At 41.5% G+C, this 108,184-nt stretch overlaps 1 protein-coding gene across 1 annotated transcript; it reads right to left on the reverse strand.

Annotated features, from left to right (window-relative positions):
• Nucleotides 1–17,881: 17,881 nt before the first annotated feature.
• kcna4 (potassium voltage-gated channel, shaker-related subfamily, member 4) lies at nucleotides 17,882–80,205 on the reverse strand. Its single transcript, XM_079665982.1, has 2 exons — nucleotides 76,521–80,205; nucleotides 17,882–24,958 (listed from the first exon to the last, which is right to left on the reverse strand). Exon 1 carries the CDS (start codon nucleotides 79,702–79,704, stop codon nucleotides 77,635–77,637), a length of 2,070 nt encoding a protein of 689 aa, XP_079522108.1. The 5' UTR covers nucleotides 79,705–80,205; the 3' UTR covers nucleotides 17,882–24,958; nucleotides 76,521–77,634.
• Nucleotides 80,206–108,184: the final 27,979 nt, after the last annotated feature.

A 108,184-nucleotide genomic window follows, 5' to 3' on the forward strand; every position in this document is an offset into this window, starting at 1 on the left:
GCAGCAAAAGCAGGTGTTGAGCACGACCTGTTGTGGAAAAGTCGCTACATCGCGAGGCAACACCACAAACCTGTATCAGCCCTTGAAAAAGCACCACAGGCAGCTCTATGACGAGTGTACGGTCAGAAACAAAGTGTTAAAGGTGGGGAAGGTAAGTTTGAGAAACCGGCTCGAGATACACTTTTTGTTATATTCCATGGAATGCTCTTAACATCCCGATAGCAATGAATATCTTAAGTGCTTTGACAAAAAATCCATACAAAATTCATCTTTGGAAGCTGTAGTACTGTAAAAAGCACGACCAATCATGTTAGCTGGCCCGGCTAAAATAACTGGATGGCCTACCTGCCTGTCAGCCTTCCATCTGTGCACAAACTTATCTCGTGCCCTCATTGGTCATATGGGCGTTCGTGTGTGTTGGAGGAGGGGCTCTGTAAGGAAGTGGGAGATTTTTTCCGGCTGTGTATTTTCAAATTCTAGCGCATTCGAGCTGGTTTCTCTAAAATTACCTACCCCACATTTAAGTGAAATCCCGTAGCCCAGTCTAACGTCAAGCAAACTAGTGTTTTAGAGTCGTTTGCAGCTGTTACGCCGTATGAAAAGGGTTCACGAAGGCACCGTGAGATAACCAATTCCATAACGCATTACCTGTTTTAATGCATTTAAAGGTATTTTTATGTGTTTCTGTTGCACTTTGTCCAGGTCCACACGCTGTATTTATTGCTCGCCTGGTTAATTTCTAAAGGCTCGTCACGCTCTTTAAGTTTCTAATCGATTACTTACGGTCTGCGAGGCGTCCTGCAGAGTTCTGTTTATTAAATCCAACAGTTAAGAAAAACTGCTTCTATATCCTACGACCAATGAACGCACCACCATAACATTATGATGCGTTCAGGTAGAATCAGTGAAGAGTCTGTGTATTATATTTTATTTAATGAACTGGGTCAGAGAGAAAGACCTGCAGGTAGGTAGGGGGGGGTGTGTGTGTGTGTGTGTGTGTGTGTGTGTGTGTGTGTGTGTGTGTGTGTGTGTGTGTGTGTGTGTGTGTGTGTGTGTGTGTGTGTGTGTGTGTGTGTGTGTGTGTGTGTGTGTGTGTGTGTGTGTGTGTGTGTGTGTGTGTGTGTGTGTGTGTGTGTGTGTGTGTGTGTGTGTGTGTGTGTGTGTGTGTGTGTGTGTGCAATTAGATTATTTCCCCAATTTTTTTTTTAATGTATTTAATCGTTTATTTGGCAGGGACAATGCACAGTAATGAACACTGAAAACATTCAAATGTGTCAAGCGTAACAGTGCCAGATTTAGCTTTGAGCTAATTTCCATCCACAGTCCCTCACATAAAACATTTCAGAAACTTACATTTTACAAACATAGCAAAAACAAAATACATGATATGCAAAAAGTGCAAAAGAGCAGGAGCAGCATACACAAGTATTTATGACATGGTAATACAATATAGCAGCTACGACATATAAAGTGCAAGAGAAGATACAAGAGCTACATAAAGTGCAAGAGAAGATACCCCTGTATTAAAGTGCATTTAGCGGTGATCGCACCTCTGTTTGATTCTCAACCATTCTTTGAGTTGTCCGTTAAAACTATTGAGAGTTGGACAATCCCGCATCTCAGTTGGGAGGCTATTCCACAATAAGCTGCCTTTAACGGAAAGTACATTTTGTCCAAAAGTGGTCCGTCTGCGGTGGAACTCACAGTCTCCTCTGGTTTCTGACCTAGTGTCTTTTTTGTGGATGAATTCCCCTAGGGAGGGGGGGGGGGGGGGGGGGGGGGCAGTCCATGTAAACATTTATAAATAAAACACATACTTTTAAAAGACTTAAAATTGTCAAAGCTCAAGAAATTGTGTTTTTCAAGGATCGTCGTGCAGCCCTATAGGAAAGCATCCGTTTAGTTTTTATTGAATATGTCTTGATTTACCCACATTTCCTGGCAATCTAGTCTGATTTAACGTAATCCAGAAGAGACAACTTGGTGCATTGGATGATAGTAGACATGTATCATGTTCATAACACCTGCTTCCTGCTTTCAAGCTTCACAATGATTTCTCATGAAGGAGCCAAAGCTCCTCTGAGTATGCTTTAAATTGAACAATTGATTTGACAATAACTCTCTTTTTTCATTTGTGTCCATTGAAATGACTCAATCTCAACAACGATCTCTGTGGTCACATTGTGGGTGGGTGTAACGGCTTCTCAATAAAAAAAGAAAAAGGCTACTTTTGAGGTAATGGGCAACTTTTGACTTACAACTCCACAACAGTCCATAGAGAGCCATAGCAGGCAGGGTGGGTTAGATTGTGCGGTGCGTCCACTTTTACCCCAAAATACTTGATATATACCACAAAGCAGGCATGAGTAATGGATACCTTTTCATTTTCATAGCTTACAATGCCTTGCAGTACATCACACAACCATGTTTAAGTCCATTACATCATAGTGATGGCTTTAGCAGCACTTTCATTTCATTTTACCCCTTTGTTTTAAATCAATTTATATTTCTATGCTTTATGTCACACACATTTATTCAATGTATTGTGCAGTATATCATTCACACTGCCTTTAGAGTTTATATGCTTACAAGATAAAGCATTGTAATTTGAATAGTGAACAGTCTCCCTCCAGGTGAGAAGAAAACAAAGAAAAAGACTGAAGCTTTGAACACAAACAGTTCATTATAACCAGAGTCGGTCCAGAACTCATTAGACGGTCTGCGCATGAAGCAGCAGACATGCATTCTTCAGAGGAGCCAGTTCGGGGACCTGGACCAGCCCAGCATCTCCACTTCCTGCCAGTCTGTCTGTTCTGATGATCAATAGCAGTGAGCAGAAGGCAGCTGGAAGCTCGCTCCTCATAACTTCTGTAGTGTGCCAACTCATTTTGGTTGGCACTCCTCGATTAGTCTTCATCCAACTGGCCTTCGCTAAATCCTCTTCATCATTGATAAAATAAATTGTCAGCTTAGAAATTGTAAGCCTGCACAATAAAAATCAGGAATTTTTTTATACCACCTCAGGCTATTTATAGTTAAATGCTAAAGTAAATCACATTGTTTAAAGCAATTATTGTCGCATGGACGGTGTGCTATAGGGCTCATTGAGAAGCTGAACCCATTGGTGTTTGGTAGTGTCTGTTAACATTTTATGTAAAAGACAACATTATGTTTATGTTTTCGGACGTGTAATGAAGTAAAACTTTTTTTATACATAACTTAGAATCAGTAATATTTTTGTATGTCAATTTGACACTGCTTAATTTTGTATTGTATAATAATTCTCATGTTACATTTTTGTATTATTGTTTTACACATTTGAAATAAATCAAATCAAATCATTGTTGTTGATGTCATAGAATCAGGGGGTATGGCAGATATAAGGTATTAGAGTTGGGTGATATGACCTTAAATTTACACCACTTTATTTATTTATTTGTTTGTTGCGGTAGCAGTATTATATCATCGTAAAACAGTAGTAGTGAGATATGAATCTTATCATGATTATACTACTCTTTCACTATATTGTCTATGATAGGGAACGTATCTTAAAATGAAAAAACAAAATGACTGGCTTTATTGGCTCTAAAATATAATGAAATCAGGGTAGGCCTACATGTGTTTGGGAGCAGTAGCCTGCCCCATAATGCATGTTGTCTAAAGAAGTATTCTGACTCACTCTCAGAGTTAACAGCTGTTAGGAAGACTTAAATCAGAACAATAAAGAATATGTTGGGGCAAAAGTTATTTTCCAGATGTTCACTGTTGTTTTATTGTTATTAAGTTGTTGCTTTTGACCCCTGAAATAGAGGTGCTACATCATTTGTGGTCTGACACACAATTGGAAATTACATTACATTGTATCAACATCTTTGAACACACCGAAAGCTTATAAACTTTTACATCTAAACCCTAGACTTTATAAAGTTGATCCTAACCCACATATAAAAACAGATTGAAACACTTTGCGCAGCAGCAAGTCTTGTATTTTCTCAGTGGCTTCAATATCATGGGAGCTCGTAACTCCAATGCGGCATTGTAACTACACTTGGACACAGGACACACCCCTTTTTATTGTATATGAATCCAACCTCTGTTTAATATGAATGTTTCTTTTAATAAAATCACCAGTTTTTTAATTAAAATATCTTCAAAGCTTCTTTATTGTGGAATGACTTCAAATCAGTTCAGGATTCTACACTGTAGTAGTAGTACGCCACACCTCTATTTTCATCAAGTTTCTTTTGTACTTTTCCCTTTTTTAGATCAATATTGTTTTGAAAAAATGACAATGTTTTAATTGAAATCTCATGTAAATAAGCAAGTACAGTAAGACTCTGCACACATGTTTTTCACAGCACTGTTTCTTTACTGGGTTTGAATCCCCCTTTATTATATGAAAAATGTATACAAATTCTCTACTAGAATACTATCACTCAATTTAGAAGATATGTTGTTTTGCTGTTTTGTGAAAGTTTAGACGAGGGAGCACTAAGTCTGCCATCTCTGTAACAGCACATTGAGACATTGAGAAGTGCTCACAGATCCAAGCCTCTCTTTCTTTTCAATCGGTGCCTCTGTTAAGATTTTAATTTCTCATTATAAAAGCATCTTAGTGATATAACAATTAACCTTGTTCTGTGAATCAAACTGTGCTGTGTTGGATCCTCAAATGAGAGGGAATTGGGCCTAGAAAGTTCTTGAAAAGACCTTGAACACACACACACACGCACACGCACACGCACACGTACACGCACACGCACACGCACACGCACACGCACATGCACACACACACACTGATGCAAATCGGGGACATGGAAGATACAGGAGGAGAGGGAAACATAAGGGAGGCAGTGAAATAACTGCAATTTGAGTTAGCATGCTAACATTGCTTAGTCTGACTCTACTCAAAACACAGCTGAAGACAGCTTGGGTGTTGCTTTGACCTATGGTTGAACCACACAATGTAGCTCTTTGTGAGCTGTCCAATAAAGACCTAGGTACAGATAATAATTTATTTGTTTAGATGACAACATGGACTTTCATGCAAAGCAATTATTCCGTTTTTAACCTTCCAGTCGTTTTATTTTACCGATGTCTAATGAGCATTACAGCGCCCAAGATGTTTCCAAAGTGGCTAAAACCTTTTTGTCCTGTTTCCATGCCATGGAAAATTACAGTATAAGGAGCATTTGATGTGTAGTCCTTTTCAATTTCCGATGCGGGGTTTTAGGAAAAGGGATAAAACTATGGATTTGATAACAATCTACATAATGTTGTGACTGTGTAAATAAATATCATATAAGGATTGCCAAACATACAAATATGACAAGTTGTAGCTTATAAACCAAAGACACCATTTTAGCAGCATTGCCCATTGATATTGAAAGAATATAGTTGGCAATTCATATTTTTTTCATAGATGTATTCAATATAAATCTCTCCCAATGATGACAAACCTAATCTGTGTGGCATGCATATGATGTGTATACAAACAAAGTGCACAACATAAAGCTGCAGTCTCTCCAGGTCACCTCTCTGTACCCAGCTTCACAATCATTATGTCTGTTATATTACTATTAGCCTTGCCCTTGTGCACAGATTCATGAAAGATAAGATGAGCTGAAACTTTATTTATCCCTTTGGGGAAGTTCTGTCACTGCAGCAGCAAAGAATTGTGTTTCAGCAGAATAAAGGGAACAGAACTTAAGAACACAACCAGGACATGTTAACTGGCAAATACAATCATACAAACAACAAATCAATTAAACATGTGTGGGGGGGGTTATGGGAACATTTTCAGAGTAACAGACTGAAGTGGATGGTATGGGAGAGAGATCTATTGCCTATTAATGGATTGATTTGCAGTCGTTACAGACTCGTCTTGACTGCCATATATTGATTTGCTGATTTATCATAAAAGTTGTATACTGTATATAGTAAGATAAAGTCCAATTTCCCTCCATATAGAGGGCTTTTAATGTTTTATAACTGTATTGATTAAAGGGCACCAATTCACAAAGTTATGAATAATAATAAAATGACTACTAGATATGCACACAGCAAGAGGAGCTTAGCATTGTGAATGCCTGCCTTTGTTTATGTGCATGAAGTAAAGCTTGCAGCCAGTGGGAACTTGCTGTGTGTTGGTGTCTAGACGGGGAGGGTCATGTCCGCTGCGGGTGTTCAGCTCACTGCATCGCTTCCCCCCCCTCTCTGTCTCTGCCTGTCTCACTGTTTCTGTCTCCCTCTGTTTTTGTCTCACTGCCTCTCTCGGTCTCTCTTTTTGTATCACCACTGTGTCTGAACAAGGGGAGGATGACTGTGAGCATGACATCCTCTCTGTCTCTGTTATCACTGCGGGGGGGCTGTCATTATGAAAAGGGGGGGTATCTGTCCCTCACAGCTCCTGAGCTGCTGGAGTTTGACACTGTAGGAAATAAAGCTCTGTTTTGCAGTGTCACACACATACACGCTTTGAGAGGTTTGAAGGAGTCGGAGTAGTTTGTGGTGTCGTTTATTTTCCAGGAGGCTGAAGGTGAATGCCGTGCCAACAGTTGACCTGTGAGCAGGGGACCCGCCCAGCAGTAGTGTGCATGGGGCTTATAGCTAACAAGTGTCTGACCCACCTGGATCCTCATCCTGTGGAGGGCTGTGCTTTTTGAAAACAAAGATTAATTCTATTTTTCTTGTGAATTCCAACTGATACTGATATTGGCCTTAGGGACTCAAGGTTCAGCGGCTCAATCTTTTTAAAGTTCAAGGGTATGCATACTGTATCTGCTGATAGTGCCTTCTTCAACTTTTTTCAAAATTGTGATCAAGATTCATTCAATAAGCAAACATTTAAAAGGAAAGCTTTTGATTTTGCTTCCATTTTTCATTTGTTGAAATTAAATACTTTTTTGTCAAATTTCAGATAATCCAATGCCAAGATAATCCATCCACCTGACAGGTGTTGCATATCAATGTGCTGATTAACCAGCATGGTCTTTACATAGGTTTGCTGTGGGCTGGTCCTAATGGAAAACCACTTTAGGATGGAAAAAATACATTTATCAGGATAAGGATTACACATGCCAAGGGCAACAAAAATGTATTTTATGCTCACAAATGATTTGTTCATAAAGAGAATACATTATCCAAAGTGAGCAGCTGCCCACTCAAGTTGTGTTAAGACCCTGATTAGGACGAGGAGCCCCACATTTAGCTTCACTCAGACACTTTCTGAACATTTTACAGAATTGATTTTGTTCTGTTAACCAACTGTAACATCAGCTGGGGGCTGGTCCTAGACGGTCTGCAGTTGAAGACATTGAGGTCCTGAGTTGGCGTCGTTGCACATAAGGTGTGGTTCTGAGATTCTGCCACATTGCTTTGACTGCTTTATGAATGTGAAATGAACATTCAGTGCAACATCTTTGGCTTTACGCTGTGAGATGAAACTGCACATTTAAAGCTGAATTCACATGATACGCAGTGAAAACAGTTAGCTTTTGTTTTGCTTTATTTGTTACTTTGCTAGCTTGCAACGCTTCACTCAGCTTTCATCTGATTGGTTGCATGTCGAAAAGGTCCGGTAAAAGTGGTCAAAGTTTAAATATTTTAAACTTCGAGCGTGCTTGGTGATCATTTTCAGCAGTGCGCAACACCAAGGCAGCCCCACTCTCTCCGTGGAAACACATCGGCAACGTCAGCACATTTTGTTGTGATCAGCCCAAGGGACACTTGTGTATTGTTATCCTGCTGTATGACCAAACCCTCCCTTAAGGTGAAGGGAGTATCTTTGCAAATGAGAACTGCTTACTCATCTGAATTCAAATGATTTGCAACCTCTGGGAATCTTTTTGGTTGACTTATACACTGGTATTTCAATTTCAATTTTTCCTATATCAGCACGGCCAGTTTATCAGTCTGGCTTTCATTGGGAGAGATGCTTAAACTTGATGGAGTTGCTGCTTGCTAAGTTTAGGGAGGAATCATATCAAGGGACAAACAAAGAGCAGGTGTTTGTATTAGGCTTTATTTTGTTAACAGTTAGGATGTTTTAGGGACTCTGTATTCTGTTCCCTCTCCCTGCTTCTCTCTCCCAGAAGCCTCTCAGCAGTCATACTCTCTGCTGTCAGCCGCCTTTCATCTGCTCTCTGCTGCAGCTTCTGCATTAGTGATTTGGTACACAGTGGATCATTTATAAACATTCATATTTCAGTACTTCTAACTTTTCGTCCAAGATGTTCTTGACAAATATGTGCCAAGGATAAAATCCAGTGCATAGATTTAGTGCAATTAGAAATACTACTGAATATTACATGGGAGTGTTTACCAGGAAATGCAGTGTGGGTTTTTTAATAATCCAATTTTGTCCCAAATATTCTGTTAGCTTTATAGTGAAAAAGCCGTAGTCCAGCAGCCGTAGTTGCTGCTTACAATACTTGTTTGTGGTTGGCTCGAAGTTTTCTGGTAAAACATTATAAAAACAAAACACTTAAAACATTGTTACTGTAACACCAAACATAGAGTATATAGAACTGCAGGTATCCATAGCAACAGTGTGTCTATAGTTGGTGCTCAAAAAGTTAACTGTCTCTTGGGACAATACATGGGTTTAACTGACTCAAAATATTACAAAGGTGATTTAATCTAACATTTTATTTTTGCCGTGCTGTTGTACATACTCAATAATAAACTCAGGGTTGTTCTTCCCATACTAATTCATAATTTGCTTTATAAGACATCCCGAATGATCCTCAACAAAGACAATAAACTGGACAATTTAACAATCCTCTAGGTTTATGTTGTGGCTTTACATTTGAAATATTTAACCTTTGTTTCTGAGAAATAATCTGATGTTGAAGTTTGGGAAAAAATACATAACCATAGTTACCATAGTTACCCTAACTAACATGACCTAGAATCGGAAAGTGATCTAGTTTAAAATGCAGATTGATTTATTAGATTTCCAATTGTGCAATATTTACCTTACATGTTTATTGTTTACACTCGAATGAGCCCAGTGCTTGTTTAGAAAATGCGCCTTTTCACTTCCCTTTTAAGTACACTTGTTTGCTCCTCTTACTTCAAATAACCAAATATTTTTGAATTCATTCAACAGTCCTATTCTTTTCCAAGCCTTGGAAGAACTCCAACTGCCGGTTACCTGCCATTGTTTTGCAGAAATATTAAGGGACTTTTGATTTAAGTACACCCAAAATAACTTCCCACTTAACTTCTAAACAGTCTCAGTGGAGGGAACGCCACTCTTCACCTCCATCTGGTGTGTTATTTATGAAGACACTTTGACCAACCTAATCTCTTGAGCCTGATCGCTTTCAGTCCCTGTATGTCTCTAGATGGATGTTGTAACTGTGCCTCAGCCAACTTTGGACATGCAAGACAATACTTTTTTTGTTTTTATAAGAGGAAGTGACTGTTGAATTGACTTTACCCCTATTTATTTAATTGATCCATGAAAATTGTGTTATTAAATAAACCGCTTTATTTTGAACCATGTCAACATCTCAATCGATAAAAGCTGATTTAGGTCATTCCTCCTGGTAATTGGTGCTTTGGTGTGCATTTAAAATACCTAGCATTGAAAAGAAAGCTCCCCTGAAACTCGAACCATCTCAAGTGTTTCAGTGAAAGGCCTGTTGACAATTTATAGGAGCAATGTGATAACAGGAGAAGATCTGGACTGACCCGTAGTAAGTGCAGATGGGACATTAACCATTCATCGACACTGTGCAAAGCCGAGAGCATGAGTTCATTTAAAATTCTCTCCGTCGTCTACATGCAGCGAGTAAACAGAGCAAAAGGCCACCTCGTGCCTTTCAGAAACAGCATCTGTGGAAGCCAGAGGTCGTGAGTGTTATGTACCCAAACATGTGGTGAAAAATAGCTTGGGGAGGGGGTTCTACATCACATATCATTAGACCTTAATTAGTAAAGTGGGCTTAAGGGACTGTGCTTCCCATCTGTCTTGGTTTGACATACCTCGTCCTTCACTTCTCATCCGGAATAAGGACGTTGCTGTGGCTGCTTGACACTGCATCACTGCGTGGAATCAAGTTTATCTGAAAAGTTCAGGACTGTGAGTTTATAAATAATGCAATCTGGGTTTACTGTTTTAATATATTGACATCTCACTAAAATGCAATTGGTGATACATGATTAACGATGTTTTTATAATCTATGAGTCATCTGAAGTCAATACTTTTTTTTAAAGCTTTTATTATTTTGTTCTATATCATTTTGATAATGTATCTGTATTTCTTTGCAAAATGCTGCAGTCAAAATGAAGGAATTAATACATTCCAAGATACATTTTTATTTAAAATCAACAGCAGAAAATTACCCACTGTCAAGGTGACATATTCAAATGCAGCAAAACACAAATGTTTTCAGTTTACAATAATATAAAACTTTGCAAATCTTTACATTTTTTAAGCTGAAAACATCAAATTTGAAGCTGAAAACAGAAAAGATTTTCCAGATGACCATTAATATCCTGTTTTACTTATTTAATAATCAGGAAATGGTTTCACCATTGGTATTTAAAATATATGGGTTGTCAAAATCTAGTCTCCACAACGTTCCAAGTTGGGAATGAATACTTTATTACCATCCCCCTCTCACTTAATGTCCGTATCCATGCTGTTCCAGAAAGTCCAATTAGAAACCGGTTTGGAAAAAACACACCTGTCCATAACCCAACAGCACAAGTGCTTTAATATTGATAAGTGATGCTAAGTTGTTGCACGCTGTCCCATATCAGTTAATTCTACTCATCCATCCACACATCTTAAAGGTCTCCTATTATGCAAAATACACTTTTTCTCTCTCATCCTCAGACGAGCCCTCCATCCCGGTTCTCCATACATCTGGCCAGTTCAGATGGCTTCTGTGTAAAGAGATTCTGAAAGTTTCAGGAAAAAAGATTCACTCACTTTCTGTCCTGATCCATTTATGTAAAAACCTGTCTGAAAATGAGCTGATCAGATTTTAGCCACTTTACGATGTCATAACGATTTTTTGACTTGTGTAACCATTAGCCATTCACCGAACAAGGTAACCCCCCCCCCCACCCCCGACCCCCCTTATCACCTGAATCTCCTCCTAGAGCACCACTGTGTTCTTTTTAACCAGATATCTCTCAGAGGGGCATGGGGAGGGGCTCCTTATTTCCATCTAAAGTAACAGACAGAGAATCCGCACTTTTGAAACAGGGCTGAAACAGAGGGGTTTATGGGATGCTGCAATGCATAATCTGTTTGATATTTGGAGCCAAACCCTTCAGAGACATGTTTTGTATATATCTGAGACCAATAATATATTGATGAATAACAGTATACGGGGACCTTTAATATCAGTATTGTAGGATCACAATAGTATAGTATAATAGTATAGTATTTAAAAGAATTTCCCCCATTAAATTATTTTCACTTTTTGCAGAAGGATCTCCTCTCTTGTTGCTCTCTTGTTGTTGCATCGTCAGGAGTAGCAGTGGAGAGACCGTTCTCTCCACCTACAACCATCCAGTGTCTGCTCCTGTTGAACAAAATGGACGGGGTATCTAAAGGCTTATCACTGGCATTGTATTACCCAGAATTCCTTTTGCCTGTGATTTGCTCATCTCTCTCTCGCTCCTGATCCACATTTGGCATGGCTGAATGGTCATTTTGCCGGGGGAGAATTGGAAGATTGTGTGCAGGCCTTAAGTATGTTCTCCCTTAAAGTCCTGTGGATGCTTCTGTGGAGCAGAGAAGCAGCCAGCTACAGTCTACAGAGAGGTAATTGCTTCCCGGTGATGAGTTGAATTGACATTCTCTTTGCTGCGCTGCTGTTTATTTTCCCGTCTGCCCTCTGAAATGCATCACCTCTCTCTTGAATTAATACAATAGATGGGCCTGTGACTGTGCTATTCAAATTGATAAAGAATTGTCCAATCGAAGTGAAGGAGAGTGGTTTCTCCTCGGCTTACGTATTGGTATCTCTTACCATCAAGCTTCGGTGCATCTGAGCGTTCCTTGCCTCCAAACGCAGTGAAGAGAAAATAACTATCCTGCAAACTGACAGGGTTTATTCTTTTTACTGCCAGAGATATTTGTAAAACAACTACTCTTTGGTGTCGATTCTTTGAATATTAAAATAGGGCACTCCCTTTTTTTATTTTAGGAAAAATCTCTACCAGAAGCTTTTAGTCTACATAGTGAAAGTTGAACACAGGTAACACCAAAATAGACTGACAGCTTCTCTGAGGTTTTTGGATGTGGATATTCATGTGGAGCCTTTGCAGGTTTGCGAAGAGGAGGGTGAGGAGGGGAGGGGGGTTAACTTCTGACAAACCCTTCTATAACATTACCTTCACAGCGTGGCATTTTCAGTTTAGTGACTCCCGTGCCTGCTCCCAAGCGCCGCTGTCACTGCTGCTGCATGTTTGCGGCTTTACCGCAAAAAATTCTTAGCAGATGGAAGCTGGAGTGAAATCAACGTATTTTTCTGCCTCATCAGTAAGATTCAAACTGACCGTGAGTTACGTAAGCACTGCTAAATGTATCAATGCTCATTTTATGCAAAGCCTGAGCTCCCAGGCGCAGACTGTGTGATGTTCAGAATGGGGGAAGGCTTGTTTCTCTGCAAGCCATTTGATTTCTATTTTAGCGCCTGGAAGAACAAGATTTAAAAAGGTCAATCTAATTTTAGATCGGTTTTCTTGAAGGAAAGGGAGACGTGTGGCTTCACGCTCAAACGCGCACAGACAATCAAAGCAGACTCCTGACAGTTTACAGCTGTGGATGCGCTGGGGATTACAGTAAGGAGTGAATGGCAGGCATATGCTGCTTTCTTCACTCACTCTCACTCTCTTCATATATGTGTGTGTGACTGAGGCAGAGGAGAGGAACGTCAAGTCTGTTTTTCTGGTGTGTACCTTGAAGGAAAAAGTGTGTGCAGGCGTCTCTCACTCTCTGTTTGCTACATTCACAGGGAAGTCGGAAATCTGTCTGATTCAAAGTGGAGTTTCAGATCCCACACAGGATCTTTGTAGACAAACACGGCGGCGTTCCTGCTTTTTGATAGGATTTCTCTTCCTCCGTGAAACACACACAGACACACATTTGTCTTCTTACGACCCCCACTGACACTCCATATAAACGGTAACCTAAACCCCTGTCTTTTCCTAATTCCACATTTTAATCCCCATCCTAACCTTAATATTAATCCTTACAGTTGACAGGTTACTTTCCATTTTCCAGCCTTAAACGTCAAGACTTTATATTTGTCACGTGTGTGAGGTTCGTTTTTTTCCATCATTCTTATCCACTTATCCTTTTTAGGGCAACAGGTGGGGTAAACTAAGGGTTAATTTACTGTGTTTTAATGCTTATCACTGTGCTAATGCGTCACTCTTACTTTAATCTTTTCATTCATAACTAACTTTTCTGAATATAAATATTGTAATTAAACAGAGATGAAATTACAACAATAAGCTAAAATCATTTGAAATTAGACCAAAGTGGATCTTGTTTCCATAACTAATATTTTCATTGAAACAAATAGCTGAGAGAGTATTCTGGCTTTCAAAACATTTCTGAATGATACCTTTAAAGGACAGATGGGCCATTTTTATCTGTGGCACGTGGAAGTGACAAAAACAACTTTTATTTCAGGGCTATACAAAAAATACATTGCCAATTTTAGAACATTTTCCAATTACAAAACAAATAAATCCAATTTTAAGACCATATGTAAGCATCTTCATAAAACAGAAACGCTGAGTCATATGGAAACTAAAGTAATGTAATCAAGGTAACGTTAAGTATGCCTTCAAGTTTACTAATTACCTCTCGTCAATCCTGTAAAGACCTACAGTACTCCCAACTAGTCTCTTTTATACATTCATAGGTTTTTTTCACTTCAATTATCTTTACAGAACAAGTTACAAAACCCTGCAAAAAGCAAGAGTAATCAAGATAAAGGTCCTGGTGATTTGAGTACTGTAGGAATGATTAGGCCTTGCAGAGACTCAGGGTTTTTTCTGCAGAACTGTCCACTGCCACACTTCAAATGGCTTGAAGACAATATTTCTTGCAGATCTGTAATCAGAATACAACATTTTGACAAGTTAACTACATTTACAAATCACTACCAAACAGTGTTAAAATCTTCTTTTTGTTGCTTTATTCCTCAGATTCTGTCTTTGTTTGGTATCACACTTACAGTAAATGTTACTGTTGTTGACCTTTTTTCTCTCTCACCTTAACGCATGGTTGCCTTGAAATCCTGCACACCATGAAAAGAAACGTCTTCCTCACACTCCCCGCAACAATTCAGTGACTCACCTCGCATTTATGAAGCCTACATTCACACAGATAGCACTACAGCCCCACGCTACATATGAAACTCTGCCTGTTTCTCTTAAGCTCTGCTGATCTGTATACTTCGTATGATTCGGAGCTTTACGAATCATTAAACATTTGTAACACAACCGGCGTTCTTATGTTCAAAATGGAGGAGAGGAGCTGTGCTGCGAGGAGCCGCTGGATCCTGATCGAGCCTCAATGCTAGGGATGGGTTTTCTGCTATGGACCACACTGCCTGTTACCATGACAACAAACTGAAATTTCCCTTCACACACCTCGCCAAGTGCTTTTCAACACTGAAACAATCCTCACTCCCTAAGTTACCACCCGCCTCTCTGCCTCCTCGTGAGTTTGAGGAATACATTTCAATTGATCTCCTGCAGACGAGCAGAGCGAGAACGATCACATGACTAATTCAGATGTCAGTGAGATCACCGCCTCGATTCTTTTCTCTTCTCAAGCGGTATCAATTTGAGATCGAGCTACTCTGACTGAATGGCGATGACTGAGCCGCACAATCTGCAACAGGATGAATTGAGCTGTTGTTCCCGAATGTATCGGAGCGACGATGTGCTCAGCTGTCACCCAGCTGTGCGACCACTTCGGTCCATCATGCATCACGGTCTGAGAGAGCAGTGACAGGGAAGCGCTCCGTCTGGCCCGCAGTGGAAGGATGAACGAGTCGGAAAAGGACACACTAAATATCCTGTTTGGTCTCGTTCACCACGAGAAGAGAAAACACTTTTTTTGGGTCTCCATACAGAAATAGACTCTCCTCCACTTTACCTTGGAGAGGGAGCAGCAAGGATACACTTACACACCGTCGGGGGCCCCGACACTGAAATGCCAGACCATACCTGGGCCTGTTTTGGATACTTCGACCCATGACCCTCTGTCCATCCATTCTTTATCCATTATAAAGTGTCAGAGATTGATGTTGATAAGTCATGACACATTTCTCCAGCTGGGAGAAATGAAGCACATTGGATCGAATCCACACTCAGCAGTCTTATCAGATTAATAACACCTTATCCTGACAACCCAAACACTGATTTCTTCTCAGATAGATTTGAAAACTAACAAGCTGCTTGAGCCTTCCGACTTCAAAGCAGCTGTTGGGCTGTGAGATAACTCCAGTGGAAATCACTGATGTTTTGATGTAACTTGCTTGACTTGAATTCTGATGCTGTTTTTTCTAGTCTCTTTATCAAGTTCTTTTAGTGCCTGTTATAATGATGTATGCATTTAGTAAGTTTACCTGTCAATCCATCATACATCCATCTTAATTTTCCTTCAATTGTTATCGCTATCTCTACATCTTAATTGTTTTCCTTCAAGTTTCCATAAATCCTCTTGGACATACAGTATATCAATAATACAGCAAACCTGTGAAATGCTATAGCTATCCTTGACAACACATCTATCCAATGACGTTGACTGTCAAATGTAATAAATGGAGGGTGAAAGGAGTTGGCCAGGGGAGCAAGTCCAAGGTCAGCGCCACTGGATCTAAGTGCATAAGCTGGTAAATGTTCCCCTGCGGAGGTCACTGGCCTTAGTCATGCTGCATTGGTCTGGCAGAAGGCCTCCTGACATTTTCTGGATGTAAAAGAACAGTTTGTCTATAGCAGCGAGCACAATTGTGGCGGACACCTCCACCCTGCGACAGGAGGGCTGTTTGTAACGGAGCGGGCAGGTAGCTTTTGGGATTTGGGCGATTGGGTTTCAGGGGCAATATAACAGCATGCAGTACAGCGGCATTGGGTTTCCTTGCAGAGGGGAAACGGTGAACGCCAAATTCATTGGCATGAATGTATGAGGCCAGCCTCTGACCATGTGGCGAGATATTGTTCCCTGTTGGGTGTTTCCTTACACCTCTGAGTGATGGGGTCTTTTCTTGGAAGACAGCAGGTGACGTTGGCAGCAGAAGCACGTGTGTAGCGGAGACGCTGCTGTCACAGTACTCTGACGTAAGTTTGTGCAGAGAGGGAAGGCTGACAGGCAGGTAGGCCATCCAGTTATTTTAGCCGGGCCGGCTCAGATGATTGGTCGTGCTTTTTACAGCGCCACGGCTTCCACAGATGACATTTTTTTATGTATTTATTGTCAAAGCATTTGATGTATTCATTTCTATTGGGATGTTAAGATCATTCCATGGAATATAACAAAAAGTGTTTCTGAAATAAATTACATACCCCACCTTTAATTCTGAACTAGTCAGCTAGTTATGCACTTATATTTGGAGCACAATGAAACACTTTTGCACACAATAACCCCCCTGGTCTAACACATTTTCTAATTTCTACACAAACATTTAGAATTAAAGCGTACAATTTAAATCACAACACCAGTAACAATGCAAGACATCACATGAAATGGGAATTGTGCCTCTGATGCAGCTGTGCATTCTGGGAGATTTGTTTTTCACTCCTCACTCTGGGTTCAACAATATATACTCAGACAAACCAAGGGAAGCTTAATTGAACTCAGTTCACAAATAATTATTTTGTCAAAGACACATATTTTAAGACTGTAGGAACATGTAACAAAATGTTGTGCAATTTTCTCAGTCTTGCTTATTTGTTCACATTCATAGTTTATGTGAATACAACCACCGGAGCAAAACAGCCAATGGCACATTCTGCATCACTGCTTCTTCAGGTTCGCTCACGATGACAAAGCATTCATCTGAATGAGTTGGTCTGGGTGTTTGGTGCTTGTTTTTGTTTGTGGTTGCTCTGTGAATGTGTGCACATGACTCTGTGCTTGTGTGGTATAGACCTTGCGTAACTCATATTATTTTGTGAAGAGCGCTGTAAAGGGTGAGCTACTATATATAAAGCTGGTCTAACTTTCTTTACCGTGACCTGATCCAAGAGTCATACGTCAAAGTTTCAGGGTTGCTTACATGCACAGTAAACTCATGACAAATTCCTTTTAGTTTTTTACATTTTTCTGGAGCAAACGTTTTTTGTCGTTGCTTTTTCTCTTGGAGGTTTCGGTTGAAGGTGAACCGGCTGCAGCCTCTTAGGACTTTGTGTTTTGCAGCGAGGAGGCAGAGCACAACCTGGATGCTGCGTGTCTATCAGCAGCTTGATGGATGAACTGGTGTCTGTCCAGGAGTCAAGTGATTGCACCACAACAGACCCATTTAAAATATTTAAATGGTGTTGAACATGAACGGCTATGGCATCGAGTTTCCGAAGCACCCACCATAAAAGGCCACTGTGGATGAAAACATTATGTCACTGTAATACTCGGCCCCTGCTGACAGAGCTGATGCTGTCTTAGGAACACAAGCAATGTACGTAAATAGTTCAACAACCAGCAAACAAAACAGTTAACCCCATCCTGACAAATAAACATATAATACAGTGAGATGCCATTTTAGTAATGACCTTCATGATGTTAAAACAGTTACATGCAGGCAATCAGCAGTTAAAAAAAGCACATGTAAAAACAATTCTGTTTCTGAATTTTTATTGAATATATTATATTTTTCTTTAATCAACATTGCACATATTCCATTTTCAATCACATCTCATATTGCTGTCTACAAAATGTTATGAATGTAGAAAATCCAGAAGGTTTACCAAAAAATAAAACAAAAAGTAGATTTAGGGTCAGAGGTGACGAGCTCCAAGGATACAAAGAGAGAAAGAGAGGGAGAGAGTGAAAGATAGGAGAGGAGCTCCCTCAGGAAAATAATATAAAACATACATTGGGTTAGGATGCATTTTTCTCAAAACAAAGCATCATGCAGACTAAAAGCAAGGCTGGCCAAAAACTCACATGGATATTTCTCAACACCTGAACTGTAGAAATATTGTACACGGTCATTAATAGTTACCATCCGTTTTCCTTTTGCTTATTCCCCTCCTTTTATGATGAGTGACGAGGCGCTCACAAATGTTGGATATTAACGATACACGAAGCAAACAAATGCAGCCACCGCAATCATCCCCCAAAAACTATGATATAGTCTGCCATTATCTAAAGACTACCGACTCTGCATGTAGACAGTGATCATAATGACTAATGTAGATGAACTGGATTATAACCATCATATCAATGTGACCGTGGCTGATCAAACTGCAACAGCTTGCATAGACACCTGATTATTATGGGTTTGAATCCCACCCATGTCCTGTCAAATTCACATCTAAATATATTCTTCTTTTCTTTGTTTTTCATTGTTTTATGTAACATTGGAGCAAACTTTGAAAAACAACATCAAAATGAAAGATTGTTGATTCAGAGACATCTACTTTAAAAACAAACAAAAAGGCCATTTACACATTGATCGACAGTTAAACATGCTAATGATCCCTGGCCTTTACATTTGGAGGCTTGTTGAGGGGAAATGTGCCATGCCCCACATGAAAAAGGATCTGCTGCAATGACCTACTGTCACCATAGTAATGTGTACTAAAGTACTGTGCTTTCCAAAAAGGGCATGTTTTAATACTGTCAGCAGGCAGCTAAATATACTTTTGATTCAATGATTGCCACAACCTTGAGAGCTCTAAGCGCTGCAATTAAAGAAGACACATGAAAAATAGACCAAACAAATTAAGGACACATCTTCACTAAAGTGCAACATAATAGTGCGTGCTGCAAACACAGAAAACACAATAACACATGTTCTGTTTTTTGTGTGTTTTCAGATTTAAGTGGCAATTATGTTTTATTTCTTTTGCCCGTGTTTCCTTAAAATCTTTATTGAACGATTGGGGAGGATGTTTGTATTCATTTTCTTGTGTTTTTATTTTGTTCTTATTTGGCAGGGCTTTGAGCAGCCTGGGAGTAATGAGACATTACATTGCCATATCACAGAGCACAGACCATTTATCACAGAGCATGAGGGGATTATATCAATTAGAACGGTTCTGTTGCTTTCATTCATTGTATTAACTATTGTTTCATCTTCACAATTATTCAGTTACATTTTTTCATTTTGTCAGTAAATGTCAAAAAATAGTTAAAAAACGATATATACTGTAATGTCCTTGTTATAATTTAAAAAGGGCCCATAACACAGCCCAATGAGATATCTTTTTAGTTTTATTCGATTAACAGCCTGAAACTCAGAGGGATTCAATTTATTATCATTTATTCCAAATTAAAATCATCCAATCTTCCCATTTGAGACCCTTGAACCAGAGGACGCCTTACTGAGACGATTATCAAAATAGTTGGCAATGAATTTCATATCGATCAAAGTTGTCCATCTTCAGGCAAAAATATATATTTTTGATTGCACTTGCTGTAAAGCTATGCATGTCCAATAGCTTGATGTATGAGGCCTTTTGCAATTAGGATCCACATTTCACTTTGAGACACCCGAGAGGACGGCAGCAGTCAGGAGAAGCCGGCGGTTGCTTTGCTCAAGGGTCTGAGAGCTCTTAACGTACCGGCTGGTGGGGGTCTGCAGCTATCAGGACAGGTTTTCTCACTAGATAATGTTAATATGTGTGCATTTTTGTTTTCATTGAAAAAGGTGAAAGTGCTAATTCCCTTGTAGCGATTAGCACTTCAGGAAGATAATGCCCCTTTTGATCTGGCGTATCATAATGTTTCTGTCTCCTTCCTGCTCTGGTACACCGGTGTTCAAAAAACAACAAAGTTACATTTGGCTAATGGTTAAGCTAATGAAGGCTATTATTATCTAATCAATATCCTAATCTCCAAAATAATTTGCTCACATCAAAAACTAGTACTGTCCCCTCTTAGTTGTCTAATTTAACAATTTAGTCTTATCAACTTATGGCCAGGACACTTGTGAGCTCATCTTTGGTAAACATGATATTTAAAGTAATACTTTTTCATGATTCTGTCTGGAGAAACTAAGTTTGAATCAACTCGTCATCGTTGTTGTTTAGTTGAGAACAGAAATTAAACATTAAGTAGTGACCTCTGAGTATTTCCTAGATACAGTTGTATTGGGGCGAACTGTATATTAACCCAGTAAATTGAGCTGACATCACCAGTATGGTCTAAAGCCTTTCAGCATACAGGAATGAATTATTTTTCCCTGTATCTAAGACAGATGTAACCAGGCACACACTGTAATCTCTGTTTTTGCACCAAAGAGCACTAATACTGTTCCACAGAAGGCAGATGGGGAAAAACAACCCCAAAATGCAGTCACATAGTATCCAGCGAGAGTACCAAACAAACACAAACTGCGTCACTGTTCAACAGTTTTTATTTAGTGCTCCTCATAAACTACCTTGTTTATAAGGAGATTAAGACTTACAACGGGTTCCTGGTGTTATCTAACACTGTGGATGTTACAGTAAACACTCTGGTTTGCATCTGCATTACTTTTCTTTATGAAAGTGTCTTTGGTACGTAATATTGAACTGAACCGTACAGAAACGTCTACAGTGCTGCCTGTGTGCAGTGTCTAGATATTGGGCTTACTCAGGTCGTCTTTTTTAAAGACGTCCTTCAGCTATTGGAGTCAAAAACATTTAAAAGTGAGATTTTCTATAATTTATTCAATACAAAAACTATAAACTCGAAATTTCTTAATAGTATCTTTTGTATCACAATATCTGACCTAATCACAATGGGCAAAAGCAGTTTTTTTTTATTTGGTAGATGAAACATTTCTTTGGGCAGCTTGGGGTTATTTTGGATTGTTTTAGTAGTTCTCTGCTTTAATCTCAAAATGTTGTTTAGTTCAGTAGGCTTGGTTCGAACCAATGAATGATGACAGATTATCATTAAAAGATTGCTGTTTATAACACCTTCAACATTGTTAAAGGTTATTTCAGACTCTGCTCTGTGATATGAGCTGCTTAAATCTATTTTAACTTTCAATTGCCTCTTGCCTCAATTGAACAAATAAAACATAACATCCCTAGACAATGTCCCAGCACCTCATGTATAAGTGGAAATAAAAGTGGACACATATGAAGATTGAGCCCCCTTCAGGCTCGATTGGGCTGTTTTGTGTCAAATCTTTCAACACTGACATCGGAACAAAACAGAGTACATCACTAAATCCCACTTGGCTGTCCCTTGCATGGCTTCAGATCGGCGGTCAATTGGTTGTAGTGTTTTAGAAGAAATCCTTTGTTATTGATTTGGAGAGGCATTCATCTTAAAGTTAATCTTGCCCAGTCGAGGATTCGAGTCTCAGGGTAATTTAGGCCAAAGAAATATGTGAGCCTCAACAGAAAAGCTGTTTTTCTTAAACGTCGAGATAGCCCTCCTGAAAGGGAAATCAATCCCTGCCAATAATTATTTTGAATGAGGTCAGTTTTAGTGATTTTTACACCTCAAAACTAGATTATAAATGTAGCCTTGTGAGTTTTCCAGCTCGTAAATAAAATGAGACAAGTTTTAACCTCGCTGACTGCGCTGCATCATAACAGCATCACAAAAGTTTTTACTACAGGTATAGGTCAAAGAGAAAATTAATTGGTTCTTTATTCTTATGTTCCATATGTGTCCACTAATCCTTTCCCACTCATACTGTATGACCTGAATGACCTCTTGAAAAATATCCAGTATGATAATGACCTTTTTATTCAGTGCTCGAGTCTCATTCTGCTCTCATACAAGGATAAATGATTTTTCTTCCAGTAATATTCAATCTGCTTCGACATCTGAGCTCTCTGGGTCACTACTGAAATCCTGATGAAAGCAGATTTAAGTGAACTTGTACTTGACATAATTGCAGCCTCTAACCAAATAAATGAGTATAATTTATAGACTGAGGAAATGGGTTAGAGGCTGTCCAGTTAAACAAATTTCCTTCAGTCTCCTTTGGTGCTTGTTTGTTCTGCTTGATTGGACATGTTGGCCCCGGGGATCAATCACGCTGATCCTGATCTCCTCTCTATAGTAACCTGTGGGCATATAGAAGTCTTTGGCTTAGCGCCTTTTGTGCTGCTTGGTGATAATACCCTGTGGCTAAACATGACGCTAGATAGATTAATTTTCCTCTTACAGATTTATCAGTATTGTTGCAGTGCAGCTTTTGGCTACTATTGGCTGTTAGTATGGTATTTGTGCACGTGGGCTAGCTACATCTCACATCCTTATGTGAGCCCACATCATGACTGTTTCCAGGTTGAAAGTCCAGGTCAGAGCCCACTCAGGGACAGCTTGTGCTTGAGGCTCATATTCTCACAAGATTAGTATAATCAAATCACATCTGAAAATATATATCTCTACAGACCGGTTTCATCTTCAATCCATTTACCTCTGATGATTTCTACATTTTGGGAAATATGCTTGTTCTCGCTCTTGTGGACAGTCTGTACAATATACATGTAGCCGAGATGTCTTATTTTGAGTTAGCATAAAGACTGGAAAAGAGAGGAAACAGCTAACCTTGCTCAAGTAGTGTTTTCTTTTTTCTTTAGGTGTTTGTGCCAGAAAACAACACATTTTCCAATTCCAATCCTGACACAGAACTATGTTGTGAGCATAAGATAATGATACGATTAGATACATACATACATGTGTTTATGCTCAGCAAACAGTTTTCTTGCCTATAGCTTCAAATGTACCCCAGTTTTCTTGCCTATAGCTTCAAATGTACCCCATTTAAGAGGAATCATTCATCTTATGTAACTAAAGCACATACATGCATTTCCAAACAGTATTTCTTTAACCCAAGTAGTCAAAGTAATGTGTGCTGGTTGGTAATTGCTGTATTCATCACTTCCTGATAGGATCAAGTTTCTTCTAAAGCCGTTGTTTACTTAAATGTAATTAAGGGAGCAGTCCTTTGAGTTCATTTAACCTCAAAGCTATGTATCTCAAATTGTGTTGCTTTTCTTTTTGGGTTTTACTAACCTTGAATAATATTAGATTTTTAAACTACATTACAACCTGATATTATAATCCACTACCATGCAAGTTGATTGCACTCTTTCTACCTTTCTAGTTTCAGTGTAATTTGTTTGTTTTAAAAAAGCAATAACTTGCAGTTGTGCTGGAGTATTCTGGTCTTTTTGGTAAAACCTTTGATATGAAGAAACGCCTTCACAATAAAAAAAACATCTTCATTGTGAAGATTTCCCAAGTTAACTATTGACATCTATTTTTAAACTATTGTGGTTATTTTGTGGTCACATTTGTTGTTTTTTTACTACTAAGGAAACATCTTTAACATTCAGTAAACAGCTCTTCTGAGGGAAACAACCGAGACAAAAATAAAATACTGACTTCATTCAAATATATGATGTAACTACTACCTCCACAAGGAAATATACAACTTCTAATTGTTCCTTTCATGGGCAACAACGCAGGTCTAAGGGAGGTTACAAGATCCAACGCCACAAACGACATCATCTACCTCATGGTTGTTTTGGAGTCGATGGATGTTTCAGTATGTAGGAAAAAAGAAAGAAAAGGAAAATAACAAACTAAGAAGAATGTTGGAGCAGCATTCACAACAATATGAGGATTGTGATTGTATCAGCGAGGACAAAAAACCCAACACAGAGGATTATGGTTGATGGTCATAACAGTCAAAGAAAGTAAAAAGTCTCACATAACTCTATCTGCAACACATCTTAGGACACACAAGTATAAATGTCTGCTATTCAGTGTGCATCTATATCACAACATTTTCCAGAAGTCCACAACATACAATAAATTCAGGGTTTCACCTTTGGTTATGTAATTATCAAGGCTAGGTTTAAAAAAATATATAACACACGTCCATGTTACTTTTGCATACAGTTAAAGTGAAAACATATCAACAAAGCAGCTGGTCAGCTCTAAATTTGCATCTGAGAAAAAAACCTACGGGTAAGGTATTTCATCTTTACGGTGAGAGCCCGGCGAGTTTCACCCGCTGATTTTCTCTAATAGAAAGTGAGTGTGGCAGATATTCATGAGGGTGTTTATGTGCCTGACATCTTTGCTTTTGTGTAAGTGGATCTTAATGTAAGAGGATATTCTTCTGATGTATTTCAGTGTGTTGCATTGAGCCAGTCAATATATATCTCTCCCAATATCTCCCTGTACACTTTCTGAATGAGGATTATCATGTGTTATTATGACACGATGTGAATTAAGAGTTTGTTGCCAGCATTTGAGTGAGCAACTCAGGCCAGCCTTGTTTGGTTGACAATATGAAACAAGATAAAAAATAGATGAAGTCTTACTGCTGACTGCACATAAGCAGAGCAAACTCACTATTCAGTAACACCTACAAAGCCGACCCAACTAAAACATTATGTCGACGTTACAACCAAACATTATCTCTATCATATTAAAATATTCACATCTGTTCCTTACAAGACACTTTTTTCACATGTAAAGAAAACATCTTTGAACTATAAGTCTCTTAGTTTCATCACTCCATACATCTGTATATGTGTAGTAATTAAGGCAATCATTTTGGGCCACGACTTACTCGTTTCCATCTCCAGTCTTAACCCTCGGGGTTTGTTTACTGACGTGACGCAGCGGTGCTCCCCCCCACGTGTTCGAGGGCCGAGTCCCGTCCAGTAGTTGTTGCTTTTCAGTGTCCGCTCGTGCTCGAGATGACCAGTCACAATGTTTTGCTTGTTCTCTGCAATTACCAGAGATGTGGGGGATACTCCCTCTCCCTGTAACTGGCAGCGCTGCAACACAGAGAAACAGGAAACGGATGCAAATCTGTCATCATTCTTGAGAAAATGGTACCCTGAAGATCGAGCAATTTTGCCCCAAAACACCAGCTGATACTGCGCATATTTTCCCTTCCAGCCCAGAGGCCAGGCAAGATGTATAAAATTCAAGATAATCATCAGGGCCATAAAGCAGGAACTCCCTCTGAATAACACGGAGAGGGGGAATGTCTGAGCTTTGTTGTACACAGTAGAGTACTTACACAAAGCTTTAGCTACATAAATACTTCATTTAACATTCCGCTTTCCACACTGTTTCACTCTTAAGTAGCTACAATGTTCTTAAAATCATTGTATTTTGCTTTTTCTGACAGTATCATATCCATCTACTAGCTTGTTTACTTTATTGAAGATATGTTTTGTTATTCTGTGTGAAATATGAAAGCCATATGTTCCTTTTTGCTCATGTCTATACCATTATGTAAAGTGTAAATATCCCAGACGTACAAGCAAGACAGGGCTACTAAATAATAACGTTAGTGTAGAAATGTGAGTTATTTTGTGTGTGTAATTTCATTCACATGTTTGCTGTATCTGAAAACTTTGGGACCTTAACTAGAATTGGAATGAGGCTATGTAGGTGTAAACAAATGTTGTCTGTACAGCAGATGACGAGTGCACAGATGGGCAGCTCGGGTTACTGTTGATGTCAAACCACTTAACAAGTAATACATAAGGGGAGAAACACCACCGCCCCCTCTTAATCTGTTAATGACAACATTAAAACAATGTTTAAGCCTGTATAGTATAGTCTTCAGTTACTTCCAAGGCATTGCATTTTGTATGTTTAATATTGCGAAAATGAAAAGTCCCCTAACCTCAACAAAGTATTCATTTTAACACAAACCACAATGTTTCCCTAAATCGAACCCTACCCATGGCATTGTCACATTATAAGATTTATTTTCAACAGTAGTTGAAGGAATGGTTTTATGAAGTTGTGGAACAAACTAGATGATTGATTTGGTGTACGATCATAACACGTCTTTTGTGATGTCCTGAAGGCAGAAATAGGCGTTAACTTGTACAATTTCAATATGCACAGCCATATCCTTTGAAATGAGAATGACATTTTTGGGATTATAGAACAAACCTGCATCAAAGATTTGCATAAAATGTACTTAATGTGGAGCGTAAAACTTCAAATTGTAAGTAATTTCCTGACATTAGTTATAATCGGGTAAATACAAACTGGCAGCATGTTGGCTGTAAACGCAGAGTTCCAAGCATGCAGGCTAAACCATCTGTGCCCAAAGTGAAGAGAATGATTTCATTTTTCAATAATTAAAGCCTGGGGAACCATGGCAATGTATGTCAGACCCAGGTAAACTGCAGGTACTTGTCCAAAATAAAACAACAGTTCCAACAAGAGTAATACTGGTCAAGTTTCCAACAAACCAACACACCATAATCTGCTGCAAAGTGGTATTGTCCTTAATGTTCCCCTCCTCAGAGGCACTAGCTGTGTTTGTAATGCTGAATTCAACTGTTTCTGTTATTGTGGCTACCCCCTATAGGGCGAAAGATGTCACAGAATAACTTTTCTGTCCTATTTGTGCTTATTAAGATGCAAGCGTCCTCTTTAAACAGAGCAGCTGTATAATTCTCCACCTCAATCATTTGAGGATTTCCACAAAGTCTCTCTGGAGTTAGAAACATTCGGTATGCAATCATAGCTGCAGCAGGCACAAGGCAATTACAACAGATATTCAAAGTGCTTTTATCTAATTCCCTATTAAGAGCTAAACCTGTGGTTGTTTACATTATAATACCCTGTGGAATAGCCTGTACCTGTAAGGATAAGAGGCCAAATATAGAATCCAATGAATATACAGAGGTGTTAGAGAGATTTAAATTACTGAAGAGGATATCCTTATTGTTATTCAGTTTCTGTAACCTCATACTTGAATGGTGATTAGGTTAAGTTGTAAGGATATGAAGACAGTCGAGTACAGCGGTACTTCTCATGTGTTGACATAAAAGCTGCTCCTGTGTAAGTAGATTGAAGAGGGCAACCTACATTACAGCTGGAGGGAAAGAGGACCATACAGTACCAGAGGCATATAATACTACAACAAAATCCCCACTGATATTAAATGTAACTCTATACATGTATGCAACATCAGGAGGATACATCCCCTCCTGACCCAGAAAGCGATGCAACTTCTGGCCCAGGCTCTTGTCATCTCACGCCTAGACTACTGCAACTCCCTCCTGGCTGGTCTACCTGCATGTGCCATCCGACCACTGCAGCGCATCCAGAATGCAGTGGCTCGTCTGGTCTTCAACCTTCCTAAATGTTCCCACTTCCCTGGCTTCCAGTAACTGCTAGAATCCACTTCAAGACACTGGTACTTGCGTACCATGCTGCGAATGGATCTGGCCCTTCCTACATCCAGGTCATGGTTAAACTGTAAACCCCAGCGCGTGCACTTCATTGTGCATCAGCCAAACAGCTCGCTGCACCCGCACTGCGAAGGGGACCCAAGTTCCCATCAGCAAAAACACGTGGGTTTGCTATCCTGGCTCCAAATTGGTGGAATGAGCTCCCATTGAAATCAGGACAGCAGAAAGCATACACATCTTCCGAGGGAGACTGAAAACTCATCTCTTTCGACTCCACTTTGAGCAATACAATTACTAACAAAGCACTTATATACGAATAAAGGACTGGCTTATCTAAAGCCAGTTGAGTAGCACTTGAAATGTTTTGGCTGTATGAAACCTGATGTACTTATATGATTCTGTTTTCTTCAAGTTTGTATCTTCTTGGTCTAATGCACTTATTGTAAGTCGCTTTAGATAAAAGCGTCAGCTAAATGCAATGTATGTGTGTGCTGCTGCCACATGAGGACATGTAACCCATGCTGTGGTCTCTGCTGAGGACTAAAGTCGATTTAACTGGTGTATGAAGACATTAAAACACACCCTTATGTGATTTCATGTGCAGATATCAAGGCAACACAAGCTTCCTTTCTTTCTAATGATGGGCTGTAAAATTAGAGTGAGTTTTTTGTTGTGTGAGGAACTCTGTTGCAATGAGATTTCTGAAGATGAATAATAAATAAAGATTCTAACAGCTAGAAATGTCAGAATAGCATGCTGATTTTAATAATTTATAACCACAGATTTAAAACGTAATTCTTCTGCGTGATAATATTCTTTTCAGTAATACATACAATTATTCTCAAATGGGCATTATCTGTAAAATGTACATCCATATCGATACATCTCAATTTCAATCCAGATTTAGTCCAAAGGTGCTGGAGAAAGTAGTGTGCTCTTTATGAAGCGAGACAACACATAAAGAGGTGGAGAGATGTTTATTGTGTCTGACCCTCATGCAGAAGTTAGGAGTTTGCTACTTTCTTAGACTTGCAATCTAATGCTCATAAAATATAACCGTGTTCTTTCTCTAACTTTCAAGTGTTCCAGCTGTCATACGACCAAACCTGGAAAAGGGCATTCTAGTAGGCGTATTAATATGGCTCTATTTGTCATGCTAACTTCGCACACAATACAAAAATAGTTGTAGAGAAATACTTTGTTACACTTCAAACACTTCATGAAACACTGCCTACAGCAAATCGGACCCAACAAATAAACACGGTAACCCCCAGTTTCCACCGGGTCCGTCTGCGCCGCGGCGGTCGTAAGGATCGCGGCCACTCTAGTCAATGGGTGCTATTCCACCACACGCGCCGCGTTACGGCTCAGACGCGTCCCAGAAGCGGCTCGGCGCAGCGCTTCTCTAAAATTAGGATGAATCCTATTTTTGCAGCGCAGCCGTAACGTAAGGTCGGGCAGGCAGCCCCCCCTCGCAGGAAGTGGAAAGGTGAGCATCCGGGCCAGGCCCATCCCCCCCATATACTAATTTAGCAGACCCCCCTCCTTCATCACAACACCTCCACTATGATACGCACAATGGACGACGAGGTTTTCATCATGGAAGTGGAAAAACACACTATTTTATATGATGTAACCAATGCTTACTACAAGGACAACATCAGAAAGGACAAGGCCTGGTTTTTAGTCGCTGCAGTTTGTGGAGTGGAAGGTAACAACTACATATTAATGTTTTAAAGTTAATTAATACCCAAATTAAACCCGAATCAATAACAAAACTGCGAGCCTGCACGCACGACGCTACGCTTCTGGGACACGTCCGGTGGGTTATCGCGCTAGACCAAAACCGCGGCGCAGCCGTGACGCGGCGCAGACGGACCCAGTGGAAACTTGGGGTAAGAAGCTGCCCAAAACTACTGTAGATCAGTAGCGTGGCGTGGGAAAAAAATTAGGGGAAGCCAATACATCCTTTCTTTTGGGGTGGGGGGGGGGGGGGTGTGGTGGTCAATGTAATAACGTAACCAGATGAGTGATTACAGCGCCCGGTATCATTTTACACACATTTGTATCATACAGATGCAGGACTTACACACGCCTGTTATCTGACCGACAGCCGAAACTCTAATAAGCATTCATTCACAAACTAAATCAGGAGACCTTTAACGTTTTACGTCCGGTTCGCTCCTTTGTTCCCCGCTGTACACAGCTCCAGTTTGGGCATTGGCCTGTCATCAGATTGTATTAGTTGTTGCTGCTGCAGCGGAAGTTTATTCCAATTATTTTTGATTAAATACTCCAAATCTCCACCCTCCATAATTGCACTTGCTTCAGTTGCTTGCTACTTTCTAACGGCGGTGAGAGTGGTGCAGTGACGCTATCTATCTTCTATCGATTAGATTTATGATTCGAAAATTATAAAAGTAGGGTAGACATCTGGATATTATCCAACTGAACAAATGTGCATTTACCTAACAGGTTCGTTTTCCACTGACCTTTTTTCGAGCTATTTTCCAAAATCCTATGGAGAAATCCCATTGCTATTTTGTCGAGGGAAACCGAGCGCAGCTTACTTACACTTTTTGGGACGCGTCACTGCACCACTAAGTTGATGCGATTTGATTGGATTGTGAGGCAAGGGAAGCCAGCCGCCTCTGGCTTCCCTTGGCATGGCCCTGACCAATCACATGTTGGCAGGGGCATGACGTGAGCCTCATCTCATTGGTCAATCCCTCCATTTTTTTTCACCAAGGGAAGCAAATTTCGGCTGGCCTCCTCTCGGGTTATGGCTAGAAAGGATCCGTCTAGTGTAAATATGACGTCACGTTCTCGTTGTAACTCTCGTTGTAATCGGAGCGGCTCGGAAACACATCTACAGCAGTAACATGATGCAACATACACATTAATGCAGCAGCAATATTAATAGAGAAACATCAGACATAATAGTAAAACACTGCAAGGGAACATTTTATTGCACCAGGAGCTATCTTGGGACTTTTACTGCGACAACGTTGACTTGCCTGTGAATAAAAAATAAACCATAGTGTTGGTGATCTACAGTGCTGTCATTCTTCTTTGAACACCAGCAAGACCGCTAACACCCTATTTCAACAATCACACTCCCTGTAATTGACATAATTAATAGATAGTTTAGCTTCTCATCATCAGTTGCTGTGGCCCACTGATGTTAACGATCGTAACTGAAAGGCTTCCTGCCAAACCTAAACATTCAGCCATGTGACATTCAGCCAAACTCTCGCGAGAGTTTTACACAAGACGGATCCTTTCTAGCCATAACCCTCCTCTCGCAACAGACAGTGCAATCTACTGTTTCACCGTAACACCTAGAGGGGCGCTGTTTCACTCTTTGTAAAATACTCAATGAGAATGGGGGAGAGACGGGCCGGCAGCAACACACAAGAAAGAATTTCCGAAACTAAACGAAGTGTTTTTATTTATTTATTAAAATTATAACTACAATCCGAAAAATCAGGGGAAGCCTGGCTTCCCTTGGCCTCCAGGAGAAAACGGCACTGCTGTAGATAAGGCTAACCATGCACATACAGATCTAAAGTATACATTTTTATTTTATGCTCCCAAATGTTGTTGTGGGTCACACAAGTTCAAGCATCTACAGTAACAAATCTCAAATGGTGTTGTGTTCTTTAAGCAAGCTGAATGGTTCATCCATCATCCTGTCAAGAGAATTCAGAACTCAACTTGACATCAACCCAAATAGCAAACCACAATAATTCATACAAGTGTGAAGTGAACCGCAGCAGGAACGTCTGTGCACATTTGCTCAACATCTATGTGTCCTTACTGAGTTGTTTCTTAGGTTTGACTTTTAAAAGCCATTTTAATAGAACTTGTCTATACACTGAGTAAGACCTCACTCTGACGGCCCGTCCACACAGCGGCGTGCGTTGAAGCTTCAACGCTTCTGCCCATTCACTTTGAATGGGGTGACGTCACGCTTCGCCGAACTGCATTGTGGGGAGCGTAGCTACGCGTTGCTTGCGTTGCTCGCGTCAAAAGTTGAACCATGTTCAACTTTTGAAGCTTCGACGGCAGCGTCAGCCAATCAAATCCCGTTTATGAAAATCTGCCAGTACAACTACTAGCCAATCAAACCGCGTGTACGCTGCGAGTAGTGAATCAACCGGTGCTGTATGATCAGTCTCTGTTCATCTACCGGGATACAAACCCGAGGAGCCAGGCATGGAGGGAGGTGGCCGAGATAGTGGGTGAAACTGGTAGGTTTTCGCCTGTTTGGGGAGTTTATATCCAGTGTACCTCGTTTAAACATTGAATGGACAGCTAGCAGGCATAGACAGTATATATAGCGAGCTTGGAATGCTAGCATTTTGCTTTGTATGTCGGGGGCGGGAGATTCATGTGATTGGTTGTTGGTCGCGTTGCTCGCGTTGACTCCCCAAGCTTCAGACACGCCCACCGCCATGGGTCAACGCACGCTGCTGTGTGGACGCTCCGTGACGGCCCGTCCACACAGCGGTGTGCGCTGTCGCTTGCCGGCGGGCGTGTCTGAAACTCGACCAACAACCAATCACATGAATCTCTCGTCCCTGACACACAAGCAGCGGTTTGATTGGCTAAAGCTTGTACTGGCATATGATTAGATTGGCTGACGCTTCTGCCAAGGTGTCAAAAGTTGAACATTGCTCAACTTTTGCAGCGAGCCATGCCAGCAACGCTCCTCGTCCCCACAATGCAGTTCGGTGAAAAGTGAATGGTGAGGCGTCAACACACCGCTGTGTGGACGGACCGTGAATGCCCCAGTCCTGGACATTACTACTGATGGATATCACCAGTGAAGCTCAAAATGCAGCAACACAGAGACAAAGTGTGTCATTTATTGTACACAAAACAGGGAATCCTGGAAATGATACCTGTGCCATGACTGACAACCTGTAGTCATGTACCTTACCCGGCAGCTGTGTACACACCTGGATGCTCTCACTTCTGTGGCCCAGCAGGAGGCAGGACTGTTTTCAGTTCAGCAAGCAGAACGCCATTCATCTCGCAACCCGTTACTTTGGGGCACTGCCTCCTCACGGCAGAGCCAGGGGCACCCACCGTGTTACACCTGCTCAGATCAACACAACCAGCTGCCAACCACAAACTTTCACTATTCCCAATTTACAAAGCCCTGGAGGTGTTTTTCGTTGGATTGGATTTGAAAACCATTATAAAATGATTATGGTGTTTGTGGAAAGCGTCTTTTGTGTGTCTGGAAGAGACCAAACCAGCAGGTACGATATTATGAAGGGGAGGATTTAACAGCCCCAAAGCTCTAAATGATATGAACATAACTGCAGGGAGTTGATAGAGTTAATAAACTCAAATGACTCAACTGTTATTTCACCTGATTGCTAAAACTCACTTTACTGTTTACAGAACACTTAACAGCTTGTTTATTGAATCCTACTGTATCGGTCCATTAAGGTAGCTGTTTGGCCAGTCAGAGCTTAGTAGGGTGGGATCAACAAGTGGGACGCTACCTAGATAATATATTAGAAATAGGAGACAGACTTTAATTGACAAATTCCTTAAACGTTAACTGCTTTGAGCAACAGCTGATGCAACTTCTTCAAATTATATTGGTGGGACTCATCTGTTATGGCAAAACCAAATAGCACTCCTTAAAAAATGGCTAATATGAAAAATGTCAGAATAAATGAATGAGGTAAGTTAGGGACAAGGGCACAAGCATGATATAGATACATTACAAGAGAGTCTGTAAGAACAAACTCTGTTTCTGTGCGCTGACCTTTCATCACCTTTCTGTCATTAAGCGCTGATGATTAAGATACCACTGCTGACAAAGGTACTTGCATGATAAATTAATGCCAATATAGCTGCTATAAATAGCCAACGCTGAGCATATGTGGGGGAATAAGGACAGCATCTCTGGTGTTCTTGGAGGACCTCTGATGAGGACAATACATAAATTCTGCAACTCTTTTAGATCCTACTGCCAGGTCTAAAGACTGCAGACCACATATCTACAGTATTAATGGTTCAATGTATTGTAAAAATCATGCTCATACGTCACTTAGTTTCACAATGATTGGCGTTTATTTAACAGAACCACACTTATTCACTCTCCCCTGACCTCCGCAGAGCCAAAAGGTTTACCACCCAGACAGAGCCTGAGCATGTTCGTACCTCCAACTGGAACAAACTCCCCGAGAGGGCAAATAGGTGAGGACATTGACTGTAAATACCATTACAGCAGGCCTAAGTTGGGGCAATGAGACATAACAGCTTCTCATTAGTCGTCACTGCACATCAACCCTGCAGCCTCCTGCAGCCTCTGAGGTGGCAAATCTTTTCTACAAGGCACTTAAAGGACAAATCTGTTTTCATACATCGCAGGTCTTAAATTAATCCAACCTCTTCCAGCAGTGTGTGTGTGTTGTTTAGTGTGTCCTTGTCTAGTTCAGATCTCTCCCTTCTTGATAGACGAAAACATACATTTGTCTAAACTACATAGCACTATACTTTTCATTTGAATAATGATGTGTTTTGGTTATCTCATCCTATACATTTATGTATTTTTAGTGCTACAAATAAGCTAAATCCTCATATTAGTTATAATATTTCAATTACAGACTGATATTCTGAGATCTGGACATACAGAGACGACACCAACTTTACATTGACATGATAATGGAGCCTAAACTATGAAGAGTGTTCTATAGTTGTAAATGTTTTTATTTAAGAAGGAGGGGGGTACTTTCCTTGAAGATGTACTGGTGCAATGAGGCATCTCCTTTGCCAATGGCCCCTGAAAATAAGCCAATGATTTTTTATTTGTGCTCTGCTTTCAATGTCACATAAACATAATTTGTCATCTTAGCACAGAGCAGCTCAGGTAGAAACTCACCCCTCACCCTCTCTAGCTAAAACTGCACGATTAGGACAGTTTGCACTTAAGCTCTCCTTCCCTTCTATCCTCTCTCCTCTCACTGAAGTGTTTTCGTTAATACTCTAAATCTTCCTGTGATCTGTGTGCCACAAACACTTTAAACGTCCATCATCAAAACACCAGACAGAGCCTCACAGGCAAATCACCTGTTGCAGTTTTTATAAGAAGCCTCAATGCTGTCCAATAAACAGATTATCTTAGATGGTATTGTCACAGACACAATATCGACTGTCCTCTTGCTAAGGATTTTATACGTCCTTTGTTGTCATGGCCAAGTGTTTATGTGGCTCGTTGGAGAGGTCGAATAATGATCATGACCCAGAACCAACCACCATATTTACAGGCCCCTTAAGAAGATTTAAAATCACAGGATGCAGATTTAGCTGGACTAACAAATCACTACAAAGTTTGAACCAAGACAAATGTGGCATGATGTGTGTTTACCTCATAAGTTCTGCACTTCAAATCCCACAAATGACTTTAATTTCAGGGCAATTACTGATCTGATCGAAGGACTCGCATCATCAATGATTCAAATATAGACATTTAGGATCTTTCCACAAAATGTACCACTAAATGAAAGGGGTTATGTTCAAAACCTGGACAGAAAAATTAAATAATCCTTTAGGGACTGACTTTAGGAGAGTGCACATGTAGCACGGCGCCTGGCTTCCTGGTTGCTGACACTAATCCAAAGGCAGCAGGGATTTTCTGCCTCTTGCTGCTTCTTGCCTCACACCCCTGCAGGGCTCTCAGATCCACATTGGCGTTCCCAGTCACACAAACATACACAGATGAACACACCATAGACTATAAATATTCAGGCCAGCATTCAGCGGTATGTGCAGCATAATGCACACAGGGGACATAACGCACACCGTGCTTATTTCAACCCTGCCACCGAGCTCTCTGACAGCACTTTTCCGTGGAAAAGAAATCGCACATCTGCTCATCTGATGCTGGTCATTTAGCCACACTCGTCCATGAATGCACTCTGCGGAGCCCAAAACTCGAGCGACCTCATCGCTGTTTTCCTGTCGGCTCGCACAGTGCTCATTAGATGTGTTAGCTGCTGCGTGAGAAGCCAAGCTTCAGGTGTTGTGTGTTTGTTTATGTTTGTGTCTGAGGGTGAGAGGTGCTGTTTGGAAAGCACATGGGCAACACTGTGAATCACATTACACCATGACAGACTGTCGTGGTGAATTAAAGCAGGACAAGGCATTGGTCATGAAGCATCATTAATGCCACGAGAAGCGAGTCATGTAGAAGACTAACTGCCACAATGAAAGATACACTGAACACAGTGAAACAACTTTTATCTTCCTTTTCCTGATGTGAAGTTATCTTTTGTCACAATGTTCTGTTCAAGTTACATAACCAATGTACAGTATATATGTGAGGCATAGAAGCTAGCACCAATTATTTTCATGCCAGCAGTTTGGCCATTAAAATGCGTTTTGATGTCATTTGATGCGAGAAATATGAGTTGTTATTTCAGATTATGTGTGCAGTGGATGTACATGATCTTTGGTTTGCTAGTTATTACGAAGATTACTTCAGGAAATTGTGTCTATACAACGTTTTCATTGTTACCAAGGTGGTTGCTAGGGACGCTGCTATCGATATTATTTATGTTATGTTGTGTAACTGTTTAATGGTGTTATCTTTATTGCTACCCCCTTTCCCGTCAATTTATAGTGTTGGTCCAAAGCGCAAACGTATTATTTTAAAAATATCCGCAACTAAAGTTGTGGCATAGATACGTTATTTTCCCCTGTGCAATTCTCCATTTACTCAACAATAACACATAATTATCCTTGTGTTTATTTATTTGTTTGATTAATAAACACAAGTTGGAGTCCGTCAGGACTGAGGGTCGGAGCAGCTCATTTGCTTTAGAGAATATTACACCCGGAAGTAAGTATTCTCTCCGCTTCGCTTGACAAACCCCGTGATAGTCCTCAAGCTCTGTGATTGGAGAGTGTGCTCCGAAGGTTACAACGAGCGTCAAACAGCACTTGAAATGGGATGGAACCATGGCAGACTGTCCAAAACTTGATTTGAACGGGTCCACCCCGTCCCCAGAACTACACATGCTGGCTATTGTGTTTTGCAACATGTTCTCTATCTATGGCACGTCTCTACTGGGAGTTGTAGTTTTAAAAGACGTTTTCGTATTTCCCATAATAAGAAGTTGCCAGTATTAAACTAATCTATACATACATCCCTGGAGATTTAGGGGATAGGAAACACTCAAATTTAAAACATATAATGGGCAGCATTAATATATACCCACATGACAGCTAAGGTCCGAAGAGCTTTATTTAACAGCTGGTCTTATGTCTGTGACCCCTCCTGTTGTTGTCGTGGTGAATTAAAGCAGGACAAGGCATTGGTCATGAAGCATCATTAATGCCACGAGAAGCGAGTCATGTAGAAGACTAACTGCCACAATGAAAGATACACTGAACACAGTGAAACAACTTTTATCTTCCTTTTCCTGATGTGAAGTTATCTTTTGTCACAATGTTCTGTTCAAGTTACATAACCAATGTACAGTATATATGTGAGGCATAGAAGCTAGCACCAATTATTTTCATGCCAGCAGCCAAATAATCTATACATTTAGATGTTTTACTTTTCTGTTACACTGATAACAATAGACAACATCTCTCATCTAGTATTATAGCTCAGAACTTACTGACAAAAATAAAGATTTAAAGTCCAAAATGTCAAAGTTAGAACTGTTCCTCTTTGAGAAGTGTGTGAGTGAAGCCTGGAAATGGAGAGAATGCAAATGCAACTGAATGTTGCTTTCAGATGTTGCATGTGTTTAACTGTGTCGATCCCATTGCATGTGCACCTCAACTGAGAGTTTCATCTATGAAGTTTGAGTAGAATATTTTTAGCCATGCTGCTCGTCTATAGGGGATTGCAATGTCGGCCCTTCCTTTTGTTCCAGGCTGAAATATCGCAACGACAATTAGATGGACTGCCACTAGAATTGTATACAGACACTCATACTCCCCAAAGGATCAATTCAAATCACTTTGTTGATCCGAAAAGCTCCAAATAGCATAATCATCTGGTCAACATTATCAATATGTCCAATATTTTGTTAAGGACTGTAGACTTAGCTAACTAGCAAATGTTAGCATGCTCACACGCTTAACTAAGATGCTGAACATGGATAACCATGGATATAGATACATTTAGAAAACCCACCGACCCAACTGCTCGGTCCTGGGCTCATTCATATGAACAGCAGAATGAAAGTCACTCACTAAGGCACTTTCCACATTTTTAGAACATAATGACTTTAATAAGGGCTATTTAAGTGTTGCACTGGGAAGACGATTTATCTTAAACAACCATCAGCTGATTTACAGACATCTCTCTCCAAATGTCAGTCAATGGGGAAAAGTATTTTTGGCCCCAATGGCATCAAGGGACATTTTCCATTCGTCAATTTGGCCACAACAATAATAGTGGTTTTGAATAACTCGCTGTGGAGGCTTGTCGAGCCTCACAAAGCACCTAGCATGGATTTTTTACTTTTAGTCTTGTTAGAAGTTTAATGCAGAAGCAGTGATCACAACCCTTTTGCAAAGAATTACCCCCACTACCCTGTCAGATGCTCCAACCCAGTCTCATAAAAAAACGTGGAATAACTACGTTGGTCCAAAACTTGGGACGTAGTATTTCTACAAAAACGCCTCTGAAATGGTAAGATCCCTACGTTTTTTTTCACCATTCATTCCAATGGCTGGCGTCTATGTCACGTGATCTTCACATTTCTCCCTGCAGAAAAAAAAAAACATGCCCGAACTTCGTTTTATTCTCGGTGGAAATTGCCTATTTTAAAGTAAGTTTGGCCATTAAAATCGGTTTTGATGTCATTTGATGCGAGAAATATGAGTTGTTATTTCAGATTATGTGTGCAGTGGATGTACATGAGTTTTAGTTTGCTAGTTATTACGAAGATTACTTCAGGAAATTGTGTCTATACAACGTTTTCATTGTTACCAAGGTGGTTGCTAGGGACGCTGCTATCGATATTATTTATGTTATGTTGTGTAACTGTTTAATGGTGTTATCTTTATTGCTACCCCCTTCCCCGTCAATTTATAGTGTTGGTCCACAGCGCAAACGTATTAGTTTAAAAAAATCCGCAACTAAAGTTGTGGCATAGATACGTTATTTTCCCCTGTGCAATTCTCCATTTACTCAACAATAACACATAATTATCCTTGTGTTTATTTATTTGTTTGATTAATAAACACAAGTTGGAGTCCGTCAGGACTGAGGGTCGGAGCAGTTCATTTGCTTTAGAGAATATTACACCCGGAAGTAAGTATTCTCTCCGCTTCCCTTGACAAACCCCGTGATAGTCCTCAAGCTCTGTTATTGGAGAGTGTGCTCCGAAGGTTACAACGAGCGTCAAACAGCACTTGAAATGGGATGGAACCATGGCAGACTGTCCAAAACTTGATTTGAACGGGTCCACCCCGTCCCCAGAACTACACATGCTGGCTATTGTGTTTCGCAACATGTTCTCTATCTATGGCACGTCTCTACTGGGAGTTGTAGTTTTAAAAGACGTTTTCGTATTTCCCATAATAAGAAGTTGCCAGTATTAAACTATGTACATCCCTGGAGGTTTAGGGGATAGGAAACACTCAAATTTAAAACATATAATGGGCAGCATTAATATATACCCACATGACAGCTAAGGTCAGAAGAGCTTTATTTAACAGCTGGTCTTATGTCTGTGACCCCTCCTGTTGTTAATTGATAAGCCTGAAACATGCACTTGTCAAGGTTCAGAGGCAAATTTAGCAAATATGGCAGTAGCCATCGATCATCTTAAGATAAGATATACTTTATTGATCCCAAGTTGGAAACATTTGCGTTACATCAGCATGTGTAACAGTTGTAAATATGCAGTGGTGTTTATTGGTAAATCATTTAGTATAATCACACACTGTGTTTTATATTGAATAATTCTGTGTTCTTTATTTATTGATTGTTCAATACCTGACAAGGCCGGAGGTGAAATATCTAAATACATTTTATAAGAGTATAATACATATGTATAATATCAGTTAAAATAAGTGCATCAACATTAACATTGCTGGAGGTATGCACAAATATTGATAGATGTCTTGAAATGCACTATTGAGGAACCTGCGACCAAAGTTTTTCATTCATTGCATAACTACACCGTTTGTGAATATGATATGTCAATAAACCTTAGAAAATCTTGAAATCTTGAAAGGGATGTGCAAAATAGTCATTATATACAGTCTTTAATTAACTATTAGTAGAGAATAACGAGTAATGAATAGGGATCCTATTAATATCTAATAATACAAATAATGAAATTCAATAACATGCTTTAACCACTAGGTCTCCCTTTATATCAGCTATGCACCTTTATGGTGTAAATACAGCCTATCTACCAATTGGATCAAATATAAAAGTCAGCCGAATTAGTGTTGATACTGCAAGGAGACGTATTGTGTGAAAAGAAATGTAAGATGTTGTTTAATTGCTGATATATTTATGATCCACGTCACGTTTTCAGTGTTGGCGGCAGTTCCTCATGTTTGGCTAGAAGTCTTCTCATCAGGGCTCTATAAATAACTACGGCAGATATGTATTATTTAATGCAGCCGAACCGTGTATTACAATGCCGTTATGTGATGACTTTCTAAGAGAAAAGCAAGCACACTCGGAATAAAGTATTATTTTATCTTTAAAAGATGTTTTCGGTCTGTTTCCGGTATTTGTTTATGACGATGTGATGTGAGATGTGAGACTGGAATTGCACAGGGAAAGATAATGTATCTATGCCACAATTTTAGATGCGTATTTTGTTAAACTAATACGTTTGCGCCATGCTCGGCGCCAGGCCCTCCCATTTGACATTCCTGCCCTCCCCCAATAAACACGATTTTTATTATTTATAAAAATTAAAAATATTTATTTTTACATTTTTTTAATTATAAATACACTGTGAACTTTTATGCTACGATGTATGTGATGTCAGATATTTACAAAAAAAAAATCGCTCTCATTTAGACCAATCACAGCGTCACAATCTGCCGCCTAGTCTGGATTTGTTTATCGTTTATTGTGCATTCTGTAGACTCCCATTTCTGTTTGAATTACAAAATGGACATCAGAAATTGGCTTAAAAGGTCAAAGGATTTATTAAAACGAAATAGCGATGAAAGAACTGCAGCCGATGGTGCTGCTGGCGACCCTGCACCTGCCATTGCAGCAGCACGCCTTAATGTCACAAGCTTGACAAACCCCGGGGCTGAGTTAGCGAGCCCAATCCTTGACTCATCAAGGCGGCCGCCACCAACGCTGTCCTCCGAGGCACAGCTCCTTGTGCCCCTACCATCACCACCTGCGGTGCCACACACCCTGTACCACACCCGCCAGCATCCTCCTCCTCCTCCTCCTCCTCCTCCTCCTCCTCCTCCTCCTCCGTGCCGGTGCCGGTGCCTCCACTAGAGAGGCTACCTTGCAGCACATAAACAGGTACTATTGGGCCAGCAACCGCTCAAAGACCAACAGCCCGAAATGACCTTGGGGTTAATAAACCCAACCAGGTGAAACTGGATCGTTATCCAGGGAGATTGTTTTCAGGAAAGAAGCGCACTTTTGCCCCTGCATGGTACTACAACAGACCATGACTTGAATATTCGTTAAAAGCAGACGCAGCCTTTTGTTTCCCCTGTAGACAGTTTAAAGTAAATACGTCTTCATCTGATGCGGCTTTTACTGTCAAAGGTTTTTGCGACTGGAAACACGCATTACATACTGATAAAGGACTGCTAATGCATGCCGCATCAAAAGAACACATTTCATGTGGAAACAAAACAAATAAGGAAATTAGTACTTTGGTGGATCAGCAGGCACGGAACCGTTATTACGTATCAGCTGTCGTTGATATTATAGCTTTTTTAGCTGTCAACCAACTCCCTCTCAGAGGTGACCACGATTCACTCCACAGCATGTCCGAGTCAGGCAGTGGGCTTTTCCTATCAATGTTTAAGTATATGCTGCACAAAGATGCAGAGTTGGCCAAAATAATGTTCTAAGTTAGCTTGGCTGAGTGGAAGGATGCACCTGGAGTGCATAGGAAAATAAACCATGCCCAAGGCGGGCTAAACAGTTCATCGTCTCCGTCTCTACTATTTCTATCCGAGTGCAACGATGAGGAAGCTGCCATCCTTAACCAGTGTGCCTTGCTCGTGATTTACCAGTGTTTGTGCTGCCACGCACACAATGTTTCAAAAGTGGTTTCTATGTTGCCCTTTATTTGTGTATGTATTTGCGATACGTGTGCGTCTTTGCGCAATGCTGTTGGCCTTGCTGTTTGATATGTATTGTGCCGCAGGCCCGCAGCACATGACGGTTTTGTGTGCCCTCCCATGAAAATCATATGCCCTCCCTTTAGATTTGTTCTGGTGCCGGGTCTGGTTTGCGCTGTGGACCAACACTATACATTGACGGGGAAGGGGGTAGCAATAAAGATAACACCATTAAACAGTTAATAATTAACTAGCAAACTAAAAGATCCTGTACATCCACTGCACACATAATCTGAAATAACAACTCATATTTCTCGCATCAAATGACATCAAAACGCATTTTAATGGCCAAACTAACTTTAAAATAGGCATTTTCCACCGAGAATAAAACGAAGTTCGGCCATGTTTTTTTGAATGAATGGTGAAAAAAAACGTAGGGATCCTACAATTTCAGAGGCGTTTTTGTAGAAATACTACGTCCTACGTTGTGGACCAACGTATTTATTACACGTTTTTTTGTTAGACTGGGTTGGATACTCTTGAGTAGGGCTGAATGATTAATCAATTTTAAATGGAAATCGCGACTTGAAATGATGCAATTATTAAATCGCAAAGCCTGCAATTTTTTTTTACATTTTTTATTTTACATTTTGTTTTTTTTCTTGTGTGTCACTCATCCACACCAATCAGAAGTGCTGTGCTCCAGATGTACCAGCCATTGTTAACCAATCAGAAGTGGCCCATGATAGAAGGTGATAGACAGATTGATCCAATCGCCTGTCAAGTATTTTTGAAAGTGCCTGTCCTTTCCAAATGGCTGTCCTTTCCAAATTGTACGTGTTTCCCCAAATCTCCACACAGTAACTCAGACATGTATAGTATAGGTAGGAGTATACAATGAGTTGTAGTCCAGAATGTGTCTGGCTTTTCCCAATATTGCGATAGTCTTAGCCAGTTCTCATTCATAACACTCCGTTCGATGTCTCACTATGGGATGCGCCTCATGGCGGAGCAAACAGAAGCATCAATCTCATTACGCCAATCCTGATTGGCTGGTGATCTTGACGTCAGCGTCAGGGAATCCACCCACCCTATAAGTAGCTTGCGCCACGTCATTCAAACACCTCTTCTCGCTTCAGAGCACATCTCGACATATCAGTAGCCGGGCTAGCTTAACAGTCCACAGACTGAACCCAAAGCTAACTTTCGGTCGACGGGCGCTCGCCGGCTACTTTTCTGCTTCGCAAGAAGACTGTTAATACTAACACACCAGTTAGTATTGCAATCTACCTCGCCGTTTCTTTCTTCGGAAATAAAGGTAAGGTTTTGATTTTTCAAGCTAGTAACACACCTGTTGCTAGCTTGCCTTCCTTCACTACCGACACCACGGTAGTGAGGACGTTTTTTCTTTTTCTCTCTCACACCAGAGGAGGGGAAGATAAAAAGGTATTAACACACCAGTTAATATTCTTTGAGAATAAAATTCTACACCGTCGCTTTTTCTCCGGATTAACGACATGTACCTGTTACGAGCGGGTCCTCTCCACGCGGGTCCTCTCCACGCCGTCACCACGGCGAACAAGATGGACACTTCTGTCCCTCACACCAGAGGATTCAGGGACTCGGAGGCTCGGCACTGCGGCTGCGGGTTGAAGATATCAGGCACAGACTCACACCAGGTCTGCTCGTCCTGCCTCGGGCTGGAACACGCCCAGGAGGCTATCGACAACCCCGGCTCGTGCGGGCATTGTGCCCGCTTCACCATCAAGAGCCTCCGCCGACCTGCAGGCCGTGTGTCAATGCGCCGCGTCCAGGCTTGACATCCCATGGCCTGAAAGGGCCAAGGAGACCTCCAGGTCTCGCTACGAGGGGAAGACTTTGCTCCAAGCAGCGAGGACAAAAAGGCAGCTCCTTCCAGTCTTCCCGGAGATGCTGGACGAGGTGTCGGTCTCGTGGAGAGACCGCCCCTTCAGTAATAAGGCCCCAATCCAGGGTGCCTCCTCCCTGGACTGTGACGGTATGGAGAGGCTCGGCCTGCTCCGCATACCGCCCATGGAACCGCTGGTGGCAGCCCACCTACAACCGAGGCTGGCTCCGACACCAAGCAGGAACCCCACGCTACCGGTGAAGGCAGACCGATTCCAGTCAGCGATGACGGAACGGGCCTATAAAGCCGCAGCGTTGTCCGCCAGGGCACTCAACATATCCTCACTGCTGACGGCCTACCAGGTTGAGCTCTGCGAGGACCTGTCGAGCAAACCTGGGCCGGCCGTGTGGGACGAGATCGCAGCGATCATGGACATTTGCCTCCGTGTGTAACGCTGTGCAGTCCAGGCCACGGGCAAAGTCATGGGCATAATGGTGGTACAGGAGAGAGCCAGGTGGCTCAACCTGACCAACCTCCCAGACCGGGAAAAGGAGGATGTTCTCGACATGCCTATCGTTCCCGAGGTTATTTTCGGCTCCGCTTTAGTCTCAATGCAGCGGAAGTGTGAGTCGAAAAAGAAGGAAGACGAGGCCCTCCACCTCTGTCTCCCCCGAAGGGTCCAGCCGCTACCTGCGACGGTCTCGCGGCAGTCCTTCGCCCAAGTTGCCTCACGTCCTGCCCGGTTCAAGGTACCGAGGCAGCAGAGGCCACAGCCCGCCCCGAGTCCCCAGCCCAGGCAGGAGAAGAGGACGAGCTGGATGAGAAAATCTCCGGTTCCGGCAGCAGCCGTTCAGGCACAGCCGACTCAGATTTTCAGTCACCAGTCGAGGAAGAAGAAGCGGGCGGCCTGACAGCCTCCTCTCCTCTCCTCGGTGACAGAGCTGGAAGTTCCCTGTTCCCCAGCTCCAGATGTGTTTTCGGGGTGCCACCAGGCCCCCATCTTCCCGCCGCCTCGAGTGATGCCGCAACGCCATCCTCAAGTTCGTGCCAGAAGGGAAACGGACTTAATACCAGAGACAGCGAGTTCTGCTATCTGCCTAAGTCACAAAAACACATGTCACAAATACCGTTGTTTTCAAATAAACCATTTTTCACTGTCGCATCCAGGCTTCAAGTCGAGGGCGCAGTCCAAAAAAAATGAAAAGAAAAACAATAAAAACAATAAACAGTCTGTCACCTGTCCCTCTTTTGAGAGCAGCTATGGCCTCTCTCAAAAGGCGGATAATAGAAGGGTCTGTGAAGGCACCACCGCCACGCGCATGCGCAGTGCCTGCTGGAGCTGTGAAGGCACCACCGCCACGCGCATGCGCAGTGTCGGCTGGGGTTATCAACCTGGGGTACCGCCGTGTTCAGACACTAGAGGGCCCCATAACACAACAAATAGAGACTCAGAGGGAAAGAGACGTGACATCTCCGCTCGCTTTAAGGAGCGAAAGGTGGAAGATGCTCACAGCTTCTGCTTGGGTTTTCAAGACATTAGCACGGGTCTACAGGCTCCAATTCGCTGTCACCCCCCCTCGCTTCTCGGGCATTCTGTATTCACAAGCCCGGGGAGAGTCAGCCTATATTCTGGAGCGAGAGATTCTCTCGCTACTAGAAAAGTAGGCTCTATCTATAATACCCGCCGAACAGAGTCAGAGCGGCTTTTATTCCAAGTATTTCCTCGTTCCCAAACGGGGAGGGAACGGAATTCGGCCAATACTAGATTTGAGAGCTCTGAACAACTATCTCAAAAGATACAAATTCAGAATGCTCACTCACACATCTCTGCTGCGTCTCGTGCGACAAAACGACTGGTTCACATCAGTCGATCTGAAAGATGCATATTTCCACATCCCAGTATATTACCCACACAGGAAATATCTGAGGTTCGCATTTCAGGGTGTCTGTTACGAGTACAGAGTACTTCCCTTCGGTCTGTCTCTCAGTCCAAGAGTGTTTGTACGATGTACGGAAGCCGCGATAGCCCCGTTAAGACAACAGGGTATTCGCCTGGCAACCTACCTAGATGACTGGCTGCTTCTCGCACAGTCGGAACAGGAGGCTATTACGCAGACAAATGTCCTCGTAAAACACCTGCTCGGCCTGGGTTTTATAATAAACACAGAAAAGAGCATGTTGTCCCCAGCCCAGACTGTACTCTTCCTGGGTCTACACCTGAACTCTGTGCCCTTTACAGCCCGCCTGTCAGCAGAAAGAGTGAAAGCTTTCAGAGCTTGTCTCGCTCATTTCCAGCTGCGCAAATATGTTCTCTTCAGATCATGTCTGCGGTTACTGGGGCTCATGGCGTCAGCCATCCTGGTGGTACGACTGGGACGCTTATACATGAGGGAGTTTCAGCGCTGGGTAGCCGCCCTCAGGCGCGGAGAGTGATGGTCACTGTGAAATGCGTAATGGCACTGCGCCACTGGCTGCACCCGACTTTTCTAGTACGGGGCGTGCCTATGGGTGCTGTCCTATCGCGGAAGGTGGTCACCACCGACGCATGTCTGACGGGCTGGGGGGGTATTTACGAAGGTCGACCGGTGAGGGGTCTCTGGAGCAGAGACCTCCAACGGTCGCACATAAATTACCTGGAGCTTTTAGCGGTGTTCCTCACCCTGAAACGCTTTCTGCCTTTTCTCAGAGGACACCATGTCCTCGTGAGGACAGACAATACGACCACAATATCGTATATAAACCGTCAAGGGGGTTTGCGTTCTCTCCAGTTACACATGCTGGCACGCAAACTGATCTTGTGGAGCTGCGGTCGTCTCATCTCTCTGAGAGCAACGCACGTACCAGGAGTGATGAACCTCGGGGCAGACCTGCTGTCCAGAGGTGTACCACTTTGCAGACTGGACTCTACATCCAATGGTTGTGAGTCAGCTGTGGGTGCGTTACGGCCGAGCCGCTGTAGATCTGTTCGCATCAAAAGAAAATGCTCAATGTCAGCTGTTCTTTTCAATGCGCGATTTAAACGCACCGTTAGGCGTGGACGCGCTCGCGCACGTTTGGCCTCCAGTCCTCCTGTACACGTTCCCACCCCTGGCTCTGATACCCCCAACACTGGCCAGAGTGAGAGAACAGCGCCACACACTGATCCTGATAGCTCCGCACTGGCCTGCAATGTACTGGCTGGCGGAGATTTATCAGCTGCTGTGCGGACAGCCGTGGCAGCTCCCCCTACGCAGGGACATACTGTCTCAGGCGGGGGGGACGATCTTTCACCCACACCCAGAGCGCTTGGCACTATGGGCCTGGCCCCGAGTAGTACAATCTGAATACAGTGGGTCTCCCGCAGAAGGTGATAAACACTATTCAGAGTGCAAGAGCTTCCTCCACCAGGTCTCTCTATGACTGTAAGTGGAGGGTGTTTGAGGAATGGTGCCTTCAAAAAGGGCACACCTCTTTTCAATGTCCTGTTGGGGTGATTTTATCATTTCTACATGACCTAATTGATAAACACAGAGCTTTTTCTACGATCAAAGTATACCTGGCTGCTATTGCTGCATGCCATGTGGGCTTTGAGGGTAAGACGGCTAGCCAACATCCTTTGGTCTGCCGTTTTATGAAGGGAGCTCGCAGGCTCCTCCCTGTTTCCAGGTCACTGGTGCCCTTATGGGACTTGACAGTGGTTTTAGATGGGCTCACTCGAACCCCATTTGAACCCCTGGAAGGAGCTGACATGAAGCGCCTGTCGCTGAAGACAGTGCTGTTACTGGCCCTGGCATCCGCCAAGCGAGTCAGTGATATTCATGCGCTCTCTTTACATCCTTCTTGCACTCAGTTTGCCCCGGGGCAAACGAGAGTGTTGCTGAAGCCCAACCCTGCCTTTATACCTAAGGTGGTTGGTTCATGTACCCCAATTGACATTGAGGCATTTCCTCCGCCGCTGTGTTCCTCCGGGGAACAGCGGCCGAATTTGCTGTGTCCAGTTCGTGCTTTACACACCTATATGGACAGGTCAAAAGAGTTTCGTTGTAGTGACCGACTCTTCATATCCTGGGTTAACCCTCAGAAGGGCAAGCCCGTTACCAAGCAACGGCTCTCCCACTGGATTGTGAAAGCGATTGCTTTGGCCTATGCGAGTCAGGATTTGCAGGCACCTACGGGTCTGCGTGCTCATTCGACTCGTGGTCTGGCTACATTCTGGGCTTTGTTCAAGGGTGTTTCCATCCAAGACGTTTGTGAAGCGGCGAGCTGGTCCTCGCCGCTCACTTTTGTCCGCTTTTACAGGCTAGACGTCTCTGCTCCTAGTGTGGCCCGAGCAGTGCTGGGCCCCGTGTTGAGTCAGAGCTCTACCTGTACAAGAGCCTGTGACACGAGTTTCCCCCATCATCCAAACCCATCAATTTGAGTAAATATTGTCCCCTTGAAAACCGTTACTGAACTGATTTTGGATATTTGTACTTTGATAACCATTAATCTGCCCTTCAATGTTGACTATTTTCTAGATCTTCTCGGGGATTCTTCAAGTCCGGCCAAATTATGTGTGACGTCATTGCGGGCACAGCGCTCCAGCTGCACCGTTCAGGATCCCAGCATCTGCATGTAAACGCACGACGGGGCACACAGCAGCAAGCTCAGACAGCGATGACAGTTTAATTTTGAACATGTCTGAGAGCTCATATGAGGCTGATCGGTTTATTTTGTATCTGTTAGAAGTTTAGGAATTAGGTGCGTCAATATGTGGGCAATCATACGGTCATGTAGCCAGTGGTGGACAGGGACTAAAAACCTGCCCGGGACTCTCGACCGGCCCACTTCGGTACCACTAGTAAATTGTCAACGGGGGGAGTGGGGGATGTGCTAGTGACTTATCCGACCGGCCCACATCGGTACCGGCCCATCGGGATTCGTCCCGATGGCCAGCCCGCCACTGCACCCAGCCCAGCCCACATAAACTGTCAACGTGGGGAGCCTCGCTGCGGGGAAACGGTGGACCTAGTGTCCCGATCGGAGTGGGAATAATAATAATAATAATAATCCGTGCATTTTATCCATTAATTTCCACAACATTTTAGTAAAAAAAAACACACGTTTAATCCATGTTGGTGTACTACTACAACCAGTGGTGTAGTGGGGATGTTTTTACTGGGTGGACGGGGTGGTGGGTGGACGGGAGACACTATGGACGCGCTCGTGAACTGTCAACGCGGGGGGGCTTGGGGACATCTGTGTCGCCTGTCAGCGCAACTTACATGATGCCGTTTAGACAATATAATAATAAAGGGCGGTGCCGGCTGTCAGCGAACCGATCCGGCCTTTCTGCGCGACTATCACTCAAATGCGGGACATAGTCTCAATGTGTGGGACGCGGGACAAATAATAAAAAAGCTGTGTGTGCAGTCCCGCACAGTGCGGGACACCTGGTCACCCTACACACACAGTTCTGCCCCTCACACACACACGCTTCAAATCAAGTTGCATAAATGCTTGAGCTACGTTTTTATTATAATTACTGTGAAATCTGCCTATTATGTTTCGTCATTATTACAACAAACACTTGCAACTGATAACACTGGCAATGATTTTAGATGTATTAGACTATCAAAAAAAGAAATCATGCTTCAAATAAGTGGGGGTACGGGGTACCCCCGCGTCCAACGCCCACTACACCCCTGACTGCAACTACAAAAAGCTAAGTTTTGTTTTCTCATCAGGAAATGCAGACCGGCTCAAACAAACGATTTTCAAATCATCTTCCTCACAATCATTTCATGTGTCATATGTTTGCCGAATTGACATGAAAGCACTAATAAATGTAGTTTCATCCACTTGAGTTTACAACTACAAAAATGATCGATTTGTTTTTATATCACATCCGACGGGAGGAAATTCAGCAGCTCTCACTACCGATTTTTAATCCTAATTTAATCATCATCTTCACCACGATCATTTATGTTTATGTTCGCCGAATTGACATGAAAGCACTGACAAATATGAATATACTGTAGTCAACTTCATTAAAACGTTATTAACGTGCCTAAACTCAGTAATTCACAATTTCTACGCATGACAACACACTTTGTCCGTGTTTGGCTCTCTCGCCGCACAGTGAAGCGTTCCTGCATTGACGTCACTTCCGGCTTCCCCCAAAACCTCAAAATGAGTCGAAGGAATTTTCCCGCGATGTTCGAAATTATTGATATTTATCGGAACGGTATCGCTTTTTCTTTTTTAAACTGATGGTTCGAGATTACTAGCAGCCCACTATTTCATTGCACAACAGTTGTTGGGTTCGTGTCACAGGCTCTTTAAGTTCTGGTTGGTTTGATGATTTTCGAGATAAGCTTGTCTGGCAATACGGGAGCTTCAATATCCCATAGTGAGACATCGAACGGAGTGTTATGAATGAGCACTATAGGTTACTTGTCTTACGTAACCCCAGTTCTCAGAGTAACATTTAGTGAGATGTCTCACCAGACGGCCCTCCTTGCTAAGGCGAAGCGAGAAGAGGTGCTTATTTTGAATGACGCTGCGACGTGGCGCAAGCTACTTATAGGGTGGTTGGATTCCCTGACGCTGACGTCAAGATCACCAGCCAATCAGGATTGGCGTAATGAGATTGATGCTCTGTTTGCTCCGCGATGAGGCGCATCCCATAGTGAGACATCTCACTACATGTTACTCTGAGAACTGGGGTTACGTATGTAACCTATAGTTTTGCTTTTACATGAGTGATAGGTTTCCAGCTGATTTTGTGGTCTAAAACCACACCAAGGAACTTAATTTCATATACTCTTTCTATGTTTATGTTATCTAGTATTAATTGCTTTTCCAAATAGCATAATCTTTTTTTTGCTTATATTTAATGATAATTTGTTTGGGTCTCTCTTGAGAATGGATTTTGAATGAGTTGACATACTCTGCAATCTTTCCAAGTAGCAGCAGACCTTCTTGTACACATAATATTTTGTAATGTTTTTTCTTGAGAGTTCTATGATACAGATCCATCATTTTAATCTAACTACCTCTTTTTTATTTCATGTACAGTTCGTGGTGCATTAAGCACAATTTCATAATTTCAAGTGAACAAAAGCAGAAAGCCATTTTCTTCCAAAATAAAAAAGCTCATTATCTGCTCATCCCCGTCAGTCACTTATTCCACCTCCGAAGCAGCCTCCTCCATCCCGCGCCCCCGCAGGCGTTTCTCACATGTGCTCTTCAGCAGTGACTTAATGAAACGCCTACAATCACTTACCATCAGCAGATGTAGATGCCTGCCGGTTGTGCTGCCAAGCATAAAAATCACCATGTTGTTTCCCTGATAATGGATGCTTGGAATATATCCTAGAATCCTAGATCTCATTGTGTACAACTGGCCCACTGTAATTGTGTTTTGAATATTTGATTATACACATCAGCTTAAAAAAATTGTGAGGTACGGGATGGGTGCTAATCTCCTCGAAGAACCTCCCAACTACTGTGAAGTAGTCAGACTTTTAAAATATTTGTAGCCTCACTCTTTGTGGTGCAAAGTCATGCGATCCTCAGTGCCATGTGAGGTGTTTAATATGGCGTCTTTTCAATTAAAAAAGTTTGCAACGTACAATGTGCTTACTAAAAACAAAAATGTATTTATAAGGTATAAATTGCCATGTAAAGTGGGAAAAGATTTTATATTTGAAATTTCACAGTATATGCAATTATGTTTTGGAGAAGAAAATCAGTCCCCATATTGGAAGAGAATATACTTACATTTAACATGAAAAAATGCTGAAAACTCTCAGGTGAAAACGTGAGTTCCACATTCCACTTTCTTTGTTGTGCTACCGGTTATAGTATGTGTTTGTAATTTTTTTATTTGAGTAGATACAAGTACCAATACCCAACCCAAAAGCACAGATAACAAATATCTGAAAAAACTAATTCTAACTTTTTTGTGTTGGAGGAATAAACCCTCCCCACTTTGAGAACAATAAAGAAGATGAGCTGTTGGCAATCTGCAAGGTTTTTTCTTCTTCCGATTATTTTTGGACAAGCAATTATTTTTGAATCCTGCTGCTGAACAGCGTGATCACCAACATACTGTCTGATCAGTTTGATTTATCAAGCATGGCTAACAGCCTAAAGTGTACTGCAGGGGACGTAAATCTGTCTTATCACTAATGTGCTCTTTGTTTTCAACTCAAATGTACAATTGAAACATCAGGATGAATTGTTTTTGAAAATGCATTCATATAATAAAACACTTTACTGACAACATACATAACAACAATAAAAGATATAGCAGTGATACTAAGTTAAGTAAAAAAAAGTATTTTGCCAATAAGAAGATACACCTCTAAGGGTTGACATTTTGTTTAAATGTAGTGATGCATTTATGTTCTCTCACCAAGAATCAACGCCACATTAAACTCATTTTGGCGTGATGTTAAGGGAGAGAGAAAGGCTAGAAGCCAACTGTGGCTCGGGGGGTGAATAGTGAACAAATCGGAGGGTTAGTGGGTTCGATCCCTAGCCCCTGCAGTCAATAATCAAACTGTCTTTCGGCAAAATACTGAACCCCAACTTGCATTTAGAGCTCATGTACCAAACAACTCTTGAACCATGGATTTGTTTTGATCACGGCACTACTTAACCACATTAATGCCGTATCCCTGAACATTTTAATGGTTATATCCATAATTGTTGACACTGCCAACCTGTCCTTTGGCCTAATGAGGACAGATCATGTGCCTCCCCTTCTACAAACGACTGCTAGCCGCCTGCCTGCGAGAACTGCCAAATAATGGGGCCGACACTATCCCCAACCACCATCCCACCTGCACACCATGCCAAAATGTGTTTGTCGTAGGGCCGGGGGAGTTATTAAAGCAATGTATGCTGTGGGAGCAGAAATTATGTTTGCCCCCGTCTGACCACTTTTAGACTAATGGAGAAGAAATCATCTGCATGCACATCTTTATAAATCTGAAGCGAAGTATGCATGCTGCTTCTGTCTTTGTTCATCGTTCTAGTTGTTCAATTCTCCTGCAGGAGTGTAAACAGAAAGTCTCAAAGAGTCACACTATGATAACTTTAGATGAGCCCCAGTGCTGAGCTTTGCATAAACATGATTTGATGGTTTTGCCCTGGTTTTGTAGCCAACCTCCCAGTGGTCTTGGCATGAGCAGAGGTGTGGCTTTATGAGAGCAGACACCACATTACTGCCCACTCAACATCCACTCTTGCAGAGACATTTTGAGAAGCAGCTCAACTAAACAAACAAACAAACAAACTGGAGAAGGACACTTTAGCAAAAGAGGGCAAGAGTGCCGTAGCCACTATAGACTCTTAACTCTTGACATTACACTACTCCACACATTTTAGAGCTGCATAATTAACTAACATAAGCATTAACTAATGTTGACTTGAGATCTCTTTTACATATGTGAACTACTGGTTAAAATGCATTTTATCCACATTTGTAGTTGTCTAATCTTAAATGGACTGCATTTATAGAGCGCTTTTCTAGTCTTTGCAATCATTTAAAAATGCTTTTACAACACACGTCAGCATTCACACATGAATTCACACATTCATCCTCAAGTGACAAAGGCTGCCATACAGAGGCTGGTGCCACCTGCTCCTCAGGGGAAATGTACACACACTCACACACCGCTGGCTGTGCCATCGGGAGCAATTAGGGACTTAGTATCTCGCCTAGGCCTAGGGTTGGGAACCGAAACTCGGTTCCAGATGAGAACCGATAAGAAAATGCTGGGTACCGGGTACCCATACAAAATACACAATTTTGGTTCTGCTTAACGGTTCCTAAATGCGGTAGACCCTGTATTCCACCCGGTCCGTCTGCGCCACGGCGACCCGGTGGAATACAGGGTCATACAGGTAAATGCTCTAAAGTGAGGCTCCACTACACTAAAAAAGAAAAAGACAAGGCACAGTGTAATGCCTGTTAATAGCTTCCCACGGGCATTGCTCAGTTAAAATAAAGCACAGCTATTGTGCAATACATTTGTATTACATGTATTTTTTTATTTGTAAAAATGTCAGTTAAAGCTTAAAAGAATAAAGATATTTTTGTTATCTAAACGTTTGACCTCTTTCTTTTATAATTTTGTAATCGAAACGGGGGATAGATAAGAACCGGAATCGATAAGCAGAATCGGAATCGATACATTTCAGACGATACCCATCCCTAATCTCGCCCAAGGCCCCAAAAATAGTTATATTAAATGAACAAAAAATGAGTGTATGATCCAAAGTAAACTCTAAAGCTCCTAGGTGTAAAAAAAACACCCTTAGTCAAATGTAGAAATGCACATGATTTGGCATTAGAACCCAATGTGTGCTGACTCTTCATGGCTGAACCACAGTATGGTCTATTGTCAAACTACTGAATTGATTTGTCTCTCACATCTCCCACGGTGACTGCTGTCCGCTCCACATCATGCCTTCCCCTGAAATCTTTATTTTATGTCTTTCACGAGAAAATATTAATGAGCAATATCACCCTGAAGTCCTAGCTTAATATTAGAATCGAAACATTTATGTTTCTATTTCTGCTTCTTAAATGTTTGCGAAAAGAAGATATGTAACCTGGAAATGTGATCAAGGGACATGCGCTGTGAGGTCTTGAAAGGAAACATGGCAACCTCACTCTTTCTTCTGCAAATCCAATCCCTTACAAACATTTTTCCCACAACCTCTGGCTGTTCCCCAAGATGGCCGACTTCTTAATGTCTCTTTTCCAACTGGCTAATTTTGTGCTTATTGTTTTCCAATTGGTCATGCCTCAAGCAAATCTATCCTATCCGTAACACTGGGTTGGCTCAGAGAAAGGGGTTTACCCTCCTAGTTTGAAAACATATGTGCAAACACTACCTGTATAACAGTCGGTTCAAAGCTCTAACTTGACATATTTCATGTATTACGAATCTGTAAATCTTCCCAACATGAACACAAGAGCAATGACTCACACGCTGGCCCTGTTCACCTGCTTGGTTTGACTCAGCTCTACTCAACTTGGCAATTTGTGATGATAAATAATGAAGCAATAATTCACAGCAGGCCACAGTGCAGTGATATTAAACCTGTGCTGTAGTAACATGTTTAGTTGTTGATTATTGTGTCAAATTTGCATTGGTCACATCAGCAACCTGGGGCTAGAGGATTTATATGCATCTCTAATTGGTTATAGCTGTTATTTCTAACCTATTATGCCTATTAAATATAGCAATATCTACTCGTTCCCCTTCCAGAATCAGAATCAGTCAAACTCCTTACATAATATCCATATTTCACCCATAAAGCTGATTTTAAATTTTCACATTTTCACGTGTAAGGAACTGTTTGAGTGCATAACAATTAACATATATCAAAAAGTCAAAAAAGCAATTGCTGAAAAAGTGAAGAACACTACATATATATATATATATATATAATTATGCAGTATTTTCACAGAAAGCTACAGTTAAAAAAAACATTTTGGTTTTAAATAAAGTATTTAGGTGTAGCCTACTTTGGATTTGACAAGTTAAGGTGATTGTGTGTCTGTCATTATAAGGTTGAGTATTTGTAGACCAAGCCTAAAAAATATACAAGCCTTGTTAAATGTAGTATTCCTTTTCTGCTTGAAACATGAGAAGCACTTTTCACCGCAAGTAATACATGATGTGGAAAATAAAATAAAATGGAATAAATATCAAGCTGTCTTGGCTTTAAACTTTCTTTATCGTGTTGTATAAAGGGACGAGCTGACATTATAATTGTTTATTTTTGCTAAAAGGACAAACAAGGATAGTCCATTGTGTCACAACACAGTTGTTCATTGTGTGACTATGATGGAGTCGATTAGACTGCAGTTCTTCCATCCCTCTCTTTCAATGTCAAATTGCTGTCTCTTTCTAGTTGTGCGTCTTTCACACAATCCTTTACAATACAGTCTTTTCCTGACTTTTGGTACACAGAGCACATACTGTATGTTTGCTCTTAAGGCATTGTGCTTCTTTCAAGAAACTGATATACAGCTCCTCACAAACACCTCAGCCTCTTTGAACTGTTCCCTTGTAGATCTCCTTCCTCTCTCATTTCAAGAAGCCTTTTATGATTCCAATGTGCATCTAGTACTCCCATTTCTTTTCCTACTTCCACCTCTTTCTCGATTGAACACTATTTAATTGCTACCAATGCTTCAAGGGAGTTCAGATTCAAAACCTGCATCAACATAAAACCAGAATATTATTATGTAACTTTTTTAAATCCAATCAGATTTGTTGTAATGGACATGAATACACAATAAACCTTCAACTTGGTACACTCTGTATTCGGCTTGATAGGAGTTTGCATTGTTAGTCATCTATCTTCTTCATAAGAAACAATGCATGCATGTACAGTACAGCACTAGTGGTTTATTTCACTGTTATCTATGCTGCTACTTCACATTCAAAGTGGCTTCACAGTAAACACAATGTTTTGGTGCCACAGAGGCAAGCGCTCACTGCCAATTATCAATCAAAAATGTATCTACAAAACAAGACAATTATTATTATCTCTTTATGAATAAATACGTTTTTAAATGGGATGGAGGAGGTTGCTGCTTCGGAGGTGGAATACGTGACTGACTGGGATGAGCAGATAATGAGCTTCTTTTATTTTGGAAGAAAATGGCTTTGTGCTTTTGTTCACATTAAATGATTAAATTGTGCTTAATGCACCAGAAACTGTATATTAAATACATAAAAAAAGAGGAATTTAGATTAAAATTATGGATCTGTATCATAGAACACTCAAGAAAAACATTTCAAAAGTATAAGAGTATGTGTACAAGAAGGTCTGCTGCTACTTGGAAAGATTGCAGAATAGCTCAACTCATTCAAAAAAGATAATTAATTCCCAAGTGTATCTGACAGGGTAGTGGGGGTCGTTCTTTGCAGAAACCAATGTATATGCATTGCTCTGTTCATACTTCTGTTGATCAACATACTGTAATATCTGGTCAAGGCCTCTGGTTAAAAAAAAAAAGGTGAGAGAGGTTTTTGGAAAAGACAAGCTCTGCAAACAGCTGATAAGGAAGAATTCAAAGTTATTTTTCTCTTTGTGCTCAAAGATCAGACGCTTGATGCTAACTGCAGTCAATGTGATAAAGGTACATGTGATTACATGATTGATTATGGGCCAGCTTCCTGGATCGTCATGAAGTCTCATTCTGGACTCAAGTGAATCCTGTGGAGAGTTTCTGTCCAAATCTCCTCTCTGTACTACAGAGTTTACGTGAGAGAGGGACACACAGTATGGAGCCTTTGGTTGTCTTGCATGTTTAAATGGGATTATATGGTGAGAGGCAGAAGTAATGGGAGCCACCATTTTTCTTTAAAGGCAAATACATATGCAATTTGGAATTTGCTTTGAACCTGAATGTGACTTATAGAGGACAGGGAGGTCTGCTAAGAAAATGAGTAATTCTGTACACTCTGATTAATTATGGTCCGTAGCATCTTATTTAGCTCCTAGCTGCTTTCCCCCCTCCCCTTTACCTTTTTTGCTCATAATGCACATTAGCTTTGAAATTGCCTTAAGTGTGTTTGGGCCTCAAGTGGCATGCCTACATCAAATTAAACAACACTGTCTTTCAGTGTTTACTGTGTTACAATGTTAATGTGGCCTAGAGCTCTAAAAGAAGCTCTCAATTTAGATAGAGGATTCCCCCATTACCATTTTACATGTTCCTGCCTGGCTTTAAAGATGCGACCGGTAACTTGATAACTTTTGTCGAAAATGGCACTGACTCCGAGCTCTTGCTATCTGCCATCTGTGTACATGTAATCAAACCTCACTGCGGATAATTGAAGTAGACAGTATAGACATACATTGCAATTGATCTAAGGTTGTTTTAAACTTGACACTTTACTACCACATCAAATTGACATTAGAATTTAAATCAACAGCAAACAAACTATTGCTTTGTATTGTTGAAATCTGGAGGGACAGTTCTGACGTACAATAATAATGATACATACAAGCAGCACAGAGCAATGATGGCTCAGGTGTGGCACAATATCAACACCTAGAAGTAAAGTCCAATTTACGATGAAATCCCCCTGCCCTTTATCTATGTAGGGCCCTGACACTAACCTGAAAGTATAAAAAACATATGCACAATGTCCCTAAATCTAGAAGGGGCAAAGACTACAGCACGTGATACATTAAAGACTTCCTTTAGCCATATAATCCTGAAGTAGCTGGTATATTTTCTTCCTGTGTGGCATCCACAGCTGAGTAGCTGCAGAGCGGATAGACAGGGCGAGACTGCATTTGGAAAGACACGGTGTAATATTCACAGTATAATGCATAATTCAGCCCGTGCTGTGGATTAAACCCTGCTCCCCAGCTGTTACAGAGCGCCACTTAAAAACAGCATGTAGCACGACAGCCAGGACGTGAACTGTTACTGATATCATGAGCTTCCTCGTTGCTGTTTGGCAGTTACATTTCTCCCCAGAATTTCACACAAGAAAGTCATTCATATATTAGTATGTTTCAAAACCCCTCTGTTTGCCAGGTTGGAAAAACCCTTGCTATCCAGAACACACACTTTCCAAATTAAACTGAGAGTGAAGCATGGACAAAATAATTACAGAAAGTGTAAATGTATGCACAAACAGATGTTCTTTTTAAACGAACAAACTAAAAAACATGACACACACACACACACACACACATACACTCTGGAGGATAGTTTTTTCCATAGACAAATAGCCCTTATCAGAGATTCCACTCCTTGTTGCCATGACAACAATAGGAATTACCCCAAACAGGAGTTTTGTTCTCCTGCCTTGTGTTGCCCTCCGCCCCCTCCTCAGGGAGTGTGTTTTCAACATAATGCAGGGAAAGGCAACACAGGAACAGCGTCACACAGAGCTGATTGATCATGTCTGACACACTCTTGTGACGACATCGTACCTGTCACCTACTCTGAAAACATCCTGAAGCTGCGTGGAGTAGATTTAAGTGTGATCAGGTATAATGGAACACCTCTAAATCCACAAAAGCCTCTTACTCTGCTGAATTTACTTTGGGAAATCAATTCAGTTTTTGGGAGAAATGCCGCTGATAGTCAAATAAAGTAATAAAGCAAACAGACATATACAATACATGCGATACTTGATTTCTTGCCTCACAGCACCTCAAGTTGCAAAATGAAGGACAAATATGCATCTGATGTGGATGCAGCAGTTTCTTTCAAGTATGTATCTCTCCTAATGCAGTGCTTTTGACGGTATATAAGAGGGAGGCTGACAGTATACGTATTTTCTATGACTCGCACATCTTCATGCCTTTCTGACTTATTTTTTTATTTAGCAATTCAGAATTTTACTTTATTGAAGCATAATGTCCAACCATCAGCGAAACCTTGCTTATATTTGTAAAAGTCACAGATATAGGCAATGTTTCGCTGATGGTTGGACCCATTACACCGGTCATGTTACACCACTGTCCTATCTTCCAATGTCAATGCGTCACGTAACAAGGCTCTTAACACCAAACGTGAAAGTTTGACCTCATCCAACACCTCAGGTCAAGTCCATTGTGCGGTTTGATCCTCAGGTGACATGCTTCAAATTACGCCTTCGCTTGTGTGTTACAATTCTAATGGGGCCTGTGGCTTTGAGAGAGGCTATCACCTGAAATAGATGATTCTGTATAGTTTTGCTTTCATTACCATTTCAATGATTTTGTTCAGCCTGGCTTCATACACACTGATGATGGTTAACAAACTGACCGAGGCAACAGAGACAGCACCGCATCTGCGGTTGATGCAGTAATTAATAGATATATTCAATAAACCAGTATATAAATGATGTAGAAAGCTGATTGAGATATTTTTCTTTAAAATAAAATATGTTTCATTACGCAAAATAAAATCAGGACAAACTGATAATGTGTCACAGTCAATGTGAGAGGGTTCCAGAGGTGTGACACTATTACACTTTTTTTAAAAAGGGTTTTGATTGATGCGTAAATGCATCATCAATGTATCTGACTTTCACTGAAAGATCTTTGCTTTATGGCTGAATAAACTCATAGCTGACCGAAAAATAGTTTAAAATATTGTTTCACTTTGTACTTCTTTACATCATTGAAGAATAGCGTTGCGTTGGATTCAAAGTAGTGGAGATTAAAGTTTTTGCAGAATATCTGTCATGATCTATAAAGATTTTCTTTAAATATTTTTAATTGATTCTGGAAGGGAAAGCAAAGTGAACCAAAATCAAATCTTCCTTATTGGATCACGTTCAGTAAGTCTGCCTGCTAGCTGGATGTATTGTCCCATTGGTAGAGTGCCTCCAGTCACAGTAAATGTGCCAACGTATGTGTACTTTACCAACTTCACATAGATATTAATATACAATCAACCTCTAGATCTATCTGTATTTGGTTATAGTAGCCCATAAAAATGTGACTCCTGATACCATGCGGCAGGTGGATTTGACACTGTCAGAGAACGCAGTGTGTAAAGTCTGGTTTATTATTCATAGTCATGTTGTTACATAAAGTTTGGCATTCGAATAAAATCGACTATTCAGTCACGGATTGTTGTTATGTTGCGTTATTTTGCCTTTTTAAATATCACTATGCATAATGAGTTTTGTTTTCAGATTTGATTGATTGCACTATTTCAGATGCAGCAGCCACCACTAGAATTAACAAGGAGATCCAAGGTGGGTCTTTTTTTAAACAAATCCCATTGCTGGCATAGCAGGAAATGCTGTACCTATTTTTAACCACAAACATGCAGTCTTTCCAGCTGGGACACATGGGAGGCCTCCAATTAGCTCACAGGAAACCCACAGAGGCAAACAGAGATAACTAATAATGTGTCTTTCCCCACATGCTGACACACTGCAAGAGAAGCAACTCAACATGTCTGGAGGAAACTTAGTTAGGGAAGAAGAATGTCCTTCTGATTGACATTTTAAATATATCTTTATGCATAGCAGAGTATCATATTGTGTGCTATGTGTGATTTAAGAATACACTTGTAGTTAGAGGACATTTAAGTCATTAAGTGGCCTGTAAACAGTAAAGGAAACAACAGCATTTTGTTGCACTTTTCTGCAGGGAAAGTTATTTTGAAATGTATTTTTGCCTTGTTTTTCTGTGATGCATTAGGGTAGGCGAGAGAGCTCAAAATCACTGTAACAACACATTGAGTGTTATCACATTCAAGCCTCTCTCTTTTTAATTGTTCTCAGTGAGCTTCTGAAAAGGCTGCGACTGTAGTTCTCATTATGATAAAGTCAGTGTTGTAACAGTAATGGACTTTGATATGTGACTCAAACTATGCCCCTTTCTTTTGTGGTCCTTGAATCTGATGTTTTACGAAGGGTTGGGAAGCCTTACCTAAACTTTATTTGAGTTTTGCAAGCGCTTCTACTTGAAATGTAATTCAATCAAATCAGTCGGTCACTGACTGAATATTGTCTGACTAATTGATTCACTTCATTCACAGCTTCTTCCATCTGTACGCTGACTATTTTATTGGTTATATCTTATATTTCACAACTCACTCACTCACTCACTCTAGCTGCTTGTCAGCTAACATGATTCAAGCTAAATTAACAGCGTACATTTTTGAATCTACGTTGTGTCCTCTCCTTCAAATGAATGTCAATGATGTACTGGCAGATAAGATTGTTAATTACAAATAGGAGATTAAAGTAACGTCATGATATTATCTGCACTGATGACGGATTAACTTGTCTCAGTCACAGCTAAATTGTAAGAAGCATTTAAAGGATAAAACATTCAGCTTAATCTGAAGTATATAGATGTAGAGACGTAGCAAAATGACAAAATGGTTAATTTATTTGTTCTTGTGACTTTCTGTCGGTTATTAAGAAAAAACACCCACTTTGTAGGATTTTAAAAATTCAGTCATAGTCTGATGATATTTCTGTGCACTAGAAAAAACATGTGTAGAAGATCTCTTGCCCACACAAAGAGACACTGTGGTAGCAGGAAAAATCAACATATCAAACATTATGTTAACAGTGAAAGTTCAATGGAATTTTCCATCAGTGCTGTGGTAGCAATTTCAATGTGCCAACTGCAGTCCAACGTCTAATGAAGAGGCAGAAAACCATGACTGTATAAAACCAGCAGTTGGTTGGAGGGAGAAAGGATTTACTGTCAGTGGCCTGAGAAGTAAAACAAAAATCCTAAAAGAGGACGTTGTGGTTTCTCTGCATAATCCAACAGACGTCAGTGAAAGGCTTCCAAAATAGCTGCGTGGACCTGGCCCAAGGAAAATGAAACTGCAAAATCCCTTGAACATAAAGACGTTTTTGACCCCGGGACGTGTGAGCGGAGCCAAAACTGGTAACAGTTGTCCGCAGGGAGAATTTTTCCATATCCTGTTTTTAAAAACATGCCGTAGCATTTATAAAATCAACTACCCGATATATGAAAACATAGCTCTTCAGAAAAGAAGTCCTAGCAGTTTTGCATTGGCATACTGCCTTATCATTATGTAGCTGATGTCAGATCAGATCCCCCAGATAATAACCAAATAAACAAAGTGAAACTTCAAGTAGTTTATTATAAAAGACACTGAAAATAGCCGTTTCCCCAATTCCACATTATATTCCACATTATGTGCATCCCTGCTGCTAATGTCAAAGACCACAATTTACTTAAAACTTGCAAATAATTTGTGGCAAGGCTGGACACCAGACCCACTAACACATTTAGGAAAAGGCCACAAATGCTAATGCTGTGCCCAATAAATTAAATTCAGAGGTTATTTATTGACATATTTGAGCACAGAAAATAAAAAAGTAACCAAAGCTTGCACCTTAAAACAAGCCATCAAGAACACAGTAATTGTTGAGGATTAGCAGAACGGCGTGATACATAATGGTGAAAGAGCATAAATAAAGTTAAGCCGACCTACTGCAGTGCAGTGAATGAAATCAAAAGGGAAAAGTGAGCGTGTGTAAGAGTGTGTGTGATCAAAGAAAGAAGCAGGGAGGGGGTTGGGGGGGCTGCAATGTGCCACCGAGGGAAACAGTGGAGCAGTTTGGTTAATCACACAGGTTCCAGTTTACATTCAACAGATATTTGCAGAAGACAGAAGGAGTGCTTATTTCAGCAAACAGTGCAGCAATAGTACATTTTTATCCGTGACCGAAGACATACACAGACATTTGGAGGACCAGCAGCTCAATGTAACCACCATCTCACCACAGTACTGTCCCAAAGTCTCATATCAAGTGTGCTCTAAGGCAGCGGTTCTCAAACTGTGGTCCGCGGACGCAGGTGTTCCTTGGAAAAAAGCTAAATAAAATCCACTTTTTACTATCAAGGATTTTCGGGACCACTGTGACTTGCTCTATCGAAATCAGTCGCATTGACCCGAAGACACATTTTGAGTTGTATACACTGTTAGAAAGAGGAGATTCCTAGCTTTCTAATGATGTCAGCAGTGGTGTAGTGGTCGTTGGACGCGGGGGATCGCCGTTCCCCTACTTATTTGGAGCCCCCACTTTTTTGAAGCATTATTTTTTTTTAATAGTCTGATATATATATAATCATTGCCAGTGTTATCAGTTGCAAGTGTGTATTTGTTGTAATAATGACAGAAACAGCCTTTGTGTATGAGGGGCAGCACCATGTTTGTGTGTGTGTGGGAGAGGGAGAGGGAGAGAAGCAGCACTGTCTGCTTATTTGCAATGAGTAGCTCCAGGTGCGGATCTACCGGGGTGGCAGCTTTGTTTTGAAATAAAAATGGTGGCTCATCGGACATTTATGATCCCTAATGTCCGAGTGCAAGTGAATGCAGCACAAGACGCGAGCCTTGTAACCCCTCCCCCGGCGCAAACCCAAGTAGATGGAAGGAATGAGATACTTGCGGTCTACAATGACAGAGAAGATACTTTCAAGTTTGCCTGTACTCAGCATTGAATCAAAACGCACTAAAGCTTTCGATCTTAATACGTTTGTGAGGCGTTTTGCTGAACAATATGTTAATCGCCGTATTCAGCTGTACAGTAATAGGCATGCCAACGTGATGCTCTGCTCACGGATGACTCGATGAGCATAACAAACTGTTAGGATGATGACCTTACGTGTGTAAATAAAAAAATATCTTTGTGGTGGTCTGCCCCAAAAAAACTGTTTTAAGTCCTGCGAAAGTCAAATAAGACGGTGTGTAAAACTACACTGCCCAGCCATAAAAAAGTAACCACTTTGATTTAACTAGATCAGTAGGTAAGGTCTTTCCACTGGATAATAACTGCAGCAATATGTTTTAGCTGAATACACGTTTTTTTAACTAATGCAGTTAGTCAATTATTTTATTTATTATCTTTTGCTTATTTTTACGGCTTGCATATGAGGTGGTCCGCGAACATCCTTGATAATAAATAGTGGTCCGCATAACATAAAAGTTTGAGAACCCCTGCTCTAAGGAATATGTCCACTCTAGATAAAGGGTATTTACAACAATTCCCCGTGTTCTGACGGATACATTTATATTCTAGTTCTTATTTGCTGTCAGCTGTTACTAATGGTACTTTATTATGTGCTTACCTGTCGATTATTTTCTTGATTAATTTACTAAACCTTTTGTAAATAAAAAAATCAGTAAGAAGCGAAATATGACAATCCCAGTTACATTGAAAATAAGTTGATTTAGCATTAAACAGTCAAAACACATACATATTTAAAACCAATCTAAGAACAACACAGCAACACATCCCACATTTGCAAACCTAGAACTAAAATATAATTTGTGTTTTTCCTAAAAAAAACATTATAAATAGCTTATATATTAACAAAAATATTTGGTGATCAATTTGCATGACTCTAATGAGGAAAGATTGTTATTTAAATGATTGGCCATGTCACAAAATGGTGAAAGTTTCAATAATATGTTCACTGATAATGTATTTAATTTGTTTTCCTACAATATTTGCTTTTTGCAGTTTAATATTATGCTTGAGGCAGAGGTGGACATTGCATATTTTTGGACTTGGACTTGCTTGACTAACATTGATAAAAGACTTGACTTGACTTTGACTTGGTATTCATGACAGATGACTCAAAAGGACTTTTCTTTTTCTTTTTCTTTTTTTACTTTTTAAAATTAAATATTTGCATTTGTTTTTGCATTGTACGGAGCCTCTAAAGGACAATGAAAAAAAGGATAGCCACTCTATCTCGTTCGCACGAGAAAGTTACCGGAGCGCCAAGTAGAAAGTGGAGCACACAGGAGACAACGGGACGCATTATTTTAGATATATTGCGAACCCGGACACTCATTCACTTCATGAAATCGCTACAGCACCAGGAGGCAGCGGGACGTGTAACTCTGCCTCTGAGAAGTGCAGCACTAGCGCGCAAAGAGTGTTTTTTACGCAACGCCTCCACTGTGTTTAATTTAATTAGAACAGCTGAAGAGCGACCGCAGGCTGCTTCGTTTTAACCACATACACCTCTACACACATCGAACTGCCCGATTAATCCCCCTATTACTCGTTTTATGAAGGAGATGTCCGGTCACTAAGGTGCATGACGTGTGTGTGTTTGAACTCCCCAATGTTCCCAAATTAAATAAATTAGTTTAATCTTAATGTCGCACTGTCTGTACACAAACATACACACACACATATCATGCGCCCTGTTACATACACTATTCCGTTGTATCGGCTTTGATGCAATATTTAATGTGTTGTATTCCTGTTTTCACTTTAGAGCCCTTTTAGAACTTATAGGGTTATCATTTCAGCGCCCCTCTCCATTGCTGTTTATGTTAAACATAAAACTAAACTTTTCGTAACCACAATATTTTAACTGATTTAAATGCGGAAACTGGGGTTATTCATCAGAATTTCGAATGACTTGACTTGTGACTTGCTTGACCTGAGCAATGACTTGACTTGACTTGCTTGACTCTCACCACAGTGACTTGGGACTTGCTTGAGATTTGTAGGTTAAGACTTGAGACTTGCTCATGACGTGCACATGTATGACTTACTCCCACCTCTGGCTTGAGGCAACTACATCGTTTTACATTTATGGGAAGTATGCCTTTTTTTATAGTTATATTTGAAGATAGGTACAAATGTATCTGTACAATTATAAAGCTGTAGCCAGCAGCTGGCTAACTTAGCATAGCATAAACACTAAAAACAGAGGGAAACGGGTAATCTGGCTCTGTACAAAGGTAACATAATATATGGACATATGAACCCTAGAATATTGTTAATTAATAAACACATTATGTCTTATTTGTTTTATTCCATACACAGCTTATTCCCAACCTGAGACCAGTTAAGTAGTGCTGGTAGTAGCTTCATATTTGCAGATATGAGGGTGGTTAAGGTTAGGGAAAGATGATAGTCTAGGACTGATGCAAGTCAAAAAAGTCAACATCAACATTTAACCAAAACCAAAAATCTTTCTAACCTTTAACAGAAGTTATTGAGAGTGCAGGTGCAGCGCTGTAATCTCCCAACATGCACCCGAACATCCTCTATATATGCGATTATTGTTTTGTAAAATGTAGCATTTCCTTTTCAAAAACAGAATGTTGAACATGATCCAGGCTAAAATGACATATCCTGTCATTCTCTGTGATACAAATTGGTAGTATCCAATGTAGTTTCTTATCAATAGAGTTGGAAAACAGGAGAAAAAAGATAAATAGAGAGTAAGAACTGGTTGGTAGATATTCTAGTTGCAATGCTTTACCCGTTGGGCAGCTGCTGCTTTGAATTAATTTCTGTAAAATGCTCTTCCTTCCCCTCGGCTCTCTATTTCTGTTTGCAGTGACAATGCCCTGAAGAGGGAAGCGACAAGGACGATGTGCAACACCCACAGTGATGTTCCTTTTTTCAAGCTGCTTTAACCTTCGCTCAGTAGTGAACAATTACCCTATTAAGGTGTTAAGCCAATATGAGGTCCAATATATCTAATGCAACATGATGAAATCTGTGAGAAACCGCACTGAAAATGTCCACTGAAAATGTCCTCACTCGCCTTGGCAGGTGTTCTGGAAATAGTAATTAGAGCAAGAGTTGTGACAATAAAGTCAATAATCTTTTTATAATACAGGCAATACATCTTTAGCCACCAACATTTCACTTACTACTAAAACTAAGTATTTGCTCCTGTTACAGTGTTTACTAAATGTACTATTAGTAAGGATGTTACAGGTACAAAATATAGACGAAATCATTGACATATACATGTATAATAGTGGAGCACACATGAAGATAATGCCACCTCATTCAATGTGAATCCAACTACAACAATTCCTACTATTCTTTTTCACAAACAACACAATTTCCCGACTCTTTTCTTGTAAAACAGACACACTGTGAATGTATTGTTTGTGGCATTCTGCTCTCATCAGCCTCACCTCCAGCCCCCTTCTCTCACTGTAACTCTCATCCGAGTGCCCTTACATGCGTAAGAATTAGCACTACAGCATTATGGTGCACAGTAGCTCTTGTGCACGATTACAAATCAAACCATTTGCTTGGATCGAGGTGAAGTGTGTGTGGGGGATCTTGGCCCTTGCAGACCATGAAACTGACTCATCCTCATGTAAGCGAGTCAAGCCCCGGCCCTCTGATTGGCTGCGTACAGCATTCGCGGGCACTCCACACACACAAACGCACATACCCGCACACACAGTGAGATAGACCCCGGGCTCTTTGGAGCGAGCATTAGTCACTCCACATAAAAGCATCCAGTCACTCCAAAGCATGGAGATCACGGAGAAGGAGTGGGGGACGAGGTCTGTAGAGGTCTGGTTGTGGCAGCCATTTTCCAGCACGTACAATGGCTTCTTGGGCAGGACAGAAGCCGAGAAAGCTTTAGAGTTTGAGATCCTGGCTCAAGTTTACATAACCCTGATCGACGATACATGAGGAGACGCGCCCTGATCCTGGCTCATCTAGGATCTGTGTTTCCATGTTCACTCCGGCCTAGACTGACCATGGGGTGAAGCTTGAGGTCGTCTGACTGTAATAGATGGTGACTGCTCACGTGGCACTTATATAACGGGGTATTACCTATCAGCGTTAAACATTAACTGTTGTCAGGCTGTCCAGAACTGGTAGTGAAAATTCTCCAATCAATGCGTGTTGAGTTCGTACAAAGCAAAGAATAATGCTCTGACTTGATGTGAATCTGGAAGTTGTCGGTGGTTTAATAGCGCCACAAGTGAGTAATATACTATATGTCTGTAATGTCTGCTAGATAATGGTGATGCACTACTCACTGACTGCACTATCAAACTGTGTAAGATGCAATCATTGAAATGCTTTGTCAATATGCTGTTATCTGACAAACCAAGAAGAAATGCAATAGGGCCAAACAGGTTTTGGAGAAAAGATGGAAGCAAGAAGGATTATTACTTTTGCACTTTGACTGTGCAACATAATGTAGAATGAATAATTAATCTAGTGCTCAAAGCACTCGTGTAACTGCAGTGGTAACTTTGTCAGCCATTTTGTTCTTATTCTTAGTCCCGTGTCATATGTCAAAGGGAAATTGAAGTCAGCAAGAGTTCATCTTATCTTAGTCAAAGAAAACTATATTTGATTTATGTTAGTCAACAAAAACATGATATTTCATTCAATGTGTTTTGTCAATTTTGAAACTATCCTGCCCTTCAGTTGTCATTCACTTTAAATAAGTATTATATATGGCAGAATATTGTGATAACAATATAACTTGCAATATATCAACAGATTTACATGTGTAATAGTTATGCTGCTCTAAGTATATCGAGTTGGTAAATTGAAAGAATGAAAGGAAATATTCCAAACAAATTAAACATTTAACTCAACACAAAAGGCACCGATAAAAAAGATTGATAATAACAAAAATGTGGAAGATAGTAACAACTCAAAGTTAGCTGTTTAGTTGGTTTGAGCTACATGTAAGTTGACCCCAAAGGACACAGTAGTACAATACAGTATTTTACAGTATTTCCTTATTGGAAAATATATTTCTCTGATTGTTTGATGCTTGTAAAAGTTGGAGTAAGATGTCTTGTGAGTCGATCATCTTGCATAAATAGTTCAGTAAAAAGGGAAGATGTGCACTGAATGGTTAATTGGCTGACGTGTATTAAGCACCACATGTCACTATGGCAACTCAACTGCTGTATCTTAAAAAACAACTTAAATCGAAGTGAATGTTTTTTAAGAATAAATTACTCCTAAACATGTGTATGCCCTGACATACTATTATTGTGTTATAAGGTTGCTACAGCAAATGTGTTGGCAAATAGGGGCCTATTTATGCACCCAGGACAGCAGGGGCAACAATATGTTCCCACTGGAGTAATGTATCTGGCCACCTGATGAATTTGAGTCCAATGTTCACTGTCCTTGGCTCTGTATTAGTCTCCAATAACTCGGGAAACATCTGATCTGGGTCTATAACTTTCTTTACTAGCTGGTTGTTTACTTTGTCTCCTGTTTGTTGTCTGACAGGTATACACACTGAAGGTCAGAGACTGTCTGCTCTAAATAGGAATGATGAGAGGATGGAAACATATAATCAATGTGTAGCCTGTACATCCAAAACAATCAGCTGAAAGAGTCTGAAACAGACTCAAAGAGATACAGAGTTGTCCATAATGATCTGTACTTTGTATAATCATAAACATTCATTAATTGACACTGTTTAAAGGTAAATCATAATATAAAACAGCACACTGCATCTTAAACAATTTCCTCTTTGTATATGATAAATAAAAAGCAAACTAATTTAGTTGTAAAGTTGGATGTGAAGTTATAAAAGTCAAGGCTGCGTGAGTGGCTGAAGCCTAATACAGCAGGCCTACATTAATCATGGAATTTGACACATCATTAGTCATCGCCTCTCTAAAGCCTACTCGTGTTATTTGTCCTACATTATTCAGCAGTTTATGTCCAATGAGCAGATGTGTTAATGGAAAAAAGCTCCATGGTTTCTATACACCGACAAGTTCAGTTTGCTCGTAATAACTGTGGACTGCAATTTAAATGAAAATGTCCATAACAAAAGAATACCAACTGCTCAAGTGCCACCTCACATCCAGACTGACCATTGAAGTATAATATACAGTAGACAATGACCTAATGTGAGCCCCCCCATCCCCATGTCATGAGGTTTGGTTTGTCCTACATGAGCCCTTGGTGCTCAGGAAAAGGAGCATTTGTCTGTTCTAATCTAATCATAAGGTATTTTTAGACAAACTGTTTTCATACACACTCTGCATATAACTGCAGGTCTGAAAACCACTGATCCAATTAGAGATTATGAAAACAAAGAGTGAAATCAAATGAATCCATAATGGAACAGCCATTTATTTTTTCAAATATTTAAACCTAAAATAAAGTCCTAAACTATTTATAGCCATGGATTTTGTTCAGTTATACTCTACAAATAGATTTCTGCTTTGATGAGACATACTAGTTTGACCCCAATAACATGACATTGCTTGTTTCTTATTCTCCAAGCCAATCTAGTTGCTGCGCTGAATGTGGCTGTGTGTATACTTCCCCCAATGGTTCACAGGTCATATATTTCATCATTTAAAACTTTGAAAACAACACCTTAAGATCTTTTGGATAACTTTTTTCTACCCTTTTGACAAACTTGATTTACTTTGCTGACCTCAACAACAAGCCAATCACAAAGATGTTCTCTATATGATCTACAATGACTAATAGGATACTCAGTGTTCATTTTCAGTTTTTCTAACCTTTTTCTTAAGACTGGATTAAATGATAAAGTTCTTGATGATTTATGGGCATACATACATTTTGAACCACAAATCATGCCGTGGTTACTCTGGTTAATTGGTACAGGTCATACCACATCGAGCTCGCTCTCCATGGTTTTGTAGAAACGTACCGATGTGTGTGAGTTATCTTGATTCACACTGTGCGATCAGCATCTGTGGCCCCTCAAAAAAGTTTACAGGGCCAGCAGGGCGCCGGCCCTCTGCTCACCAGCTCATCTTCACGCGGAAGAGAAGTCTTCTTTATGGTTGAGCAGCTGCCCCATTTAATTAAATCTCAAGCTTGTTCATAAAAAGCTCCATAGCTGTGGGGTTTTAGGTAGCTCTCTGAAAAATGACAGGGGGGGTAAAAAGCCTAAACTTGATATGACAAATCTTTGAAATGCTTACCTTTCTCAATGCCATAACAAATGTGTAATCCTCTGTTGCCCCAGATTGTCAGCAAACTTAATCAACATTTTGACCACTTCTGTGTGTACTGCAGGTAAAATGACTGAGCAGTATACCTCATTATATTGTAAATAATGATCTATAAAGTTTTTCTAATTTGCATTTTGGAACCTCAAAAAACTAATTTCTCTTTTGAACATGTAACTAGTGTTTTTATATAACTGTAAGGGAATAGCATACAAAGCAGCTGATTTGTGTGGGTGGAGAAACCCAACACGTTGGCATATGTGTAATTAGCAATACAATCTACACGTCTAGAATGATGTAACATAATAAAGCCTGGGATTCTGTGGGATAGAGGGGATACAGAGGAGGGGGCAAAGAATCAGGTTGCTATTCTTCAATAGAGGCACATTATGTAACTGCTACATGGAAACCTGCACGAGCTGGTTTAAATTTACACTGGGGCTGTAATCCCAAGGGTGCTTTCTTAACTGCTCCGTCAGCCTGGGCTGTGAACATGTTGTTAATCGTGGAAAATGGGAGGTGACAAACAATCTTTGTCAAATACATTGTAGACCGTTAGGTCAACGGAAGGGCAAGTTGTCTAACTGTTTGTTACACTGCACATGTGCAGTGTAACAAACAGTTAGACAGTGTAACATTTAGACAGTGTAAAATGTTTTGAGACAATTCATACACCATCTCGGTCAGATAGAGATACACAAAAGCAGGCTTCTTAATCTTGTGTGGGATTTTGCTGACTGACATTTTAAATGGGACTGGTTTATCATGTTAAGTGGTAGCTAGCTTATTAAGAATCTGGATAAAAGAGTTTTGAAGATGCACTTGATGGTTTCAGACATGATGTTCTGCCAAATGATAGATAGCTACAAAAACAGGTTGAATGTCAGCATCCTCTTCAGTTGATAATGCACAACAAAATATGTTACAGCATTGCTCTTGTATTGCATTGTAGAGCTAGGCCTCAAGGTGAGAAAAAGTACGACATGGAAAATTTGACTTATGTATTTCTAATGCAAACCTGTTGGTCTACTTGGATTCAATTAGTTTTCATATCTTCATATGGTATTTTTCACATTGAACATTACAAGACTTAAATAATATAGGATGAACACTGACTGTTAGTACTTTCTGTTTGCAGTGTCCCAATAGACATCTGGTGGAACACATGGATACTAAAATAAACTGAACTTTGATTACTACTGCATGAAGTAGACTACTTAGCTGGATATGCATGCAGCCTCATTTAGAACATACAAAAACATTTGATCAATTATCAACCTTTTTTTAAATTTTGGTTTAGAAAAACTCCTAAAATCCAAAGTTAGCTTTGTCCTATTCTGAATCTCTGTACTTGCTACTTTGGCTTTTGCACTCTCTTTCTCTCTGTTTTCTTTCACCAATCGTTTTGGACAGCAGCCTAACTGTAATCAGAGTCAAACTACAGTCTTCAATTAACATTGATTAATAAATTCTGTCCTCTTTGAACCATTAGTTCATGTTTTTACAAGAAGGTAACTTAAGCAGGCTCATTTTTTTAAAGGAACCACAATTACCATAAATAGTGACAACAGCTGGGATTGTGTATTGTGTGTTGGCAATGGCCCCTTATCAGGACTGATTAATGGATTGGCAGGACAGATGAATCGAGAAACGTTCCAGCCTCATGAAATTCAGCTCACGATTTTTTTCTTTTCTTTTCTTGCTTTGGTTACTTCCAAGGAAAATATTTGATCAGTGAGACATGATGTCTCATCTATGAATATATTATTTATTATAATTACTTACAACAGTACAAGTAAGGTGCTTTACTCAAACAGGCGTCATTATGTTGTTACATTCTATGGTATTTTGGTTGATTAATGATCTCTACACAAAATCATTGCAATTATGGAAAAGGTACAAGCTGGATCAGTGGGAAAAATGTAAGAGCAAGAATAGCTTTCCTGCTTAAATTCTTAACATTTAACCGTTGATTTTGTAGGCAGTAATGTGCTGATACAATGTTTCAAGGGGATGTGAACACATTATTGTGAGTATCTACAGTACATGTACGGCTTGAGAACTACCTTTGCAATTATTCTTGCAGGCCAATCAGAGCAGACTTCTGGCAATAACTCAAATGGAGCGTTTCAGACAGAGGTTAGTTAAAGGTATATTTAGACATAAAGTATGAAAATAATGTTTTTTTGAACATTACATTTTGTAAACATGTTCGAGTAGAAATAATTCAGAACTTAGTTGAAAAGTGAAATATTGCACACCAACACATATGCATCATTATCACAGAAACAACCTAAATGTCACTGTTAATTCTCACCTCTGGAAATAGAAGAATACTTTTCATCCCTTTGGATACCACCTTTTATGATCTGTGTTGCATGTGTGTCATTTCCTAATAATACCAAACCAAAAAATACTTTAAAGGCTTTAACACAAGAATACATTATAAAAATTAAAAAAAAGCTTGTATGTGCTTTGGTTGGAAGTGCTGAAAAGTGTTTAAAGAAGACGGTGCATCTAAAAAACGTAACTTTTTCGCAGTAAGAAGAGAACATTGAAACAAACATTCAGTTGCCAGTTTATTAAGTGCACCCAATACTAATCCAACGAAAGTTAAAACAATGCAGAAAACCCCAAATTGTTTAGGTTTGTGATTTCCTTTTTACGGTTTTAATAATTGGAGCATTGCTTAACCTTCATAAATGCTATTATGTAATTTGTTTAAGCTTTTTTGGAGAAGTCTGATTCGATGTAATGGTATTGTTGGAATCTGTTTAAACCTTGATCGAGCCTCCTAATAACCATCCATTAAAACTCCAGCCTTTAAAAAAAGAAACAAAGTGCTCCAAAACTGAACATTAAAACATTAATGAAGGTAGAACTGTTGCATTAGACTGCAATAGTTCTAAGTTGTTTGATGTCAAAGCCATAATTGCACATTGTCATCTTTACACTCTAATGGCTGCTGGTAAAGTAGACTGGAAACAGTAAACCCTTAAGGAGTCAAAATGATTATAAATGTGTTTGTCTGTCTTTATTTAGGCTCTTTGTAAAACAGGCTAACGGTTCATTCTTCCCTGCCTGTTGCCCAGTGCATGCTGGGATGTGCTCCAGCCTCCTGTGACCCTGAACAACAACAAGCAGATGTAGAAGATGGATGGCTATCTTGGCTGCAGGTAAGAATCATTTTCCAAACAGCAAAATGAGCCATTTGTCTGCAGGGTCAGCGGTGACTCTGACCTCAGGTTATCAGCACAATTTGTCAATTTGTTATGCAGAGCAGGAAGTTTCAATATAAGAGTCAACTGTCATCAAATCTGGACTGGAATGTAAGAAGCCGAATAATATCAATAAAGCATTTGTGAATGTTTTATGCCAGTGTGATAATCACAGTAGAAGCTCTGAATACTGGTCAGTGGCATTTAATCTACCCAATACAAATACTGTATACTGTATGATTAACTCTGATGCTGTTCTTCATTTAGAAGTTGAGTCTTTTACCAGCTCACTTCCATTATAGCTATGTGAATAAGTTGCATGGCATACAGACGTGTATGTTGGTTGTCGTATGTTGGTATGCATGGATTCCAAAAGTGCAGAGAGACTGTTCCCATGTGTCTGAAATAGCCACATCTTTGAACAATACTGGTCACACACACACGTCACACACACACACACACACACACACACACACACACACACACACACACACACACACACACACACACACACACACACACACACACACACACACACACACACACACAAATGCATTTTCACATGCAGGTTTGCTGTATGAGAGTAAGTTTGTGATATGTTAAAAGTATTCTTAAAGAATATGAATCTTATGTCTGCCATTTTGACTCTCATACAACAGGCAATATGTAAAGTCTTCCCGCTAAAATAGTAAATATATAAAATAATAATACGTTGAATCCTTGACATTTTGTCCGACCGACAGTCTTGTAATTGTGCTTATATCTGATTATTGCATCAACAAAAAGTGTTTGATTCAAGATCAACAAAGCGATTGCCACAGTAGAACATGGGGCATTTGGGGACCCTGGACAGTTTTCCCTGGTAATTCAAGTCAATGTACCTATAACCATTAGAGTTCAATTTACAGAAAATGCCCATGTTATATAATGGGGGCTTGCAGCAACTGGCCACACTGGAGAAGCTATAACCAGCACATGTTTGTCTTAGTGACCTAAACTGTTGATCTCACTCTCCTCACTTGTGCTATAATTACACAACCTAGTGTGACATTATGTACTGCACACTCACTTTCTTTCCACCTCTCCTCTGTGTCCTTTGACATGCATAGAATACCTTTTGAGAAATAACCCTAAATAACTCTCACTTTGTCACATGGCCTGGCCATATGGTCTAAATCTGCACTACAAAGACTCGCCGTGCATGTGACAATGAGAAGCTATGAAGAGTCAGACCCATTCAGCTCTGTTCTGTGGCTCACGATGATACAGCCTGTTTTTCACAGTCGGCTCAGCAGCTAAAGGCCTAAGAATATGCCTGACCCACACACTTTGCTTGAAAAAGCATTGCGTCTCTTGCCATAAACCACATTATGTAAGTGTTAAATGTGAGGTATCAAGGAGTTGGCACCATGCCAGGACGGTTTGTGTGTGTGTGTGTGTGTGTGTGTGTGTGTGTGTGTGTGTGTGTGTGTGTGTGTGTGTGTGTGTGTGTGTGTGTGTGTGTGCGTGTGTGTGTGTGCGTGTGTGTGTGTGTGTGTGTGTGTGTGTGTGTGTGTGTGTGTGTGTGTGTGTGTGTGTGTGTGTGTGTGTGTGTGTGTGTTCAGTTGTGAGAGCAGGTGTTGAAAATATCTTGTTGGAATAGTTCCTCTGAGGATATAAAAACATGCATTAAATGATTATATGCAGATGCAGTGATAATGTGCTGAGGAATGCAGAAGAGCAATGATGAAAGGAGTAACGTGTACTAGTTTATTTAACTTTTTTTATTCAATATATTCTGTGCCTTTTGTGATCCTATCTGTAAATCAGGTGACACCATGAAGGATACACTTTGTACCAAGATAAAAATGTTTAGCTTTCAACATTTGAAATGAGAAGGGAATTTAGGCTGATAAATGTTGTGAAACTACAAAATGTCCTGGCCCTATGTGACACAATGTCCTCATTCTACAGCTATACCTAATGTAAGGGTGAGAATACTTTCTTAACTTTAAATAAGATGACTAGCAAGAGACAACATAAGGACACCTTAATAACAAATAAAATCTATTATTCTTTGATTTAAGTAATATCAACCCTATCCTTCATAGCAGGGTGTAAGCTCTGTAGCACTTTACTTTTAAAGTTATTAAAAAAAAAATCACTGCTGCATAAATTCAGACGCTATAAATGTTCCACAAAGTCATTTGTGGTAAATCTTCCCTTGCCATAGGTCTGCAGCAGGCTGACCTGATGTCATCCTGTAGCGGATAATTACAGCTTTTATAATTATGAATGAGAAGGTGTTTGTAATATTGTTGTATTTGAGGCCTTAGTGTTGCATAAATATGTTCAAGCCAAACATGATGACTGGATTGTGCGCCATATAAAGCCATAGTTCCACCGTATTACGCATGAGTCTAGGGGACAACCAAGTGTTGAAAATAAATGTTGAGTGAGATGCCACTACATTTGCGCTATGAGCTGATACATATAGTGAGTGATGCATTCATTGTTTTTATGCAAAATGTTTCCATATTTTCAGGGGCATTATTGACTATCTCTTGCATGTAGTTGTTTTCACCAACACTGTCACACAAAGTGCAGGCTACATACCTTGGAAGACATCCACATCTCGGTGATCCTCTGAGCAAGAAGATAATCATAGTCCTCTTGAGAAAATAAAAATATTTTGTGCACAAAGTCCAGGGGACAGGAAAGGAAGTTGCTCGCAAACTCCCCTTCAAGGAGTTTCCACATTAGAGTTGGTTTTGCTATAGCTTTCCATCTACGTCTGTGTAAAGGGATATTGTCATTTTGAGGTGGTTTAAATGAAACTGGGGATACTGTTGTCGTAAAGGCTCCAAGCCTGTCCTTACATAACCTGGCAGGGCAAGTCATTTCTCCAGCCTTTTTCTAACTCTGATGTTTCCTGTGCTTAGCTCTCATTGTGGGTCAACAACTCAAGGCTTTTCATGGAAAAGCATATTTGTGTAGATGTAATACAAATAATTCTAGCCCTGGGTTATTTGATGTCTGGTAAATGCTATGTTTTAATTAGTTTTTGTTCTAAGAGTTGGAGCAGTAACAAAAGTATTTTATCTATCCCAGGCTTTTCCTTTCTTAGAGTCCAATTTGTATTGACAGAGTATGAAAGAGGTTATTAATAACCTTAGTTTGCCTCTTAAAGGAAGTTACTCAAACATTCTTCATATAAGTGGTCAGAGGATGACTCAATTAATGTCATTTGCATGGCCTACAGTTTGTCTCTGAAATAAAAATCAACCTAACCCAGCGCAAATTCTACATAGTGCAAACAAATGTTAACTTTATTGCATAACAGCAAAACGATCGTCCCTACCTTTATACTGACAGATGAAACTGGTAAAGTGCGAATGCATAGCCTGTCTTGTCTAGACTTTTAATTGATGACATATTTGGAAGCCCGAAGGTTAGACAAAAAAAATTATTAATTAATTAACCCATTAGGCAAATATTCATCATAATTGTTCCTAAAGGTTAAGGAGAGGTTTAGGAGAAACCATCGTTGTGAGATGGAGATAATGAAACATTATAATATTCCAATTGGTGACCTGTGAACGAGTGCTAAGTGTGTATGTTTGTGTGCGTAAAACATGTGTCATGGGGACCACCTGCTTATAGGCAAACAGTATATTATAGGGCGTAATCTTCTTCAGGAAAAAATGGTAAAACAAAATTCTACTTGTAATCACACGTCAGTCTGTATGGATTTTGAGTTAGTACTGTTTCTCCTGCCTATGTCTGTGCCGTTTCCTTTACTTGGGCTCTTGTCCAACCCGCAAAGAGACTCCGTGACCCCCTCCTCCATCTCCATATATTCCGCTTTGTCCCCCAGCGTGGAGCCAGAAGGCGAGCCTTTACACTTCCTTAACAAGTCCGGGAAACACGGGCAGCCCGGGGGCAAGCTCTCCACCACCGGCGCCTGGTCCTCGTTATCCGTCTCCCTGTGGTAAAAGTAGTTGAAGTTGGACACTATGACCGGCACCGGGAGCGCGATGGTTAACACGCCAGCTATTGCACAGAGGGAGCCAACTATCTTCCCACCGACAGTGATGGGCTTCATGTCCCCGTAGCCCACCGTGGTCATGGTCACCACGGCCCACCAGAACGCGTCGGGGATGCTCGTGAACTGCGAGGAGGGCTCGTCCGCCTCTGCGAAGTACACCGCGCTGGAGAACAGGATGACACCGATGACCAGGAAGAAAATGAGGAGGGCCAGCTCCCTCATGCTGGCTCGCAGAGTGTGGCCCAGGATCTGCAGCCCCTTAGAGTGCCGGGACAGCTTGAAGATGCGGAACACCCGGACCAGACGGATTATTCTCAGGATCGCAAAGCTCATCGCCTGCTGCCCGTTTTCTTGGTGCTGCGCCAGGTCCGTGCCGAGAGTTATGAAATAAGGCAAAATGGATACAATGTCTATTGTGTTCATAATGTTTTTAAAGAAAACCGGTTTGCTCGGACACGCAAAGAAGCGCACTGTAATCTCAAAGGAAAACCAGATGATGCAAACCGTTTCCACGATGAAAAACGGGTCGTTGAAAGGAGTAAATCCGTGATCAGGTTGAGTGGAGTTGAGTCGTGGCTGTAGATACTCTTTTTCATCCCTAAACTCAGGCAGCGTCTCCATGCAGAAAATGACAATAGAAATTACTATAACCAGCACGGACACCACCGCTATCCCCCTGGCAGGGCTCGAGCTCTCCGGATACTCAAACAACAGCCAAATTTGGCGCTTGAACTCGTCCTCTGGCAGAGGTTTTTCCTCTTCTTTCACAAAACCCTCATCCTCCCGAAACTTGAGTATTGCCTCTTCCCCGAGCTCATAAAACTTCACCTCCTCGGAGAAAATGTCAAATGGGACGTTTGCGGGTCTTTTCAAACGCCCCCCTGACTGGTAATAGTAAAGAATGGCGTCAAAGCTCGGTCGGTTGCGGTCGAAGAAGTATTCGTTCCTCAGCGGGTCGAAGTACCTGATTCGCCTGTCAGGGTCTCCCAGGAGCGTGTCCGGGAACTGAGCGAGAGTCTTGAGCTGAGTTTCAAACTTCAGCCCCGACACGTTGATGACCACTCTCTCGCAGCAGCCGCACTCGTTGTAAACATTTTCGTATCCGGACTGAGGACGCCTGTCAGTGAGCGAAACGGTCTCCTCATCATCCATGTTACACAGAAAGCTGGACCTCTTGCTAACCCGGTCCTCCTCTTCCTCCTCCTCCTCCTCGGCTCCTTCGGCCTCTTCCTCCTCTATCATCATGTCCTCCTCGGATCCGAGCAGCGCCAGCTCCGAGTGGCGCAGGTCCCCGCCGAGAGTCGTCCGGTTGCGTCTCCAGCGTCCGACGCCGCGCTGCTTTTTCCGCTCTCTGAGAACCCTGTGCTGCTGCTCGGGGTCCTGCTGGTGCTGTGGCGGCTGCGAGGAGGAAGAGGAGGAGGAAGAGGAGGAGGAAGAGGAGGAGGAGGGGCGCGAGGCGGTACCACCGCTGCTGATGTTGGCGTTCGTGGAGGAGGTGGCGCGAGACTGATGCTGGCGGTTGTTAAGGAGATGAGCGCTCGAGGAGGAGGTGGACTCCCCAACGCCGTCCCCTGCACATCCACAAACACCACCTCCTTCCTCCGCACCGGACCCACCTTCAGTAGCCGCCGTTCCCGACTGGGCAGCCTGGCGCTCCCTCTCGCGCTCCTTCTCCCGTGCGCGAGCTTGGGCATATCCGTAAGGCAGGTGACTATTGCACCCGCCGTCCGCACCCACAATGGCAAACTCCATCTTGAGTCAACGAGCGGTTCGGTCCTTGAGCTAGAGTGACCGCCTCGGGGCGATGTGGATGGAGGCCAGAGGATAAAAGTTGCAGCTCGGCGCGCGCAGAGAGAGAAAATGAGACATCAACCGGTTCGACCAATCAGTTGTGAATGTGAGAAAGTCAGAATAACAAACACACCTCACATAGGTCCATGTTGAGAGCAGTCCATGTGGCTACTTACGTGATAGGGGGCATTGATCAGCCTATCTTCCCTTTTAGGCACTGGCCCCCAATATGTTATGACATCATTACCATATCCAAAAAACGTGAGGGCCGGTGACAAAGCCTGTTACGCAGGCGCTCTGTTGCAAACTTGCAGCGCCCTTTATTTGTTCGGCATTATTAATCATCAAGTCAACATGCTACAACCAAAGCAGTCTCTCCTCGGTTTATCCGGTGCCCATCAGGTGGTTAAATTATCCACGGCCGCGGCTTGCGCCCAAATGCGTCTCTTGATTATCCGTGGTCACTCCTGGTTGCCATTTTATGTGATACAAAAACAACTGAATTTGCTGGCATATTGTATAGCTCCAGTGAATCTGAAGGACTTTATTTCGCCGACGCTCCCTGGAGCTGCGAGGAAAAAGACAAGAGAGCATAGCAGTTGGTTTAACCAAAACAAATGATTAATTCACATATGTCCGTTGTTTTGGCGACTCCATAGTCCAGGATATAACGCATGTTTTGCAATAAAAGGGTGGTAAACTTAATTGGCATAATATAATTATAGTGTTTTATTTTTTTATGTATTAGCTTGGGTTTATTATCATTGAGTAGCATGGAGGTAAGCTTTCGGAAATGAATGCATTTAGGTTGAGAACCGACATAACGCATGATATTTTTCCTGCTTATTAAAATAGCCTCCATTCATTCTCACATACTCACATGTTAAAAGGGGCCACACGAAATAGCCTTAGCCCCCCTTCAAACAAATCTGGTGGAGGAGGAGGGGGAGGAAGGCTAGGTGAGGATGCAGTTCTTCGTTTCTGCCCAAATTCACGTCTTGATTTCGGGGGTAATTTCACAAATCCTTCGTTATATCCAACCAGCGAATATATCATCCACTCTACACATCCGTGCTCTGACGCACTCCGAGGAGGACACTTTTTGGCTGTGTCTCGACGTCTGCTCTCAATTCAACAGGATCTAACACCACTTTAGCCCCCGTTTCTGCTGCATCGTTCCCAGTGTGCCGGCAGCAATTATGATTGGAACAAATAAAAAAACAGAAGCAGGTGTGCAATCAGCGAGTTGGCATCAATGACAGCTCCACACGGTCACGGCGTAAATATGTGATGGTGCTAAAAGTTTACCTTCACACACTGTCGGTGAGCATCGCACATCTGTCTGTCTGCCGCTGTAGCCCTATCTATACTCCGGTATCCCTCCCATCGTGTGTGTGTGTGTGTGTGTGTGTGTGTGTGTGTGTGTGTGTGTGTGTGTGTGTGTGTGTGTGTGTGTGTGTGTGTGTGTGTGTGTGTGTGTGTGTGTGTGTTCCGTGTGTGCGTCCACGTGTGTGCATTTGTGTATAAGTGTGTGTGATGCTGGAGAGCTTCGGTGAGAAAGTCGTTGGTGTACCGCAGCGCATGCAGGCGGTGCTCGGTCCTCCCCCAGTGGACGCAGGCGGTCACTGCGCACCGTGCTGCAGTCTCACACCCGAGCCTCCATGCCCTTCATCTCCACTGCTGGGTGGCAACCGGTGTCATTACCCTGAAATGTAATCCATTACTATCCATCCATTCCTAAAGTAACGTAGATACCTGTACCTTGCTAGCAGAACAGCGTAAAACGAAGTACATTTGCCAACAATTGATTCTATTCTCCCAATTTAACAAAACAATTGTTGTAGATTTCTCCTTTAGAAATATTTCTGGAAGAAAATTCCTGCATGTTTTAGTATTGCTCATAAGGGTTTTTGGAACACTTTTTTTTCTATCTTTTCATCAATTTTACCCATTGATAAAAATCCATAAACATATTATTTTACCTTAATCTTCACACGTCTGGGTATCACAGTTTACATTCAGAATATGTAAATCATTGGAAGTATTTAATCCTGAAATTATTATTCCCCCAATGACACATCTTAGATGTTTAACTCCATGTTTTACAAACATTACAAAAATGTAAATTTGTCTTAACCTGTAAGGGGTTTGTTTACATCATTAATCTCAAAGCTGCAGTGTGTAACTTGTGTCTCCCCCCTCTGACAGTGGCAGTCATTTCCATATAGGACAAAGCAGCAGCTCTGAGTGTGGCAGAAGTTACGTTTCTGGATTGAATTATACCAGCATTGATCATGACAACAACAACATCTAATATCTAGGTGATTATCCACGGGTCAAACACATTGATTTACATTGTTTGTTCCAGGTTTGATTCTGGAATAATGTATCATATTTTGAAGATTAGTCTAAGATTTACAGGCTAGTACATTTTAGCCGAACCTTGTGAGTGCTTGGTATGAAGAAGTATGAAGGCTTCAAAAATATTCTGAAGAAAAACTGATGTTTTTACTGTTGGCCCTGCCTTGAGGAATCAGAAATGAATGTAGTCTTTAAAAACGTTTTTTAAACTTTAAGAACCAGACATTACAGCCCCTGGTGATGTATCCGTTGAGTCATAGTTATTGATCAGCCCCCTATTGCCACCACAGATTTATTTGGATCATTTTGCGCTATGGGACAGTAAAGTTCTTATTCATTGCCCCTTTGAAACCTCCCAGGTTTAATTTAAGTTTTTGGATAATTAGTTTTTCTGCAGGTATACCACCACAAGCCTGGTGCTGGGATACACAGCAATCAGTTGCTATGGCCTATTCAATCCAGTGTGTTTGACTCCAAAACTCTAATGAGGACAAGAACAGCCTGTTATTCCAGAGCAGAACACTGATGCAATATCCCTCTAAGGAATCCTAATCATTCCCTCAGGTGTTTCTGAAATCTCTAGTTGTAATATTCCTGTAGGGATGTTTTTGGTTGCCTCTGCTTCTTTTTCTTAAGAGGAAATTAAAAAAAAATGTAAAATCCAATGCGGAGGCTTTTGCTTGTGAAATAATCATTGCCGCTGACAGTGCACATATCACTGTTTTTCTTTTAAAGAGCTCATATTCAATTTGGCGTCTCTGTATTTTATACTTAGCTAAGACATAAGAATAACTCTTTTAGTCTGCAGAACATGTAGGCAACCGCAACCAAACACACACACACACACACACACACACACACACACACACACACACACACACACACACACACACACACACACACACACACACACACGCACACACACACGCACAGATCCTGCAAACTCCTTTTGCAGTTCATTGAGCATCCACCTCAGTCAGCACCAGGGGGAGATGTGAGGTCAGTAATGATAAGAGGTGCTAGAGTGAGGATAGAGGGCACCTTATTACACACACATTTAGGTGCACTTTGAACTGATGCCAGAGACGCAACACAGCTGCATCAGCTGACACATCCTCGAAGTATCTTAAAGAAACATTCACAGTGAACAAACCAGCATACTCAATTCAATGAACTATTTAATTATTTATAATTAAAGTAAGTACTTTTACCCATGAAAATGATTATGAATAATGTAAAAAAATGTGTTCCCTTTTTGTTTCAGCCGATGAGGTCAGAGAAATTTGAGTTTTGTCACCAAAGTGTAAAAGTTATTATTTGAACAATAACTTCCTAAAAGGACCACTCACCCAAAAATATTTAATTGTTCTCCTACCTTGAGTTTTATTTATCAATCTAGATATTGTTGGTGTTAGATGTCAGTGTTGGAGCCCCACAATGAATTGTTTCTGTTATGATTTAGCTCGGAAATGTAGTGAACATATATATCATAAGATCACAATTAACTTTTGAACTGCAATGATCTTTTCTGCAAATATAAAAAGAAAAAACAATATAAAGAGTTGCCCCTTCTAAATTGTCTTTGCTGACCTCTAGTGGTTGAGCGTCTCACCTTGCTGCAGTAATCTACAGGTGACATCACTACCAGGTATGGCTGCAGGTGCAACAAATAAGAACAACATTTTAACAGGATCAAAGAGAAGGCAGTTTGTCTGTTAAATGGGAACTCCACAAATATGAAACAGCAAAGTTATACTACATATGTGAAAAACGTTTTTTATATCTCTCTGTAACTGTCCACAATCCTCAAAAGACATCACTTGAGTCTGTGTTGCATTCAGAGTGTTGTAACATTTGGACCATAATACACTTAAATATTACTAGTTTAATGAATTAATACAATTTAAGAATATCAGAATTTGTACAAGTATAAAATATGGCAGAAGTGTTTAATGACTTTTTAAAAAAGCGTCAGTGGGTTTGCATTGGGGAAAATCGTTGTATATGTTTTTTTCAATCCTGTCTACAGCCCTATTTTTAATACCACAGCAAGTATGTTCTGAATGATGTGATCGTAAGATATTGAACAAACAATAAAACACAGATATGCTAATATAATACATAAAACAACAGATCTGAAAGATGAAGAGACAACAGAGGAGGAATAATCAGTTGTCGACACACAAACACACCTACCACCTACATCCAGGCACAAACATCCAGTTAGTCAACAAACAAAGGTCCTGTCCTTGGCAGCGATGTGGAGGCGTTTGTATAGACCTGATGTACGGAGGGGGAAATGGGAGGGGGGGTGCAGGTTGTTGGAGCCTCAGTGGGTGTTTTTGCGTGCAACACAACCAGCCTTATGCAGCAAGATTCTGTATAATGTATCTTATAGTCTGTCTGAATTTGAAACATGTTGTTGATTGCTTTATTGTAGTGTAATGCCCCCTAACCACTGTACAAGGGCAGGTGTGCAAATACTCTGGCGCATGCACAGGAATTGGACATATGCCAAAAAAAAGTCAAAAAGGTGAAGAACCTCAGCAGTATTGAATTCCAGGTACTTCTTAATGAACTTAAACTAATTAAATGTGATTTTACAGAGCGTCAATACTGGCATTAGAGGGAAAATAGCATCTACAGTAAGAGCAGTAGGTAAGCCAATAGAATAGTTGTTTTAGTCTTAACTGAATCACATTTATTTTGCCCACAAATGTAATAATCTAATAAACATAATTACTCTAAAATCTAAAATATTCAAAGTTCTAATTACGTGCAATTGTTTTGTACCGCAGTTAAAAACTTGTCTTTCCCCACCTTGGAGAATCTGTCGACTGTAAAAAAAAAAAAAAAACGAGATGCTATTGTCTTATCATGGCAAGAGTGCTTTCTATCACTGTAAAAGATACTCTTGGAAAGAAGAGCCAAAATAAGAAAACATTAGGGGGTTCCATAAATCAACGAGTAGTAACAAAATAAGATCAAATGATGAATACGAGAAAAAGAGAAGACATTTATTCTTATGTGATATAAGAACACATTTCTTCTCTTTCTTCTCTTTTTATCTTTTCCTGGATGAAGCCCATTGCTTTTTGAAGTTGCTGTCCCCTCCAGCATGATGGAAGGGGCTCTGCAGGCAGCAGGCTGTGACTGAGTGTGTGTTCTTTTTGCAGTGTTTACGGTGTGTTGATACAAAAAAAAAACAGGACTCTTTTCCAGAGCTCAAAACCAAATGACCCATGACTCAAATATGAGATGTCCACAAGATGTACTGCTCTGAGCTGTTTTATGTGCAGCTCCATATAAAGCTTGTTTGAGCACCCCAAATTAGCTTTTTTATTTTTTATAATAGTGCTTAAAGTTATGATCCAAGAAATCCTCCGGGGCACTGAAACCTTTACCTCATCCATCACGTCTAAATTGACTCCCAGTGGACAATAATGTGACATCTCAGTGCAGGTCTTATGATCTCATAGCTTGCATTAGATTCTCACTAGGACATCGATTTAATGCTTCTTTAGTATTGTTGTCTTTAAACTTGCTGCAACACAAAGTCACTATTTTTAGAACCAAAATCTTGATATAATCTTAAATGTCCTTCCTACCCTCTCCAAATTCCTGTGTCACTGTAAATAAGGTGTTATTAATGTAATTAGCATATCAATAGGTTCAGCTCCATACTTAATAAATCATTCCTCATTGCGGATGCGCTCATTCAAGAGGAGTTACCCGCTGTTATACAGAAGAGTCAGAAAGTGACTAATGATGTGTTCTGCTCTAAAGGATTAATCAACTTTGACTTGTGTTCATTAAAGGAGAAAATATATGATAAGAATGATGTATTTCAGCTAAAGGAAGTAGCGCCTTAGAGGACAAGAGTGACAGTCTATAAAAGTCCTTGCAGCCTTGTTAGGACGGTATGGCAGTCAGCAGGATGCCGGGAGCCGGAGTCACTGGGGGCTGCAAGGGCAGACGGAGCAGGATGAACCGTGGCGGCTGCCCAAGAGCTTATATTCCTCTGTCACTGCACTGTACAGCTCCTGCTGCAGAGCTGACTCTACTCTGAGTGCAGCAGACTACAGGATTTCTGTAACACAGACAGTAGGAAAGTATGGAATCTGACCCTGAGTTGTGAACATTTTTATTTGACCCTGAAGTTTTATTTGACACACAAATGTTGAGCTTATGTTGTATGCGTTGCCAAATTATACACATAGTTTTTATGTCCGAATGCGTTTACATATATATTTAGTATATGTTGATATTATCCACTATTTTCTTTTATTTGTTTAAAAAATAGTCCTTGGAGCAAGTGAAAATAGCTAGATAAACACAATTTATTTGTAAACTTGAGAACAAACTTAATGCTCTGAGCATGCAACTGCTTTTTACACCTCCTTATACATATGAAGTGATGTGGATATGAGTCACATAACCTGATTCTTTCCCCAAAACTGAGATGCCTAAGAAAGTACTCATCATAATGTGTGTTGCCTTTACTTGGGTTATTTACAAAAATAAAAAGGGTCGGATTGGGAATCAATGTCAACATGTTATATTGTAGATAAATACACTTTACAGTAATAACAGCCTTTGAGTAAAACGAAAATGGCAAACAAAAAAAATCATATTTACATTAGAATTATTTAGTTTTTTAAGATGTGATACAAAGTCATACTTTCTTGATGATTCCTGAGCACAGTGAAGGTGGTGACACCTTCCTGTGTGTGTGTGTGTGTGTGTGTGTGTGTGTGTGTGTGTGTGTGTGTGTGTGTGTGTGTGTGTGTGTGTGTGTGTGTGTGTGTGTGTGTGTGTGTGTGTGTGTGTGTGTGTGTGTGTGTGTGTGTGTGTGTGTGAGGAGCTTCTCGATCCCACCAACACAGGAGGAGAAGAAGAAGAAGTAACAATGTCCTCTGTGCTGGTGGAGCCGGGGAGCTCCTCGTCCTCTTGGCTGGTGGGTTGAGCGGGGGTTGTTGAGGTGGAGGACATGAAGCTCTATTCTGTACTCATAGGGTCTGGGACTAACTATGGTGCTGAGAGCGCTCTGCTGTGGTGCAGAGTCTTCCTTAATCAGCGGTTGGTGGTCCACTCTCAGCTGCCAAAAACACAAAGAGGAGTCCTGCCCTGTGAGAGAAACACAACAAATAAATAATTTAAACTTAGATATACAATCTCTGAACTGTGTCAAGCTGTTAAATGTAGCCTCCAATGATGAAAACATATGATAAAACTCACGTAATAAATACAATCCTTGTGAGGGGATTACTTACTTAGCCTTTGGATAGAAAGGCAACCCACGCTCTTCATCAGAAGTCATCCTTTGTTTTGGTCTTGTCTGCAGTAAACTCATCTTCCCAGTTTGAACTATCTGAATGTTGAGTTTCAGTCTTCCACAGAGTTGCGTCTTGAATGGAGGTTGACACACCGCGTGTAATGCCTGAGACCTGTTACAATACCTGCAAGAGACTTGGAGACTTTCGCTAACGTTATTTGTCATTGCTTCAACACTGTACCGTATGTTGCTGCTACCCACAAGAAACAAACTGAACTTAAACAGTGCTTGAGTATATGCGCTTGAATTATTTTAACCACTGTCTTAACTATTTACTTACCGGACTTGTATAGCCATCTATACTTTAAAAAGGAAAGATTCAGAGAGAACAACCATACCATGTTAACTTACCTCTGGTATCAGCATCGACCATCATCAAATATTATCCAAAAGAAAAAACAATATTAAAAAGATATATATATATATATATATATCTTAATACAAATCCCTGGTTAAGGATTTGACCTATTGCCAACCCAGCAAGACGTTTTTGAAGCTGCCTGGGGCTTCATCAGTCCTGTCAGACGCATTTCAAATCCTGCAGCAGCTGTCCATCTCAGTCCCAGTCGCTGTCCTCAGGGGGACTGTGGTCCTCCACACGGTATCTCTTGTCCCTGGGGCGCCTGAGGTGGAGGGTGTTGAGTCCCTGCAGTCTTCTTCCCTGGGCCAAGGCCTAATGTCTTTGGAGCGGACTCTTCCGACCTTGGAGGGGCTCAGGGTGGACTTTTTTCAGGACGTCTCACTTGCTGCGCAGAAGTTTCCGGAGGGGCAACACCAAAAGGGAAGTAGCAGTGATGTCCAGAGGGGAAGCTAGGAGAAAATTTCCCGCTACACACCTGCCAAAAAACTTGCGAATTGGAGCTGCTGGACGAGAGGGGAGAGAGGTCCGATGTCGGCATCACCATCGTCTTCAAAGTCATTTTCAGTCTCTATATTTTTTATAAAATACAGTAATATTTGAATAAAGTCCCCGGTGCAAGTTTGGACAAACTGCCAACTCAACAAGACATGTTTGAAATTGCCTGGAGCTTCATCAGTCCTGCCGGACGCAAAGGTTTTCAAATCCTGCTGCAATGGTCTGTCACAGTCCGAGTGGCTGTCCTCAGAGGGCCTCTGGTCCTCTGGGCGGTATTTCTTGTCCATGGGGGGCCAGAGGCCTGAGGTGGAGTCCCTGCAGTCCTCTTCCTGGTCCTATTGTTTGGTGAGACAAAGCCTGGTGTTGATGGAGCGGACTCTTGTGACCTTGGACGGGGTGTGGGTGGAGCTTCTCCAAGACATTCCACCTGCGACGCAGAAGCCTCCAGAGCCGTAACAACATAAGAGAAGGAGCAGGTATGTCCAGGGGGAAAGCTAGGAGAACAATTCAGAGGCAATGCCTACCAAAAACGTGCAGATGGGGGCAGCTGATATGAGCATCGACCATCATCAAATATTATCAAAACAAACAAACAATATCCAAAATATTACGTATATATTAATAAAAAGCCCCGGTGCAAGATTTGACATATCGCCCAGCAAGACGCGTTGGAAGCTGCCTGCGGCTTCATCAGTCCTGCCAGACGCAAAGGTTTTCAAATCTTGCAGCAGGTGTTCGTCTCAGTCCGAGTCGCTGTCCTCAGAGGGCCTCTGGTCCTCCGGACGGTATCTCTTTTCCATGGGACGGCAGAGGCCTGAGGTGGAAGGTGTCGAGTCCCTGAAGTCCTCTTCCCTGGTCCTCTTGGTTAAGAGGCTGAGGCCTGAGGTGGGGGTTGGCAAGTCCCTGTAGTCCTCTTCCCTGCAGTCCTCTTCCCAGGTCCTCTTGGTGGGGAGGCCAAGGCCTGAGGTCGATGGAGCGGACCCCTCCGACCTTGGAGGGGCTGAGGGTGGAGCTTCTTCAGAACGTTCCACTTGCGGCACAGAAGCCTCAGGAGGAGCAACACCAAAAGGGAAGGTGCAGGGAGGTCCAGGGGGGAAGCTTGGAGTGAAGTTCCAAAGCAATGCCTGCCAAAAACCAACCGGCGGGAACACCTGGACGAGAGGGGAGAGACGTCCGATGTCGGCATCACCATCGTCTTCATTGTTCTCTTCTTCCTCTTGGTCTTCTTCCTCTTGGTCTTCTTCCTGCTCCTCCTCTTGGTCTTCTTCCTGCTCCTCCTCTTCATCTTCTTCCTCGGAGGACATGGACTCGTATCCAGAATCTTCGGACGTCCAGCCTTCCTCCTCCTCCTCCTCCTCCTCCTCCTCCTCCTCCTCCTCCTCCTCTTCCATCTCTTCCTCTTCCATCTCCTCTTCCTCCTCCTCCTCCTCCTCCTCCTCCTCTTCCATCAGTCCATGGCCACCACCTATAACACCAACATCAACCTCACCTTCATCCTCGACAGCGTTCCTGACCTCACCTTCCTCTTCCTCATCAGGAGCGTTGGAGACAGGGGGATAACCTTCAACGCCTGCAGGACTCTCCATGACAGAGTTCTCAAAACCTGAAGAGTAAAATTTATTCTTCAATTTAAAAAAAAGTAGGATATCCATATCTTAACCATGACTTTAATTCACCAAGCTGACAGGAGAACATATTAAAAGCCTGCTAAATGTGGTTTGAATAAAATTGTGAATTACACATTATCATTTTTCTGGTAAACCGCAACAAATATTAAAATACTTATTATCAGTATTTTTTTTTGCAATATTATTTGTGTTATAACATCTCCAAACAGTGTATGATTGATAATACAACTGCACATAAACAACGCTCTATAATTGTAAAGAAATAAAATTGCTTTTTTCCACATCCGCAAAGCCTTCTTTAGACCAAGAGAAACATTACAAAATGTGCAACAAGATACATAAACGCTGACTGTGGAGAATGCAACACTGGGATCACAAAAAACAACAACTTGTATGTGTGGTTACAATAAACAGCTAAATGTATGCATATATGCATTTATATCAAAGAACCACAGCAGTTTGCAGACATTTCTAGAGTTTATTAGTCATTATTTTCCTAGTTTATAAGTAGGCGTTTGTCGTCTTGGACGCACACACATCTGTGTTCCCTCAAAAACTAAATGAGCAAAGCGCATTTCAATAATTAATGTTAAAAGGAAAGTTTATTTAATGATAAATTAGGAGTAGCAATTTCTGCAATAAATAAACAAACAAACAATCAAACAAACAAAAGCTCAGGGAGGCAACCACACAGAAAAACATGCCCTGCAGGGAATTGTGCGTCGTTGCCATGGTGCATAACTTGGCCATATTTTTTGCATTTTATGAAATTAGGCCCAATCACCATTTGTTTGTTTTCATTTTTTGGTCATTTTTCGACGATATTTCGCAATTAAATCAAAAATAACAATGTTTTTCAAATCAATACACCCTTTGTAAATACATTCCACACCTCGACCGCAAAAGAATGTCAGTCTTATCCACAAATATGAATTTTACAAAGTGAGTTTCTGCTTTCTCCAAATGTGATTTTCACCAAAAGTAATGGCAACATTCACTGAACTTTTCACCTTTAAACCAAAACAATCTCACTAATGTCCACACAGAAACAGCTTTGTGTGATTTTAAGGGGATAACTAAACAATCAAAAGGCTAAGATTTTTAAAAGTGTATTTTTCTTTTTTTACCTGGAGTGTAGTTTCCCAACGCGGCCGATGGCCAGCGGCAGGTGCTCCTTCTCCTCTGGGAGACCGGGGGTTCTCGGGCTTCCACAGCAGATCAGGGATGCAGTAGTTTTGTTTTTCAGAAGTTTTGTTTTCCAGCGGGTTGAATCTCAAAGAGTTTTCTCTCCACAGGTGAGTTTTGCAGAAGGTGTGCTCTTGTCCAAGTCCAAGTGCAAAGTGAGCTCAGAATGGTCAACAGCTCTATCTGCAGGCCCAACGCTCCGTTTCCATGACATTGATGCACATACGTGACAGAGGCCTTTTACCAAATCTCATTTTGATACAAATATTTTTGGTTTATTTAAAGGCTACTAGGATAAAAATGGTTGTGCAGCAGTTTCTTGTATAGTACAGCAGCATACATCCCGTGTTTTGTTTTCTTCTCATTAGGATAAGTGGCTGTTTTTTGTGTATTTCTGCTGCTTTCCATATTTGTGCAAACAAATACATCTCTAATATTCTCAGTTTATGTGTTTTCCGTTTTTAATTCTGAATATTTCTGCGATTAAACCACCTGAAGTTTAAATTGAACAGATGTCAATGGAAAATAGTTTGTAGTAGATATGATTTTAATGTCTCTTATACCTTCTACTAGGATTGATTTGTTCAGTTACGCTCTGCAGCTGGTTATCCTTTTTAATTTTTCTCTCTTTAGGAGAAATAGCTCCCCCTTTTAGTTTCTGCCGCTTCCCTTAAAATGACAAATATCAAGCTTTAACGAAGAAAGAAAGCTTACATGAAGTAGTCCTTCGATCGTAAGCCGCACATATTTGTATACATTTGATATCCCTGATTAATTAATAAGCATATCTTCCAATCTTTGGCGTGTTTCATTTCAATAACCTGAAAACAACATGGCTAAAGTATATTCACATTTAAGAATTGTATTTTTCAGATTTGAGAACGGGGTAGAATAAAGCTCATTTAGCTATAAACAAAGTCTGTTTCATTCTTTGTCTATGGAGCTATAAAATGAATACCTGCTGACATCACAATGTGACAATGTATACCTTCATGCTAATTGGTCATACTAGCAAAGCGCATTACTACAATTGTAAAAATGGGTCCTAAACAGACTTATTTCGATCACTAATGTGTACTTTATTAACTTCCATAACTATAATACCAATCTAGTGACAATGTAATACCATTATGTGTCACTCACTACACAGGACACATCTTCCCACGGAGAAAGACAAACAGAAAAACAACTTGGAAATAAAAGACTTACAGAAATACACAATTGTATTTAATGTTTAATATAATGTGCATAGCAAGAAACAGGTGATAAGAGGCCAACAAATCAAATTAGCCGAAATGATTTTACATTTTTGAGTACTAGCACAATGCAGGTGGTTGGAAGGAAATATAAACAGAAACAAAGCATAAATAATCATGGGATGCAGGACTAGATTATACGTGTTCTTTTAATGCCATCGACCTGCCCGGTATTGCAGATTGAAATGGACTCAAGTGCTCCTGCTGATTAATTATAATTTCCTAAATAAACAAATACAAATGCAAATCTATGATGATGACTAAATAGCAGTATGGTGAAAAGCAGAGAACGGCTTGAGAGCAGACAGGTTGCAAAATGGATGCTTTATTTGATATAGCTGCACTATAGTTTAACCTTGTTTTAAAGTTATGTTTTTGCCTCACAATGTATGTGGAAGCAGTTTCTTTCTGAATTATTTTCCAGATTTGAGGTGGTTAAAATATGAATATTGAGTGATGTAAATATGAAAGAGTCCAACACAATACAATACAACTTGAGCTGCACACTGCACAATGTGTTTGATGTGTAGTGCTGTCCATGGTTGTTACAGCCGCTGCCTTCCTGGGGCTGTTAAGGCTGGTAAACCTGTTTGTGTGTGTGTGTGTGTACACCTGAGCGGCGCAGTTCCTCCGACGTCCCGCCCTCGCTGCATCCGAAGAGGTGATTGGATGAGACGTCATCCAATCCCCGACCTTTCCGGCACATCTCCCGGGGGGAGGAGTACAAAGGCTGGGAACGGAGATCATTCTGGAGGCTCTGTGTAGGGAGACAGACGCCTCTAGCCTCGTGATACTTTACTGTGTGTGTTTATACTGTTAGCTCCCCCGTAATCCGCAGATACTTAGCCGAGTGCAAGTAGTGTGTTGTGCCTCTCTTATTGTGTAACGTTGTGTAGGAGTATTAGCTTAGACCCAGGTGATTAGCACCTGTTGACCAGCTGTTGTTATCTGTTTAAAACGCGTTAGCTTAGACCCAGGTGATTAGCACCTGTTAACCAGCTGTTGTTATCTGTTTAAAACGCGTTAGCTTAGACCCAGGTGATTAGCACCTGTTGATCAGCTGTTATCTGTGCAAAACGTATTAGCTTAGACCCAGGTGATTAGCACCTGTAGACCAGCTACAGCTGTGTGTGTGCAGCTTTCTTCATTCATATGTTGTACCCCGTGTAACGGGAGGGTTTTGTTTCTTTATAAACTTCCTTTTGAAGTTCTCTCCTGTTATAATAAAGCCACTTATAATTATTACCAATACCACTCTGGTCGTGTTATTTCCCTTTGGTTCCCCTAGCCCAATAGGGAACGTAACACGTGGGGGCTCGTCCGGGATCCTTTTAATAGAATTCCTGGGGTTATAGGTGGTTTTGTTATAGCAACAAACACATTTTGTAATACGTGTGGGCAGTACACCCGAGAATGGCGGCCTTCGCCTTAGAGTCGTTCTTAGTTTGGCCATCCTATGAGGAGCTGGACCGGTGTAAAAAGGACGATTTGATAGAAATAGCGCTGCACTTCAGTCTTGTGGTAAGTCGGCAGATGTTAAAGGAAGAGTTGAAGGCATTGGTGGGGGATGAGATGGTGAGAAGGGAATTAGTAGTACTGGCTGTGCCCGCTGAGCTCCCAGGGTCTAACGCCTTAACTGAAGACCCGTTAAGTCAGAGGCAGGCGGCGGAGTTTATATTTAGCCAAGAAAAGAGTGATGGCAGCGAGGGGGGCGAGCCGTGTGAAGCACTGCTCAGGCCGCCTCGTAAATGTCCACCCTCTCCGGTTGGTAGTACAGATTCCCGGGAGGGGAATAAACTTAAAGTCCGCTTCGCCCGACTTCAGTTGGAAGCTAAAGACAGGCAACTTCAGTTAGAGGCAAAAGACAGGGAGCAAGACAGGCAGTATCCGTTTCAGTTGGAGGCAAAAATAATCGAAGCAGATAAGGAAGTCCGGATACGGCAGATGGAGCTAGACTCCGAACTGTGCGCATCTGGTGTTATTTGCAATCCTAGAGAAAGCTTTTTACTTCCTTCTCGTCCACCTGCCTTCAATGTAGGGAAAAATGTAGCAGTAGTGCCGGTTTTCCTCGAGACTGAAGTGGATGCATATTTTGGTGCGTTTGAACACATTGCAGTGGCAGTACAGTGGCCGGCTGAAGCCTGGGTGCTGTTAGTCCAGTGTAAGCTTCACGGGAGAGCTCAAGAGGCAGTTTCTGCTCTTTCGTTAGAGGACAGCTTAAGTTACGACCTGGTGAAGCATGCCATACTTAGGGTGTACGAGCTAGTTCCCGAAGCCTACCGGCAGAAGTTCAGGAACCATAGAAAGGGTTCTAATCAAACCCATGTTGAGTTTGCCAGGGAGAAAGGGATGTTATTTACAAAGTGGATTGACTCGTGTAACGCTGCAGAGTACTCTGCTTTGAAAGAATTAATTCTCATGGAAGAATTTAAAAGGGGGTTGCCTGACCGCATTGTGGGATACATAAACGAACAGAAAGTACAGTCTCTCTCCGCAGCTGCTGTACTGGCTGACGAATATGTGTTGATGCATAAAACTGTGTTTTCCCCTGTCGCTACTGAGAGGTCACACAGTGTGTCTGCTGCACCATCTGAGCCGGGGAATGTGTATAGGGTAACAAGAGAGGAGAGAGAGTGCCACTATTGTCATCAGTTTGGACATGTTATTGCCAACTGCATGATTCGTAAACGTAAGGAGCAACCACCAAGTCTGACCCGGCCGAAAGGCATTGGTTTAATTAATGCGGAGTCACCCAATATTCCTCCCTCCGACCATGATGAAGAAATAGATCCCTGCTTTAAGCCTTTTGTGTTTGAGGGATTGATATCGTTAACAGGTGAGTCGGATGATCAGAGACCCATCCGCATCCTACGAGACACTGGAGGTTCCCAGTCGGTGATTGTTGCATCTGCCCTGCCATTCTCCGATCAATCAGCGTGTGGGTATGGATCAATATTATGTGGCATTGAAATGGGTTATGTGCCCCGGCCCGTACACAATGTACATGTACAATCTAAATTAATTACTGGATTTTTCCCTGTTGCTGTGTGCCCAGCATTACCCATACGTGGTATAGTTTTCCTAATGGGAAATGACATTGCAGGAGGTAAGGTAACTCCTGCGCTTGAAATATTGGATTCTCCGCAGGCTGTACTGCCTGAGGTAACAAATGCCCACATTTTCCCCATTTGTGCTGTCACCCGTGCGCAGGCGCGTAAGAGTGACTCAGATGTGTCTCTAAATGATACTATGTTTGGGACACTGTTTACAGATGACAAGATGCCGGAGAAAAGATCAGAAGTTGTGGTTTCCCTTTCCCCTGCCGTGGCTACTGCGCCAGCGCAACCTGCCAGCCCAGTTGTTGACGGTTCGACACTCCCGGTAACCCGAGAGCGTTTACTCGCTGCGCAGAGGGCTGATCCGACGCTTGCGAAGTGTTTCGAGCAGGTGGTGAGTAATAGCAAAGCAAGGGGTGAGAAGGTAGCTTATGTGCTGGATAAGGAGATATTAGTGCGCCAATGGTCCCTCACTGCTACTGCTGAAGCTGACTGGAGTGTAGCGCATCAGGTAGTTGTGCCGGCGCCATACCGTCAACATGTACTATCTGTAGCGCATGAGAGTCAATGGTCGGGACACTTGGGCGTGACTAAAACTTATCAGATCGTTCTCAAACATTTCTTTTGGCCAGGTTTAAAGAAGGATGTCTCTAGCTTTTGCCGCTGCTGTCATGTGATCCAGGTTGTCGGTAAGCCTAACCAAAAAATTCCGCAAGCTCCGTTATATCCCATACCGGCTATAGGTGAGCCCTTTGACAGGGTGTTGATAGATTGTGTTGGCCCTTTACCGCGTACAAAAACGGGCCAACAGTATTTGCTCACCATTATGTGTACGTCTACTCGTTTCCCTTAAGCTATTCCGCTGCGTAGTATTACTTCCGCCGCTATAGTTAAGGCGTTGACAAAATTATTTTCCACATTTGGAATACCGCGGGTAATTCAGAGTGACCAAGGGACACATTTTAAATCCAAGTTGTTCAAACAGGTCCTCCAAACACTTCAAGTGAAACATGTTATTTCCAGCGCGTATCACCCAGAGTCGCAGGGTGCGTTGGAACGGTGGCATCAGACCCTAAAAAGCATGCTGCGGAAGTACTGTATGGAAATGGGAAAAAACCGGGATGAGGGAATTCCCTTCGTCTTGTTCGCAGCTCGTGAAGCTGTTCAGGAATCATTAGGATTCAGCCCCGCGGAGCTCGTTTTCGGCCATACGCCCCGCGGCCCCCTTAAAATCTTACATGATGAGTTTCTGTCGGCTGATACTCCTCCAGAGAAAAACGTATTGGATTACGTTAGTCAGTTTCGTGAGCGCCTGCACCGGGCAAATTCACTCGCTAGAGAGTCGCTCTCCGCTTCACAGGCTGTCATGAAGCGTAATTATGACCGTGCCGCTGTTCCTAGGCACTTTGAGATAGGGGAAAAGGTTCTTGCATTATTGCCTATCCCTGGTGCTGCGCTCTCCGCTAAATTCCTCGGGCCGTACGAAATCCGTGACTGTCTTAGTGACACCGATTATGTTATTTGCACTCCGGAGAGACGACGTAAAACGCGCGTTTGCCATGTTAACATGTTAAAGCGTTATCATTCGCGCATCGCTGCTGACAGCCAGTCTGGGGGGTTGGTTAATCAAAGAGTAGCTGCTTCCGCATTAATTGTTACAGATAGTTCCGGCCCATCTGATGACGGTTTGGTGATGCGTTCCCATCACCAGCCGGGTGCCCGGTTATGTAACTCGGAGATGATAGAAACGCTGCCCACTACGTTAAGTCATCTGCAGGCGGAGCAGCAGCATGACATAACCCAGTTAGTGGCTCAATTCCCGTGCCTTTTTCAGGATGTCCCGACACAAACTAATGTGATAACGTATGACATCGATGTAAAAGGCGCGAGGCCGATGAAGCAGCACCCGTACCGTGCAAATCCGACCAAGCGCGCCCTTATGAAACAGGAGGCGGAATATCTGGTATCTAATGGCTTAGCTACACAGACCTCTAGTCCATGGTGCTCCTCGTGCCTAGTAGACGCTAAATCTGACGGTTCTCCGCGCTTTATCACGGACTACCGTAAAGTGAACGCTGTTACGGTGTCCGATGGCTATCCATTGCCGAGAATGGAGGACTGCATCGACAATTTAGGTTCCGCCAAATACGTCAGTAAATTGGATTTGCTTAAAGGTTACTGGCAGGTACCTTTAACAGACCGTGCTTCAAAAATCTCCGCCTTCGCTACGCCTGACTGGTTCCTACAGTACACAGTCATGGCTTTCGGTATGTGTGACGCTCCTGCCACCTTTCAGAGACTGGTGAATACTGTATTATCAGGAATAAGTAACTGTAATGCGTATTTAGATGATCTCATTGTGTACACTCCCACCTGGGAGATGCACATGCAGATATTGGGTCAGGTATTCACCCGCCTCGCACAAGCATCTCTTACATTGAATCTGGCCAAATGTGAGTTTGGGAAAGCTACTGTCACTTACTTAGGGAAGCAGGTTGTGCAAGGCCAAGTCCGACCAGTGGAAGCTAAGGTTGCTGCGGTGACTGAATGTGCGGTGCCCGGCACCAGGAGTGACCTCCGCCATTTTCTCGGCATGGCAGGCTACTGCCGTAACTTTTCCACTGTAGCCCAACCGCTAACTAATTTGATAAGTCCCAAGGCGGACTACGTTTGGACCCCTGAGTGCCAATATGCATTTGAGTGCGTAAAAACACTCTTAAGTCACGCTCCTGTGCTCGCTGCTCCCGATCTTGCTAAGCCCTTTACACTAGAGGTGGATGCCAGTGCAGTGGGGGCCGGTGCTGTTTTACTGCAGGAGGATGCGGATGGAGTGGATCATCCTGTCTGCTACTTCTCCCGTAAGTTCAACAAACATCAGCTCCGGTACTCTACCATTGAAAAGGAGACCCTTGCTTTGTTGTTAGCTCTCCAGCACTTTGAAGTTTATGTCGGATCCAGTTCTTTGACAGTTGCAGTATTTACCGATCATAATCCCATTGTCTTTTTGTCCCGCATGTACAATCACAACCAGCGTCTCATGCGGTGGGCTCTGATTGTCCAAGACTACAACCTGCAGATCCGACACAAAAAGGGTTCAGAGAACGTGTTTGCAGATGCTCTGTCCAGACTGTAGTGATGTGTTTCTGTGTTCGTTATGTTGTGTGGTATGGTTCATCAAAAACCCTGTGGGGTTTTGTCTTAAGGGAGGGGGTGTTACAGCCGCTGCATTCCTGGGGCTGTTAAGGCTGGTAAACCTGTTTGTGTGTGTGTGTGTACACCTGAGCTGCGCAGTTCCTCCGACGTCCCGCCCTCGCTGCATCCGAAGAGGTGATTGGATGAGACGTCATCCAATCCCCGCCCTTTCCGGCACATCTCCCGGGGGGAGGAGTACAAAGGCTGGGAACGGAGATCATTCTGGAGGCTCTTTTGTAGGGAGACAGACGCCTCTAGCCTCGTGATACTTTACTGTGTGTGTTTATACTGTTAGCTCCCCCGTAATCCACAGATACTTAGCCGAGTGCAAGTAGTGTGTTGTGCCTCTCTTATTGTGTAACGTTGTGTAGGAGTATTAGCTTAGACCCAGGTGATTAGCACCTGTTGACCAGCTGTTGTTATCTGTTTAAAACGCGTTAGCTTAGACCCAGGTGATTAGCACCTGTTGATCAGCTGTTATCTGTGCAAAACGTATTAGCTTAGACCCAGGTGATTAGTACCTGTAGACCAGCTACAGCTGTGTGTGTGCAGCTTTCTTCATTCATATTTTGTACCCTGTGTAACGCGAGGGTTTTGTTTCTTTATAAACTTCCTTTTGAAGTTCTCTCCTGTTATAATAAAGCCACTTATAATTATTACCAATACCACTCTGGTCGTGTTATTACCCTTTGGTTCCCCTAGCCCAATAGGGAACGTAACAATGGTGCTGATCATGAAACTGTCACAATCTGTTTTAAAGGCCATGTAATGCATCTAACACAGGTGTTTTTTAACATGTAGTTTAGATATCACCAGAATAAAAATAAATAAAAATGTTTAAAGTTTCGTCATAATTAAATGACATATACGTTAAAAACCGATGTTGGTTCCGAAGTTTGCCGAGTACGCCCCCGATCACTCCCGAACGAGCGGTGACGTCACACGTGGCAAACATTGCCATTTGATCAAATCAGTCCAAATGGCGGGTCCGGTTGCGGGTGTTGCATAATAAATATATTTAAACAATAATAATTTAGTTTAATGTTTAAATCCTCAGACCTCTCCTCCGCGGTACCGAGCATAATCATAACCTCTGCAGTGCATCTATCTGCTGCTGAGCGCACCACATTCTGAATGGCTGAGGTGAAGCTCTCTATAGCGGAGAATACAGCATTTACAATAACTCTTCCTCAAGAGCGAAATCCAACGTCTGGGAGGCTTTTGGTGTCATCCTAGATGGAGAAAATAACCAACATCCCAGGCTTTTTGAGCCAAATATGCAACTGCGTGTGTTAATAATTGCACGTTGTCACTGCTTATATATATGCGGGTTCGGGTCGGGTTGCGGAACTAATTGGCAATATGTGCGGGTAGCGGGGCGGGTTCGGTACTGCACGTCACGGGTGTGGGGTGGGAGCGGGTCTTGAAAATCAGACCCGTGCAGGACTCTGCCAGATAGAAGACACCGACGAGAACCCGAGGTGCATTATTAGCCACCCAGGCTTTAGAGAAGGCTGTCTCAGTGTTTGGACACTGAAAATAGCGTATCTTCAATACAAACAACAACGCAGAGCAGTTGATGGCCCACTACACCAGTAAGTAAATATTGATTGACCCAACTGCCTATTGCAGCTTTGCTTTCATATAATACTTTTAGTCGCTACAGATATGGTACACTTTTAAAGATACCATTAAACTCTTTCAAGCAGTCAAAAACAGCTTGGCTTTTATTTTTTCTGTGTATGCAAGTTCAATGTATGCTTGGGAAAAGAAACAACTACACATGTGAGGAAATATATAAGAGGTCTATGATTCTGTCAAGCAGTCATGTATAACCTCATATTTATTTTGTACAAGTAAAATACAAATATCATGTTATAAGCCAATTTGTAACCATTGCTACATAATAGTACTACATAACATTTTATTTTTCTCCAAATATATTTATAATCTGTATACTTTTTTTTCATTAGGAAGTATCGATATACAGCTTATCGACAGTTTGTACGTTGGTGCTGGGGTGTACTCGGCCCAAAAATCAGAGTCCCGCTGCCTGCATGTGCTGTAACCGAGATACGGAAGACTTTCCCTGAACCGGGAGGCCGCTATCAGGGATTTCAATGGCCAAATCTGTAATTTGACATAAGTCATGCAGCTGAACTGGTTAAAATGGTTTCGCATGATGTAAATAATTTACAAAGTACATCATTTACAATATTATTTTTCCAAAGAAACATGTAAATATAACAACATTTTCCAAATCGCAAATTTGTAAGATTGTATTAATTTACTGTTTGATAAATAAAAAAGGGTTCTTTTGTTAATTTTTCACTTGTAACATTTTATCTTTATTGCAGTGTAGCCTACATTAGTCTATTTTGGTATATGTGCGAGCCCACAAATAATTAAAAGTGGTAAAAATAATAAAGATATTCAGACGTAATTCATTTTTGGCCTTACTTATTTCACTTCAACTTTTATATATTTCAGTCACTAGGCAAGTTCACTGTACTCTGGTGACATTTAGCTCAAGCTGGCATAACACCTGTAGTAACTTAATTCTGACCCGAGTTTTGTGCACAATCTTCCAGCACCCATGATCAATGTTTATAGCAATCAGGAAACATTCACAGCTCACAACTACACATCGCTTCCCCATCATGAATTGTTAGATAAAAAAAGTTTAGCGAGGTCCGGTTACACATATGTTGAGCGAAAATAGCGGAAGGATACAAAACAAACAATCCAGACGAGGCTGGTGTTTGCCACGTGTGACGTCACACAGCTGGGTTAATGGCTGGCAAGCTTTTCGCTACCGGAGCGGAATAACACGGGAAAGTGGCACACATTTCATGTTATTTGGGGGGTATTTATGGAAAGAATCATTGATGTTGATATGTCAAATGAAACAGTGGAAAGTGATGAAGCGATTTATTAACACAGAATAACATTTATTTTGGACATTACATGGACTTTAATGACTTTGTTTTGCCATTCTTATTCACAATAAGCAGGTCACTTCACTTAGTTTCAACTGAACTGAATTGTAAGTGTCATTATTAAGATATATGTATATACAAATAGTTTAATAAGTCATACTTTAACATGTAAACCTACATAATATTGAACTATGCAATGTCATTGTGATGCTCAGCACAGTGTAGCTTATTGTGGAGGTGTGTGGCGAAGTGGGTTGTGCGTAGGTGTTGGGATCAGGGGGGCACAGGTTCAAACCCCACTGCAGTCAGCATGTCGTTGTGTCCCTGGGCAAGACACTTCACCCCAAATTGCTCCTGTGGGGATTACCCACAGTACTGAGTATGTAAGTCGCTTTGGATAAAAGCGTCTAACAAGTGACATGTAATGTAATGTTGTGACAGTCGCAGATTCATCTCAGTGTTTCTTATAAACTGTAAGGGCAGGGGAAAAGGTTAAGGCATGTAGTTTAGATTCAAATGAAATGAAAATCTATGATGCATGTGTATTATCCTCGCAACTACAGTCGTTAAATGTCCACTTTCATGTACGGTTTGAGGGTGTGATTCTGCAAGCTTCATTTGCAGATTCACCTGTCGCGGCGCTCCCAGAGGCTTTTTAGTGGGCGCGTCACCGGGATGCAGGGGGTGGTTCTCACCGGAGGAGGAAGCGTGTGTGTGGTGAATGCGGGTAATCAGCAGGATAGTTACGTTTTCTCAGCATGTATGTATGTTACATATGTAAGTTGTTGCATAAGTTGTATGTAATATGTTCAAATGCAATGGGGAAGTAACTGAAAGTAACCGTATGTGGATATTGCATCGACCGACCTGGAAGCACGTCTCCTTGGAGAGGACGCGCACAGATAGAGAGAGAGATTCTCTCCGACACAGGGTGAGATCAAACCTTTGTGCCACGCTGGTCCTCGTTTTTCCTTTTTTTGTGGAATATAGCCTGAAAAGGCCTACAAACATTTCTGTTTTTGCCGCCGATGGGCGCAGGAGCAACATTTTTTTTTGTCAATGAACAATAGCCTGGATTAGGCAGTAAAGAAATATTTTGTGTATCGCAGAGCGGACTGTTTAATTTTGTTTGTGTTGTTTGGCTGGAAAACTGTCAATATAATGGATCCATGCATGAAATCTGTCTCTGTTTATTTTGTTTAAGGAGCAGATTGTCCGTTTATCAGTTCTGTTTACCTTTATAATATTATTTCATTCAAGAACCCCTTGTGCGTTTATTTAATATATTATATATTATTTTTGTTTACTGAGACACTACAAGCATATGTGTTGAATTGTTTTGATTGGATGAGAAAAGAAAAACGTGTTCTGTACTTGTGTAAAATAAGCATAGTCACGCAATGGCTTCTGAAGAAAATGTACAACAAAATATGGAAGCACACTTAGAAGAGGATGAGCCTGAAGAAGGTAGTATAGTACAGGAGACTAGTGGGCAACGCCATGAAAACAGAGGTGATGCATGGAAAACAAGAAGAAAATCTATTACTGATATTACCTATTTCAGTTCTCTTTATATATCTGATGCAGAGCAGGAAGAAAGTGTAGGAGATTGGGATAGTATATCTTACCATGCATATCCTGCTCTTGCATCTTTCTCCACAGACTTGGGAATAGTTATAGAGAGAGTTAACTCCCTTGAGGCTGATTTTAGAGATTCAGTTAATAGTGCGCTAAACCGAGAAGATAGCATCAGAGGCCTCGTGAATAAGAATGTTGAAGCACTGGAGCATCATGTCATGTCAACTTTGAAAAACTTTGAAGAGAAACTGGTGGATTGTTTACAAAGGCGTGATGAAAAATGGAAGGCAGAAATCCAAAGGCTGAAGCGCGCCAGCCTCCCTGCTGTCCATAGCACAGGAAATATCGGTGAGTATTTTTTCCAGAGTAATTACTATTTTGCTCTGAAATAGTGATATTTAATCATTTTGGAGTGTATTTATTACTCATAGCTTCTAGAGTGCGATCAAAAATGCAGAGTCAATTCTATTGGAGTTAAACCATGACCATGCTGTAACGGAGGTGATCTCTGGGGCCGTAGATCTCGGTCTCTTATATTATATAGCTTCATTATTTGCGAAGTATATTACTTTGTTCCACGCTAAAACATTGCACAGGAAGCATGTGAATCTATGTCCTTTATGCATCTATTTGTTACGATCTGTCTATGTTTTAGTTTGTCTGTCTCTGTTTCCTGTTGTAGTTTGAAAAGTGTTCCCCCTCCCCCTCTTGTCTGTTGCTGGTAATTGTGTTCACCTGGTGCCCTGTGTTGTCTCCTCCCTCCTCACCTGTGTCTTGTTGGTTTGATTAGTCATGTGTGTATTTAGGTTTTGTTTTCCTGTTAGTGTGTGTGAGGTCCTTGTTGCTGGTGACTGTGTTCACGTGAGACAGTCATATTGAGGCTGTGTATCATGAACCACAGCGATGAATAAATGCCCACACCGGGTTGTATTTGAACTCTGACTCCTTGCTTGGTCGGGCTGCTCAATGGTCAGCTTCACACACACCCACTCATGTTCCTTAAGCACTTTGGTTTATTGACCTTTTTTTATTATGAAGATCATTATGGTTCATTTATTCTATTCTGAGTAAAATTACCTTTTAGTTGGAGTAAAATGGCAGTAGAGTTGTTTTTAATATACACTACATAGAGTAAATAACCATTAAGCAGAGTCAAATCTAAGCACATAATAGAGTAAAATGAACTCTAAAAATACAACTCTGAACAAAGAGTACATTTTACTCTATATAGGTTGGGACCAAATGTTATATTTTTAGAGTAAAATGTTCTTCAATTTGAGTCAATTTTACTCAGAGAAATTTACTGTGGGCCCTTTGTCAGTGCTGGTGCTAGTTTTCAGACGTCTTATGGTCACACCACTCCAGCTCCAACACCTCTTATTAGTGCCTCTCACAGCCATGCTCCTTCTATTGGTACTGACACTTAGGTGTCGGGTCCTCATATTATTAATCCCACCCCTACTCATTCAGTTCCCTCTGCTGGGGTTTCTTTCAACCGAGCAGAGATTGCCAGAAGAGAACTTGATACTATTGAGGCTGCGCCACACGGCAGGACATCATTCACTGATCTACTTCCGATAGGACAACCACCAGGAGTCATTGACAATATAAACCCCATCACACCTGTAGGAGCAGGATGCCACCATACAACCAGTACGCCGGTGGTGTATTCAAAGCCTGTCATTCATATGGAGTTCCCCTCTTTTGGTGGTTCCAGGGAGGTTGGAGAGGTTTTTAACTTTGTGGATCGCTCTGAAACATTCATTGAAGTTAGGCCATTAACAGATGCAGAACTAATAGGGGCTTTATCTGGGGTTCTTAAGGGGCCAGCGCATAATTGGTGGTGTGTAGCAAAAAGCACAGTACACAACTGGCCAGAATTCAAAGAAGCTTTTCATGCAGCTTTCACCTCCTGATTACCTCATGGAAGTGGAGAAGAAGTTGAGGGATATGGTGCAGTTACCCGAACAGTGTTTGACGGATTTTGCCTATGATTACAGAGCCCTTTGTCTACGATGGAAACCTGATCTCACCGAGGCGGAGTTGGCGAGGAAAATACTCAACAACTGTAATCCCAGAATAGCTGGTTGCCTTCGGGGCACAGTCAGAACCGTGGACCAACTGGTGTCAATAGGCACATTAGTGGAAAAAGATTGCACAGCTGCAAAATAATATTGGGGAAAAGTGGATCAACAAAAAGCAAAAGAGAAATTGAACAAAAGTACCCAGGAAAAGTGGAGCGCTAAGAAACCTGCTGATGTAGTGCAGAGAGGGAAGAGAAATCCAGTACAGATGTAGCACTGAATTTCAGACTCCAGCTTACAGCTTCCTGCCTACGACCTGCCAAAGACCAGTATAGAGGAATGTTAAGCCCTCCCACTATTTTCCAAGAGGGCGTTGCTAGATTTTCAATTTCAGGTTTTAACCAGGAGATGGCGCTTCATTCACAAATACAGAAAGACAAGTTTCATGGACTTTCAGTTGTGTTTTGAAGAGCATTTGAACACATCAATATTTTAGATCAACTAAAGTATATCTAATCTTGTAATTCAATAATATATAGTCTTTATATATTAAATAATCATAATGTAAATGTTTACACATTACATTACATTACATTGCATTTAGCTGACGCTTTTATCCAAAGCGACTTACAATAAGTGCATTCGACCAGGAAGATACAACCTTTAAGAAAACAGAATCATATAAGTACATCAGGTTTCATAGAGCCAAACATTTCAAGTGCTACTCAACTGGCATTTAGAAAGCCAGCCCTTTATTAGTATATAAGTGCTTTGTTAGTAATTTTATCGCTCGAAGTGGAGTCTAAAGAGATGAGTTTTCAGTTTGCGTCGGAAGATGTGTAAGCTATCTGCTGTCCTGATTTCAATGGGGAGCTCATTCCACCATTTTGGAGCCAGGATAGCAAACCCACGTGTTTTTGCTGACGGGAACTTGGGTCCCCCTCGCAGTGCGGGTGTAGCGAGCTGTTTGGCTGATGCAGAGCGGAGTGCACGTGCTGGGGTGTACGGTTTAACCATGTCCTGGATGTAGGAAGGGCCAGATCCATTCGCAGCATGGTACGCAAGTACCAGTGTCTTGAAGTGGATTCTAGCAGTTACTGGAAGCCAGTGAAGGGAGCGGAGGAGCGGTGTGGTGTGGGAGAATTTGGGAAGGTTGAAGACCAGACGAGCCGCTGCATTCTGGATGAGCTGCAGAGGTCGGATGGCACATGCAGGTAGACCAGCCAGGAGGGAGTTGCAGTAGTCTAGGCGTGAGATGACGAGAGCCTGGACCAGAATCTGCGCTGATGTCTGGGTCAGCTGGGGACGTATCCTCCTGATGTTGTAAAGCGTGTATCTGCAGCAGCGGGTTGTAGCAGCGATGTTTGCAGTGAAGGACAGTTTGTTATCTAGGACCACACCCAGATTCCTTGCAGTCTGAGTCGGGGAAACAACAGAGGTGCCGATGTTGATTGTTAGGTCAAGAGTGGGACAATCTTTTCCCGGAAGGAAGAGCAGTTCAGTCTTGTCAAGGTTGAGCTTGAGGTGATGAGCAGACATCCACCGAGAGATGTCTGCTAGGCAAGCAGAGATGCGTGCGACGACCTGGGTCTCTGAGCGGGGAAAGGACAGAATTAGTTGGGTGTCGTCAGCGTAGCAGTGGTATGAAAAACCATGCGGGCTAATGACAGACCCGAGCGAGTTTGTGTACAGGGAGAAGAGGAGGGGACCAAGAACCGAGCCCTGAGGGACCCCTGTAGTTAATTGACAAGGGTCGGACTCGGACCCTCTCCAAGTAACCCTGTAGGTGCGGTCGTTGAGGTATGAGGTGAGGAGGGAAAGTGCAGTGCCTGAAACTCCAAGTTCTTGGACAGTGCGAAGGAGGATCCGATGGTTCACCGTGTCGAATGCAGCAGACAGGTCCAGAAGGATGATGACAGAGGAGAGGGAGGCTGCTTTAGCAGTGTGCAGTTTGTCAGAGACAGCAAGGAGAGCAGTTTCTGTTGAGTGACCTGCCTTGAAACCAGACTGGTGCGGATCCAGAAGGTTGTTCTGATGGAGATAAGAGGAGAGTTGTTTAAAGACAGCGCGTTCAAGTGTTTTAGACAGGAACGGGAGGAGAGAGACGGGTCTGTAGTTAATAACATCAGACGGGTTGAGAGTGGGTTTCTTTAGGAGAGGGTTTACTCTTGCCTCCTTGAGACTGTTTGGAAAGTGACCAGAAGTTAGAGAAGTGTTGATGAAATGGGTGAGAAATGGTAGAATATCAGGAGCGATAGTCTGAAGGAGGTTTGAGGGGATAGGGTCCAGAGAACAGGTGGTAGGACGGGCAGAGGTAACGAGGGTAAGAACCTCACTTGGAGAGAGAGGGGAGAAGGAGGTCAGTGTGTGGGTGAAGGGAGGGTCTGGTGACCCAGCGGTGAGTAAAGGTGAGTCAGAAAAAGAAGAGCGAATATCATCAACCTTTTTTTCAAAATGGTTAACAAAGTCGCTTGACAGAAGGGAGGAGGGGGGAGGTGCTTTGGGGGGGTCCAAGAGGGTGGAGAAGATAGAAAATAGTTTTTTGGGATTGGAATAGGAAGATTGGATCTTATCTTGAAAGAAAGTGCTTTTTGCCTGAGAGATGGAAGCAGAGAAAGAGGAGAGGAGAGCCTGATAGGTTAGGAGGTCGTCATGGTGTTTGGATTTCCACCATTTCCGCTCTGCTGCCCGAAGGATGGTTCTATTAGCACGCAGTGCATCATTTAGCCAGGGAGCAGGAGGGGACTGACGAGCCGGCCGCGATGTGAGAGGACAGAGAAAGTCCAGAGAGGATGAGAGAGTCGAGAGGAGAGTTTTTGCAGCAGCGTTTGGAGGCAGGAGTTGGAACGAGTCAGAGGAAGGGAGGGCTGAGAGCACCGATGAGGTAAAGGTAGAGGGGGAGAGGGAACGGAGGTTACGGCGGACAGGAGCAGAGTTAGAAGAGATGAGGTTGTTATGTTTGGAAAGGGGTAGAGAGAATGAAATGAAGAAGTGATCGGATGTGTGGAGCGGGTTTACAGAGAGGTTAGAA

The sequence above is a fragment of the Notothenia rossii genome, assembly GCF_949606895.1.
Source record: "Notothenia rossii genome assembly, chromosome: 2".
In the NCBI taxonomy this organism is placed as follows: Eukaryota; Metazoa; Chordata; class Actinopteri; order Perciformes; family Nototheniidae; genus Notothenia; species Notothenia rossii.

What these genes read in the sequence shown, in the direction of transcription:
- kcna4 (XM_079665982.1), bottom strand. Translation starts at nt 79,704, where the DNA reads ATGGAGTTTGCCATTGTGGGTGCGGACGGCGGGTGCAATAGTCACCTG.